Source organism: Marmota monax, unplaced genomic scaffold, assembly GCF_021218885.2.
Source record: "Marmota monax isolate L192 unplaced genomic scaffold, Marmota_monax_Labrador192_F-V1.1 WCK01_AAM20220418_F8-fsc00102, whole genome shotgun sequence".
Taxonomy (NCBI): Eukaryota; Metazoa; Chordata; class Mammalia; order Rodentia; family Sciuridae; genus Marmota; species Marmota monax.
The window spans coordinates 427071-560415 of record NW_026692494.1 but is presented as its reverse complement, the minus strand read 5'-3'; the positions used below and the strand labels follow the sequence as shown (position 1 = coordinate 560415).

General features: G+C 38.2%; 10 protein-coding genes and 3 pseudogenes across 10 annotated transcripts; 11 read left to right on the top strand and 2 right to left on the bottom strand.

Annotated features, from left to right (window-relative positions):
- Positions 1 to 4523: 4523 nt before the first annotated feature.
- Positions 4524 to 5459, bottom strand: LOC124092264 (olfactory receptor 7D4-like). The gene has a single exon (XM_046443728.1). The coding sequence runs from the start codon at positions 5457 to 5459 to the stop codon at positions 4524 to 4526; it is 936 nt and encodes a 311-aa protein (XP_046299684.1).
- A 12491-nt stretch (positions 5460 to 17950) lies between these two features.
- LOC124092323 (olfactory receptor 7D11-like) lies at positions 17951 to 18925 on the top strand. Its single transcript, XM_046443780.2, has one exon. It carries the CDS (start codon positions 17987 to 17989, stop codon positions 18923 to 18925), a length of 939 nt encoding a protein of 312 aa, XP_046299736.1. The 5' UTR covers positions 17951 to 17986.
- Positions 18926 to 29101: 10176 nt separating this feature from the next.
- LOC124092307 (olfactory receptor 7D4-like) lies at positions 29102 to 30040 on the top strand. The gene has a single exon (XM_046443766.1). It carries the CDS (start codon positions 29102 to 29104, stop codon positions 30038 to 30040), a length of 939 nt encoding a protein of 312 aa, XP_046299722.1.
- A 10185-nt stretch (positions 30041 to 40225) lies between these two features.
- On the top strand, positions 40226 to 41174 carry LOC124092325 (olfactory receptor 7D11-like). Its single transcript, XM_046443782.2, has one exon. It carries the CDS (start codon positions 40226 to 40228, stop codon positions 41162 to 41164), a length of 939 nt encoding a protein of 312 aa, XP_046299738.1. The 3' UTR covers positions 41165 to 41174.
- A 5909-nt stretch (positions 41175 to 47083) lies between these two features.
- On the top strand, positions 47084 to 48022 carry LOC124092210 (olfactory receptor 7D4-like). Its single transcript, XM_046443684.1, has one exon. The coding sequence runs from the start codon at positions 47084 to 47086 to the stop codon at positions 48020 to 48022; it is 939 nt and encodes a 312-aa protein (XP_046299640.1).
- A 7636-nt stretch (positions 48023 to 55658) lies between these two features.
- On the top strand, positions 55659 to 56654 carry LOC124092209 (olfactory receptor 7D4-like). Its single transcript, XM_046443682.1, has one exon. The coding sequence runs from the start codon at positions 55659 to 55661 to the stop codon at positions 56652 to 56654; it is 996 nt and encodes a 331-aa protein (XP_046299638.1).
- Positions 56655 to 61259: 4605 nt separating this feature from the next.
- LOC124092263 (olfactory receptor 7D11-like) lies at positions 61260 to 62193 on the top strand (annotated as a pseudogene).
- Positions 62194 to 72178: 9985 nt separating this feature from the next.
- LOC124092262 (olfactory receptor 7E24-like) lies at positions 72179 to 73550 on the top strand. Its single transcript, XM_046443727.1, has 2 exons — positions 72179 to 72183; positions 72599 to 73550. Exons 1-2 carry the CDS (start codon positions 72179 to 72181, stop codon positions 73548 to 73550), a joined length of 957 nt encoding a protein of 318 aa, XP_046299683.1.
- Positions 73551 to 74458: 908 nt separating this feature from the next.
- LOC124092261 (dnaJ homolog subfamily B member 6-like) lies at positions 74459 to 75251 on the bottom strand (annotated as a pseudogene).
- A 22733-nt stretch (positions 75252 to 97984) lies between these two features.
- Positions 97985 to 104217, top strand: LOC124092230 (olfactory receptor 7E178-like). Its single transcript, XM_046443700.2, has 2 exons — positions 97985 to 98013; positions 102384 to 104217. The coding sequence occupies exons 1-2, from the start codon at positions 97985 to 97987 to the stop codon at positions 103324 to 103326; spliced, it is 972 nt and encodes a 323-aa protein (XP_046299656.1). The 3' UTR covers positions 103327 to 104217.
- Positions 104218 to 108406: 4189 nt separating this feature from the next.
- LOC124092260 (olfactory receptor 7E178-like) lies at positions 108407 to 109520 on the top strand (annotated as a pseudogene).
- Positions 109521 to 118058: 8538 nt separating this feature from the next.
- Positions 118059 to 119989, top strand: LOC124092239 (olfactory receptor 7E178-like). Its single transcript, XM_046443711.2, has one exon. It carries the CDS (start codon positions 118470 to 118472, stop codon positions 119298 to 119300), a length of 831 nt encoding a protein of 276 aa, XP_046299667.1. The 5' UTR covers positions 118059 to 118469; the 3' UTR covers positions 119301 to 119989.
- Positions 119990 to 126851: 6862 nt separating this feature from the next.
- On the top strand, positions 126852 to 127823 carry LOC124092314 (olfactory receptor 7E24-like). Its single transcript, XM_046443773.1, has one exon. It carries the CDS (start codon positions 126993 to 126995, stop codon positions 127821 to 127823), a length of 831 nt encoding a protein of 276 aa, XP_046299729.1. The 5' UTR covers positions 126852 to 126992.
- The last annotated feature ends 5522 nt before the right edge of the window (positions 127824 to 133345 follow it).

Below are 133345 nucleotides of genomic sequence, written 5' to 3'. Positions count from 1 at the left end.
AGACACTGGGTGATAAGGCAATGGTATATTCAACTTTTTAAGGAATCATCAAACTGCTGTTTTGTTGTAGCTGGTGTGTTTCACATCTAATGTGTGAAGGTTCTGGTGTCTTTACATCATTGCCAAAACTTGTCATCTTCAATTTGATCTAAACTAAAGCTTCCTATTGGCTGTGAAGTGGTATCACTTCATGCTTTGGATTTGGGGTTCCTTATGACTAATTGAGCATCTTTTCAGGTGCTTGCTGTCAGTTAATAAATCTTTTGTGGGTAAATGTCGTATCGAGCCTGTGCTCACTTACTAATTTTGTAGATTATGTCATCGTCAGGGTGTCCAGATGGGGTCCAGGTCCTTGGTGTCCCAAACAAAGAACTGAGCAAAATACACACAGGTAACAGGCAAAGTACAGATTTATTGAAGACAAAGGTGGAGGTAGCACTCTGTTAGGTAGAGTACAGTGGCCTGAGAAGAGAGAGAGGCCAGAGGCCCTGATGTCTGGAAATTAGTGTCTCATGCACTGAGCTGTGAGGTGTTCTCTTCCTATATGGACCTGGTTGAAGACCTTACCCCATTTGCTCCCAATGGTTACCTATGGACCTGATTAGAACATTGTCCAATTTCCCCCCATTGGTCATTTTAAAGTACTTGCAAGGCATTTTATTTTCCACCAAATGATCTTCTTCTGCCTCCTTTCCTTGCTTTCCGGAATTCAGAACCTTTTCCAATAAGTCAGATATACCCATTCCTCAAAGGTAGTACTTTCTGGAAAGTTTCCCTCTCTTCTCCACTCCCTCCCATGAATTCCAGGTCCTTATTAGATTTCCTGTTTCAATTAGTTTATTAGTAACTGCTCACCCAAGATCCATCATGCATGGGGCATTGTCCCTTTTGTGCTTGATGTGATTGGGTGTTTCTTCTGTAATCTACCTGTGCTTGCTGTCAGATGTGAGTTAATTACATCATCAAATAGTTTATATTTTGGTTTTGTCATTGTCATTATCTGTTCACTTTAGTGGCCACTATATATATAATCATATAATCATTTCTATTTTTTGGTACTCAGGCCAATTCAGTGCTCTGGAGGATACTGAATGATTGGAGTTGGAGTATGTGCTCTTGCCATGTTTATGAGCTGACCACAAATATCTATAATGTTGTATTGTAGCATTTTCTTTTTACTAGGGTTTTCTAACCATCATTTTTTATTGAGTTAAGAAGTTATTGTGGTTTCCTCATGTCTGAGGATACTCTGGCCTGGCTGCTAAAAATAGCATTAGCTGTTAAATCTTCTGAAGGACATTTTTCTATTGTGATTTTTGTTATGATTTCTCTTCATTGTCCTACTTCTTTTTTTGTGTTTAATTGACATGCTGGTCTTAGTCTTTGTTACACATGCAAGGTTAGCATTTGTGGAACATCTACTAGGTGATAGGGATTCTGTCAATCCCTGTAAAGAAATAGGAGAGAAAACTGTCACAAACTCAGGTCTACAAATAAGTGTAACTTTGCCAGTGTGAGAACAACATCAAGGAAGACCCCAGGATCTGTTCTGTGGACCTCACACACTCGTCCCTGCTGACCCTCACCCTCACTCTGTCCCTGCTGAGCTCTCCATCATAATGGCCTCTCTTAACCCCTCCGGATGTCAACTCTCCACCTGAAAGGACAGCCCCACCTTCTCTTCTCTCAGCTCAGGATGTCTCTTCCTTCCTTCCTTCCTCTAATTAACCATGACCCCTCCTGCCTCTCAGCCCAGCATCCCTATTTCAGAGAAGACTCTCCTCCCAACCTTTGACAGACTACATTGGTTTAAATTTACTTTTTATGTCTTGAATTAATTCACATAGCCAGACTTTAATAACACTGTAAATCTTTATTTTTAAAACATTTTTTTTAGTTGTAGATGGACATAATATCTTTATTTATTTTTATGTGGTGCTGAGGATGTAACCCAGTACCTCACATATGCAAGGTGGGCACTGTACCACTGAGCTACAGCCTCAGCCCCTGTAAATCTTTATTTTTAAGCCATCAATTTATCTTTTAATTTTTCCAGGATGATTGATTTATATAATGCTTAAATATTTGTAATCAAATCAATCAATTTTATATTTTGGCCATTATATCTGGTGATATTAATACAAAACATTTCCACTCAAAAACATGGACACATGAGCACACACACACATCCTTATATTCAATTTTTTTTCTTTTTTCTGGTACTAGGGTTTGACTCAAGGGGTGCTTTACCACTGAGCTACATCTCCAGCCCTTTTATGTATTGAAAGAGGGTCACTAATTTGCCCAGGCTGGCTTGAATTTGAGCTGCTCCTGCCCCTCCCTTTGAGTAGCTCCTTATAGGCAGGGGCCACCCGCAGCTCTAGCTCTGACTGCTGTTGTGGTTGTTAACGGTTGTTTCCTTTCTGAGTGGTGCTGAGAATTGAGTCCAGCATATGGAGCATGTTGGGTGGGTGCTTTGCTGATGAGTTACACCCCTAGCCCACTCGGGAGAAATTTCACCCTACTCCAGCCATGACCTACCCCCCCACTACCTGTGTCTACTTGGGGCAGGTTATGTGCTAGGGACTTTTCCCTATTTTGTAATTTGAAGTATCACTAAGGTTCAAACCTTCCTTCATCCATCAACTTCCTTAGCCCTTACCAGGTTAAGCTGCTTCTCTGCTGGGTTATGATCAAGAATGGAAAATCCAACACCCCTCCCTTGCCTGGTGCCCAGTGGAAACTCAGTCTGTCCTGGGGACTGAGAAGAATACAATATCAGATAGAGATAGACAACCAAGTGAGGAGAAGACACAGGTATGGAGCCCACAGAACTTGGAACAACTAAAGGATTGGAGATACAGGCTCATTATTTACTATTATGTGACCTGGGAGGGGTCACTGTAGAAGCTGACAGCTAGTAGTAATATTGATCCATGTTATCATAGTCTCTAAGGACTTCCGATATTAGTAGTAGAAGAAGAGAACATGGATATCTACAAAAGTTTTGGGACTCTACCTCTACTCCAGAGATAGCTCATGCATACAATTCATACCACTCCTTTCTTGTATGTTTTTCAAGACTCTTCTTTTTATTTTGTTTTTTATTGTGGCAAAATATACAGAGCCAAATATACCACCATTGAAACTACTTAGTTGCATTAGTCCATTGGCATTAATTACATTCACGTACTTACGTAATCATGGCCATTGTACATCTCCAAAAATTTTTCATCCTCTGGATTCACAGGTTTGTACACATTTTAAAAGTGAATTTAGACAGAAAGGACTTTTTTCCCTACCATAACTTGTGAATCTGAAATGATGCCTAAAATCTCCAGAGATTGTGAGCTGGAGAAACATCACAGGAGCTGGTTCTGGGGACTTTGCATACATTCTCAGTCATTCCTTCCTAACTTTCCTCCCTTATACATGGTCCATAAAGGTCCAAGATTTTTTTTTTTTTAAACAGGTATTCCTGAGATTTCCACCTTGACTTAAGATACATTAGGCATGAGAAAAAGATCCCTAAGATGAAAAAAATAAATAAATGCAACTATAACACCAGCAAAATACAGGACTATGTTTTGGTGACAGTGTCACAAAAGCAGACAAATGAGCTAACATTCACCCAGCAGCGCACTATTCACAAGGGTGAAAAGATGTAAATCACTCCAATGTCCATGAATGGATATACAGATAAACTCCTAATATACCAAACTACAATAGACTATTTCAGCCATAGAGAGGAGCAAGTGGATCTTTACCAACAAACCAGCCAAAAGACAGGAGGGAAAAAAGAAGGAAGGAATAAATGAAGGAGAAAAGGAAGGAAAGAATAAATGGAAATAAGGAATGTTCGTAAAATAACACAAAAAATCAGAGTTACTGTAGGCATCTTATCAGTAAGAATCATATGAACAAACCCACATTAAAAATTAGATTTCAAATTGCAGGTTGAAAATGGAAGCATTGCTCTAATGAACAGTTCGATACCAGAGTCAGTGAGGGCTCTGTGTCAGGTCCAGTATTTTGTCCAACCCAGTCTTCCTTTGGAAAATGTATGAATGAGAGCAAATATCCCAAAGTGTTTTCAAAATTAAATAAGGTCATACAGATAAAGTGACCAGCACAGTCATGATATGATGAGCACTTTGCTTTGATGATTTGTACCTTTTTTTGCTCCAGAGAAAGTAAAACAAAATACAAAACAATAAATTAAGTGAAAGAACACGAACATTCTACCAACGATTTTTTAGGAAACCATACCAACATGTGATAGACTTAAGTCCAGTTGGAAATCTCAGAAGTACCTGTGAGAAACCTTTAAAAACTTGGACCTTTATGGACCATGCATGAGAGGAAAAAGTTAGGAAAGAATTACTGAGTGTGTATGCAAAGCCGTAGATGGTTTAGGGATAGAAGACATCAAGTACATTTCTGGGGAGAAAAAGAACCAAGACCGAAAATCCACAGTATATGTTTTGGGGGATCCAATGCTCAGCTCTGAGCTGAGTGATTCATCAGGAACAAGATGCTGCTTTTTCTACAAGTCTCCGAAGGGCCCCCTTCATATCTTTGTTCCTCAGACTATAGATGAAGGGGTTCAGCATGGGGGTGACCACAGAGTACATCACTGAGGTGATCATGGTTCTCTGGGAAGAATGGGTCACAGCAGAACTGAGGTAAACTCCAAGTGCTGTTCCATAGAACAGGGTGACCACACAGAGGTGGGACCCACAGGTGGAAAATGCTTTGTACTTGCCCACAGAAGAGGACATCTTCATTAAGGAGGAGATAATCCGAAAATAAGAGAAGAGGATCCCAGTGACAGGGAACACACCGAGCAGAGCGGTTGCCATGTAAAGAAAGACTTTATTGATGAGGGTGTCAGAGCTGGCCACCCTGAGAAGCTGAGTCACTTCACAGAAGAAATGTGGGATTTCAGTGCCCATGGAGAAGGCCAGTCGATTCAACAGCAGAATATGAATCAAAGAGAACCAGAACATGATGATCCAAGACATCAGAACCAGGAGGACACAGAACCAGGGGTTCATGATGACTGCATAGTTCAGGGGGTGGCAGATGGCCACAAAGCGGTCATAGGCCATTATAGTCAGTAGGAAATTATCCATTCCAATAAAGGTATTAAAAAAATATGCCTGAGTGAGGCACTCTATGTAGGAAATGTCATTTTTGTCCTGTGCCTGGAAGTTCACTTTGGGGACTGTGGTGGAGATGAAGCAGATATCAATGAAGGACAGGTTGGAGAGGAAGAAGTACATGGGGGTGTGGAGGTGGGAGTCAGAGGAGATGGTCAGGATGATGAGCAGGTTCCCAAGCACTGTGACCAGGTACATGGACAGGAACAGTCCAAAGAGGAGGGGCTGCAGGTCTGGATCCTCTGAGAGGCCCAGGAGGAGGAATTGGGATAGGACTGTATGGTTTTTTGCTTCCATAAATCCAGTGTATCTTCTGGAGAAAGAGAAAAGGAAGTTCAATGAACAGTCAACTGAAACCTCAGTTAGCTCTCACTTTATAATATCATCCTAGGGTGGCTGGCCTTCATTCTTTATTTATTTCTGCCAGTGATTGTGATTTATTCAGTCAAGTGGCACTCATTTCTCTTTCAAAGCATATAATCATTCAGCTTTTCTTTCTTTCTTTTTTTTTTGGTACTGGGGATAGAACGCAGGGGCACTCCACAACTGATCAACATCCCCAGCCCTTTTTAAAATTTTTTTTTTTATTATTTTGAAATAGGGTATCCCTAAGTTGCTCATGGCCTTGCTAAATTGCTGAGACTGTGGTCATTGCTATTTCTTTATTTGGTGCTGAGTAGGAGTCTGAGTAAATGAGAGTTGTCATTATTATTACTAGTGTTATTTAAGAACTCCTTTAATATATTTTGAACATATAAATATCTCAATGTGATGTGATTTAAACATGGGATTGATTCCTGAGTCCAGAGTTTGTAGAATAGAGATTTTCCCCTCACTGTACTATCTTTGTGACCTTGAAGGTGCTATTTAAGGTCACAGTACCATTCTCCACAGCAGGAGCAGTGAACATTCACTGCATGGGAGGATTGAAATGTGAAATTAAATGAGATGATGTGATTTTCTACTGTGACCCCAGTGATACACCCAGGGTACTTAATCCATGTGGTCTCTATTCTGGGTAGGACAGCCTACTCAGAAGCCTGGATGTTGAACTGAGAGAGGAAGACTGGTCACTGTTAATAAGAGGATTTAGGAACAAAAACCAATTTCAGAGGAGAGAGAAGGATCTATGTTGGTTCTGTCAGTTGGTGAGCTTGGTGCAGGAGGGGCTGTGAGGAGCCATGTGAGGAAGACAGGGTGATGGCAAGGAGGGACAGAGTGTGTGGGGCCCACAGTGGGGCTTCCTGTGCTCGTCCTTCTTGACTTCACACCAATGAACTCATGTTGATTGGTGAGTTTGAGACTGTGATAGTTTTGTCTCATCATTTGTCTCTCCAGTGACTTATTCAGTGGTTGTCACATCGCAGGTGTTGAACAAATGCAATCTTGGGAGTACAATAAATATGGAGAGCAGAATGTTTTCTATAACACAAAAGAGAAATTGTCCAACTAATCATCTGCCTGAATATGGGTATAAAATTGGAGAGTAATGGTAAAGTTAAAGAATATGCATCCAAATATATTTTTTCCAGGTTTTTAAACTAGCTCTTTTTTAAGTTAATATGTGCATTACAGGAAAAATTAAAACACAAGCCAAAGAAAAAAGTCATCCAGTCACAAGCAGCTTACTTGGATCCGTCCCTTTAGGTCGTGCACATACATACTCAATATCAAATTTTGTATGATTGAGATCATAGTGTATCATGTTTTTCCACACATCTTGAATTCAAAATCCCCAAGCTACGTGAGTGTTTTTGATAACCAAGAATACACTACACCATCTCAATCTGTTTATCCTTTCTTGAGGACAAAAATTTCACTGAAGACAGAAAAGGCAGCAGGCCCCTAGATGGACATATTGGCAGAGTTAGAACTAAAACAATGCATTTTCTGAATGCTCAATTTCAAATGAGACAGAGTAACAGAATATACCAAGTTTAATTCATTACTAGATTTCTGCTACTAAAATATTAGCAAGAATGGATGTCCCCAGTGACTTAAAGTATTCCTATAGGACAGCCAGAAGATGCATACCCACCAGTGGCTAACATCAAAATGTAAATCATTGCATGCTTCCTGGTGCCCCCCTGCTGTTGGCCTGATGAGCAAGACCTGGCACACAATGCGCAAAGCTAAAATAATTCCACGTCCAAGATGCATCTTTTCTATCAATTATAACAAAAATATATTCACAAATTGGCTAATTCACTAGCTCTAATTTTTATGATTCATTGTCACCTCAGATAGCATAGATGTTGTAAAATAAAGCATGAACTTTTTGCACAATAAACACAAGTACTTTACCAAAAATGCACATACAGATCTATGGTTATAATCTAAACCTGTCTTCCAGATGTGTTGATACTAGCAAAGAGCACTTCCCCTCAACCTTCCTCTTCTCCCTCTTCACCATTTCAGTGATTACATTCAGGACTATGCCTAGTTCCAAGAGGTGGATTAAGATACTAGCAAAGAGCACTTCCCCTTACCCTTCCTCTTCTCTCTCTTCACCATTCCAGTGACTACATTAAGGACTATGCCTAGTTCCAAGAAGTGGATTAACAAAGGTCATTCCCAGAAGACAGTTCTTCCTAAAATCTAAGAAAAAGATATTTATATAGGGATTATTTTGCTACTTCTAACAAATTTTGGACATCAGGATTTATTCTTTAATGCCTAGCAATATTAACCAAAATGCACATGGAACAATGGCTAGATGACCTGAACTAATCTAAGGGGCACAGGATGCTTCTCTATGCATACTTTCTCCTTCCCCCACCCACCACCTAGAGAACCTTCAGCATACTCTCCAAGACATCAAGTTCAACGATTCCATTTCCCCTAAATGGCAAGCATGCCTATGTAGTAACGAAAAATACTTAAAGGAAATTACTTTAGCCTTCTACTTTTACCATGTGTTGTTCACTTTTAACATCTAGAAACACTGGATGTTTCCAACAAGGACTTAAAATTTCAACTATACGTACAGTATCACTGAATAAACTGCAAACTTACTAAATGAAGGCTATACTTTGAAGCCAACCCCCCCCCCCCCCTTTTTAAAGGTAGAATTGGATAGTGTCTTCTAAACAGGAATATTCTGGCCTAGAATCCTTCCTCTTCTAGTGTCTTATTGACCCAGGGGTCAAATCTATTTTAAAACAAAAATACAGAATGAACACGCAATCCTAATTCTGGCAATGGAATTCAGTTTAAGAACATAATTGTTAATATAATTAATCGCTGAACTAGGTCTTTGAAGTGAAATCATAACAGAACACAATGAGTAAAATTCATTTGAGAAAATTTAACAGTCATTACTATGAGTAGCAGCCAGGGCTGAGACTGTTGGTAAAGGAAGAAACCAAGAATAATTCCTTCACCCAGTAAAGAATGGTTATTGTCAAACCACATCCACCAAGACAGGCTACATTATAACACTAAGGCATTTGAAAATTCATGAACAGGGCAAGACATTCTCTTCCAACTTCTACCACCTGATAGTTCCCTGAACACTTAATAATGTTGATGATCAGAGAAAAGGAAACTGGACTGACTGTTGAGTGTCAGAAAATATCACATGGGGGATCTTAAGGTGAAACCATGGCTATCGCATCACAGAACTAATAAGAGCTCTCAGTAAGTCAAAGATGCCAGTAATAAAGATTAGGGAAAACTAAGTCAAATTTAGAGAAAAACAGATAATCCCCCAGGCAATTTAGATCTTCAGTGAATCATTAACACATAAATACCTGGATGCAGGAAATCTGTCAGCAGCCTGCAATTTATAGACAAGAGTGCAGAAGAGCAGGAGAGTCTCCAGGAAAAAAAAAAACTTTCAGGAGAAAAGTTCTAGATTCCCAAGATCAGTAGATAGGGAAACGGAGAAACAGATGGAGGAGAGAGGTCTCCATGGAAACTGAAAAGTGCCTTCAAAGCACAAGGACTTCACAGACTACAGAAATTTGATATAGTCCTATTCTCATTTCAGAGATAAAACATGATACCCACATTATCTGCATTTTCATCTCACTGTTACAGCCTGAGTGGAGAACACCAACTCTCTCCAGTCATGTTGCTGTAGTTTTCTCTTCCCAATGTCAGTCCGCAGGAAGCACCCTGGGCTGTCGCTGAGGCTGAGATCAGAGAAGTGCAGGTGGGAACCCCAGGAGCATTATTAAATTTTCTGCCGTCTTGGAATACAAATTCTCAGTGCTCCTCATTAAATAAATTGTTCTATTTTTTTCTATTCTCCACACAATTCAGCTCTTTTGGGGTACAAAGAAAATGGTGGAGTGGAAAAGTCTCAGCCAGTTTTTTATTTTTGGTGTCGGTGGCAGGGGAACATATTTCCTTCAAGAGAAATATACCATTTTTTAAAACTTTGGTTTGATTTATAAATCATAAGCTCTCCCCTATGGAAAGGCTAATTTCTTTAAGGAACCAGTCTCAGGAAATAGCTCCTGTCACATGACTCCGTTTGACCATCTTTGGGGATGGTAGACATTATTTCACAATGTTATGGAAGAAAAGAAGTCCCTTCTTTTTAGTTTTCTTTACTATTTTTATTATTCAAATTTATTTGTTCATTTATTTGTTTATTTAAGTTGGCATATAAAATTGTATACACACATATTCAATGTGATATTTGGAAATATTTTGTGTCATGCATCAGTTGGATCTAAAACATAACTCTTGCATCATCTTATTAGTCAACGTTGTGAGAATACTTAACATTTTTCAATAATACACTATATCATCACTAATTATAGTCACCATGCTGTGCAATAAATCTCTTGAAATTATTTCTCAAATCTAAATGTGTTTGTGTAATGATGACCAACATTTTCCCAGCACATCCCCAAAGCACCAGCCTGTGGTAACTACTGCTCTGCTCTCTCTAAATCAACTTCTTAAGATCCAACAAATGAACGGGATCGTGTGCTATTTGTTTTTTCATGCCTGTTGAGCTTCAGTAAACATAATGTCCTTCAAGGTCGTCAATGACAGGATCTCCTCTTTTTTATGTCATGTGGTATTCACTGTGTTTGTACCATGCAGTCAACCATCCCTGCCTCGTCTCATGCCTCGTCTCAAAATCGCTTTTTCCCTCTAGTAGAGCCTGGCATAAGTTCTGATCTGACGGTGATTCTCGATTGATTGGCAAGATCTAGGGGAAATTACATTACCTCCCATCTCAATTTCCTAATTAGTAACAACAAGCATTGTATCCAAGGTTTTAATTTGTGCGGAAGAAGGTACATAAAGCCCTTCATACAGTGAAACTAGCCTATACCACTTGTTAGCCCACTAGGACTAGTGACTTCCCTTTCGTTCTTGCTTCTCTCCGCTCACTTTGAGCGAAGCCCGCGCACAGCTCCTGTCTGGGCATGCGCACCAACAGAGCGGCCGCACCCTTTCCTAAGTCAATCATTGGGTGAGGGAAAGGGGGAACGTAGACTCGCTTCCACCGGCCGTGTATAATTATGTGGTTAAAACAGCCTAAGGCACAGGTTAAAAAGAGTAGAAAGCTCCGCGTTCTCCTTGCCAGAACTGCAGCATCTTCGAACTCGGGCCTGGCAAAATCCGAGCCTCTCAGGCCCTCCCGGCTCTACGCTAGAAGGTGAGCCTCGCCATCCGCAGCTAACAGGGGAGGGAGCACACCGCCTAGCCGGCTTTTCATTGGCCCAGAGTCACAAAGGCCAGAGGCTTCCCCCCATTCCCCTCGCTGAGTGGTTGAGCCCAAAAATCAACTCCTATGATCATTGGCTGAACCGGCTGTCAGTCGTTTTGCGTCTGGGGTCGGACCTATAAGAGCAGTGTGGTACCCTAATGACGCGAGTTCTCTTAGGCTGGAGGAGACCTGTGACCTCTGAGAGGCCGCCCTCGAGACGAGGTGTATTGGGACGGGGAGGGAGGCTGGCTCTGACAGGGCTGGAACATCCAGGCCTGTGCTAGGACCTAGGTTGGGTGGGAAGGCTCTCCGCTTCCACCATGGGGCGCTGGGCCTAGGTGCTTGCGGAAGAAGAGGGAGGCCTGGTCGTGCCAGGAGGGGGCCCAGAGCTGCAGCACAAAGCCTCCTTGCTGGCATGGCCATTAAATTATTATTTTTTTAAATAATTCAAATTAAAATAAAGGGGATGAAAGCCCCCAGCTGATCTCCTAGTCCCAAGTAGATATGGCTGGGAGGCCTGAATCCCACTTCTGCACATTCGCCCACGTGGCAACAGCGGAGAGAAGTAAAGTGACTGTTGAGTTCAGAGTTCCTGTGAGGGACCTGGGCAGAGGTTACTCCCACACACTTTTAGAAATACACATTGCTGACAAGACTGGAGTAGTAACCAGGAGAGTGGAGAGAAATACAAACTTTCCAAGATACACATAAAGGAAAACTGGATGTCCACATGTAGAAGATTGAAGCCAGATCCCTACTGCTCACCCTGTACAAAAATCTACTTGAAATGGATCAAAGAAATTAATGTGTGAACTGACAATTTGAAAATATTAGAGGAAAATAGGCAAAACAGTTCAAGGTATAGACACAAGCAATGATTTCCAGAATAGGACTCCAGGGGCTCAGGAAATAAAAGGCAGAGTTGAAAAAATCAGATTAGATCAAAATAAAAACCTTTTGCACAGCAAGGAAACATCATGATGATGGTCCTACAGAAAGGACCAAAATCTTTGCTAGCTGATCATCTGACAGAGGGTTAATATACAGAATGTGTATAGAACTTGAAAAACAATACCAAAAGAATAAATAATCCAATTAAAAAAGGGGAAATGATCTGAAAAAATGTTCTCAAGAACAGTGCAAATGGCTAATAAATATATGAAAAAAATGCTCAGCATCTTTCTATGAGAAATGCAAATCAAAATTGGCTTTGAGATTCTATCTCACCCAAGTCAGAATGGGATTTATTAATGCAAAAATGAAAACAAAACCACAAATTTTGGTGAGGATGTGGGGAAACAGGAACCCTCGTAGTCTGTTGATGGGAATGTAAAGTAGTACAACCACTAAATAAAACAGTATGGAGGTTCCTCAGAAGACTACCATGGGATTCCCACTCCTGCATTTTGACCCAAAGAAAAGGAAGTCAGCACACAAAAGAGATACATGCTGTATTAATCAGCTTTTCATCCCTGTGACAAAATACTGACATTAAACAACTTAAAGGAAGATAAATTTATTTCAGATCATGGTTTCAGTCCATGGTTGTTAGTTTCCATTGCTTTGCGCCTACAGTGAGGCAGAACATCAAGACTGAAGGAAGTGGCTGAGGAAAGCTCCTCAGATCAAGGTAGCCAAAACCAGAGCAGGGGAGGGATAAATTCTTACAGGCTTGTGTCCAGAAACCTACTTCCTCCAGCTAGGTCCCACTTCTAGTAGGCCATTCAGCTATTAATGGACTTACCCACTGATGAAGATGGTAGAGTCTTCATGATGCAATCCCTTCCTAAAAGCCCCACCTCTGACTATTGGTGTGTTCAGGACCAAGCCTTCACTATCCGAGACTTTGGTGAACAAACCAGAATTCCTACATACCCATGTTTATTGTGGCACTATTCATAGGAGCCAACATATGGCATTAATGTAGGTGCCCATTAACAAATGAATGGATTGGAAAACAAACAAACACCCCTGCTCCCCACCAAACCAAGCCTTATATACATAATGGAGTAGTATTTAGCCATGGAGAAGAATGAAATCATGTCATTTGCAGGAAAATGGATGGAACTGGAGAACATCATGTTAAGTGAAGTAAAACAGACCTAGAAAGACAAGAATTTCATGTTTTCTCTCATTTGTGGAAATAAAAATCAAACTAAAACCTTGAAAATAGAAGACTCCTATGATCAACTCCTATGATTATTGGCTGGGAAGGGGAAAAGATGGGAAGACAGTTTAGTTTGGATCTGCCTGGACATGTCAGCTCTGGGCTCAGTACATCTGAACTTTTCCTACTTTCATGAAAATAGACATCTAACTTTCTGAAATAAAACTATTACTGCAATATGATCCCTCTGTTGCATTACTGGACATATATCCAAGTCAATAAGATGAGTGTATTTAAGAGATGCCTACTCCTATGTTCTGCAGCTGAGATAGGGAATCCGCCTTAGTGTCCATCAGCATAGGGTGAAAAAAGAAAACATGTATATACATAAAACCAAATACTACCTGGAAAATGGAAACAAAACTTTTTATTTTTCGTGACAAAGTTTACTTATGATAACTTTATCATAGAAATATGTCATAAGTAAAAATAAATAGAAAGAAATCCTGTCATTGACACAAGATGTATGAATCTGGAGAACATTATATTAATTGAAATACACCAAGCAGAAAAAGATACCACATGATCTCCCTCATTTTGGGAATTTTTAAGAAGTTGATCTTATAGAAAAAGAGCAGATCAGTAGTTACCAGCAGTGAGGGCCATTGGGAGGTGGTGAACAGAGTGTTGGTCAAAGAGTGTTCCATGTAAGGGGCCTACTGTGTACCCCAGTGACTAAATTAGTGATCATATATTCCATTGTTGAAAAATTTAGAGCTTATATTATGTATCCTCATTAAAAATGATAAGTTCCTCTTATCTGTCAATTTAAATAAATAAGTTGACAAATAACTTTGCAAAGTAAAAAGCTTAAAGAGAACTAAAAAAAAATAGTCTCTTTTTTCCCCATAACATTGTGAATCCAAAATGATTTTGATAATGTCCAAAGATTGTTCAAAGGAGGCACATCACAGGGGATGGATCCTGGGAAAGATTCTTTGTAGAAAATAACCATTCATTATGGGATATCTTATGACTTTTAAATCAAATTAAAGCAAAAAAAGTTACTTTTTTCCCCCTTGGAGGAACTAAAACCATTTCTCCCTGCCACTGCTCCTCAGAAAAATCAATGGGACATTTCTACCCTGCTCTCTTCTTTGCACCCCAAGGGAACCAAATTGTTTGGAGAGTAGAAAGAAAATACAACAATTTCTTTAATGAGGAGCTCTGAGAATTCAAACCTGGAAATAGTAGAGAATTTAAATAATGCTCCTGGTGCCCCTCACCTGTGTTTCCCTGGTGCCAGCCTTCCATGAAGGCTCACACGGGCTTCCTCACAACCAGTGTGGGGAAGGGAAAGCTTCTGTGACCACCACTGGAGATTGGCAGAGTGTCCCTGTAATGCAGGAGGAGTAAGAGTACAGAGAGAAAGCAGGTACGGGGCTTCACCTCCAGAACAGGGAGAGCAGACACTTCCTTTTCTTTAGTCTAAGGAGGTTAAGTCCTCCCTAGTGATACTGCCGGTTAGTGGTGACGAGTTCTGCTCCCTCACATGTTAAGTTTGAACATTAGAGAAGCACACCGAGGCAAGCATATAAAGCAGGGTTTATTTAAAAAGGGTTAACAGACTCCTCCCAGGAGGGAGAAGGGGGCCATAGCTGGTATTCTGGTATCCCAAGAAGCGAGGGTGTTTTGCTTTTTTATATGTCCTAGGCTTCCTTTATTATCCTGCTCTTTCTCCCTTCCAGCATATGTGACTAGGCCCAGGAAATGCTTGGTGGGATGGCTAAAAGGTGGGAGACAGGTGGGCTGGAGGGCCACTGGAAAAGTGATCCAGGCAGGATGGGGTGTAATTAACAACAACCTGTAGGGAGGGACAATCCCTTAGACAGGTTACCTTAGCAACAGGTTGGAGCAGGGGCAGATTATCTTGATAATGGTGGAGGAAGAGCTCTGAAGGCAGTAGCATTTCAGTCTCTCTCCAACTTCCCAGACCCAAATTGGCCTCCTTGATGGATCTGACTCTATTTACCTATGTATACTGACTGCCTCTTTTAGTTCTGGCTTCACTAGAGTGCTGTGAATGCACTTGAGTTTCCATTAAGAACTGTGTCTTCCAGTTATTCTTCTGTTTCCTTCTCTCACTATTTGCATTCTAGAGCATCTCTCCTGAAAGTGTTATTTCCTCAGTTTCCAACTCTTCTGCACTCTTTTCTATAAATTTAGGCTGCTGTCCAACTTCCTGCATCCAATTATTTGCTAACAATTCACCTAATGTCTACTATGTACAAGATACCGCCTATTTTGTTTCAAGTTTATTGGATTCTTTTTGGTATGCTTAATTATTTTATTGGTATATCTGACTTACCAAGTACATAATAGGTGTATTTGGTATATCTATATTGTAGTTTTCATTTTAACTTAAGATACACAAAATATCTACCATCAATATAGTTTTATTTGATATTCAACACTCAGTCTTACTTCCTTTTCTTTTATACAAATCTCTTCAGTTTTTGGAAAGTATTGAATGATTGAAATTGCAGGAGAGTTCCTTGGCATGTTCATGATTTTGACATAATACTGCAGTGTTTAATGTAGCATCTCCTCTTGGATGTGGTTTGAAGCAACCATTCTTTATTGGGCTTGAGAACTGTCCTTTTTATCTTCCTTTACAGACAATCTCAGGCCTTAAGTGTTGGCTGCCACCCCAACTAATGGCTGTTAAGTTTCCTCAAATCCTTTTAATATATTGTGCTTTTGGTTATAATTTCACATCACTAACTTAATTTTTTTGTAATGAGTAATGTTGGCAAACTTACTTTTCTTACATTGTCTTCCTTTCCCGGAATTGGTTCTACTTGTTGATCCTTAAATAATGTGCATTCATATCTATTTTAAAAGAATTATAAGGATAATTCATAACTCTACCATTTAATTCTGTGCCTATCTTTGGGGATATGATGTTGAAAAACTCTTTTGGGTCACAGGAGACGTTTTATTTACAATATTTATTATACTTCCAACATTTGCCATTGCCCAGGACCTGTAAGGTGAGAGGCACCATTTACATCCATGGAAAGAATCAATAAGACAAAACCATCACAAGCCACAAAGGAAATAAACCCTGAGAGAGTCTTAAAGGAAGATTACAGAAGCTTCACTGTGGGCTTCACACACTTTGTTCCTCCTGAGTCTTGTCCCCTGCTCTCCAGCGGCTGGCTTCTCCATCCCTTGTGTACCAGCTCACCCACCAACTGAGCAAGTAGACATTCTGTTCTCTTCCCTCACTTCCCCTGATTAACAATGACTCATCTTTCTTCTCAGTGGAAGCACTCCTATTTCAGAGCAGACATTCTTACCTGTCTTCAGAGACTAACCTGGTCCTCGGTGGATTTTATAAATGCCTCATTCTCTAGACATTTATAGCACTGATTTTTCTGTCATAGAATGTAAATATTTATTTTTAAACCTTAAGTTTATCCTTTTTATCCTGTAGGATAGATAGATTATACAACTTTTGGATATTTGTGATCAAATCCATGAATTACATTTCTTGGCCTTTAGCTGTGATCCCTGTGATACAATAAATTCCCATTCAAGAGCACAGACACATGAATGCCCATTCCCTCACATGCTTTTCTCTCCTGTTGTGGGGCTGGTCCACATGCTTTTGCCTCCTCTTGGAAGAATAACCCAGCAGGTGCTCTCTGAAAGAAGCACCCATAGGGATTGCTGTCAATTAGTAGTGCTCTATGACAGTAGAAGTGTGCAGATAGCTGTTGAGTTTACACCAATAAGAGCTCCATCCCAGATGCCTGACCCAGTTTCAGAGAGAGATTGATAAATGATAGCCATGCGCGACAGATCTATTGAGATATGAAGAACAGGAGTTCACATTTATGAAATACCCACTGTATCACAATAGAAATCATAGTAGAAAAATTGTATCATCTTATTTAATTATGCTTTTCAATCCTACCATGTAGGGAATAATTACTACTTCTGCTATAGAAGTACTGGTAGTTGAAAGAGTTTAAATAGCTTTCTCAAGGTCACAAAGATGATATGAAAGGTGATATGTTGGTGGAGCAAACTTCTGTTACTGAAAATCTGACTCAAAAATCCCATATTGGTGCTGGGGATATAGCTCAGTTGGTAGAGTGCTTGCCTTGCATGCACAAGGCCCTGGGTTCGATCGCTGCACCACACACACATAAAAAAAAGAATCTCATATTTATACTATATATATATATATATATATATACACACACACACACACACACACACACACACACACACACGAGATCTATACCTATATATATCACCAAAACATAAAGCATGAGTTTTAAATAATATTAATGATAACAATGACAACTTTATTTACTGAGAGTACTACTGAGATGAAAGGTGTTTTAAAATCTACAGGAATAAGGGAGCAAAGGAGGGTAATAGGTGGGTATGTATGATCAAAGTGTGTTATAAACAGGATGTAAAGTGAAACCCATTATTCTGTGTGATTGATTTAAACTAATAAAAATATGTCTAATTTGGTAATAGCAAAACCACATTTTAAGAAAGAAAAAAGGCATTGAGAGAAAACTGTCATGTCATTATGATGTATCCACTCATAAATAAAGGTAGTTGAATTAAATATTCTGTGTTTAAAGATGATCATAAAGCTGTAGGATAAAGAAGTATGGAAATTGCAAGGAAAAGATGTTAGTTGTCTTCAATAGTCTACAGTATATGAAAAGTTAGCTTACATACATATATTTAAAAAGACAATTAAACTCATTAGTCAATGAAAAAAGAGATTTCTGTTAATGCAAAGAAAGCATGGCTGTTCAGTGAATGTTGATTTACCTTTTTTAAAAAATTTTTGATTGTAGATGGACAAGTGCCTTTATTTTATTCATTTATTTTTATGTGGTGCTGAGGATTGAATCTAGCGTCTCACATGTGCTGGGCAAGCACTCTACCACTGAGCTACCGCCCCAGCCCTGTGATTTTACCTTCTGAACCAGAAGACACACTGTATACATGGAAGCAGAAAACCACACAGGATTATCACAGTTCCTCCTCCAGGGCTTGTCCGATGACCCTGAATTGCAGCCTGTTCTCTTTGGACTGTTCCTTTCCATGTACCTGGTCACCATCCTGGGAAACCTGCTCATTATCTTGGCTATGAGCACTGACCCCCACCTCCACACCCCTATGTACTTCTTCCTCTCCACCCTGTCCTTCACTGATGTCTGTTTAATCTGCACCACGGTCCCAAAGTTGCTGGTGAACATCCAGGCACAGAACAAGGACATCTCCTACATACAGTGCCTCACTCAGGTGTATTTTTTTCTTCTCTTTCTTGGGATGGATAATTTCCTACTGACTGTGATGGCTTTTGACCGCTTTGTGGCCATCTGCCACCCGCTGAACTACACCATCATCATGAACCCCTGGCTCTGTGTCCGCCTGGTTCTCATGTCTTGGCTCATCATGTTCTGGGTCTCCCTCATTCATGTTCTGCTGTTGAATCAACTGACCTTCTCCACAGGCACTGAAATCCCACATTTTTTCTGTGAACTGTCTCATCTTCTCAAGGTGGCCAGCTCTGATACCCTTGTCAACAACATCTTTCTGTATGTGGTGGCTGCCCTGCTGGGTGTGTTCCCTGTCACTGGGATTCTCTACTCTTACTCTCAGATTGTCTCCTCCTTAATGAGAATGTCCTCCTCTGTGAGCAAGTATAAAGCATTTTCCACCTGTGGGTCTCACCTCTGTGTGGTTTCCTTGTTCTATGGAACAGGATTTGGGGTTCACCTCAGTTCTGCTGTGACCCATTCTTCCCAGAGAACCATGATTGCCTCAGTGATGTACACTGTGGTCACCCCCATGCTGAACCCCTTCATCTACAGCCTGAGGAACAAGGATATGAACAGGGCCCTGGGGAGACTCCTCAGCAAAGCAGCTTCTTCTGTTTGATTGATCACTGACCTCAGAGCTAAATGGACATTGTAGTCCCCAAGGAAAATGTTGTGAATTGCAATATTCTAGTTCTGTTTCTTCCCTAAAACACTGTGGTCACCCCCATGCTGAATCCCTTCATCTACATTTCTTCTGTTTTCCATACTTTGATTTTGCATATTTTTGTACATATTTCTAACAACCATCTTAGTAATTTTTTTGAATTTTCTTTCCTGTACATGGCCCATAAAGTTCTACATTAAGTAACTTTTCTTACTATAATTCCTAAGATTTCCAACTTTATATAAGAATGTACATCAAATACTGGCATGATTTCCTCAAAATTATTGCTTAAATGTTAAAATTCTTCATCTTAATGTTATTGCATTATTGTTTTACCTGGAAAAAACGGAATAAAAGTTATCAGAGAAGTGTTTACCATATTAGTACTGTGCTTCTCACTTTATGTGTCTGACTTCATTTATCTTGGAAAGATTTCATTCACTTATTTCCTCTCAGGCACAAAATATCTGAAGGGAAGAATTTGAAAATGTGATGCATGAAACTGGATCTTCACTGAGCACACACTCCTATCTTTGCTATCCCACTTTTCCTACTTTTTATAACAGCAGTAGTAGATTTTGAACATGGAAGCAGGAGTCTACCTTGGCAGCAGTCTTGTTTATGTGTTCATCATCATATAATGCCTTATATGCTCTTTATATGTTGAACTGCATTGATCCTGATAAAGAAACATTTACAGCAGGAATGAAAGATCTTCAGATGGCTCTGGGGCAATCTTAGGGGGCTTTGGTATTGAACCTGAACCCTCTAGTAGGCTTTTCTGTTTCTCAAGCAGCCCAGGCCATAGGAAGAGAGGAGAATGAATTGATCAGAAATTGGAAGATAAGAGAGGGCAAAGGAATAACAAAGGGAAGAATACAGGTAATGAGGAGCCAGATGTATAATGATCTAAATACAGTGGGGTCTCCTGTGGAAGAAGCTGATGATCAATCTACTACTGTTTTGGTAAGACTATGGGAAAAGCTAAAACCTGAAGAATGCATTTCTTTTCAGTATTGGGGATTGAACCTGTGGCACTTAACCACTGAGCAACATATACTTTATACTTTATTGATATACTTTATTTAGAAGCAGGGTCTTGCTAAGTTGCTAAGGGCCTCACTAAGTTGCTGAGGCTGGCTTTGAACTCATGGTCCTCCTGCCTCAGCCTCCTGAGCCACGGGCATCACAGGTATGCTCCACTGTGCCTGGCTGAACAGTGGTTTTCTCAGCACCTTGAGAATAGAGAAACTAAGACTATGCTTACTGCCCCGATGTGGGAGTATCCTTTCCCCACAACTGCCACCAGGGAAAAAGTCAAGATCTTCCAGAGAGCCCAGCTCCAGCTTTATTTGTGCATGCTGTGTTGGGAAAATAGAGGCCATGTATAGAAATAGCAATTTATTGGACAGAATAAATGAGCAAGCCATTTTAGCATTACTAGACACAGGTACTGAATATTCTTGTATTCATGGGAATCCATCTGGTTTGAGGAGAAAGATGAATACAGGGTAAGTATGGTCAAGGTTATGCATGCATCTTGATGGACAAGACCTGACAATATCTGTGTCTCATTTTATCAATGAAAAAATGTTAACATCTAAGACTTTTATAGACCTAGAGGAGGCAGCTCAAACACCAGTGATGCATTTCCAAAGGAAAGGGTGTGTCATCAATACCTTATCACTCGCTCTATATAAAAATTGATGCATAATGGAATAACGACTTAAAAACAAGATCTGAAAGCATAAAACTATTGAGAAGCATCCTGAGGGAAACACCCCATAACTTTAATCTGGGCAAAGACTCTTTTGGATATACTCTCTAAAGCATTGACCATGAGAGCAATGATTGCGTGCTCATGCACACAAACAATTAAGTTTTGCTGTGTTTAGCAAAACAAAGGGGTTCTGTGAGAAACTATGAACTCCTTGAGCTGTGTCCTTGTTGCAGTCTTGAGAAGATAAGAGAAAAGAATGTTTGCCAAGTTTAAAATCTATGTAGATATAGATATGTGATTGCCAGGAAATTAACTAACTACAACTCAGATAATAAGAAGTACGGAGCACTGTGACCATGAACAAAGTTACTCTGAGAATGTTTATCCATGCTTGATAAGATTAAGCTGCCGGAAAGATGTGTTTCATTTTTGCTGTATAAAAGAAGGAGGGAAAAAATAAAGCTGCTGGTTATTCTCTACTGGATGTGTGCGTGTGCGTGTGTCTTTCTTTATGCATCCCTACTATGTCTTTCTTTATGCATCTCTGCTGTACCAGGAATTACAGATTGTCAGCGGGTTCTGACAAATGATAGATGAGTATGATTACATCAAACACAAAAGCTTCTATCCAGCAAAGAATTAGTAAAGATTAATAGAAATCAAACAGGAGATATTGTTTGCAAACTATAAATTTTCTGTGGGGTTAATTTCTAAAACATAAAGAACTAAAACAACTCATTATATGAAAATGAATAACTTGATTAGAAACTGGTCAAAAGATCCAAGTAGGTGCTTCTCAAAAGAAGAAATATGAAAAGTTGTTCAGTACAGCTCCCTAGTCTCCACCCCAGAGCCTCTTACAGTCACCATTGCCTCTGTTTCTCTGAGTTCTACATTTTTAGATCCACATATGAGTCAGCTCATGCAGTGTTTGTCCTTCTATGCCTGTCTCATTTTCCTTGTCAACATGTCCTACAGGTTTATCCACATACTAGCAAATGTCAGGATTATCTTATATTTAATGACTGCATGGTGTCCATTGTGTATATACACCACAGTTCTTCATCAATTCATCTATTCTTCAGCTTTTGCCAAAAGTTTTCTTATTTTCACCATTCATATTTGTATTAAAGCTGCAGTGATTTGTTGGCAGATGGCATTGAGCCAATGGAAATTCTAACGACAGTCTCTAAATTCGCCTCCATTGGTCTTTTGGGTACCAGTGCTCAGCATTAAAGAAAAATATTGGTCCAGAAGTTTGCAGTCAACCAGTACTATTTTGAATTAATGGGAATACCTGCTGCAGCAATTCAGTTTATTTTGAGCATTTTATTTTTGTTGTCAATTCAGCAGAAACAGCTTTGGCATACCAGGGCTGGACTAGGAAAGAGAACCTTAGGTTCTTATCAAATCTCTTCCATAGTGAAGCCACTTAGAGAAAAGGTTAGAGTAATCCCTTCTAAGAAGTTCAGAGCAAGATTAGAACAGAAAATGAGTTTTTTTTTTTAATAATTAGATGCACCAAGATGTGCATTAATTCTTAAATTACCTGCCCCGTGCAATTACTATATTTTACAAAATGAGAAAGAAGGAAAAACAAAATGGTTGCTTACCTAATGGTTATATTGATAGTAAAAATAATAATAGCGCACTAGCCCTGGTATGGGTTCATGAGATTTTTCATGGTACATTAATAAATTAAACCTGATGTCTTACTTATGAAATTACAAGCAGCAAAGATTAAGACTTTTTAGACATTTCCGTTGATGTGAAGCAAAACATATAAAAAAACCCCTTTAGGCTTTAGCAACACAGAAACTCTGTCCAGGGAACACAAATATTACTAAGAAGATCAGCAAGCAGGAAGCACACAAAGGGTTGAATTGTCCATGATTCTAGGTCTATACCTGAACAGGTTACATATGTGGATCATCTTCATTGAAACATAAGACTTTCTTGTTGCATATTTTTTCTTTAGAACTCCCTCTATTTAACACTTCAAATGACGCAGATAATCCTGATGGAATGAACCACCTTGTTGCTGTTGTGGTTCACTGTGGAATAGCCCCAACTGAGGCCACTACATTGCACTAGTAAGAGTCAGGACTTTTGGGTGGTTGCTTGATGGTGACACTGTAGAAACACACAGATGGAATCTACTAGTTTGTATTGATGACTTAAGGAGGTAATACTGAACACACTCTACGTGTTTCGTAGGTATTGAAGCACATTCACTTTTGTGAAAAATTAATATATATTAAAATTTACTGTCAGGAAGACAAATATGTCTTGCTTCTCTAAAGAAGTTTACAATAACATGTATGTGTGTGTAGGCAACAGTTGGTAAAAAATGGACTTTTGTTTCTCAAGGGGAAAGATATCTTTGTAATTGTAATTTTTCCTTATATATTTTACATAAAACTAATAGAGTTTAATTATTGTATTGAATTCCTCATGACTCTGTCAGTAGATTTTAGCATATTTTTTACTAGTTTTGTGAGGCTAAGTAGTTCTTTTTATTTGTTTCTATTTTAAGTGAATTGTAAATTCTAAAATCACAAAATACCTTGAGAAAAATTTCAATGAGAAGAGTTCCTCTATTCAGGAAGAAATGCTAAATATTTGTGCTTTTATCATAGTTAATAAGTCACCTGTTTTATTCAGGTTTAATTTCAGAAGAATAAAAAACTCCAAAATCCCCTATTGTTCTTGAAATGATCAAAGTAATTCTAGTGCAGTGGTAATATACTGTTCTTTCAAATTCTTAAATAATCTAATGTTTCAAGTTGAGTCATGCTTAGAAAAAGTCATGTCATCACAGTTGCATTATTTTCAAATATCATTATTTTACCTTGAAAATAAGACATTCATCACTGCTCCAGCAGCCTGTATGACATCTAGAAAGCTTTTGATGACTACGTTTAGATGAAGTAGATTCTAATCCATCACACTTTTGTACCTTCTGAACATACAAATCTGATTGGAAGACTATTTAGAAATTAAAATCTAAGTTCACAAATGCATTCTACTAGGGGTTTTAAGAAGTTAAATATCTAGTTTAAAAGGTCTGTAAACTATTGCAGTTGACATTTTTCATGCATCAGTAAGTTTTCTGACAGCCAAATTAACCTCCAGAAAGCATTGAAAATTATATCAAAAATAATAGCAATCAATCATTGGGGGTTCTTTATCAAAACTTCCAGGCAGTAATTTCAAAAAAATGTTTCCAGTTTTCTAAATTTATTTATTAAATTTATTTAGTAAATCTGTTGCCTGTATAACAAGAATGATTCTACTGAAAAAAAAAAAAGAAATCAGAGAAGAATTTTCATTACAATGGCTAAAAAAATGACTTGTGGGGTCCGGGCTATGGCTCAGAGGTAGAGTGCTTACCAAGCATGCATCAGGCCCTGGGCTTAGTCCTCAGCACCACATGAAAATAAAAAGTTGAGCTCATGGAAATGGAGAACAGAGAGTAGCTACCACATGCTGGGGAAGTTGGCAGGTGGTCTGGGGAAATGCTGATGAAAAGTTTCCCCACAGCCCCATTTAGACAGGAGGATTATGCCCAAGAGATCTCTTGTAAGGCATAGCTGCTAGGCTTAGTGACAGTGCAGTGTATAATAGAAAATGTTGAGCTGGCATTAAGTATTCTCACCACAACAAGAACTCACGAGGGACTACAGGTGTTAACTTTTCAGATATAGCCATAATAAAAAACAAAATTCTTCTAAACAGCATATTGCACATAATTTATATATACAATTTTATATGTCAATTTAAAGAAATACACAAATGAGTTGAAAAACAGAAATGGTAAAGAAAATTAAAAAGAAAGTTTTCTTGGGGCTGGGGCTGTGGCTCAGTGGTAGAGTGCTCGCCTAGCATGCAGGAGGCACTGGGTTCGATTCTCAGCACCACATAAAAATAAAGACAATAAAGTCCATCAACAACTAAAAAAATATTTAAAAAAGGAGAAAGGTTTCTTTTTTTTCCTACAACATTGTGAATTTGAAATGCTGTATAAAAGCTCCAAAGATTATGAAATGGAGGCACCTCATGATATTTCCCTAGGGGACACCTTACTATTTTTAAGTCAAAATGATTCAAAAAAGAGTTTTTTTTTTTTCTTTAATAAAGTCAACTCATCTTCTCTTGCCACTGCCTCCACAGAAACAAAAACGACTGGGAATTTTCCTCTTTGCCATCTCCCTTGTACCCCAAGGGAACTGAATGGTTTGGAGAGTGGGAAGACTATAGAACAATTTATTTAATGAGGAGCTCTGAGAATCCAAACCCTGAGAGAGGAGAAACTTAATAATGCTCCTGGTGCTCCCCACCTGTACTTCTCTAGTATCTGCCTGTCTAAAAACCAAAGTCCTCTTTCTATGGACAGGCTGAAGAGGAGAGAGGCTTCAGAGAGACTCACTGGAGAGTCAGTGTGTCCTGGTAAGGCTGGCAGATGAAGAAGGAAAATGGGAGACAGCGTGGACACTGGGCTTTGCCTCTAGGACAATGGAAATGGAAATAGGATTTCATATTTCTTTAGGCTGTGAAGGTAAAATCTCTTTGAAGGCACTCTAGTCCCCACTGAGATCTTTCTCTTCAATCTGTTTCTCACTCTTTGGAATCTAGATCCCCTCTCCTAAAAGAGTTAATTTCTGGACAATCTCCAACTCCTCCTGACTCTTTCCTATAGTTCCTGTCAGGTTTCCAGCCTCCCATCATTTATCTGTTAAATGCTATTATGCATGATGTAGTGATTATTTTATTCTAAATTTGATTTTTTAATGGTTACAGCTCATGATTATATGTATTTGCACATTTGACTTACTGATAGATCTCATTATTTCTTCATCTTTATTCATTCATTATTTGTGAGTCTGGAGATTTAACCTAGGAACTCACTCATGCTTAGGCAAGTGCTCTTGGTTCAATATTGCTCAAGTTATCATTTTGCCTTGAGGTAATCAGTAATCTAACATTGGCATAATTGTTTCTGATGTTCAATACTCAGTCCAATATTCTTTTCTTATATTTATCAATCTCCTTCAATATTTAACAGTTGAATCTGGAGGAGACTTCACTTGTATGCTTATGAATTTAACAAAGAGACTGTAGCATAAGTCAGCATCTCTTGGATGTTGTCTGAAAACAACCATTTTTTATTGGGTTAGGGACTGTGCTTGGTCTCTTCATTCACCGCCAGCCTCAGCCCTGGCTGGTACCTATAGTAATGGCAGGAGGATTTTCTCAAATCCATGCATATATCGAGCTTATGTTTATGACTTCACATCATTGAAGAAGTTTGTGACAAACTATTTTGTTTTAAACTGGCTTCTGTACCTGAAATCGGTATTACTTTTAGTCCTGCTTTACTGTTTAAAATAGATACGAATACATTTTATTTAACTTTGTTATTTGATTCTGTGTCTATATTCAGGTATATGAGAAATTGGAAGATTTCCCTTTTGTTTTCTGCTAGGCATTTTGATCTTGATATATATTAAGAATCTATGTTATGTGTTGTGTTTGTTCAGCACCTATCATGTGACAATACCATTGAAGTCTCTGAACACGTAATAACCCCAAATTGTCAGAGCCCAAAATGAACACCAACTGAGAGGGTTGTAAAGACCACAGAAGCTCCACAGTGGGCCTTGCACATTCTGTCCCTGCTGACCTTCCTGACCCTCATCTCCTGCTCTCCCTCACGCTGGCTTCCCTAATCCCTCTAGTACCGGCTCACATCTGAGAGGGTAACTGAACATTCTGTTCACTCAACCTACAATAGTTCTTCTTTCCTTGTGTCCCCTGTTTAACAATGAATGCTTCTTCCTCTCCTGGCTCAAACATTACTATTTCAGAGTGAACTCCCAAACCACTTCCACAGGGTAAATTGGTCCCTAGTGTTTTTTTTTTTAAATTTTTTTTCCTGTCTTGAACTAATGTTCCTCCTTTAGGTATTCCTAATAATGACCTTTTGTGTCATGGAACATAAACACATTTTAAAATTTCAAACTTGCCTTTTGATTTTTCTAGAATGAAAGAATTAATACAATTTTGGAATATTTTAGATCAAATTCATCAATTAAATATTTTGGCCATTAAGTCTATTGATTTTAATATATCGTCTCTCAAGAGCAAGGACACATGAGAATGCACCTCAGACCTGCCTTGGGTTAGACTGTTGTGGTGGTGTGATCAATGTGGTCCCTATCCTTTTTCCTCTTAGAACAATTCATCCAGCAGATATTCTCTGAAAGGACCTTTAGAGATCTTAATTAATTGTGCTTTATGGCAGTCAAGAGGGAAAGAGCTGTTGAACTTACATGAGTAAGAATTCCACCCTTGATTACTACCATAGTTTGAGGGATTTTGCTAAATGACAGATTTATTGACATGCTAAATACAGAAGCTGACATTTATGAGATGCCCATTTTAAGTCACAGGAAGGAACCACAGCAGAAATTTAATTACACTGTATAATTAAATTTTACTCTTCATTTCATGTAGTAGATGTATGTCTGCTGTAGAGGTGAGGTAGTTGTAATTAAGATCATTTAATAACTTTCTCAAGGTCACAGAGATGGTGTGTTGATAGAGCAAATTCTACTCCTGGAAGGCTGACTTCAGAATCCCACTTTTAAATCACAGCTCTATAGGATCCACTGAGAGATGTATATATCCAAAGAATCACAAAGGAGGGGATTTTACATAACTTTTTGTAGTAAAAACAATAGCTATAGTTTACTGAACTGCTCCGAAGCAGAACAGCATTTTTACCTCACAATTGTGGTAATAGCAATAACTTCATATTTAGAGAAAAAAAATAAGGCACTACAAGAGAACTATCACAGCACTATTAAGTGCTGAGTCACAGAATAAAGATTGTTGAAATAAAAATCCACAACAAGCACAGATAATATAACAAAAATGTGAAGGTCTTCAATTCCTATGGTTGGGTCACATTGAGGAAAACATTAGCTCATGTCCATAGATTTTAAAAAGGGAATTGAAAAAAGAGATAGTTAAATCTTGTGACTTCATGATAAAAGAGAACAATTTTTCTTAATTTTTTATTTATAAAATAATAATTATTAATGCATATTAATTGTGCAGATTCATAAGTTTGACTGTGACATTTCCTTACATACTTTCATCGTGCATTGACCATATCCACCATCCCTGGTATCCTCTCCCCTCCTGCATGTCCCCCTGTCCTCTCCCTTGTCCTCTTACTCCTCTATTGCTAGGACTTCCTTTATTTTCAGAACTTTTCCTTTTCTTAGGTTTCCACACTTGAAAGAAAATATGCAATGCTTGTCTTTCTGTGTCTGGCTTATTCCATTCTTCTCTGTGGCTGAGTAATTCTCCATTGTGAGTATGGACCACATTTTCCTTCTCCACTCATCTGTGGATGGACACCTAGTCTGATTTGATAAAATTCCTACTGTGAATAGAGTTATGATCAATATTAGGTATGCACACACCTCTTTTGCATGCTGAGTCCAATTTCATTGGGTACACCAGGAGTGGTACAGCTGGATTATGTGGAAGTCAGTTTTTTAGTTGTTTGAGGAACCTCCATTCTCTTTTCCATAGTGGATGTACTGATTTGCATTCCCACCGACAGTGTTTGTAGGTCTTTTCCCCGACACCCTCACCACCATTGGTTATTTTTATTTTGTTGATAAAACCCATTCTGACTCCAGTGAGATTAGATCTCAGTGAAGTTTTGATTTGTATTTCCCTGAAGACTGCAGATGTTGAGTATTTCTTCATATATTTATTGGTCTTTTGTAATTCTTTTGAGAAATGTCTGTAGAGTAAGATCCTGTACCCATTTATTGATTGGATCCTTTTTCTTTACTGTCAAATTTTTTTTGTTCTTTATATATCCTGGATTTTAATCCTCTGTCAGGTGAATACCTAGCAGATATGTCTCCATTCTCTGGATGTCTCTTTACCTATTGTTTCCTTTGCTGTGCAGGTTTTAGCGTAATGTCATTGCATTTGTCAGTACTTGCTTTTGTTTCCTGAACTACTGGAGACCTATTCCGGATATTATAGCCTGTGACAGTATCTTGAACTATATACCCCTATTTTCCAATGGTTCTTTCAAACTTTTATGACTCAATTTAATGTCTTGGAATCTAGTTACAATTGTCTACATGTGGATATCCACTTTTGATTTCTGGTCATTTAAAGAAAGTCCATGTGATTATACACTTTAAAGGAGAAATGGGCTGCCACATGGTTGAGAAAAATCACACTCACTGGCAGGAGAAACTAAGGATGAAGGATCTCCATCCTAAGGAGAGCTCATAAAGTGCTAATTAACTGGGATTCCAGATGGCTATTCATTGAAACTTACCTTTACCTGCTTCTGTAAGAGATACACCAGCAACATGGAAGCTGAGAACCACACAGTCCTGTCACAGTTCCTCCTCCTGGGCCTCTCAGATGATCCCAAACTGCAGCCCGCCCTCTTTGGGATTTTCCTGTCCATGTACCTGGTCACAGTGCTTGGGAACCTGCTCATCATCCTGGCCACCACCTCTGACCCCCACCTCCACACCCCCATGTACTTCTTCCTCTCCAACCTGTCCTTGGCTGACATTTGCTTCATCTCCACCACGGTCCCCAAGATGCTGGTGAACATCCAGGCACATAGCCATGACATCTCCTACACAGAGTGCCTGACTCAAGTGTATTTTTTCCTTATGTTTCTTGGAGTGGATAATTTTCTGCTGACGGCGATGGCCTGTGACCGCTTTGTGGCCATCTGCCACCCCCTGAACTACACAGTCATCATGAACCCTCGGCTCTGTGTCCTCCTGGTTCTGACATCTTGGCTTATCATGTTCTGGGTCTCCCTGATTCATGTTCTACTGATGAAACAACTGACCTTCTCCACAGGCACTGAAATCCCACATTTCTTCTGTGAAGTGGCTCAGCTCCTCAAGGTGGCCAGCTCTGACACCCTCATCAATATCATCTTTTTGTATGTGTCAACTGCTTTGCTGGGCATGATTCCTATGACAGGGATCCTCTTCTCTTACTCTCAGATTGTCTCCTCCTTAATGAGGATGTCCTCCATTGAGAGCAAGTACAAAGCCTTCTCCACCTGTGGGTCCCACCTCTGTGTGGTCTCCTTGTTCTATGGAACAGCACTTGGGGTTTACCTCAGCTCTGCTGTGACCCATTCTCCACAGGGAAGCACAGTTGCCTCAGTGATGTACACTGTGGTCACCCCCATGCTGAACCCCTTCATCTACAGCCTGAGGAACAAGGATGTGAAGGGGGCCCTGGGGAGACTCCTCAGCAGAGCAGCCTCTGGTCCTTAAGGAATGACTGACCTGAGAAGTAGAGGGACAGTGTGGCCTGTAGGGCAAATGTTGTGTTTCAATGTCCAGCGCCAGGCTCTGTTTCTTTCCTAAAACATGCATTTGATTTCTTCTATACCCTGTGCCTTTGCTTCTGTAGATTTTTGTATACCTCCCTAACAACTCCTTCAGTGTTTTCTTTTCAATTTTCTCCTCTGTATGTAGCCCATAATATTTCAAGTTTTGTAAGTCTTCTCACAGGCATTTCTAGATTTCCAACTTGACATGAAGAACTTATATCAAATGAAGACATGGTTTCCTGAAAAATTATGGCATGAATATTCTCCACCTTAATGTGATTTTGTTCTTTTTTCTCTGGAATAAATGAAAATCATCAGAACAAAGTGCTACCAGGCTATGCTTGTGACTCTATGTTTGTGTATATATTCATTTTGGAGGGATTTGAGACATTTTCTGTTTTTATTTCTTCACATGATTTCTGAAGAGAAGCAATATATTGGATGGACTAAAACAGCAAGCTAAAAATGAGCACACCCTAATACCCTTGTTTTCCTGCTTTTTGTAGCAGCAGTGATTGAATTTTGAACATGAAGGATACAATCCAGCTTTAAAAGAGCATGTGTTTCTCTGTTACACAGTAATATAATGCCTATGATATTCTGAAAGATTGTTTCATTCTTTTTTGGGGGGAGGGGTACTGGGGATTGAACTCAGGGGAACTCAATCGCTGAGCCACATCCCCAACCCTATTTTGTATTTTATTTACAGACAGGGTCTCATTGGGTTGCTTAGCACCTCACTTTTGCTGAGGCTGGCTTTGAACTCACGATCTTCCTGTCTCAACCTCCGAGCCACTGGGATTACATACCCAACTGCTTAATTATTTTTGATCTATAATTTCCCCTTTCTTCCTTCTTATCTTCATATTTTCTCCTTCTTTCATTCCCTCCTTCCTTAGTTTCCTCATTTCTTTGGGCTCTTTTGTAGGTTAAAGTTAACTATCTTCTTTACTATGGCTAAAGATCGACTTTAAGTATACACCACAAGTTGTTTATCCATTGATGGACATGTGGGTTATTTCCACCTTTAACTATTAGTAAATTACTGCTCTGGATATGCACAATTGGGTATTCTTTGTGTTGCATAAATGATGCTTTGGTGAATGACAGGCTGTCTGTGTGATGGTGATCCCATAAAACTGGATTGCCTAGTGGTGTCACAGTCATGGTAGTTTATGTAAGTGCACTGCAGGATGATTGAACACTGATAAAATTGCCTAATGTTGCATTTCTCAGAATATATTCTCATTGTTAAACAGTGTGTGACTACATGATTCTCATTTTACCGGTAATGTATATAGGGATGGGACAGCTTGATTGTGTGGTATTTCACTTAGCAGAATTACCATGCAGGTTTTCATTGTGGCCAGCAAATTTTATATTTTAATGTATAGAGGTTCTGTTATCTTGCATCCTTGCCAATATTAGTGATATATAATTTTATAAAAAGTATGCCACTCTTGACTCTGTAGTAGCACCTCATTTGCTTTTGATTTGTGTTTCCCTGTGAGTCATTGAGCATCTTTTCAGGTGCTTCTTTGAAGTTAATGCATCTTCTATGCAGATATGCCTTATTAAATCTTAGCTCATTTAGCAATTGTGTAGATTATGCTTTTTTTTCCTGTTAAAATTTCATTATTTTGTCAGGATACTTGACCCTTATCAGATGAATGTTTTAATAACATTTTTCCATTCTGTATGCTAGTATTCCCTTTTCCTCAAACGTACAGTTTAATGTTAATTATGCCCACCTTGATGTGCAAGAAATCTATTGAAGTTATTTCTGTCTAATGGAAACTTTGTATCATTGGACCAACATCATGTTGCCCATAATGACATTTAAGGCTCCTTTTTCTCCATATACTCACCAGCCCTTGTTGTCATCTGTGTTTTTGACAATATCCCCTCTAATGTGTGAGGTGATGTCTCCTTGCAGTTTACTTTGCATTAAACTAATGAATAGTGACAGTGAGCATTTTCTTCATATACTTGTTAGATATTTGTGTATATCTATCTATCTATCTGTCTATCTGTCTATCTATCTATCTATCTATCCATCCATCCATCCAGACACATTCAAATACATATAGGTGAGTAATCATTGTCTCAACCAATATCATAGTGTTTTCTCTAGTTGTCTTCTAATAGTTTTATAATTTCAGGTCTTACATTAGAATCTCAAATTCTTAGTCATTTTTATGTGCATGTTGTCACAAAGGGTCTATGTTCATTTTTCTATGTATGGATATCCAGTTTTCCTAGAATCATTGACTGAACACATTTCTCCTCCCCCAACCATGTGTTCTTGACATTATTGTCAAAAATAGTTTAATTATGAATTGATCCATAAACTGGTGCATTCATTTCTGGGCTTGCTATCCTGTTCCATTGTCTTTATGTCCATTTTATGCCTCTGTTAGGCTCCATTTCCTTGATAGTGTGTCTTGGTGTGTATAAATTTTTGAATTTATTTAAGAGCCACATAACTTTTTTGTTTTTTGTTTGTTTGTTTGTTTGTTTTTTGCTTTTTTAACTAATGAATTTGGGTCATTTCAAAAATCCAAGGTGAAGATGTAATATTCAGGTATATTCTAAAAGATTTATGATTTTACCCATAATACTTAAACTATTGGATTTTTGGGGTTATATATGGTGTGAGCTAGGTCTCCAAATTACTTTCTTTTTATTAAATTCATTCCTAGAAATTTCACTAGATATGTTTGTGAATCACATCATTAAATATATCTATTTGGCAGTGAAACATGACACTCAAGTGTTCTCCTTATCTAAAAGGCATTGCAAGGAAGGCAATTATGTTTATAGAGAAATAGGTGAGAAAGTAATGATTATGGTTGATGGAGCCCTAGTCATGGTTTTTCAGTTCTCATACTTAAGGCAAGTCTTCCCCAAATTCTAATGCATATTCATGATGAATAAGCTCTTGTGGGTCACTGTTCTTATTGGCATTTATGTTTCCAGGAAGCCAACTTGGAAATTAGGGCACTTGTTCCTGAAATGTCTTGGAGAATGTGATTGGAACAAATATCTGTGTAGAGAATTTGAACAGATTTCACTATTCCAGTAACTATAGGAAAAGACCTGTAAAAGGCTTAAGTAAACCAGATAAGACTTCACAGTCATATCTATCAAGTGGTGATCAGGAAAGGGTTCTTCTTCCTCAGTGTTAAAGAATTAACACTCAAGAAATGCCGAGGCAAGGGTAGCAAGCATGTTTTATTTAGGAAAGGGATAGAGATAGACTTCTCCAAAGAGAAGGGGGACTCTAGCTGAAAACCCACGAGAGAGGGTGTGATTTAATTTCTTATAACCCTGGAATCCCCCTCTTTAATCATTGTCTTCTCTTTCTTCCATGCATATGTGAATGTCAGCAAGAGTGTAGGGGTTAACCATTAGCAAACATTGTTCTCTCTTCAATAACCTGTCATCACCCTCTCAACCCCCATCATTGATTACTGCACTGACTGCCTAACTTTTACCTCTGTTTCATTCCTCACTCAAGAACTTTGGGTCCTTAAATCTTCTTAGGGCATTTGGGTTCCAACTCATTTTGGCTACTTCCTGCTGAAAGTGGGTGGTTTTTGGAGAATGAAACCTGAAGTCTTTATTCTCTATCAGGTGGGGCAGTATTTAGCATTATTAGGACAGTCCAGAGGGCCATGATGACTGTTGTTGGGTGACTGGATGAGGTGAGATCATGCTAAGATAATAATAAATAAACAGCAAAACATTATTTTTTGCAAACAATCAGCGTGAAAGCAATCAGTATTATTGGCTGGTCTCTGAACACCATGAAGACGGTAACTCATTAAAGCTCTAAGTGGGATCCACATGCCACTGATCTGTGAGTGGAGGCCAGTTAAGGATTTGGAAACATTAGCAGAGTTGTTAGAGACATATACATAACATTTAGTTTTTTATAATGTCACAGATATCCTTGTGAACTCTATTTAAGATATTTAATGCCATCTTATTTTTGTAAAATATCTTTCTATTGGCATTACCTCTATGTTTAGTAGAGATCACTTTATCTCTGTCACTTAGGACTTTCTTGATAAAGTTAATTAGTACTTTTATGTGCCATATTACATTATTTAGATGAGTATGAGGGATAAATATTGGGGCTAGATGACATACTAGTAAACACAGACCAAGCCTGATTACGTGGAATGTTAGGAATCTCAAAGTGATTCAAAATAGCTTGTGACTCTATCAGTCTCTTTTGATAGTTATCAGACAACTCCTGTCTAAAAACCCTTTGTTTAAAACCTCCAGCTTTACTTACTTTAGGCAGGCTGATACAAATTGTACAACTTAAAATAAATTAAAAAACTATTGTCTTTCCTTTTAAATACCCAGGTATGTCTGTATTTTAGTTAAAACTCTCTTGCTAGATGTTTAAGACCAAGTTAGTCAAATTGACCTTGTTTCTATCTATTGTTAAGAGTCAACTAAGATTCTTCAGAGAATCACTCTTGGGAACTTGAAAGAAGCCTCTTAGATTCTCTAGTGCCATCTGCCAGGATGGGCCAGATTCTTGCTGACCACATGGAAGCATCAGGGATATTTTGCCCTCCAATTACCCTCCTTTTTGCAGAACGTGCACTGGTTGGCTTCCTGGTCTCTATGATCCCATTGATCCCCCTGATTGGGAGGTCATGGGACCAGAGTTACAAGGCCCTTAGTGAAGGCCCCTGGGTCCACACTGACCTCAAAGAGCAAGAGCCAAATATTGGCTATTTTCCTTGGCCCTTTAATTTTCTTAACTTTAGTCTCCAAGTTTTAGTTTTAAACATGTAGCAGGCCAGTGTCACCAATCTTGAAGTAGGAGTACTGGGGTTTTAACTTTAATGTTTATAATTTTACAAGAACTTACCTCCTTCCATTTAATTGGGGTCAATATTAGTACTGGAAGTCAGCCATGTCTGTCTATCTTATAGGTGAAGGCTTAAACTTGTTTAATTTGTTGAATTAGCCCATATTGTTTTATGAGATGTGTACTTCTGCAAAGCGCTAACAGACAATAGATACAATATTTTACAAGGAAAATACAAAATGGAATTAACAAGTGCAGAGACATAATCAGTTTGTATAATAACTATGAACCAAGAAACATATTTTTTATAATCCCAAACCTTAGTTTATAGTTATATACTATATCCCCTATTTATTTTGAGATCACAGTAATTTTTCTAACAGAAATCTATAATTTAGAACTTAAATTTAAATGAACTTAAGTTTAGCCTAATTTAGAGTCATTCTACCATGGAATAAGGTGAGGGCAGAGTCTTAACTCAGGTGAGGTAGAATTTTGACAAATCTTAGGTAAAGTGTTTTATTTCTGAACCTGATCTTTGCCTCTTTCTTAAATATTATTTTACAAAGTTCTCATATATTATTTTCTAAGTCTACTAGAAAAGTCTACTAGTTCCCTTAAACAATAAAACCTAATGTATTCAAGAAATTATCTTGATAGATAAGAGCAGATTAGTGTTTTAAGAAACACATAGAGAATTTTAATAAATTTAATAAATAAATTCTTGTTTATATCAGTATATTATTTTTGACCTTAGGAAAAAAGCTTTAAATAACTTTAACTGATAATGCTAATTATACTCAACTTAATTAGACACAAACCGTTTTGTGATTTTTGAGATTTATCCTTATTTTTGAGATTTTTTCCTCCAAAAACCTTGTGTAACTTACTTAGACACACTACAACTTGTTTAATTTGTCATACAAAAGACTTCCTCATCCAGAAACACTTCTTTTTCTTTCTAATTTCCATATTAAAATATATTTCCATACCTAGAACTTTTTTATATCTATTTCCTAGTTGCTGACCCTTTTTTAAAATTTATATTCTGAAAAATCCTTATGGGATTTCTGAATTTAGACAAATTACTCAATTTTAGTAAGATGAAATACTTTATGCTTTTTATAGTGCTTTAATTGAAACACAACTAAAAACTTTTATACTTTTTTGCACATAGAATTACACTTGATATTATATTAACTCTTAGTAACCTTGATTTTAGTGAAGACAAAAACAGAAACAAAGCAATCTTTTTTTTTTTTTTTTGAGGGTGGGCACTGAGGATTGAACTCAGGGGCACTCAACTACTGAGCCACATCCCCAGCCCTATTTTGTATTTATTTAGAGACAGGGTCCCAATGTGGTGCCCAGTGATAAAAAATGGGCCTACAGTAGGTCTCACTGAATTGCTTAGTTCCTCACCTTTTCTGAGGCTAGTTTTGAACTCATGATCTTCCTTTCTCATCTTCCTGAGCCACTGGGATTACAGGTGTGCACTATCATGCCCAGCACAAAGAAATCTTAAACTCCTTTTTTTTTATTTATAAGAATTCCCTCAATACAAACCCTCTTATAGAGAAGCATGGCTATCAGAGGGAAATATAAATTTTAATACCAGTATTGTGGCAACCTTTGTGGTCATGGAATTCTAGCCCAGCACCTTGCTTGTTGGCTGGCTGAAATTGGCCAATGACCTTCACAAGAAATAGGAGAACAATAGAAAAGGAAAAAAGAATTTCATTTTCAGTTTTGATCAAACTGAAGAGATGCAGCTAGATTGCTTCTCTGTGGTTCCCACAGAATTGGTTAAAGTTTACAGAAACAAAATCGGAGTCTATACCTATGTAGATCTAGCTAGGCTGTGTTAGAGAAAGTATCAGTGGTGCCCCTCCACAGCAAGGGGTCATTTTATTCCCAGCATGAGGAAGTTCCGGAGCTGTCTGATTCACCATTGCTGGGTAGAATCCAAGTAAATAAAATGAGTATCTTGAAAAGATAGCTGCTTTCCAAGATTTTCAAAATAGCCAAGATATGTAATCAATCTAACTGTCCATCAACAGGGGAGTGGATAAAGAAAATGTAGTATGTAAACACAATGAATTCTAATTTCCATACTAAAATATATTTCCATACCTAGAACTTTTTTATATCTATTTCCTAGTTGCTGACCCTTTTTAAAATTTATATTCTGAAAAGTCCTTATGGAATTTCTGAATTAGAAAAGGAAATCATCTACAACCACATGGATAAACCTGGAGAACTTTATAGGAATCGAAGTAACCTAGGCTAACTGAGATAAATACTACATGACCGCTCATTTTTGGAAAATTTTAGGAGGTGATATAAAAGAAATAGAATGAGGAAGAGTGGTCACCACAGGCTGGACATTGGGAAGGTAATACTGGGGAAATGTTGGCCAAAGGGTAAGAATTCCTTTTAAATACGAGGAATAATTCAAGAGACCTATGGCCTAGCAATTCAACTAGTGATGATGTATTGTATTCTTAAAAAATGTTGAGCTGATGTGAAATATTCTCACCCTAAAACAGATATTAATGAGGTCATGCACATGCTGGTTTTTAGTTTTTACCATTGCATAATGCAAAATAATTCTAGATTTCTTATTGTACCCGTATATATCTACAATTTTATCTGTCAATTTGAAAAAATATTCAATAAATAGACATGTAAACATGAAAAATAAAAGAGCTATGGAAAATTAAAAAGGAAGGACTCCTTCCCCACTCAATTTTGTGAGTCTGAAATTATTTCTACAGTTTCCAAAGACTGTTAAAAGCAGACACATTGAGGGAGTTGGCTGGTTCATGGGACTAGTTCCTTGTGAAAATTAATCATTTCCTTTGAGCACATAATATGACTTTTAAACCAAAACAAAGAAAAAAGAGATTTTTCTTGGATTACACAAATCTATCCCTCCCACTATATAAACACAAAACTGACTGAAAAATTTCCATCCTGCCATCTCCTTTGTCCCTCAAGGGAGGTGAACTGTTTGCAGAGTGGAAAGACAACAGGACAATTTGCTTAATGAGGAGATCTGAGAATTCAAACCTGAGACAGTAGAAACTTTAAACTCAGCTTGTCTCTCTGGCCCCTCGCCTGCACCTCTCTGGTCTCAGCCTCTGTGAAGAGTCAAGTGAGCTTCCCAGGGACAGATGGTGGAGAAGAGTAAGCTCCAATGACAATATCTGAGAGAGCTGGTGTGACCCTGTAAGGCTAGCGGAGGAAGAAGGAAAGAGGAGATGACTGGGTACTGGGTTTTACCTCTAGAATAGTAAGAATATGAATGATCCATGTTTATGGAGTCGATGAGGAATGAGCGTGGAGTACCTGTGTACTTTGAAGGCACTTCAGTTTCCATTAGGACCCGTCTCTTCCAGGTGTTCTGTTTCCTTTTCTCACTCTTTGGGATCTAGAGCTTCTCTCTATGACAGGATTTTTTTTTTAAAGAACCTCCAATTGTTCACTAGTATTATAGGTTCTTCTAAGATTTCCTCCATCCAATTATTTATTGTTAACAACTCACTGAAGATCTTTTTATGGATGAGGTATGACTTATTTTGTTTCAAAGTTGAATGTATTTTACCATTATATTTCCTCACTATTTTTTACTGGCCTAATTGATAGCTCTTATTAGTTCTCTGTTGTTCTAGTTATCATTTCACTTCAAGGTCCACACTATATACACTGCTAGTTTAATTGTTTCTGATGCTCAACACTTAGTACAATTTCCTTTTCTCATATTACCAACCCAGTATGTTTTGGAAAATATTTAAAGCTGAGGTTGGTGGTGACTGCCTTGGCAGGTTCATGAATTTCGCACAAATACTGTAGTGTTTTAATGTAAGTACATTGTGTTGAATGTAGAGTAGACTCTCCTGTCTGCCTTCGCAGACAAAATTTGTCCTCAATCATTTTTTTTCCAGTCTTTATATTTATTCCTTGGGCATTCACAAAGCTGACCCTTTTTGTCATGGAGAATAGAAATATTCACTTTTTAAATCTTAAATTTGCTCTTTATTTTCTAGAATGAATGATTTTATATCATATTTGATTTTGTAGTCAAATCTATTAGATATATTTTGGTTATTAACTATGATGGATTTTAATATAATATGCCCCATCCAAGAGCCCCACACAGAAGCACACACTATTACAAGTACCTTATATTTGATTTTAAAAGTGATGTGGGCTACATGATTCTTCTTCTTCTTCTTGGAAGAGTTTACTCAGCAGGCATTCTCTGAACGAAGGAACCATGGGAGTCTTCATTAATTAGAAATGCAGATGGTAGTCAAAGAAGCACCCAAAATGCTCTTGTATAAGGAACAGAATTCATCCATGATGGTGAATTCAGTTTCAGAGGGAGAATGCCAAATGATAGCAAGGAATCCTGTTGTACTGATATGTGAAGAAGAAAAGCTCCTGTGTAGTAAATGACCATCAGGTGCCACAGGAATCACAAGTAGAAATATTACATACCACGGAGTGAACACTGACTACCTCAGCTGTAGAGGTGAGGTAAAGGTAGGTAAAGAGTTTGTGTGCCTTGCTCCACATCACAGCGATGGAATGCTGGTGGAGCAAAACTCTACTCCAGGAATTCTGACTCCAGAATACCATTTTAAAGCCACAGTTATATCATGTATATCGGAATACTCACACACATAAAACATCATAAAGGAGGAGTTTTAAATTAACATTAACATAATAATTACAGCATCTATTTACAGCAAGCATTACTGAGACTCCTACTGAGCACAAAAGAACTTGTAATCCTCATAAATAGGTCATAGAAATAACTACATATGTAGAAATAAAAGAAGGGAGAGAACTACCACATCACTATCAAGTCTCATGTCATAGCATAAAGTCTAGATAGAGTAAAAATCCGTGATTAATCATGATTATAGAGATATAGCATGAAGAATTATGAACATTTCCAAGAAAAGGATGAGAAATTTCTATAATTCTTATGGAAGGATTTCATTGAGGAGGCATAAACTCATGTGCATAAATTTTTAAAAATGAGAATTAAAACTTGCAAGTAGATGAGAAGAGACACTTTTGCTAATTTAAAGAAAGTCTGATCATACCTCTAAAAGAGAAATGGACTGTCACTTGGGTGAGTAAGTCACTCTCCTTGGCAGACTCACAGGGAATGAAGGACACCCCCAAGGGTGATACGTGAGGTGAGGACTAGCTGAGCTTCTAGCTGAGTGATCATTGAATATTGCTTTTACCTCCTTCTGCAGAAATTACACCCACTGCATGGAAGAAGTGAACCATACATGTGTATCACAGTTCCTCCTCCTGGGCCTCTCAGATGATCCTGATCTGCAGCCCATTCTCTTTGGACTGTTCCTGTCCATGTACCTGGTCACAGTGCTTGGAAACCTGCTCATCATCCTGGCCATCAGCTCTGACCCCCACCTCCACACCCCCATGTACTTCTTCCTCTCCAACCTGTCCTTTGTTGACATCTGTTTCATCTCCACCACGGTCCCAAAGATGCTGGTGAACGTCCAGGTACAGAGAAAAGACATCTCCTACATAGAGTGCTTCATTCAAGTGTATTTTTTGATTATTTTTATTGGAATGGATAATTTCCTCTTATCTGTGATGGCCTTTGACCGCTTTATGGCCATCTGCCACCCTCTGAATTACATAGTCATCATGAACCCCCGGCTCTGTGTCCTCCTGGTTCTGTTGTGTTGGCTCATCATGTTCTGGGTCTCCCTCATTCATATTCTACTGGTGAAGCGACTGACCTTCTCCGTAGGCACTGAAATCCCACATTTCTTCTGTGAGCTGACTCAGCTTCTCGATGTAGCCAGCTCTGATACTCATGTCAATTACGTTGTTATACATGTGTTGTCTGCCTTGCTGGGTGTGATTCCTATGACTGGGATCCTCTACTCTTACTCTCAGATTATCTCCTCCTTATTGAAGATGTCCTCCATTGTGAACAAATACAAAGCATTTTCCACCTGTGGGTCTCACCTGTGTGTGGTCTCCTTGTTCTATGGAACAGCATTTGGGGTTTATCTCAGTTCTGCCGTGACCCATGCTTCCCAGAGACGTTTGATCACCTCAGTGATGTATAGTGTGATCACCCCCATGCTGAACCCCTTCATCTACAGCCTGAGGAACAAGGATGTGAAAGGGACTCTGGGGAGACTCCTCAGCAGAGCATCCTCTGGTCTTTGAGACCTCAGAAATAAAGGGACTTTCTTATGCTGAAACACAAAAGTTTTTAAATATCATTGTTCATGTGTGAGTGCAGTCACATGTTGTATTCTTGATGATTTGTGTAAGGGATAGACTGTCTATGATTGTGGTCACAACATTGGATTGCCTAGTGATGTCACAGCCGTGGTAGTTAACATGGAGCACTCTATGGTGTTTGCACAATGACAGGATTGCCTTGTGATTCATTACTAAGAAACTATTCTCATTGTTATGCAGTGCATGACGTAGTTATTAGTTGTCATTAGTTAAGTAATATAGATAGGAGTAGGACAGCTGGATCATATGTTAATTGTATGTGTAACTTTTTGAGGAATCACTAAACTCTTCATTGTAATTGGCAAATTTTGCATTCTAAAGTGTGAAGTTTTTGTTATCTTGACATCCTTGCGATTTTCAATTTTATAAAAAGTACAGCATTCTCTAGGTTGTGAAGTATTCATTTTGCTTCTGAGTGCATTTTCCTGAGTCATTGAGAACCTTTTGGAGTGCTTGTTGTCTTAGGAAGTTTGCTCATTTAGAAATTGTACACATGGTACTTTTCTTGTGCTAAAAATTGATTGCTTTGGCTACTTGACACTTCTTACATATGTGTTTGCAAATAATTTTCAAGCTGTATGTTATTCTTTCTTTTTTCTCAAGTATGCAGTTCATTGTGATTGATTAATTATACTCATTGTGATGCACAAGTGATCTCTTGGCATTCTTCATTCTGACTGGAATTTTGTGCCCTTGACCAACATGTACCTAACCTTCAACCCCTCACCTCTGATAGTCACTGTTCTACTCTGTCTACAAATTCTACTTCTTCAGACTTACATGTAAGTGAGCAAGTTAGCTCATTGGTCATTGGTATTTTTCATCATAAGCCTGGTTTATTCCACTTGACATAATGTCACAGAGGTTCATCCATGTAGCAGCAAATGCTAAGATTTCTTTCTTTCTTTCTTTCTTTCTTTCTTTCTTTCTTTCTTTCCTTCCTTCCTTCCTTCCTTCCTTCCTTCCTTCCTTCCTTCCTTTCCTGGGGATTGAATGCAGAGGCACTTAATCATGGAACCACATCCCCAGCCTTTTCTTTTCATTTTATTTTAAAACAGGGTCTGGATAAGTTATTGAGGTGGCCTTGAACCTGGGATCCTCCTGCCTCAGACACCCAAGGCACTGCAATTACAGGGGTGTGCCACCATGTCTGGCTAGGATCACCTGTTTCTTAGCATGACTACTGTTCCCTTTTGTGTATATAATGAGCCACATTTTCAATCTATTCATCTGATAGTAAACACTTGACTGTTGTGAATAATGCTGCCATGATAATGGGAATATACATTTATTTTGACATACTGATTTCGTGTCCTCTGGATAAACATGCAGTAATGGTATTGCTGGATATGATAGTAGTACTATTTTAATTTTTCTAAATCCCTGCACACTTTCTTCCATAATTACTATACTGATTTACATTTCAGACAACAGAATTTAATGGTCCCTTTTATCAATATCCTCGCCAAAAACAGTACCTTCTGTGCTTTTGATAATAGTCATTTTAATACATGTGAGGTGGTGTTTCCTAGAAGATTTATATGTGTTATGCTAATGATCAGTGATGCTGAGCATTTTTTATTTTTTTCAGTACCATGGATCGAACCTATGGGTCCTTAAACACTAAGATACATCCCCAGCCCTGTTTTTATATTATTTTATTTTTGAGGCAGGGTCTCACTAAGTGGCATAGGGCCTTGCTAATTTGCTGAGGCTGGCTTTGAAACACCTGCCTCAGCCTCTAGAGTTGTTGGGATTACAAGCATGTACCACCTTGCCCCACTACAATGGAAAATATTTCTAGCTATCATATTGCACATAATAAATATTTACAATATTACCTGTCAGTTTAGATAATTAAATAAATAGGCAAACACATGAAAATGAAAAATAGGTAAGCACCTGAATATAAAAATAAAAGAGGAAAAATACAAAAGAAAGAAGTTCATTTGTCTATAACATCATAAATTTGAAATAATTTCTAAAATCTCCAAAGATCATTCAAAGAAGGCACATCAGAGAATATGGCTCCTGAAACCTGTTCTTTACAGGAATGAACTGTTCCTTATGACTGTGAAATCAAACCAAGAAAAAAGTTTTTCTTAGAAGATATACACCCATTTTCCCCTGCCACTTTCTCCAGAAATGCAAAGCTGATGAAAAATTTCCACTGTTCTTTCTCCTTTGTATCTCAGGGGAGTTGACTAGTTTGGAGAGTGAAAAGACACAAGAACAATTTGCTAAATGATGAGCTTTGAGGATTCATGCCTTGAGACTAGAAACTTTTAAACATGCCTCTCTGGCCCCTCGCTGCTGTACTGCGTAATCTTGGCATCCATGAATAAGTAAGAGGGCTTTCTGGGAACAGATTGTGGAGAAGATAAAGCTTCAGTGGCAGCCACTGGAGACAGTAAGTGTGTCCCAGTGAGGTGGATGGAGGAAGAAGGAAAAGGGGAGAGAATGTGGGACTGGGCTTTCCCTTCGACACTGAGAACAGGAACGCTCCATATTTCTTTGGGTTGAGAAGGTGAAGTCCCTGATCTGTGAATGCACTTTTGTTTCCATTGAGACCTCTTCCTATCCTCTGTTTATCCTCTCACTCTGGAATATAGAACCTTTCTCCGGAAAGAGTGATATCGTGGAAAGTCTAATTCTTTTACAATCTTTCTGACGAATTGTACGCTACTGCCAGATTTTCTGCATCCAATTACTTATTTATTAACTATTCATTCTGTCTCTCTCTCTCTCTCTCCATATATATATATATATATATATATATATATATATAAATATTTCAAGGCATGAATCCTCAAAGCTCATCATTTAGCAAATTGTTCTCCACTGTGGGCCTCATACACACACACATACACACACACACACATCTATGTGGGGGGGGGGAGAGAGAGAGAGAGAGAGAGAGAGAGAAAGAGAGAGAGAGAGAGACAGGGATTGCAACTGAGGTGCTTAATTACTGAGCCATATTTCCAGCTCTTTTTAAATTTTAAAAAATTTTCAGGCATGGTCCCACTAAGTTGCTAAGCACCTTGTTATGTTGTTTACGCTTGCTTGGAACTTGTGATTCTTCTGCCTCATACTCCAGGGTCACTGGGATCATAGGCATGTGCCTTCATGTTCAGTTCTCTGAAGACCTATTATGCACAAAGTATTGTTTATTTTGTTTCACACTTGATTGAATTTTCTGTTGTTTTCTCCCATCTTACCTTGCTGTGTTACTAATCAGTAGCTACTATTAATTCAATTTTTTTTGTCATTATTGTTTAACTTTAGGGTCCATAGTCTATCTACTTTTAATGTGATTATTTCTGATGTTTAACATTCAGTCCAATTCCCTCTTCTCATTTTACCAACCCTTTGAAAAGTGCAAATGGTTGAATGTGAAATATATTGCCTTGGAATGTTCATAAATTTAGCACAAACATTGTAATGTTTTATATGGCTTGAAAACAGTCACTCTATATCATCGATCACAGCCTTGCTTGTTACACACAGTAAGGCTTATAAATATTTTCAAGTACATTACAGAAGCTGAGGTTTTTGTTATGATATTGCTTCACTGATCTAGTTTTTGATGAAGTTTTTAAACACAATTAATCTGGCTTTCATCCCCAGAATTGAATTTGCTTGCTAGTACTGCATTATTCCTTTAAAATAATCATGAATGCTTGTTATTTAATTTAATTTTTAAATTCTGTGCCAATATTCAAGCATATGACCAGTTGGAAGATTTCCTAGCTGTTATACTAGATGTAGCATCATATTTATTATACATCCAACATTGAATTTCTTTCAAGGTGACACACACCATGGAAACCTCACAAAAGGCAAACAAGAAGAAAACTCTTTGTAACCTTAGACTCACAAATATTCTTGTATTTACCAGTATCATTGAGACATAACAGAAGGTGACAGAGGCTCCACTGTGGGCCTCACACGTTCTAATCCATGGACCTCCACCCCTGCTCTCTGTCACACTGCCCTTTCAAATCTCTTCTATACCAAGCTCCACTGTCTGATAGGGCCACTGCATATTCCTGCTCACTGAGCCTAGAATGCTTCTTCCTTCATTACAGGTGAACAATGACCCAACCTTCCTTTCTCAGATCCAACATTTCTGTTTCAGAATAGTCTCCTATCAAACTTTACAGACTAAATTGTTTCTCAGGGATTTTTTTCTTATTTGCTATTTTTGTGTATTCCCTAGGAATCATACTTACTGACAATGTAACATAAATATTTAAAAATAAACATCTATTTTTACTTTTTATTTTTATTTTTTATTATCAGCGATTGAACTCTGGGGTACTTGAACACTGAGGCACTCCCCAGCCCTGTTTTGTATTTTATTTGGAGACAGGGTCTTACTAGTTGCTTAAGGCTTCACATTTGCTGAGGTTGGCTTTAAACTCAAAATCCTTCTGCCTCAGCCTCCCGAGCTACTGGGATTACAGGTGTGCACCACTGCACCCAGCTTACTTTTTAATGTTTAACTCATGAATTCCCCTTTAAGGAATGAATCGATTCATGATTTGAATATTTTATTCACATCTATCAATTGTGTATTTTGGCCATTGACTGCTGATTTTAATATCAGACGGCCCCACTGAAGTGTATGGCTATAGGAGCACATGCAGTCAGAAGGCCTTCTACTTGTCCCTAATGGTGGTCTGATATTTCCCCTTTTCTGTGTGTGATCCACATACTTTTTGCTTTTGGAAGTACTCCCTCAGCAGGAATTCTCTGAATGAAGGAACTGTAGAGATCTTCATTAATTAGAAGTGTTGTATGGCAGACAAGGGGGTAAACAAACTCTTCTATTAAACATGATCAGGATTCCATTTATGATGGTTAACAGAGTTTAAATGGCATATGTGCTAAGTTATTCCCATGCAAGATAGATTTACCGATATGTTAAGAACACAAGTTCTCATTTTGAAATGCTCACAATATGTCATAGGAAGCTCCATAGAAAAATTGCATCATCTCATATAAAATGTTATTCTTTAATTCTTTAAATGTTCAGGTAGTAAACATTTACTACCTCTGTTGTGGATGCAATGTGCTAGAGCTAGAGAGTTCAAATAATCTTTCAAGGTGTGTTGTTGGAGTGAACTCTACTACAGGAACTGAGTATCACTTTCTCCTGTCCATTTTACTGACTCAGGAACCCCATTTTAACATCACAGATCTTTAATGTCCACTAGGAGAGATATATATCTGAAATATCATAAGTGAATATTTGTAAAATACTAATAAAATTAATAATAATCATCATTTACTAATAATCTTACAACACACACACTTTTAACTTTACAGATAAGACCAATGACTGTATATTTAGCAAAAAGAATGTCATTGAAAAACAGCTATCGTATCAGTATGACATGTCAAGTGAAAGAATAAAGGTTGTTGGGAACAAAAATCCATATTAATCACTATTATACAGCTGCAGCATAAAGTAATAGGGACACTGTCAAGGAAAATATGAAATATCTTCAATTCTATGGACAGGTCACATCAAGGAAATATTAGATCATATTTATAGATTTAAAAATAAGAATCGGTTAAAAGAATTGATTTAAAAGTGAGTTGATTATAGAACACAGAGAGAGATTTGTTAATTTAAAGAAAGTTCACATGTTTGAGCACTTTAAGAGAAGTGGATGTCATTTGGCTGAGTAAATGACACTCCTTGGCAGTAATCACTACAGGATGAGGAAACTGCATACAGTGGAGTTATTCTGAAGTGATGACTAAGTGAAGTACCCTTTGCTAGTCATTGAATGCTGCTTTTCTTCCCTTCCCAGAAATCATAACAGGTAGATGGATGCACAGAATGAGTCAGTCACATCCCAATTCCTCCTCCTGGGACTCTCAGAAGATCCAGACCTGCAGCCCTTTCTCTTTGTACTGTTCCTGTCCATGTACCTGGTCACAGTGCTTGGGAACCTGCTCATCATCCTGGCCATCAGCTCTGACTCCCACCTCCACACCCCCATGTACTTCTTCCTCTCTAACCTGTCCTTTGTTGACATCTGTTTCACCTCCACCACGGTCCCAAAGATGCTGGTGAATATCCAGGCACATAGCAAAGGTATCTCCTACATAGAATGCCTCACTCAGGTGTATTTTTTAATTATTTTTCTTGGAATGGATAATTTTCTACTGACTGTCATGGCATATGACCGCTTCGTGGCCATCTGCCACCCTCTGAGCTATACAGTCATCATGAATCCCCGGTTCTGTGGACTGCTGGTTCTGATGTCTTGGCTCATCATGTTCTTGGTGTCCCTGATTGATATTCTACTAATGAAGCGACTGACCTTCTCCACTGGCACTAAAATCCCACATTTCTTCTGTGAACTGGCTCAGATTCTCAATGCAGCCAGCTCTGATACCCTTATCAATAATATTGTTATGTATATTCTGACTGCCCTCCTGGGTATGATTCCTATAACAGGGATCCTTTTCTCTTACTCTCAGATTGTCTCTTCCTTATTGAGGATGTCCTCCATTGCTAGCAAGTATAAAGCATTCTCCACCTGTGGGTCCCACCTCTGTGTGGTCTCTTTGTTCTATGGAACGGTGCTTGGGGTTTACCTCAGTTCTGCAGTGTCCCAGGCTTCCCAGGGAAGTTCTATGGCTTCTGTAATGTACACTGTGGTCACCCCCATGCTGAACCCCTTCATCTACAGCCTGAGGAACAAGGATGTGAAGGGGGCTCTGGGGAGACTCCTCAGTATAGCAGCCTCTAATCCTTGAGGGCCACTGACCTTGGCATTAAGGGTACATTGACCTGGACTTGGTATCCTGTCTCCTCCTCCCTAGTCACTGGGAACACAGGCATGCACCACCAAATTCCAACTGTAGAACATTTCTTTTACATAGACTTGTTGACTATTTGTATATTCTTTTTGAGAAATGACTGTTCAGGTCTTTTTTTTTTATTTGTTGTCATGTTATTTGTATTCTTACTGTTGGATTGAAAGAGGTCCAAATATTTTGGATGTTGACATCCAATGTATGGTGTCTAAATATACTCCTCAGTTTTCTGGTTGTCTCTTTGCTTTGTAGGTTTTCTCTTTCACTATGTAGAAGCCATCAAGCTTGAAACAATCTTTTTTGGTTCCTGTGCTTGCCCAAACCTATATCATAGCACTTTCTCCTGTCTACCTCTTATAATTTCAGGATTTACACTGACATGCTCAATCCATTCTCACCAATTTTTGTGTGCATTATGTGACAAACAGGTTTCAGTTCATTCTTCTGCATGTGGGTGTCCAGCTTTCCTGGAATCATTGACTGAGAGAGACTTTCACACATCAGGTGTTCTTGACAACTTAGTCACAAATACCCTGGCCATTAATTGGTTCATGAATTTGTTAATTTTTTTTTTTTCTGGGTTCTCTATAATGCGACGATGTGGAAAAGTGTTTGATTTGTTGAAGCGTCATATAACTGTGTTTTTTGCTCATTTGTTTGGTATCATTCAAAAACAAAGGTTAATTAGAAATTCTTCAGTTCTCTTCCAAAAGAATTATTACTTTACCCATTATATTTAAACTACTGATTCTTTTCTGAACTATATATTGTGTAAGCTAAATATTCAACTTCCTTTCTTTGTGTTGAGTTTATTCTTGGAAAGTTCACTAACTGCACCTGTGACTTGCACCATTAATTTTATCCACTTGGCAGTGGAACGTGCTACTGAGCTGTTCTGTCTGTAAATAGCACTGCAAGGAAAGCAAGTAGGTTATACACGACAGGAAGTGGTGATTGAGGTTGATGGAGCCCTGCTTGTTCTCTTTCATTTTTCAGTTTAGAGCTCCTTCTTAAGGAAAGTCCTTTCTAATTCTTGAGGCCATGCATGAAGAACAGGCTCCCATGGGACTCTGTATGCACTTTGGCTACTCATGTTCTCTAGGAAGCAGACTCTAAGAACAGGGCCTAGGTGCTTGAATAGTCATGAGCAAATAGGCTTGGAATAAACATCTGTGTGGAGAGTTTGAACAGATTTCATGTTTTTAATAACCATTTGCAAAGGAAAATACCTGGAAAAAGTTAAATAAACAGGTAAGATCACAGTACCTGGTTGTATCATCATATTAGTAATAGCTGATAACAAGTGAAAGACGTTTCATCTAACCCACATCCAATAAATCTTGGCAGTTCAGGACACAAAGAGTGCAGGAGCCATCATTCACCTTGGGAAAACAGATGGAAATAAACACAGTACACTGTGGACCCTCACACTAGCCCTATAATGTTAAACAGAAATGAGCCACATCCCCCGACTACAAGATGGTGCCCACAGACTGCATCCCCTTATGTACCCTAGCCCCAGTCATGAACCTGTTACCTTGAAAGGCAGACTTGATCTACACTTTACATCTATGCCAGATGACTCCATTGGCTTTGGGCTCCTGACAAACCTCAGTGACAAACAAGCCCCATGGGCTGTGGGTACAGGGCATTCCCCAGAACCATGCCAGCCTCACTGGCATGCCCCAGTACTGCTGCCACCTCAAGGGCCACGGAATTCCTACCTGACTCCTTGCTACCAGCAGTTGTACCAAGCTAAGAGTACCCCAATATTGACTTAGCCATCATGGTCCCAGACTTAGGGACTATATATATCATCTGCTCAGACTCTCTGAACTGGCTTACTCTTGTTATGGGCCAGGCATTATGGGCAATGACCAAACAGACTCCATTTTACCCTGAGACTCCATGTCATATAAGAAATGCTTCTGCCGTGGGGAAACCCTGCCTCTGTACCCATCAACAGTTGCTTAGCCTAGTATATTGGCAACACAAAATGACAAAGTTGATCTTTCTATTCTTACACACTGTATTTGTGCAGTGTATCCTAATCGCATAGAATGCTAACATTTTTCTAGATGTTAGTAACCATTCTTTACCGTGTACTAAACTAGGGTCATTTTGGCCCATTTCCCCTTCTGCTTATGATTTTAAATCTCATGATTTTTGTTTATGGTTTTGAATTACAACAATAGTCACTTATGATTAATGTACTGACATGCTTTACTTATGGTATGAAAGGCATCCTCTAACCCCTGGAGTGGGTCAAGGATTGCAGACTTGCAGGCTGCCGTTGTCCTGCCAGCTGGTGAATAAAGATGGTTCCATCTCCTGCTTTAAGACTGACTTGGTGATTTATTGCAGGCCATAACACTCTGAAAGTCCTTCCCAAACAAAGCTAGTCTATGTAGAGTATAATTACACAGTTCTTCAAATATATTTGCAGACATTGACATGTGACCTTGAAGATCCTTGACAATCAGGGAACCATGACATAACAAGGGAGAAAAAGCAGTGCTGGGAACAACCGTGGAGAGATTACAGTTCATATACTTCCCAGCAAAAATATAAATGACTGTCTTAAGGAGGTTCAGCAAATTTAATAAAATGGAAGAATTATTCAGCAAAAGACGAAAACAACAATAAGGTGCATGTACCTAAGAAGAAGTTGTCCTGGAGTTTAAAATATATGTATCTATACATCTCAAAAAGAAGTAGTGCTAGAGCTAAACATGCAATATCATGGAAAATGGAATAAAAGTATGAATTGCAGAATTGATATCACTGATGAAAGATTCATGATCTGAGAGGTAGGAAAAGTCATTGGAGACAGGGTGGATGATGCTAAAATGGAAAAAAGGAAATTTTAAAGGATTTTTGAGAGAGTTTCAAAAGAAGAAATATTCAAGTCATTGCAGTTCAAGATGGAAAACAAAAATATAATCGTAAAAAAGTTTTATTTAAAGCCAGGTGCTGTGGTGCACACCTGTAATCCCAGCAGCTCTGGAGGCTGAGACAGGAAGATCACATGCAAAGAGACTTTCAGCAAAAGTGAGGTGCTAAGCAACTCAGTGAGCCCCTGTCTCTAAATAAAATACAAAATAGGGCTGGAGATGTGACTTAGTGGTTGAATGCACATGAGTTCAACCTATGGCGAACCTTCCCCTCACCAAAAAAAGAAATCATATTTAAATATATAATAGCATAAAATAAAATGAAATAACAACATAGTGTTGAAATCAATTCCATACCCCGAGAAACATAAATATATAAGAAAAATAGTTCCATGTTCTCCAATCAGGTTCAATCTACATAAGACAATCCCATGATAATGAATGAAACCATAAATTATCAAATAAAATGAAAGGATAATGAAACAACAAGTAAAAGAAGAAAAAAATTTTTTTTCAGGTATCTGCAGTAGGCCTCACAGCACAAATCTTACAAGCTAGGACAGAGTGGGAGGATGCTCCCAGTATGCTAAAATAAAAAAAACTGCCCACCATGACGGTTCCCTGGCAAAGCTGTTTTTTCATAAATGAAGAGAGATAAAGACTTTTCCAAACAAGCTGTTGGGATATCATCTCCACCAGGCTGTCCTTCAGGAAATGCTGATGGAGACCTTCAAGTTGGTGGAACAGGATTTTAAAGATAAATAGAAAAACATGAGAGTGTTTTCAAATTAAACTAAATGGTCATAGTAAGCAAGCAGTTCCAGGATAATGTCACCCTGGTGCACAATTAAAATCTCAAGTTGGACAGTGAGAAGAAAAAGCTGTTCCAATGATCATCTTTTTAATGATTTTATAGGAATAATCACATCTAAAATGAAAAGATGTCAAGTAAACAACCTAATGTTGCACACTATGGATGTACAGAAATAAGAATAAACTGAGTCCCAAATTAACAGAAAGAAGGCAATAATAAAGTTCAGAGTAGAAATAAATGAAACATAATAGAAAAACAAGAGAAAAATCAATGAAATAGAGGTCATTTTTGAAAAAAAAGAATTGACAAATTGTCAGATTAACAACAAAGAAGATGAGAAGACTCATATAAAATATTTCTAAGCACCATATTACATGATATATGTACAATTTTGTCTCCTAATTTAAATAAATAAAATGTAATTAAATACACTTGGAAAATAGAGAGGTTAAAGAAAATTAAAAATACTATTTTTAAAAAAATAGCATTGTGAATCTGAAACGAGGTCTAAAATATCCAGATTGTTAAAAGGAGGCATATCACAGGAGATGATTCCTGGGACAGGTTCCTTATAGAAATTAACCTTCCATTGGCAGATACCTTATGACTTTTAAATTAAACAAAGAAAAAAAAGAATTTTTTTTAAAGGAAATAAATCCATTTTCCCCTGCCACTTCTGCAACAGATGCAAAATTGGCTGAAATTTTTCTGCTCTGCTTCTTTGTATCCCAAGGGGGTTGAATTGTTTGGACAATAGAAAGACAGTGAAATTATTTATTTAATTAGGAGCTTTGAGAATTCAAGCTTGGAGGCTGCAGAAAATTTAACAACACTCCTGGAGCCCCTCCCTCATCCTTCTCTGTTCTCAGCCCTCCTGAAAACCTAAGCTGGCTTCCTATGGACAGGTCAGGGGGAAGAGGAAGTTCAGTGACAGCCTTCAGACACAGTCGGTGTTTTGCAATAAGAAGGACAACAGAAGAGGACATGGGTGCTGTGTTTACCTCTAGGGTAATGGGAAAGGGAATGTTCCGCAGTTCTTGAGCCTTGAAGGTGAAGCGCCTGCACTTTGAAGGCACTGTAGTGTCTGTTGGAACCTGTCTCTTCCACCTCTATTGCTTTGCTTCCTTCTGTCTTTGAAATCTAGAGCCTCTCTCCCAAATTTTGGTTTCCTGAGAGTCTGCAACTCTTCTCCACTCTTTCTAAATTATAGGCTCCTGTCAGATTTCCTGCACCTAAGTATTCGTTATCTACCACTAAAGATCTATTACATGCAAGGAATTGTCTTTTTTGTTCTATATTTGATTGGATTTTTTCCATTATATTCTCTATTTTTACCTTAATATTTTTACCTTCATATTTGACTTAATATTTGTAGTTATCAATTCACCTTACAGTACACAATATATCTTCTACTAGTATAATTTCTTCTGATGTTTACACTCAGTCCAATATACTTTTATGGCATTATCATTTCTTTTAAAAGTTCAGGAAATTATCAAATGGTTGAAATTGGAGGAGATTGCCCTGGCAAGTTTATGAGTTCAAATCAAATACTATAGTGTGTATCTATTTTTCTAGTCCTGGTGATGAATTTAGGACCTCATGCTTGCTGGGCAAGTGATAGACCACTGAGCTACATTTCAGCACTCCCTATTTTTATTTCTTTTGAGACAGGCCTTGCTAAGTTGCTCAGGGTACCATATCTAGCAAAGGTTTGTTTTCAGTTACTGGGCTGTATTGTTCCAATGTAGCGCCTCTTGTTGGGTGTTATCTAAACAGTGCTTCTTGGTTGGGTGAGCAAATGTCAACTTCATAGTGGATTGTGTGGATCCGTGAGGATCTCCACAGGAATGCCTGTTAAATATCCTCAAATGCTTTTACTATATTGTGCTTATTATTTTTATTTTATTGGCCTAGTTTTGTGATAAAATATGTAAGCAAGTGTATTTATCTTAAATTGACTCCATTCCTGGAATTGGTATTATTTATTAATCCTGTATTGTTCTTTTAAAGCAGACATAAATGCATATCCTTCAAATTCACTTCTACATTTTGTTCCCATATTCAGGCATGATACACTGGAACACTTATCTTTTGTATCGTAGCAGACATTTTGGTCTTCAGCATCCCTAATGTTACAGACACCTTGTTAAGTTCATGATGAGACAAAACTGTCACAATTTCAGACCCACAAATGAACATGAATTTGCCAGTGGGAGAGGGTGCTAAGGAAACATCATATGAGCTCATATACCCTCTCCCTCCTGACCCTTGTCCCCTGATCTCCATCACCCTCTGTACCAAGCTCATGATCTGATGGGCAATGCACATTCTGCTCTCTCAGCCTGGGCTGTTCCTTCCTCCCTTCCTCCTCCTGATTAACAATAACCCAACCTTCCTCTCTAAAGCATTTCTATTTCAGGGTGAAATCTCCTACCCACCTCCACACACTAAATCAGTGTTCAGTGATTTTTTTGCCTCTCTTGAATTTAGGTTCATGGCCGAGGCATTCAAAATACTGACTTTTCCTATAACAGAATCTAAACACTTATTTCTGAAATTTAAATTCTTTCACTTCTTATAGGATGAGTGATTTATGTTGTTTTGAATTTTTTAGATTGAACTTATATTTTGGCTACTAACTATAATGATTTTAATACAGTGCATCCTCACTCAAGCACATGGACAGCTGACTTGTGTTTATGTTAATGGTGGCTCCGTTTTCCACCTTTATTTATTTATTTATTTATTGCTATGGAATCCCCATGTGTTTCATCTTCCTGGAAGAATTCACTGGACAGAAGTTCTCTGAAAGAAGTATCCATAGGGAGGGAACTCCTTGGGGTAGAAGTGGTCTGTGGCACTTAGAAGAGGTAACAGACCTATTGATATTACTGATAATAATTCTACTCTGAATAGTTTAGGAAGGATATTGTGAAATGCTAGTCATGAACAACAAATTTATCAAAATGTTAAGAACACAAGCTCACATTTGTGTAACACCCATATAAGTTACAGAAACCATAGTAGAAAAATTTTATCAGCTCACTTATTTTCACTCCTGGATCCTACCCTATTGTGAATACTACATGGTCTGCTGGAGAGGAGAGGTGCTTATAGTTAAAAGAGTTTGAAGAACTTTCTCAAACTTAAAAGATGGTATGTTGGTGGAGCATATGTTGGTGGAGTAAATTTCTACTCCAGGAAATTTAGCTCAAGCATCCCATTTTTGAATCACAGGTCTATTATGTTCATTGGAAATTTTATTTAAAAATGTCATTAAGGATACATTTTGAAGGAAGGTTAATAATAGTAATGAGAGTTATTTTCTGAGACTCCTATTAAGAAAACAAAAGCATTTCAACTTCACAAATCAGGTGATAGCAATCATCACATTTACAGCAACGACAACAAAAATGGGGACTGATAAAACTCTCATGACACTGTGAAATCTCACATCACAGAATGAAGGTTGTTTTAATTAAAAATTTATATTTAATCACTATTAAAGAGCTTTAGACTGAGAGAGTCTGGAAATTAACAAGAAACTGTGAAATGTCTTCACTTCTTGCACATGGGTTATATCATGAAAATATTAGTTCTCAGGGATAGATTTTAAAAGGAGAATTAAAATTAGGAAGTTGTTGATAAAGGATAGGTTGTGGGTGATTTAAAGAGAGCCTGACGGATTATACACTAGAAGTTAGATACGGGCTGGCACTTGGCTGAGCCCTTGTTCTCCTGGACAGGTATCAACACAAGATGAACCAGGCTGATCCAAGAGTATAAATAACAACTCATTGGAGGATTCACTTGCCTGTTCCTTAATTGTTCTTTTACCTCCTTCCCCAGAACATACACCAGGTACATGGAAGCAGAGAACCACACAGTCCTATCCCACTTCCTCCTCCTGGGCCTCTCAGAGGATCCAGACCTGCTGCCTATCCTCTTTGTCCTGTTCCTGTGCATGTACCTTGTCGCAGTGCTTGGGAACCTGCTCATCATCCTGGCCGTCAGCTCTGACTCCCACCTCCACACCCCCATGTACTTCTTCCTCTCCAACCTGTCCTTGGCTGACATCTGCTTCATCTCCACCACGGTCCCTAAGATGCTGGTGAACATTCAAGCACATAGCAAAGACATCTCCTACCTAGAATGCCTTGCACAAACATATTTTTTTATTATTTATGGTGGAGTGGATAATTTCCTATTGACTATAATGGCCTTTGACCGCTTTGTGGCCATCTGTCATCCCCTGCATTACACAGTCATCATGAACCCCCGACTCTGTGTCCGCCTGGTTCTGATGTCTTGGTTCATCATGTTCTGGGTCTCCCTGATTCATGTTCTATTGTTGAATCAACTGACCTTCTCCACAGGCACTGAAATCCCACATTTCTTCTGTGAACTGGCTCAGCTACTCAAGGTGGCCAGCTGTGATACCATCATCAATGACATCTTTATGTATGTGGTGGCTGCCCTGCTAGGTGTGGTTCCTGTCACTGGGATCCTCTTCTCCTACTCTCAGATTGTCTCCTCCTTAATGAAGATGTCCTCCTCTGTGAGCAAGTATAAACCATTTTCCACCTGTGGGTCCCACCTCTGTGTGGTCTCCTTGTTCTATGGAACAGCTTTTGGGGTTTATCTCAATTCTGCTGGGACCCAGTCTTCCTCAAGAACCATGATTGCCTCAGTGATGTACACTGTGGTCACCCCCATGCTGAACCCCTTCATCTACAGCCTGAGGAACAACGATGTCAAGGGGGCCTTGAGGAGACTCCTCCGCAGAATGATCTTTGGTCCTTCTTGGGTCACTGATCTCAGAACTAAGTGGACTCTGCAGAACCTTAAGCTATTGCTATGAATTTATATAACCTGGTTCTTTTCCCCCTGAAAGGATGTGGTTAATTTCCTTTATTCACCAAGCTCCTGCAACTTGGTATTTTTAAATATATGTATTTATTTTTCTTCCTTGTACATTGTCCTCAAAGTTCCAAGTTAGTTGAACTTTTTCAAGTATTTTTTTAATTTTTTTTATATATACATGACCATAGTGTGTATTTTCACATATTATACATATTATATACACGTGGGGTGCAACCCATCACCATTTTCATCACATTCTTGTGGTTGAACATGCTGTGGAGTTAAACTGATTGTGTGTTCAATTATGAGCATAGGAAAATTATGACCCATTTTTCTAATGTCTTTCCTATTCCCAACACTTCTCCTTTCCCTTCATTCCCCTTTGTCTAATACAATGAACTTCTGTACTATCCCTGCTTACCCTCCATTGTTATGGGTTAGCATCCACATATCAGAAAGAATATTCAACTTTTAATTTGGGGGGATTGGCTTATCTGCTAATGCCATAATTTCATTCTTCTTTATTACTAAATAGTCTTCCATATGTATCATACCACATTTTCTTGATCCATTCATCTGTTGAAGGACACCCAGGTTGATTCCATAGCATTGGATATTGTGAATTAACTGCTGTAAACATTGATGTGGATGTGTCATTCTAGCATGCTGATTTTATGTCCTTTGGGTATAAGCTGAAGAGTGGACAACTGGGTCCAATGGTGGTTCCATTCCAGGTCTTCTAAGGAATCTCTATACTGCTTTCCAGAGTGGTTACACCAATTTTGGTCTCCCACCAGCAATGTATAAGTGAACTTTTTCCCCTACATACTCACCAACATTTATTGTAACTTGAATTCTTAATAATTGCCATTCTGGAGTGAGATGGAATCTCATTGTAGTTTTTAATTTGCATTTCTCCAGTTGCTGGAGATGTTGAGCATTTTTTCATTTATTTTTTGACCATTCATATTTCTTCTTCTGTGAAGTGCCTGTTCAGTTCCTTTGCCCCCCAAAAAACCCACAAGTTTTTCCAGGTATCTGCAGTAGGCCTCACAGCACACTTCTCCACACAAATCTTACAAGCCAAGTCATAGTGGGAGGATGCACTCAGTATGCTGAAATACAAAAACTGCCCATTGTGACTGCTCTCTAGCAAAGCTGTTTTTTTCATAAATGAAGGCGAGGTAAAGACTTTCCAAAACAAACTGTGGGGAGTTCATGTCCACCAGACTGGCCTTCAGGAAATGCTGAAGGGAGCCCTTCAAGCTGGTGGAGTAGGATTTTAAAAAGTAGGAAAGGTAGCAGAATACAACAATTACTAATATGGCATTATGTAAAAATGTGGATGTGTAACCGATGTGATTCTGCAATCTGTATATGGGGTAAAAATGGGAGTTCATAACCCACTTGAATCTAAAGTATGAAATATGATATGTCAAAAGCTTTGTAATGTTTTGAACAACCAGTAAAAAAACAAAAACAAACAAACAAAAAAGTAATACAAAAATATGTGAGTGTGTTAATTAAACTCATTGGTCAAAGTAAGCAAGCTGTTCCAGGATAATGTCACCCTGGTGCACACCTAAGATCTCAAGTTTGACAGTGAGAAGAAACAGCTGTTCCAAAGATCATCTTTTTTTATGAATAAGAAATAATCACCTACATGAAAAGTGAAAATATATCAAGTAAACAAATTAATGTACAGTAAGGATGCACAGAAATAAGAATAAACTGAGTCTCGAATTATTAGAATCAAGGATATAATAAAGATCAGAGTAGAAATAAATGAAACAGACTAGAAAAAACAGAGATTTTTTTTTAAAGAATCATATTGACAAATGTCAGATTAACACAAAACAGAGAAGCCTCGTGTAACATATTTCTAAGCACCATATGTGCATAACATAACATATGTACAAAAATTGTCTGCCAATTTAAAGAAATAAATACACAATTAAATACACATAAAAATTAAGAGGTTAAAGAAAATTAAAAATACTTATTTTTTAATAGATTGTGTATCTGAAATGATATCTAAAATCTCTAGATTGTTAAAGGTGGCATGTCACAGGAGACAATTTCTGGGAATGTTCCATGTAGATATACTTCCATTGGCAGACACCTTATAACTTTTAAATCAAACCAAAGGAAAAAAAGAGATTTTTTTTGAAGGAAATAAATCCACCTCCTGCTGCTACTTCCTCCACAGATGTAAAATTGGCTAAAAATCTCTGTTCCACTTCTTTGAATCCCAAGGGGGTTGAATTCTTTAGACAATGGAAAGACCGTGAATTTACTTAATTAGAAACATTGAGAATTCAAGCTTGGAGGCTGCAGAAATTTAACAACACTCCTGGTGCCCCTCCCTCATCCTTTTCTGTTCTCAGTCCTCCTGAAAACCTAAGCTAACTTCCTGTGGATCGGTCAGGGGGAAGAGGAAGTTCAGAGACAGCCTTCAGACACAGTCGGTGTTTTGCAGTAAGAAGGACAACAGGAGAGGACTTGGGTGCTGGGTTTACCTCTAGGGTAATGGGAAAGGGAATGTTCCACAGTTCTTGAGCCGTGAAGGTGAAGTGCCTGCACTTTGAAGGCACTGTAGTGTCTGTTGGAACCTGTCTCTTCCACCTCTATTGCTTAGCTTCCTTCTGTCTTTGAAATCTAGAGCCTCTCTCCCAAATTGTTGTTTCCTGAGAGTCTGCAACTCTTTTTCACTCTTTCCAAATTATAGGCTCCTGTCAGATTTTCTGCATCTAATCATTTGTTATTATCAATAGAGATCTATTACACACAAGCTATTGTCTGTTTTGTTCCATATCTCATTGGATTTTTCTATTATATTCTCTACTTTTACCTTCATATTTGGCTTAATGATAACTTTGATTAATTCCATATGTATTTATAGTAATCAATTTACTTTATGGTATACAATATAAGCATTAATATAATTATTTCTGATATTCAACACTGAGTCCATTATACTTTATCACATTATCTATTCCTTTAAATTAATTGAAGGAGACTGCCTTGGCATGTTCATGAGTTCAAATTGAATACTGTAGTGTGTTTTTGTAGTTTTGGGAATGAACCCAGTGCCTCATGCTTGCTAGGAAAGTGCTACACCCTGAGCTATATTTCCCGCACTTCTTATTTTTCTTTATTTTAAGATAGGCCTTTCAAAAAATGTTCAACATCTCTAGCTATTAGAGGAATGCAAATCAAAACCACTCTAAGATTTCATCTCACTCCAGTCAGAATGGAAGCTATTATGAATACAAACAATAAGGGTTGGAGAGGATGTGGGAGAAAAGGTACTTTCATACTTGTTGGTGGGGCTGCAGATTGGTGCAGCCAATATGGAAAGCAGTACAGAGATTTCTTGGAAAATTGAGAATGGAGCCACCATTTGACATAGCTATCCCTCTCCTTGGTCTATACCCAAAGGACTTAAAAACAGCATACTTCATGGACACAGCCACATCAAGGTTTATAGCAGCACAATTCACAATAGCTAAACTGTGGAATCAACCTAGATGTCCTTCAATAGATGAATGGATTAAAGCAATGTGGCATATATACACAATGGAATATTACTCAGCAACAAAAGAAAATAAAATCATGGCATTTGCAGGTAAATGGATGTAGTTAGAGCAGATAATGCTAAGTGAAGTTAGCCAATCCCAAAAAATCAAATGCCAAATCTTTTCTCTGATATAAGGAGGTTCATTGATTCATAGTGGGGTAGGGATGGGGAGCATGGGAGGAATAGATGAACTCTAGATAGGGCAGGGGGTGAAAGGGCAAGGGAGAGGGGCATGGTCTTAGAAATGATGGTGGAATGTGATGGTCATCATTATCCAAAGTACATGTATGAAGACACAAATTGGTGTGGATATATTTTGTACCCAACCAGAGATATGAAAAATGGTGCTCTATATGTGTAATACGAATTGCAGTGCATTCCACTGTCATATATAAATTTAAAAATTAACTTAAAAAAGAAATATTTGACAATAAATTGAAAAGAAAATGACAAAAGAGGCTTCATAAGGCACTGATGAAATTCTGAAATTCAGTCTTATTATTTCTATACAGCAAGATTTTTTTCCCCAAAACAATAAAGATTTGCCTCTTCAAACAAACAAACAAACAACAAAGAAAGATAGGCCTTGCTATCTTGCTCAAGGTATCCATGGTTCCAAGCATGAGCCACCCAGCCACCCGTCTAGTAAAACTTGTTTGTGTGCTTATCTTCAGTTACTGAGCTGTAGTGTTACAGTGTGGTAGTCTTTGTAGTTAAGAGATTTTGAGGGCTGGGGTTGTGGCTCAGCGGTAGAGCGCTCACCTAGCATGTGCAAGGGCCTGAGTTCGTTCCTCAGCACTACATAAAAATAAACAAATAAAATAAAGGTATTGTGCCCAATTACAATTAAGAAATAAATATTCAAAAAGAGAGTTTGAATAACTTTCCTGAGCTTATAAAAATGGTATCAACCCAGGATGAACCAGGCTGATCCAAGAGTGTAAATAACAACTCACTCGAGGATTCACTTGCCTGTTCCTTAATTGTTCTTTTACCTCCTTCCCCAGAACATACACCAGGTACATGGAAGCAGAGAACCACACAGTCCTATCCCACTTCCTCCTCTCAGAAGATCTAGACCTGCAGTCCATCCAATTTGGGCTGTTGATGTCCATGATGGTCATAGTGCTTTAGAACCCACTCATCATCCTGGCGGTCAGCTCTGACTCCCATCTCCACACCCCCCCCCTGTACTTCTTCCTCTCCAACCTGTCCTTGGCTGACTCTGCTTCATCTCTACCACAGTACCTACGATGCTGGTGAACATCCAGGCACAGAAAAATTACTTCTCCTTTATAGAATACCTGTCTCAGGTATTTTTTTTTTAATTTATGGTGGAGTAGATGCTTTCCTACTGACTATAATGGCCTTTGACCGCTTTGTGGCCATCTGTCATCCCCTGCATTACACAGTCATCATGAACCCCCAGCTCTGGGTCCTCCTGGTTCTGATGTCTTGGCTCATCCTGTTCTGGGTCTCCCTGATTCACGTTCTACTGTTGAATCAACTGACCTTCTCTATGGGCACTGAAATCCCACATTTCTTCTGTGAACTGGCTCAGCTACTCAAGGTGCCCATTCAGACATCCTTGTCAATAACATCTTTATTGACTGGGTGTGTGGTGGCTGCCCTGCTGGGTGTGGTTCCTGTCACTGGGATCCTCTTCTCCTACTCTCAGATTGTCTCCTCCTTAATGAGGATGTCCTCCTCTGTGGGCAAGTCTAATGCTTTCTACACCCTTGGTTCTCACTTCTGTGTGATCTCCTTTTTCTATGGAAAAGGATTTGGGGTTTATCTCAGTTCTGCTGTTACCCATTCTTCCCTGAGAACCATGATTGCCTCAATGATGTACAGTGAGGTCACCCTCATGCTGTATCCCTTCATGTACAGCCTGGGGAACAAGGATGTGAAGGGGCCCCTGGGGGGACTCCTCAGCAGAGCAGCCTCTAGTCCTTGAGGGCTCACTAAGAACTATGTGAATGCTGCAGATCCTTCAGCTATCGCTGTGAATTTACATATTGTGCTTCTTTTCCCCTCTTAATGGATGTGGCTGATTTTCTTTATTCTAAAAACACCTGTAACTTGATACTTATAAATATTTGTATTTATATCTCTCCCTTGTACATTGTCCACAAAGTACAAATTTGTTAAACTTTTAATGGCATTTCTCAGAATTCCACTATGATATCAAGAATTTATATTACATGCTGACATGGTTCCCTGAAAAATCATTGCTTAAATGCTGATATTTTCCACATTAATTTAATTGTATTTTTTTTTGTTCTTTTCTGGAGGAAACATAATAAAAATCATCACATTTAAATGCCCACCTTGTCATGACTTTGCTGGTTGTTGGTTTTTTTTTCCTCAAAAAACTTTTTTTATAATATTTTTTATCATTCACACTTTCCTCAAAGAAGAGGAAGATTGGGAAGAAAAGTCCTGTAGACTTGACATTGAGCCTTCACTCCAAACTTTGCTATTCTGTTTCTATATGAGCAGTGCTTTATTTTCACCCTGAAAGCTGGGATCTGCCTTTTTTTAATTTTATTTTTTTATTTATCTTTTATTATTAGTTGTTCAAAACATTACAAAGCTCTTGACATATCATATTTCATACATTTGATTCAAGTGGATTAAGAACTCCCATTTTTACCCCATATACATATTGCAGATTGGGATCTGCCTTTTATTTCAGGTTTGTTCCTATATTCATACTGATGTGTTGCCTTTGGAAACTCCAATTTTTTGTTTTTCATTTTGTGAAATATATTTTAATTTTCTTTATCCCTTTCTTCCCTCATTTCTACTTTTCTTCATGCTTTTGGCTGATTTATTAGTAAATATTAACTTGTTCTACTTCCTCAATGGGTGAATAATAGTTTACCCTGTTTATAAACATCAGGTATTTATGCCTGAATCTGCTGATTGTCATCTGAGCAATTCCCATTTTTTGGCTATTATGAAGAGTGCTCTTACAGAAATTCATGCACATGTGTTTCCTTGAGTAAATTTATGAACTTCATAAGGTCATTTCAATCAATGATAGACAGCATAAATGACATTGGTTCTATGATATGTATCACATAGTGACATTGTAGCCATCCTAGTTTGTTCCAGTGTGAGTTACTATGTTCACACAATGATGAAATCAGCTAGCAATGTGCTCCTTACAACATATGCCCATTATTGAACACTGGCTATATTGGTTTTCAATTATTTGGATTAGGCATACAGGAGTGAGACTGCTTGGTCCTATAGTAATGGATATTTGAGTGTTTGGGAAACAGCCCAATTGTACTTCATAGTAGCTGGTGCATTTTACATTATGAGGGTCCTGATATCCTCACCACTTTGCCAATAATTTTTTTTCTTCAATTTAATGAAAGTTATAGCCCCCCCCCCCCATGGATTAAGAATTGGTTCTGGTACTTTTGATTTAAATTTCCCTATGACTCATTGAACATCTTTTCGTGTGATTTTGCAGTGTATAAATATGTGGTGGAATGTCTTTTTAAATTGGACTTATTTGGAAGCTTTGTTTTGATAGTATTTTTATTTCTTATCTGCAAAATCCCTTATATATTCTGGATATGAGGCTCTTATCAAACATGCATTTTGCAAATATTTACTTCATTCTGTATGGTGTCTTTCCATTTTTTAAATTTGTACATTTATTATCTATATTCAGTATAATACATGTCTTGAAGCTGTTCATCCTAACTGAAATTTTGTGTCCTCTGACAAACATCTCTCCATTCTACCACCCCAGAGACTGTGCCATGAGCACATTTTAATGTTTCCATGAGCTTGACTTTTTTCTTATTTCAGAGCTTTTTCCCCCCTATTTGCACATTTTTATTGGTACATTGGTCATAATGATGGGATTCATTGTTACATGTTTGTACATTACAGTACAGTCTGGCCAATAATACTCCCCAGCACTTCCCCCCCCTCCCCACCTCTCACCCTCTGGTATCTTTCCTCCACTGATCTCTCTTTGATTTTCATGAAATTCCAATGAGTTTGACATTTTAGATTACACATAGAAGTGAGGTCATGTGGTGTTTGTCTTTCTATGCCTGGCTCATTTGTCTTAACTGAATTTCATATAGGTTCAGCTATGTTGTAGAAAATGATGGGATTTCCTTCTTTTCATGCTTAAGTAGTAGTCTACTGTGTATTTGACCACATTACTTTATTGATGATTCTCACTATGGATTCTTATGTTGATTCCATAAGAGTGATTAATGTTGCTTTGAAAATGGGAGTTCATATATCTCTTGACATATTCATTTCATATCTTTTTAATCTATACTCAGTCCTGGAATTGCTATAGCATATGGTTGTTCTATTTTTAATTTTGATGGAACTCCATAGCATTTTCCATATGTCTGCACTTATTTATATTCCTACTAATAGCATTCAATAGTCCCTTTTCCAAATCTTCACCTACACTATTATTTGTTTTTTTGATAACAGTCGTTCCAATGGGTGTGAAGTGACATTGTGATTTAAGTTTGCATTTCCATGATGGTTAATGATGCTGAACATTAATGTTTTCATATACTTCTTAGCTATTTGCAAGATGTCTTTGAAAATGTCAATTAAGATTCAATGAATTATTTATCTCTTTAAATTAAATTTATTTTAGTGATACAGAAAAACACAAAGATTATACATATTAATAGGGTAATGTTATATTTCAATCCATATAAATATACATCCATAGTAGCTTTTAAAGTTTTTATTGGTACATGATAATTATACATAGTGACATATGTATACATAATGTATACATCAGTATACATTATACTTCATTGTGATGTGTATGATGTCACAATGACATATACTTGCACCTAATATAATATGATGACGTCAATTCCTTAATACCTCCCTTTTCCCTTCCATCCTCCATCCTCCTGATATATTTCCTCTACTCTAACAGTCTCCCTTCTATTTTCATTATAGAGAGAAAAAAAATGAAAAAATAACTTCTAAGTCAATTTAAACACATCTGTCTATTTAAAGATTTATCATTTTTTTATGGTCAAGACTTTCACAATCCTTTTTTATGGCTTTTAAAAATGTACAAGAGGTTATTGTTAGTGTTCAAATAATACAGTGTGTTTATAAATATTTTATATCAAAGAAATATATTTCATTGTCTTGGTATAAAAGAAACTAAATATAACTGACTCAATTTTTTTTAATCAGAACATTCTTTTCTCAAAGTGGGAAACATGCTTTTAATTGTTTTTTTTTTCTTTAAATGAGTAGACTATATTTTACTGTGAACATGCACTTGTTATCTCTAATGTTCTTGGTCTTCTAACATTGTTCAGTTGAGAGTTTATAAATCAGAAGTGTACAGTAGCAAGTGAATCATACAGAAATCAATAATGAAAGATTTTTAGAAATATCAAGGTGGTCACAAATAAGAAATATTACTAAAGGTATATGGATATCAAGTATGGATACTTGTGAATTCTTGAGTTCAAATATATACAGAATGTTGGATGGATGTTTGCTTGTTTCATTTTTCCAATTCTCTTTTCTTTTGCAAATTGTGTCCAAGTGATATATAACCACAAATCTTAGTCCATGTCTCAAAATTCCATCTCCTGGGACTCTCAGAGTATCCAAAATGCAGTCTGTCATCCTTGGATTATTTCTGTCTATGTACCTGATCACTATTGGGATCCTGCTCATCATCCTGGCTGTCAGCTCTGACCCCCACCTCCACACCCCCTTGTACTTCTTCCTCTCCAACCTGTCCTTGGCTGACATTGGTTTCATCTCCACCACGGTCCCAAAGATGAGTTTGGACATCCAAACTCACAGCAGCGTCATTGCCTATGTGGGCTGCCTGACTCAGATGTCTCTTTTTAATCATTTTTTAAAAATATGGATGATCTGCTTCTGACTGTGATGAACTATTACCAGTTTGTGGCCATCTGTCATCCCCTGCATTACCTAATCATACAGAACCCTCACTCTTTGGTTTGTCATTTTTTATATATAGTTTGGTTAGCCTTTTGGAGCCCTTGCCACACAATTTGCATGCTTTACAACTTACCTCCTTCCAGGATGTGGAAATGTTTATTTTCAGCTGTGGCCTTCCTCAAGTTTTCCTGTTCTGTCACCGTTACCAAGCACATAGTCATGTATTTTGCTGGAGCCATATTTGTTGTTGTTGGCTGTTGTGTTTTGTTTGTTTGTTTGTTTTTCATCCCAAGGATTCTTTTCTCTTACTATAGAATCATTTCTGCTAATCTAAGTCTCCCACTATCAGGTTAGACCTGTGCGTCTAACCTGTCTATTATTTGCTTGTTTTATTGAACAGACTTTGAAATGTACCTCAGTTCAGCTGCACCACATTCTCCCAGGAGGAATGTGGTGCTTTCATCGATGTACACTGTGGTCACCCACATGCTGAATCCCTTCACTTATGTTCCAAGGAACTGGGACGTAAAATGTGCCTGAGAGGCTTCCCAGCAGAGCATTCCAACCTCAGACTCTGTGGCTTCCATTTGTAATGTAGGACATAAAATGTAAAAATCTGAACATCTAGATCTATAATCCAGCCTTCTTGGTTTCATTGCTTATGTAGTTTAAAGATTTTAATTTCTCCTGATGGTGGTGTCCAGGGTTGGGATGGGAGGAATGGCAAGTTTTTGAAATGTGTACCAAGCTTTAAATTGGAAAGATGAAGAATTTATGAAGATGGTTGATGGTGATGTTTGTACAATTACGTGAATGTAATTAATGTCCTCAAACTATGAACTTAACAATGGTTAAAAAGGTAACCATTTTTGGCTTTTATATTTTACCATAGTAAAAAGTGGAAATAAAAGAAAATAAACTATGTAAATAGTACACGTGATCAATCTCTGAGTACAGGAAGAGCACAAGAACTTTCGTAGACATTCATATTCTCTTCTTCTCTCTCTACTAATATTAGGAAGTCCCCAGAGATTGTGATAGCATGGACTAATTTGACTAATTGTCAGAGTCTACAAAGTCATATAATGAGCCAGTGCCAAGTGTGCCAAGTCCAGTGGGCTCCATGCCTGTGTCTGATCTCAATCACGGTCTACATTTGGGGAAGCTCCTATCTTATACTGTAATATTCATCTCAAACCTGAGGAAAGACTGAGGTATCACTGGGCACCAGGAAGATCAGGGGTGCTGGACCTGCAGTTCTTCATCACAACGCAGCAGAGAAGCAGCATGACCCTGTAAGTGCTGAGGGATATAGAGGAGGGCTGAAGGGCAGTGGGAAGCATTGTTTCCGCATCGTGTGGACAAGCTTGATGGATTGTGCAGCCAGAGGACAGGGTGCTGTTGTTCAAATTTTCAAGGATAAGATCTATGAAATTTGTGTTCTTGGTTTTAGTGGGGTGTTTCCCATAAATCTCATTCAAAGTTTTGTTTCCTTTCCCATTGGTTCTACCTCCTAGAGACATCTCACCCATGAGAGCAGCAAATGAATCTCGCTAAACACATACATTTGTATGTGAAAGTGATGATCATGAGAAGGAAGTGACAGCAATCATAACATCTTGAACCATTACTTAATGTGCACAGGCTTGGAGCTTTGTGGTCTATATATCTTGTTTTATTTCATCTGCATGATCTTCCTCAATGTATAAGTGCCCACACTCTCATCATACTCCAGAAAAGGGAAGGAACACAGCATTTTTTTTGTATCCTGTGCCAACTTGTTAGGAAGCAAAGAGTGAAGCCTGGTCGAGGCTGGCTTACTGCAGACACAGGGCATTTTGCTAGAAGCATCCTTAAAGGTTGTCCACTTGACCACACAACTAAACATTTCAGTCTATTGTCTATCTGGAAAGGGACTTTTTGTTCACTGTGTTCTTTTCTTTGGGGGCTTCTGGCAGACCCCAGGGCAGAGAAGTGGTTTTCACCTCCTACATCAATGATAGACAGAACGGTTAGGATCATACACAAAGAATCACAGAATTACTCTATGAGTAATTCAGCAGGTATTTGTCTTGCCCCCAATCCTGGATATCCCTGTGGCTGTGCACATTCTCCTCCATTTTTATTTATTTATTTATTTTTATTTAAAAAATAAAATATTTATTTATTTTTTAGTCATACATGACAGTAGAATGCATTTTGATATATAATACATACATGGAATGTACACACATCAATCATATTGTCTATTCTATTCTGCTGCCCTTCCTATCCTCCCTATTCCTACCTATTCCCTATCTATTCCTCCCTATTCCTATCCTATTCCTATCTCCTCCATTTTTATAATTAACTCATTCATTCTTCAAAGGAGGCACAAATTCAGGTCTTTATTTTGTTCCTACTCAAAAAATTGGAGTGAGTTTTAAAATATACCTTGGATGCATTACAATCCTGGATCTTTTCAAAACTTTCTGATTATTGAAAAACAAGAAGTTCACTGCATTGGATTCAGGGACTTACAATTCAATTGTGAATGTTCTCAGGTGCACTTATTGCTTCTGTTACTTAGGGCAAGTTGTTAGTGTCTCTGAGATTCAGCATTGTCATCACATTTGTCCCTGGGCGGTGCAACTGCATTGCATAAGGATTATCCAGGTAAGGTGTGTTTCCTATGTGATCAATCATGACAAACGCATAAATTAAGATCAAAATGAATTTTATATTTATTGTTAATACTAAAGTTAACTTTATAGCATTGAAATAATGTATCCCATGACATAAAGTTATGGTTTATGGTTTTCCTATTTCTATAAGGGGACATTTTATTTTTGTTCTTATGTAAGAATATCATATGTATGTGGAGAAGAATGACAAATGACTAACTCTTTCATCTCCAGTTGCACAGAGACTATGCCTTTCTTTGCACAGAAGAGGCATTAAAAAAGCTCTGTTAAAATGTTTAGTAGGCTAGACTTGGTTCACAAAACCTGGCCTGATTATGGCTTCAAAACACATGGCAATTCCCTGTCTGCACTTTCATCCTTTACAGAATGTCTCATAGAAACAGGGACAAAATAGCTCATGTTCATGTCTGTGTTATGGACATGTAAGACCTACACTTCCAATCAGCAGCATCCACAACATCTTCAATAATTCAGATGATGGCAGAGATTTTTATGGGTTTTAAAAAGAAAACAAGGCTGACAGAGAAGGTAAACCTTGTGCTGAAACACTTTGAGTGTTACATGATTCCAGGCTCTTAGTGCCCTTTAATAACTGTATTAATCTATTAACTCACTATTTGCACAATGATTGAATTCTGTAAGAAACCACAAAAAATAAATTTGTTAATTTCTAGGTTTCCCTTAGGTGCCACATGTGTTGTTTAGCTGAGTTTTATGCTCCCTATTTCCATGAGGTACAATAAGCGCACAGAGGTGCAGAGATTTATACACATTCTGCTCATAGAAGCAGGTAAAAGCCGTGGGAATAAAATGTTCCTTACCTTGCTCCTGTCTCAAGCTGACCCTCCTCCACTGTATCAATGGAGACATATTCCCTTTGCAAGATGAAATTTCTTTATGACTTGTCATGAAAGAATTATTACCAGATAGACTGTAGGGATGTTTTTGATGGTATGTATTAAGAATAAGAGGATGTAGCCAGGTGTAGTATTGCACACCTGTAATCCCAGTGGCTCAGGATGTTGGGGCAGGAGGATAGCAAATTCAAGGTTGGTGTCAGCAACTTAGTGAGACCCTAACCAACATAGTGAGACCCCCTCTGTAAATAAACAAACAAAAAGTGCTCAGGAAGTGGCTCAGTGGTACAATTGTTGCCAAAAAAATAAGAAAAAAATAAGAGTATGCAGAAAATAATGATGAATTTTTAAAAATTGGGACAAAAAATCTAAGTGATTAATAGTATATGGATGATGCATCAGTTGTTGGAAGTCAGACATTAACCCTCCATGCACATATTATGTGGAAATTCTTTCCTATATGATATGGACTGAGGCACAAAAATTTAGAAAGGATTGTTGTAATAATAAATGAAATGTTTCCCTTGAGATAATGCTGTGCCCAGTTAAAGCAATTGAAGTAAATGTGCATACTTGAAGGAGATTGGAAATCACATGTCAATGTCAACTAGTGCATTACAGGGCCAATAAGTGTACAATACTTAGATTAGCTTCAGGGACTGTTTAGGTAAATGTTTTAAGATACTCTTCATGGATATCTAAGTCAATACTGACACAGGAATTCTGAAAGGGAGTTTTATCCACCAAATCATGGCAATAATTACCTACTGGGGACAGGTGTTCAGAGAATGGAATCAGGCAATGAGAGTGAGAACTCAAAGGTATTGGGAAATAATTCCAATCTCAATAAAATATTGGTAATGAAGCAAATATAATTAAATGTTTGCATTTTCAAATTAATTATCAGTTTTATTGAGAGTAATGACAGGTAATATTATTGCATCATTTGTAAATGCCCAGAAAAATTCTAAGCCACTGGTTCTCAACCTTGGTTTAAAAAAAATCCAGCAGAACTTCACATGCAGACTATAAATAACCAGGGTTGGCTCTGTGTCCAAGTATCTGGATAGTTTGAAATATCCACAGGTCAACATATTGATAAGTATCTGAGTATATTTGATGCATAATTTAAGAGATTTTCCACAATTAAAATATCATGTAAAGTAGGCCATTAATTTCCACAGATTACAGATGACACAACTTTTCATGTGCTTTTTCACATTATTCCCTGAACTTTCTTCTTTGCATTGTTTCTTGATTACAGCATTAATCAGTGAGAGCTGACAAAATAATGAGCCCGAGTTTTCTTCAGGTATCTGATGTAACAAAATGCAACTCATATATCAGCAAAGATTGATTTAAAAACCTATTAACTAGCTGGGCACTGTGGTGCACACCTCTAATTCTACTACTTAGAAGGTTGAGGCAGGAGGATGGCAAATTTGAAGCCAGCCTCAGCATTTAGTGAGGCCCTGAGCAACTTAGTGGCATCCTGTCAAAAAATAAAAACTTAAAAAAGGGCTGTGGATGTGGCTTAGTGTTAAAGTGCCCCTGGGTACAATGTCTGTACCAAAAACAAAACAAAACAACAACAAAAAAAGCAAAACAACAAAAAAGTTTGACTAAATCTAAGAAGGCTGAGACTCAAATTGTGACTTCCCTGGGTTCAAAGTCCTCAGCTATAAATAAAAGGCTTTATAATCAGAAAAGTAATGAAACAATATGACTAGACATTATACAAAGGAAAACAATTTGAAAAGCAAAGACCTATCTTCCATACCAGATATTTTACTGAGTTTGAATTGATTTGATAGAAGTAAACCTGGATAAAATTTAGAATATTCAAAAATGTTTCTATTCTATTGTTTTGGGCTGGGGTTGTGGCTCAGCGGTAGAGCGCTTGTCTAGTGTGTGCAGGGCCCTGGGTTCGATCCTCAGCACCACATAAAAATAAATAAAACAAAGGTATTGTGTCCAACTACAACTAAAAAAATGTTTTATATCATTAGTAGGTACAATGTACTCTAATGTCATATTTGTGGTCACCAATGTTGTATAATTACATGCATTTAAATAAACCATACATATCCATATTTGAAGACCATGAAAGCCAAGTTTAGAAGGTATATGTTAAACAATTTTGAAAGATAAACAATGTTTCACTGAATACTAACATTCACAAGGTGGGAATTCAGAAAACCCAAGAATGATGAAAAACCTCCTGGGAACTAATGGAAGCACATTTATTTTCTGAACTGTAAACTTTAACTTAGTGTTTATATGATGCAATCCAAGCTCTTTAGAATGTTTGCAAACACTCAAAGTCAAGGAAAATTGTACTACACTCCTAGAATAATGTATGCTTGCTGCTTCTCTGTTTCCTTTAATTAGAATAACTTTTTTTTCCTTAAAGGATGAAATATATTTCTTAGTCTCTCTTTTTTTTCTTGGAAGAATGAGGTATTGGGCTGGGGGTGTAGCTCAGTAGTAGAGCACTTTCCTAGCACTGTGAGGCACTGGGTTAAATCCTCAGCAGCACATAAAAATAAATATAAAATTATATATAAAATCAGGGACTGTAATTTACTGTGATCATGGCTCGGGTATTCTTGGCCTTATAACATTGTTCAGTGGAAGGCCTCTAAGGTAGGTATTTATATAAAGAGGTGAATAGCACATAAAAATAAAAGAATTCAAATATATTTGGTTTCGTTAAAAGTGAGCAATGCTGATGAATATTATATGATACTCAAATGTGAATAATTTACTTGTGAATACTTGATTTCAAAATGTATGTAGAGTGATGGATTCCTATTCTTTTTGTTGTTGTTGTTGTTGTTTTTGTTTCCCCAACACTCTTTTCTTTTGCAAAAAGAAAAGCACGTTGTCTAAGCAACGTGGAACCACAAAATCTCACAGATGTCTCTGAATTCCATCTCCTGGGATTCTCAGAGGATCCAGAACCGCAGCCTTTCTTATGTGGACTGTTCCTGTCCATGTACCTGGTCACTGTCCTTGGGAACCTGCTCATCATCCTGGCCGTCAGCTCTGACTCCCACCTCCACACCCCCATGTACTTCTTCCTCTCCAACCTGTCCTTGGCTGACATTGGTTTCACCTCTACCACAGTCCCCAAATTGATTGTGAACATGCTAACTCACAGCAGAGCCATCTCCTACGTGGGCTGCCTGACACAGATGTCTCTTTTTATCCTTTTTGGATGTATGGATGACATGCTTCTTAGTGTAATGGCCTATGACCGGTTTGTCGCCATCTGTCACCCGCTGCGTTACTTAGTCATCATGAACCCTCGCTTCTGTAGCTTCTTAGTATCCGTGTCTGTTTTAGGCAGCCTTTTGGAATCTCTCCTGCACACTGTAATTGCATTACAACTTACCTGTTTTAGGAATGTAGAAATTTTTAACTTCTTTTGTGACCCTTCTCAACTTCTCAACCTTAGCTTATATGACACCTTTGCCAACAATATAATCATGTATTTTGGTGCTGCTTTATTTGGATTTTTTCCAATCTCAGGAATCCTTTTCTCTTATTATAAAATTGTTTCTTCCATTCTGAGGATCCCATCAACAGGTGGGAAGTACAAAGCCTTCTCCACCTGTGGCTCTCACCTGGCTGTGGTTTGCTTATACTTTGGAACAGGCAGTGGAACATATCTGGGTACATCAGTGTCATCTTCTCCCATTAAGAATGCAGTGGCCTCAGTGATGTACATGGTGGTCTCCCCAATGCTGAACCCCTTCATCTACAGCCTGAGGAACCAAGAAATTAAAAGCACTCTGTTTAGGCTCCACAGCAGAATATTCTAATCTCAGGACACATGGTCTCCATTTGAAATGTAGGCTGGAAAAGGTAGCAAATCTAAACATCCAGATTGGTACACCCTACCTCTGTGGTCACACTACTTTTATAGTGTAATGGGTTTAATTCCTCATCAGATTTTATAGTAGAATGATCATTGCCAGGTTGGGTGAGAAATGGGGAATTTTAAATTAGGTACAATGTTTTAGTGCAGGAAGATGATGTTTCTAAAGATGGATGATAGTTATGCTAGTAAAACAGCATGCATTTAATTAATGTCTCTGAATTTTGCACATTCACTTTTATTTTCACATTTATTTAAAAAACAAATGACAAAGATCTAGTTCACCAGTTTTTTAAACCTAAGCTTATCATTACACATTTAAGCAGTTGTCAAAACTTTACTAAGTTGCCAGCATTCATGCACAACTAGAAAACATTCTTAAATTTATATTAAACCAGAAATGTATTACGATTAATGCATTAATATCTTTCATTATTAAATACCGGAAAAAACCCCAAATTATTTCTATAGGAGCCTCATTCTGGCAATGTTAGCTCATAGTCACACCACTTGGCTCACATGTCAAACACAAGAGAAAGCAGATCCATGCTGGTATTAGGATAAAAATCTTATTCTAGAACTTTTCAAAGGCTTTCCTTGGATTATGTTTAATAAAAAAGCAAAGTGCATACAGAGATTGCAACAATTTTAAAGACAAAAAAAAAAAAAAACGGTCATATTGTGTGGTTCCAACAATAAACTCACAGTTTATGCCAAACACGGACTCTGACGAGCTGTTTATAAATACTTTAGATTGGATACAATTTTACTGAAAGTTGATTTCATCTAAAATCTTCAAAACAATGTTCCTTTTAATCCTCAAATAGAGCTTCTTATAGTTTAACATTTCTGTTAAGTGCCTGTGTTGAATTGCTTGTTATCCAAGCGTAGCAGCTGCTTCTTACCATTTATCGTTAAGGACTTCAACTGGTTGTTCTCTTCAATTTCTACTCTTTAACATTCTCAATAATTCTTTTTGTAGTGATTTTTCTGCCATTTACCATTTTGGTAGAAGTTGATATAGATTTGAAGTCACCCATCCCACTGCCACCAAATAATGTAGAAGAGAATGAAGTAAGGCCACCATAACCTAGTGACCCAAATTAAGTAAATCCCATATCAAATGAATACAATCCACCTCCAAATGATGGAAATTCACTTAAAGCAGAGAAATATGAGCACAAACCTTGGTTTATGTTTCCTCATGGACCCCCTTCAGTTCCCAAATAGTCTTCAAATGGATCTTCAAATAAGTCCAACAAAAATGGGCCCCTTCAAAAAGAAAAAAAAATTCTCAGAAGACATCATCTGAGTTCCAGAATGAGAAGCCAAACTCAAACAGACTGTCAAAATGACTTCCGCCTCCACCTGCACTATTTACACCTTCTTTGCCATACTTGACATTTATGACAAGAATGCGTTGTTGGGCTGGGGGTGAATTTGAATCAATTTAATAGATAGCATCTGATAACACCTCACATGCCTCAGCTAGGTGTTTGACTTTTCTCTTTTCTTCTTCTTTATTATCAGGATTTTTTTTTTTTTAATCTGGGTGATAATTTAGAGCCAGTTTCCTATATGCCTTTTTGAGATCCTCAGGTGAGGTGTGCCTCTGCATGCCTAGAACTTCATAGTAGTCCACCATGTTTTAACAGATTTTTGGAACAAGTCCTCCGAGGACACACCGAAATGGACAGGGCGGGCAGCCAGGTGATAGTGGTCAGTCATTGCTGCACTGGTGGCCAGGGCAGTGGCTCCTCACGTTTCCTTTCTCTCCTTTCTCCAACAACAAACAGCAGATTGATCTTTATTTTTTAAAAAAGTCAAGATAGAAACTGACACATGTTAGGTGCAGGACAGGCTGAGTAAGCTGTCTGCAGGGCTTGCCAAACAAAGTTAGCTGCAGGATGACCTGGCCACTCAAACCCTCTGTCTGGTACTTTATCAACTATTTGCTTCAAGCCCAAACGCCCAAGCCCCTGCTCAAGGCTGAACACTCAACTCGCCACTCAAGGCCGAACACTTAACCCCCTTGTGTGCCAACAAGGCAGCTTGCAGACCCAGAGACCCCATTAGATTTGGGCTATAAAAACTCCCTCCTGCAGGGGCCCCTCTCTCTCTTGCTCTCTCTCTTGCTTTCTCTGTCTCTCTCTTGAGCACACTTTCTCTCTCTCTCTCTCTCTCTCTCTCTTTCTTTCTTTTTTCCTCTGTTGCACTGCTGCAATAAATATCTCTTGGTTGCTCTGAGTGTTGTGGTCAGTTTCCTTTCAACACAAATGATGTCAATAGTCCATAGAAGATTCATCTTGAGTCAAGGGAAGTTTGAAAACTTTTGTGAACCTTCATATTCTCTACTTCCTCCATAATATGAGGCAGTGCTTAGATTTTGTGATAATATGACTAATTTGACTAATTATGGCCTGTATGCAGTAAACCTTCAAGGTCATAAAATAATCAATATTCATCTTGTGCCTCTGGCCTTCACTTGATGGTCCATTCTAGGGGGCTCCATACCTGTATTTTCTTCATCAATAATTTTCTACTTTGGGAAGCTTCTGACACTCTTCCTATCAATCCTGAAGACAGAGTATGGATCCTGCACCTGGATCAGGAATCCACAGCCATACTAGAGTGCACTGCAAAACTCCGCCTTTTAATTTGTTACCAAGTCTTGATTTTATTGCTAATTTGGAAACTGGAAAGAGTTTTAAAATGTAACTCATTACATGCACCCCTGGTTAGACTTCTGGACCTCTGGTAAATGGAAAGAGCTTTAAAATGATGTAAACTTTCTGATGGCTGGGGAACAACCAAACTTGTTATAGTTCGGCCCATGTGGTGAAGGCTTGTCTGTTCTGTGGTGCTTTATTGGGAAATGGTGGAGCTTTTAGGAAGTGGGGCCTATTAAGAGAAATTTGTGTCATTGGGGTCATGCTCTTGAAGAGGACACAGTGATGGTAGTGTCTTTGTCTCTCTTTTTGCTTCCCAGCTACTTTGAACTGAGAAGTACTCCCCCCTCCCCCCACAACTCCTGCCATGATGTATTGTGCTGCCACCAGCCCACATCAAGGGAGCCAAGTGGGAATGGACTGAAACCTCTAAAACCATGAGCCAAAATAAATCTCTCAGCCTTTTGAGGTCTTTATCTTAGGTATTTTGTTAGTGGCTGAAAGCTAACACAGACCCAGAGATCAACATGTTTTATTTTGAATCCTGTCAGTTCCACTTATTATTTGCATGACCTAGGGAAGGTTGTTAGTGTCTTCCATGTTCAGTCTTGTCCTCTGGGTTGATTTCTACTTGATACAACTGCATGCGTAAGAATAAAACAGAAAGTGATACTCCCTGTGTGATTAATATGTGATGATTGTATAAGGGGAAAATAAAATTTAGATATTAACATTAAATCATGACAAGGTAACCTTCATTCCAAGTGTGGCACTAAAGTAGGTCTCACCTGAGTCTCACATGCAGAGCCATGCCCAGTTTTGGGGACCTGGGAGTGTGGACCCCAGGCCCACTGTTAGGCTGACAATGATGCAGATCAAAGCTTAGTCTGCAGCAATGTCACACAGGTCTCTGCCTCTTGTTGGGGAAGGTCTAGAGGCTTCATCTGGAGCTCTGTTCTGTACACAGAGCCATTGGTTTGTACCCAGTGTGGCACCTCACAGGTCAAAGACCTATGCTGGCTTTCCTGCTGTGCTCCCTGCAGGTTCTTATTCAGAGCTATTGCCTGAGGTTGGGGGAGGGATTTGGAGGCAGTCTCTGGGGCAGGGCTAACATAGTTTCAGTAGGTCAGCACATAGTTACAGTAGGTCAGCTCAGGGTTTGTATGGCAAGGGGGAGGTTGTGACTCTGCTCAGCAGAGGATGAGATCAATCATGATGGGTCTGATTTCAAGTCTTAAGGCAAGGCCCTAATGCTCTCTCTCCCAAGAGCTATGCCCCCTTCTGCTGGGCTGCTTGGAGCTGAAGAAGGAGTGTCTCCAGCAACCCCACCCTTCCTACCTTCTTCAATGCATCTTTTCTTTTTCTGATGCTGTTAAGCAAGAGCTAGTTTCTCCAGCTCTTGTGAAGCTAGTTTGGTGCATGTATTAGTAGCTATTCCATTTGGTGTCCCTGTGAGGAGGTGATCTCTGGAGGATCTTGGACACCATTTTGGTCGGCAACTCCAATGACCTGGTTCTTCTCTTTACTCTTATCCCTTGGAAACACTAGTGTTTCTTGCAGCTGGCTCGGGAGGCTCTGTCCTGCGGGGCCCTCCTTGGCAGTCCCACTCCAAGACCCAGCTCCCCAGGCCCCGCCCCTTAAGCCCTGCCAGCTGAGGACCGGAAGCGGAAGTGCAGCTTTGCCACGTGCTTAGGTCCCGCCATATCCCGGGCCTCTCTGACTGAGTGTGAAGTAAATTTTCCTCAGCTTTCCACTTGTTGTGCTCGCCCTGTCCCCGCCTGGTTCTGCCCGGGAGGGGGTCTCAGCGGGACGCGTTCCAGGCTAGTCTCGCCCTCCCAGGGCCTTCTGTCGCAGAGCCCCAGGTCGGCTCCGCTGGGCTCCTCAGGTGACCGCAGCGGGGTGCTGCTTGGGCGGCGGGCGCGTCTCCCGCAGGCCGGAGCTGGACAGCCCCGCGGCCTTTCCCGTCCCCACCCGCGTCCTCTGGCGGCGGGCAGAGCGGGTCTGAGGGTCCCGGCCTGGGAGCCTGGGGGCCTGGGGGAGACGTGGCATTCAGATACCAGAGAGTGAGCAGCGTTTTAATACCGTCCGCTGCCTCCTGGCCAGTGCGTGGCATCCTGAGTAAAGAGATGCATGGCAGCCACTTGTCTGTGGACGCTGTGACTCACAGAGAATTTGGTCCTCTGCCAGCTTCAACCTCCTCTGATACTCGTGCTTCCCTTTTCAGTTTCTTTACTCATCGGGGTTTGGAGTTGAGTGGAGCACAATGTCGCTCCTTCGCTTCTTTCTGGCATCAGAGAACTGATCTGCCCCTTCACTATTAAATAGGACATTTGCTGTAGATGTTGGTATTTTCTATTTCCTAATAAAACTTTTCCCCTTGTTGGTCCTTCTTTTAGGCTAAATTATCACCACTCATGGGTACTGAAATAGTCACTGTTTATGTCTAAGAGAATGAGGCAAATAATCTTCTCCTGTGTATGTTTATTAATCCCTGACTTGATTTTTAAGCATCCTTTGTTCCTAGGAAGAAATGAACTTGGTTTACAGTTTATACTTCATTGTTCATTTCTCCAGTGTACTGGTATTTTTATATTGTTTGCACATTGTGTATGAGATCTTGTTTCAAGTTGTACCCTTTTGATCTTAGAAATACTCAGGAAAACAGTACCCTCACCCCATATTGGCTTTATGAATTCCTTTCTTAATTAGTGAACCTACCTATAAAAAGAGTATACAACTTCTCTTTTTCTTTGTTTCTTTAACCTGTTTTGTCTGTTTGTTTGTTTAATAACAAGATATAACAAGAATTTGTGTTTCTTTTAGATAATTGCTGGAAAATTATAGTGCTTTGTAGAAGAAATTCATTGACTACTTTCCGTTTCATATCTATTTCTTTAATATTTATTATATTCTTGCAATGTCTATAATTACGATTCATTCTTTGAACTACCATTTTTGTCTATGCTCTTTTGCTCAAAATTGCTTAGTTCATCAGTGTTATTAATTTTCAAAGGATGTATTTTTAGGTCTTCTGATTCTGTTAGGTTTTGAAAATATTAATTTTGTTCTATTTTCTTTCTGAACTTTTATGCTTTTCTTTTTCCACCTGAACCAATGGTTATTCCATGAATGTGAATTTTTTTCCTCCTGGAAGTTGAAGCTCATAAATATATGCACTAAACCAGCTGTGGATTTACAGTTATTTTAATTTTATGCTTCTATCCTGCCACATAACCAGTCCTGACTCACTAAATATAAATATGTGTTCCCTTAACTCTCTATACTATGATGTATTTCTGTAGAGCATATACCACAACTTGATATATTTTGTTTATTTACTGTCTTCCCCACAAAGACTTTAACATCCATGTTAAAATTTTCTATTTACTTTTTTTCTATTTTATTCAGTGCTTTATTTCTCATGACTTCATTTAGTGAAGTCAGGGTAAATATGTCCAAATTAAGTATGAAATGAAGGAAGAGGAGGTAAGGGCTTTGAGGAAAACATTCTGGCCCAAGACCTAGGACTTATGAGATGGAGCTCAGAGATGTCATATTTGAATGGAATCTTTCTCTCAATCTTCTCTCTATAGTGCCCAATGAGATTTTGGGCTAAATGCTAGTAATCTTAAGGAATAATGGCCATTATAATAGCAACTACATTTTAAGACATGTATTCAGAAATGTATTCATTGGTCATTTAGACTTTAAAGACAAATAGCCTTGTGTTCATACCCTGCTGGAGCAACTGTATAATGGGGTAACATTGTGCAAGTGTGTGTAATAATATTCCTCAACTCTAGAGCTGGGGATATAGCTCAGTTGGTAGAGTGCTTACCTAGCATGCACAAGGCTCTGGGTTCTAATCCCCAGCACCACACATACACACACAAAAAAATTCCTCAACTCTAAACTGGTGGTCATAACATCTGATTTGCAGTGTTTCAAAGAAAAATCACTAACTTAAGGTGTAGACATCTCTCCAGAGTCACTCACATATCAGCATTGTTCAAATGGCTTATATTATTATAAATATAGTAAAGAGTGTTAAAAATGTTTTATTGAGTTTTATTTTTTTAATATTTATTTTTAGTTTTTGGCAGACACAACATCTTTGTTTGTATGTGGTGCTGAGGATCGAACCCGGGCTGCACACATGCCAGGTGAGCGCACTACTGCTTGAGCCACATCCCCAGCCCATTTTATTGATTTTTAAATAAACTATTTGTTCACTTAAGTGGAAGGAACTGTTGAATTTTCATTGTCTGATATTTGTGAAACAGCACATATCTCTATTGGGAGTGACACAAATCAAATATTCCTCCGCTACTTGTGTACTGTTCAGGGGAATTTAGCATGTGAATCACAGTAAAGCAGTGTTCTTTGTGTCATTCATATAGAATTCAGTGAATTGATGGTCACAAACTACGTTTGAAGGGAACCCCACAGTTCACTGGTATGGGGGGGAGTGGTCAAGGGCAGAGCTATAATGCTTGTTAACCTGGCAGGGGCTGCTGAAATAGATGTGTGTGAAACTCATAGAACCCTGTTGTATAAATCAGTGCTTTCTTGAACTTGAAATAGGGAGTATATATTTTTAGGGTTGAAGGCACTGCTTGACAAACTTTATGCCTTTTGTTATCATGAAGAAATTGACAGCCAAACTTTTTTAGATTTTAGTTAAATTACGTACAGAATGTCACTCTTAATCTCTTTATGATCAGCAAAGGCAACAACACTGTTTTCTGGCTCTAAAGGGGAAGATTAGGTTTTTTGCCTTCATGTGTTTGCTTGGGCATCATGGGGTGTGTGTGCTTGTGTTTTGAGGGGAGTTACAACATTGATGGACTGCAGCATGTAGGCACGTGGGTGTGGAAGGTGTGGGAAGGTCTAGATTCGCTTGTCAGCTTATTGATTTTTCTAGAACTTGTGAACATCCTGCTTCCCTTCAGGAAGAGAACATGGAAGAAGAAAGAATAGCTGCTAAAATGCAGAAAACAATGATATAGGTAAGCCAAAGGTAATAATTCTCTATAAGAATATTTCCATTTGAGTAGCTGCCCTAGCTGGCTTTTAAAATTTTTAAAAATATGTATTTTTAGTTATAGATGGACACAATATCTTAATTTTATTTTTCTGTGGTGCTGAGGATTGAACCCAGTGCTCCACACATGCTAGGTAAGTACACTACCTCTGAGCCACAACCCCAGCTCCCTAGCTATCTTTGAGCACAAGCTAGCAATCTGGTTCTTATTGGATCACATGGAAAAATTATTTTAGGCTTTGAGGGCCATAGAGTTTCTATTGCAAGGAAACTTTCATACAAAATCAGCTATAGAGAGTATGTAAGCAAACAATTTATTATGTTTCACTACTTCATTTACACAGGCAGGCAGCAGGCTGAATTGGTTCATGTGCTGTAGTTTGCTGAACCCTGGCATAGAATAAAAGAAAATATGACCAACTGTGCAGCTAGCATGAAAGATACACTTGTTTCTGCTCAGGTTTGTGAGGGGGAACAGAATGAGAAAAGTGCCCATTCCCTCTGTGTGTGGTATGATGCTCTCTCCAGCTAGAGATTTAATCCTGTTTTGTGTTGTGCTGATTACTGTGATGGAAATAAGGTAGCAAGTGACATTGTTTCTGTAACAAGGAAATTATGGTGTCAGTGTGGAAATTACTTCATTTTAGTGCATTTCTCTCATTTCTGTCATATGCTCTGGACTGTTCTGGACCATGACAGAAATGGAATGTATCAACATCTGTGATGATGTTCAGTATATACTTGATCTTAGACCAATGTCCTTGACATAGAGCTCCTAAAATCTGAGGCATGGCTGAAGGGATAAAGGTAACTTTGGATGCTAATAAGGTGATTGATATAATAACCTTGGGATGATTGTTCTTGAAAGATGAAGGTGTGATTAAAGAGGTGGGACTTTTCAACTCTGCTCCCCAATCTCCAGAGGCAGGAGAGGATCTGAAGTTAAGTTAATCATCAGTGGCCAACAGTTTAATCAGTCATGTCTTCTAGTGGAGACTCCATAAAATCTCAGTAAGAGTGGGTTTGTGGAACTTTTGGTAGCTGAACATGTGGAGGTTCCTGGAGCATGGTACTCAATAAGCATGGAAACTCTGTACCACTTCCTGCCTACCTCTCTCTCTTCATCTGGCTGTTTCCATGTACTTTGTAATATCCTTTATAATAAACTTTAAACACAAGGAAACATTTTTTGAATTCTGTGAGCTCTTCCAGTTGATTAATTGAACTCAAGGAAAGCTCATGGAAACCTTGACTTATAGCCACTTGATCAGAAGTATAGTGACAACCTAGTATTTGTGATTGAATTTTGAACTAGCAGTTCTATGGGACCAAGTCATCAACCTGTGGTATGATGCTACCTCCAGCTAGACAGTATAATTATTTAATTGAATTGTAAGATACCCAGTTAGTATCTGCTGGAGAATGGCTTGGTCCATATGTGTGAGAAATCCGACACACGTCTGGTATTAGAAGTGTTTTGTGCTATAGAGAGAAAGGGTGTAAGAGTGACTGTGTGATCTCATTACTATAAATTGCTGAGAGAAATTTAATGTTTTAGGAGTATAAAGGCTGTGAGACAGAATTTGTTCAGTCACTAAGTTATGTGTGGGTAGAAAGGGAAAGAGATCTGCTGACTGAGTCCTGACATAGACTCTGGGAGACCATAAAATCTTCTGAGCTTCCCCTGAATTGATTCTCAGGTCCCCAGTGCTGTCAGCCTCACCTATCTTCTCACACACACTGGAGGAGTTGTACCTTTCTGAACAGAATTTGTGGCATCTTTTAGGACTCAGTGACCTTTGAGGATGTGACTGTGGACTTTAACCAGCAGGAGTGGGCTTTGCTGGATCTTGCTCAGAGGAGCCTCTATAGAGATGTGATGCTAGAAACCTTCTGGAACCTGGCCTCACTAGGTAAGATTGGCAATGTTGTTCATGTAGTGGTTTAGAAAACAATTTTGTCTACTAGTTGACCTTGTTCTAGGATTTGTGCTGGGGAATGGGAGTGCTTGGTAAATAAGACAGTCGTGGTCACTGACTATAGGGTGCTTATGATCTGGAGGCTTCTTCAAGAAAATAAACATCAGTATATTAAATTTGCTTTTTATATTTCTTGTGGTTGAAAAATTTGAAGCTTATTAAGTATTGTTAGTGTGGGCATTCAGGGATTACTCTGGGGCACAGGGAGAGGTTGTGCTTTGTGACCTTTGAGGATTCTAACTGCTGTGAATGCCCTTTACCCTTTACCACCAGGAGAACATCTATAGTTAAAGAAGTGGGGTTTATTTTGCAGTGTGTCATGGGAGAGCATACCCTGTGGGGATTTATGGGGCTTCCTAGTAAGAGTATATTAGAAAGTACCAATTATAGGATTTTTTCTTTTCTTGTATGGTTCAGGGGTGATTTTGTGGAAGTACATTTATTAGTTCCTTAGGCCCTCTGTAATGAAGTACCATAAAAAGTTCAGAAATTTATTCTTGTGTTTCTGGAAGCTGGGAGTATGAATTCCAAGTGTCATTAGGGCTAAATTCTTTCTAAAGGCTCTAGGGAAAAAGTCCCTACCTGTTTCTTTCTAGCTTCTGGTGGTTGCTGGCACTGCTTGGTATTTCTTGGTTTATAGATTTATCATTCAATCTCTGCCTCAGTCATCTTTTTCCTGTGTACCTGTATCTCTCTCCTCATAGGGGTGCTAGTCATTGGATTTAGGAATCATTGTAATCCTTATAATCTCATTTTGACTTGATTTTCTTTGCAAAGACTATATTTCTATAGACGAAACCTACTTACCTACCTTTCTCCTCCTTTCACTTTATTTATTTTTAGAGCAGTTTCAAGTTCACAGCAAAATTTACTGGGGGTGGAAAGATCTGCCCTATCTCTGCTGCCACCTGGGGACAGCCTCTTCCACTATCATCATCCACCACCAGAGTGGTAAATTTGTTAAAATGAATGAACCTACATGACATATCATCATCATCTAGAGTCCATAGGATATGTTAGCACTCACTTGTGGTGGTGTACATTCTTTGGATTTTGGGACAATGTATGATGACATGTACCAACCATTATGGAATCCCACAGAGTAGTTTCACAGCCCTAAAAATCCTCTGTGCTCTACCTTTTTTATCTTTCATGTTCCGTAATCCTTTGGGAGCCACTGACCTTTAAATTCTCTCTAGTTTTGCCTTTTGCAGGAAATCACATAGTTGGAACCATATTGCATGCATCCCTTTTCAGATTGGCTTCTTTCACCTAATAATATGCATTTAAATTTCTTTCATGTCTTCTCATGACCTGATAGCTGATTTTAGTGCTTAATAATATTCCACCATTAGGATATGCCACTGTTTATTGTATTGATCCACTACCCTACTGGTGACATCTTGATTGCTTCCACATTTGGGCAGTTATGACTATAGCTGTCATAAATATTCATGTGCAACTTTTTGTGACGATGTAAGTTTTCCACTCCTTTGGGTGGATACTGAGGAGCACAATTGCTGGAACATAGGTAAGAATATGTTTAATTTCATAAGAAACCACAAAACCATCTTCCAAAGTGGATTTTTTTTGCCAAGTTGCATGCTTTCCAGCATTTGGCATTGTCAATATTGTGGATGTGGGCTATTCTAATAGATTTACAGTGGTGTCTCATTGTTTGAAATTGCATTTTCCTGATAATGTATGATGTGGAACATATTTTTATTTACTTATGTGCCATTTGTATGTCTTCTTTGGTGAGGTGTCAGTTGAAGGTCTTTTGCCAATATTTTTATAAGATTGTTGATTCTTATTGTTGAACTTTAACAGCTGTTTGTGTATTTTGGAAACAGTACCTTATCAAATGAATCTCTTGGAATTGTTTCTTCTAGGCTGTGGCTTGTCTTTTTATTTTCTTGAAAATCTTTCACAAAAGATAAATTTTTAATTTTAATAGAGTCTAGTGTATCAATTGTTCTTTCAAGAATCAATCCTTTTGGTATTATATCTAAGATGTCTATGCCAAGCCAAGGTCATCTACATTTTCCACTGTATTTTCTAGGAGTTATCTAACTCTATATTACATTTACATAATTTTAGGTTAATGCTTGTGAAGGTTTCACTTTTTTACATGTGTTTCCAGTTATTCCAGCAGCATAACTTTAGGACAAACTATATTTTTTAAAAAACTACTGCATTTGTTCCCTTTTCAAAGATCAGTTGACTCACAGTCATCCTTTGATATCCATAGTAAATCCCTCTCAGAGATAAAATTTGTGTGTTCTAATTTCTTATTTAAAGTGACATAGTATTTGTATGCAACATATTCACATTCTTTCATATATTTTAAATAATTTCTTGATTACTTCCTAAACATAATACAATGGAAACCTGTCAATACTTGTTATACTGTATTGATCAACGAATGATGACAAGGAAATAGAGACCTTTTTAGTGCAGATGGCAGTTTTTTCCCCTAATATTTTCTGCTCATGATTGAGTCCGTGGATATAGATGGCCAACTGTATTTATGTGGATTTGTTTTTGGCCTTTCTATTCTGTTCCATTGATGTATTTGGACATGAATGGGCGTGGACAGTGTTCAACCTGGTACGTAAGTGGTCACTTTAGCTTGTATCTGACAGAAAACAGAGGCAAGTGAGTATTTTGAGAGTGGAATATTGCCTTTTCTCTTTCTTTCTTTCTTTCTTTTTTTTTTTGACTGTCCTTAGATAGAATTATGAAGTGGCCTTATTTTGTTTATTTATCATGGTCTTGGAAAAGTTTGGTATTCTGATATTATTTATGTTCACTAGGAAAATAAAATGTCCTGGCTGTATCAGACAAGCCTATAGTAATATTGATACTCATGTGTAAATTTCAGATCATTTATGCACATCAGAGGCTGCTTTTATCTCCCCATCTCTGTTTTTTCTTCTCCTTTATCTTTTCTTTTTTCTTTCATATATTTGACATTTTGCTGAAGTGAAACTTATACTTGACCAACTTCAGAGTATCAGAATACCAAAAGTTTGGCCCCATCTTAGGAAATGTGCGTATTTCTTCATTGTTTTCCCTCCTGATATGCCTCCCGCCTGTGCAGGGTACCCACTACACACACTCCATCTGATCTCCCAATGATTACAGGAGGAAGACCTGCATACAGCAAAGAGAGGGCATATCCAGAGCTTCTGTACTGAGCAGCACCAGGAAAGCAAGAATCTCTGGGATAAACTGGTCTTGGAGGGGAAAATAATCAAGTAGAAGTAGTTTGTTTTGTGAGGATGATGATCTTCCACAAATAGCTCTAATTGATCTTTAGACTTTTTATCAATGCTCTCACACTCTTTTTGTTGTTGGCAAAGAATCCCTTTATACTGTCTTTTTAAGTGAATATTTGATATGTACCTTTTATTCTGTTCCTTTCTCTTTGGTTTCATAATAATATTCTAGTAATGTTATTGTCAGCATCAGTCTTCACTGAACTATTTCTTAGTGAATTGCTTACCATTTGACTGTTTTGCTTGTTAATACCCAAATTCCTGAAACAGCCACACTTCTAAAAGTCCTTTGCTCTCAAATGCCTTCATGTTTTTTTATTTCAGGTTTTGAGTCTCTACTTAATACTGCTAATGAGTTGGTTGCTCTTTGAAATACTGATAGAGAAAAATTATCCAATGAACAGAAAATATTGAGGTTGAAAAGAAGTGGTTCCTCTAATTTGTATGAAAATGGGGAATCTGGTGGTGTCAGTGATTAGAACAAAAGCCATGAGAGATATTTGAGGTGAGTGCCCTTCATATAATAGTAGGTAGTGCCTCAAGGGAGAATCTTAAAATGTTTTGATTTAAGAAATGTGTATACATAAGTCTAGGTCAAAAATTGTGGTCTCACAAAAATTTTTTTCAAGATGATTTTTTTCCTCAAATGAAACTGAAATATTGAATATTTGACACATACTTTAATTATCAGAATTATTGGAAAAATTGTTACTGGAGTCCTAGGAGACCAGCATTCCTAGTACTTTTGGGAGTACTCACCTGAGCTTCCATTTTATATAGACAAGGGGACCATGAAGATGCATAGTGAAGCAGTCTGTCAGACTGTGATCTGGTTGATCTTTATGTCAGGATTGGTCAGGCAGGTCCTTGTGGGAGGTGATCAGAAAATTGCTGTTGCTTTGAGGATAGTTTTGACTCATCAATTATCACAAGATGTTTATAGATTAGCTGGTGGTTCCTGGAATACACTGACTCAGAACAAAGGAGACAGATACAAAGTGGAGGCAGTGATGTGAAGGCTTTGTATTTGCATGCTCAAGTGAAGAGTCAGGTGCTTAGCAAAAACAGCTTTAGTCCTTTTTACAAAAATCCTTAAGTCAAAATCTCAATGACATTATTGCCTGTGGTAGAGCCTTCTCTGAGAACTTTCAGCTAAGTTGACAGGGCAAAAACATCAGGCACTCACTGAAAATGCAAAAAATTATTACGAATTATGGGCCATTTATTTTTAAAAGTCATATGGTAGAGAACATTTATGAATTCAGTGAAGAAAATCAATGTGGACAAATTCCAAATCTTATGCTCAAGAAAACTACTGAAGTAAGATCCTATGAATGCCATGAGTGTGGAAAGTCCTTCCTGTTGCATTCATCCCTTAAGAATCACACCAGATCTCATTCTGGAAACAAACCCTACCAGTGAAAGGAATTCAGGAAAGGCTTCCATTTTCTTGTTTATTTTAGGAAGCATATGAAATCTTCCACTGAAGAGAAACCATATGAATGTAAGGAATGTATTAAATCCTTCCATTGCTCCTCCTTGTTCAGGAAGCACATGAAGATTCATAGTGAAAAGACAAACTGTGCATGTAAGGAATGTGGGAAAGCCTTCAGTAGTTCTTCCCACCTCACAGAACACAACAGAATTCAGAGTGGAGATAAGCCCTATGAATGAAAGGAATTTGGGAAGGCCTTTAGCTCTTCCTCTTACCTCATAATACATATAAGAATTCACTCCTGCTCCTTGGCATATACCTAGTAGACTTAAAAATAGCATACTACAGGGACACAGCCACATCAATGTTGATAGCAGCACAATTCACAATAGCTAAATTGTGGAACCAACCTAGATGCCCTCCAGTAGATGAATGGATAAAGAAACAGTGGTATATATACACAATGGAATATTACTCAGCTATAAAAGTGGATAAAATCATGGCATTTGCATGTAAATGGATGGAGTTGGAGAATATAATGCCAATTTAAGTTAGCCAATCCCAAAAAAACAAATGCTGAATGTTTTCCTCTGATTGAAGGAGGCTGATTCATAGTGGGGTTGGGAGGGGGAGTAAAGGAGGATTAGACAAACTCTAGATAGGGCAAGGGCCCTATCTAGAGTTTGTCTAGGAATGATGGTGGAATGAGATGGACATCATTACCCTAAGTACATGGGTGAAGATATTTCATATATAAATAATGCTTTTCTTGATCTGTTTTTAGTGAGACTGGGAGTATTCTGTATCCTTTGTACATTACTCCCTGCATTCTTATATCCCGTTATACCTATGGAGCCTTCTGGAAGTTTTTTTTTTTAATGATACAGGCATCTCAGAAAGATGAACAATGTTTTTATATACTTAAAATTTATGTTTTTTATAGAACTCATTTGTACTTTTCATACGAAGTTTGCACTTACAAAATTGATTTATGCAGGTTATATCTGAGGATGCATATTACTAGTCTTCAAGCTTTCCGAATGAAGTCATCCAGAGTGCTTTAGAAAAACTGATGCCAAAGTTTCACCATTAAGGATTCGATTCACTGCACCAGTATTTTGTCTGAGCATTAGTAGTTTTAAGGTACCCCAGGTTTCTGCCAATACTCTTAGGAGTTTCCTTGTATGGAATGAATTACTTTTCTCTTGTTGCTTTCAGGATTCTCTCTTCACTTGTGATTTTTTACTATACTGTCTCAGTGCAGGTGACTTTGGATTTTTCATAGTTGGAGTTTATTGAGCTTTTAAACGTTTTTATTGCTGTATTATAAGTATATACAATACATGCATAGCATACATAATTTTTTCCATTTTTTCCAAGTACTTCCATCTCTCCCTTCTTTACCCGCCCTGATGCCTTCCTCTATCCCACTGGTCTTCCTTCTATTTATATATTAATTGGTTCATTATAATTCTGCATAAAAGTGGGATTCATTGTGATATATTCATACATGCACATAGCATAATTTGGCCAATTCTATTCCCCAGTAATTTCCTTTACTGCACATCAGGCAGAGTTGGAGCAGTGGACCCATACTACTTGGTAATGCCCCCCCCAGAGACAGCACAGCTGAGTAAGTGCTGAGGGAGATGGTGGAAGGAGGAGGAACTGTCAGGACATTCTTTCCTCCTCATCAGGACAAATGACAATCAGCAAAGTGTATGGATTCAGCTTGAAGTGACCATAGCCATCTTGAATTGTAACCAGTGTGATTACCCCTGAATAACCCTAGTTGGGTTTTCCCACATAGTTTGCAAGCACACTGTAAATAGATAAATTTATTACAGCCAAATGAAGGGTTTTAAAATTGAACACTGGCTCCAGGGATGCCCCGGACCCTTTGAATGTACCTTAAGATAAACCAGGTACATTCCAGCCAGTATAAAGTCATGTTTTTCCTAACCTTTAAATATTCATCTCTTTCTCACCCTACATGTGGGGATCCAACTGGTCTTTCTGCCACCCAGGACCACACTTCTATCAGTGAAACCCCTAATAAATTTCATTCTGTATGATCATATATCTTTTTTTGGTCTCAACATACTTTAGGTCATTCCTAATGAGTTAGGATCATGCTGTACTGGAACAGACTGATGGGAGAATATGAAAAATTTTCTCAGAGAACAAAGTTACATTTTGCTTCTGGAATGGTCTAGGAATTCTTGTTCAGAGTTCTGCTCCTCTCCTACACTAGTCCTATCTCCTATAGGCATCTCTTTAAACTGTCCCCTAAGTAATCCAAAATTATGCAAGAGATGATGAGATTGATGAGAAGGAGATTACTCAGGTTTTCTAAAGGAACAAAACCACCAGGATATGTATGATTATAAAAAAAGGGATTTATTAGATAGGCTTTTATGACCAGAAGCTCAGTAGTTTTGCAGTGGCCATCTGCAGGCTGGAGAACAGGGTTCCTTTAGTAGCTGCTCAGTCCAAGAAGTTGGGGGCTCAGAACAAGAGGGATCAAGGATGCAGCCCCAGTCCAGGACAGATGGCCTGGAAACATCCCGGAGAGGCCAGTCAGAGTCTGCTCTGGAAGAGTAAATGAGCTGGAGTTTGATGTCCTCAGGCAATTGCAGCAGCATTCAAAGCACTCGCCCAAGAACAATCAAGCTTTTTATTTTATTTTATTTTTTTTTTTAATTTTTATTGTTGGTTATTCAAAACATTATATAGTTCTTGATATATCATATTTCACACTTTGATTCAAGTGGGTTATGAGCTCCCATTTTTACCCCGTATACAGATTGCAGAATCACATCAGTTACACATCCATTGATTTACATATTGCCATACTAGTGTCTCTTGTGTTCTGCTGCCTTTCCTATCCTCTACTATCTCCCCTCCCCTCCCCTCCACTCCCCTCTTCTCTCTCTACCCGCTCTAATGTAATTCATTTCTCCCCCTTGTATTTTTTCCCTTTCCCCTCACTTCCTCTTGTATGTAATTTTGTATAACCCTGAGGGTCTCCTTCCATTTCCATGCAATTTCCCTTCTCTCTCCCTTTCCCTCCCACCTCTCATCCCTATTTAATGTTAATCTTCTTCTCATGCTCTTCGTCCCTACTCTGTTCTTAGTCACTCTCCTTATATCAAAGAAGACATTTGGCATTTGTTTTTTAGGGATTGGCTAGCTTCACTTAGCATAATCTGCTCTAATGTCATCCATTTCCCTGCAAATTCTATGATTTTGTCATTTTTTAATGCAGAGTAATACTCCATTGTGTATAAATGCCACATTTTTTTAATCCATTCGTCTATTGAAGGGCATCTAGGTTGGTTCCACAGTCTTGCTATTGTGAATTGTGCTGCTATGAACATCGATGTAGCAGTGTCCCTGTAGCATGCTTTTTTTAGGTCTTTAGGGAATAGACCGAGAAGGGGAATAGCTGGGTCAAATGGTGGTTCCATTCCCAGCTTTCCAAGAAATCTCCATACTGCTTTCCAAATTGGCCGCACCAATTTGCAGTCCCACCAGCAATGTACAAGTGTACCCTTTTCCCCACATCCTCGCCAGCACTTGTTGTTGTTTGACTTCATAATGGCTGCCAATCTTACTGGAGTGAGATGGTATCTTAGGGTGGTTTTGATTTGCATTTCTCTGACAGCTAGAGATGGTGAGCATTTTTTCATGTACTTGTTGATTGATTGTATGTCCTTCTCTGAGAAGTGTCTGTTCAGGTCCTTGGCCCATTTGTTGATTGGGTTGTTTGTTATTTGATTGTCTAATTTTTTGAGTTCTTTGTATACTCTGGATATTAGGGCTCTATCTGAAGTGTGAGGAGTAAAGATTTGTTCCCAGGATGTAGGCTCCCTATTTACCTCTCTTATTGTTTCTTTTGCTGAGAAAAAACTTTTTAGTTTGAGTAAGTCCCATTTGTTGATTCTAGTTATTAACTCTTGTGCTATGGGTGTCCTATTGAGGAATTTGGAGCCCGACCCCACAGTATGTAGATCGTAGCCAACTTTTTCTTCTATCAGATGCAGTGTCTCTGATTTGATATCAAGCTCCTTGATCCATTTTGAGTTAACTTTTGTGCATGGCGAGAGAAAGGGATTCAGTTTCATTTTGTTGCATATGGATTTCCAGTTTTCCCAGCACCATTTGTTGAAGATGCTATCCTTCCTCCATTGCATGCTTTTAGCCCCTTTATCAAATATAAGATAGTTGTAGTTTTGTGGATTGGTTTCTGTGTCCTCTATTCTGTACCATTGGTCCACCCGCCTGTTTTGGTACCAGTACCATGCTGTTTTTGTTACTATTGCTCTGTAGTATAGTTTGAAGTCTGGTATCGCTATACCGCCTGATTCACACTTCCTGCATAGCATTGTTTTTGCTATTCTGGGTCTTTTATTTTTCCATATGAATTTCATGATTACTTTCTCTATTTCTATAAGAAATGCCGTTGGAATTTTGATTGGCATTGCATTAAACCTATAGAGAACTTTTGGTAATATCGCCATTTTGATGATGTTAGTTCTTCCTATCCATGAACAGGGTATATTTTTCCATCTTCTAAGATCTTCTTCTATTTCTCTCTTTAGGGTTCTGTAGTTTTCATTGTATAAGTCTTTCACCTCTTTTGTTAGGTTGATTCCCAAGTGTTTTATTTTTTTTGAGGATATTGTGAATGGAGTCGTTGTCCTCATTTCCATTTCAGAGAATTTGTCGCTGATATACAGGAATGCCTTTGATTTATGCGTGTTGATTTTATATCCTGCCACTTTGCTGAATTCATTTATTAGCTCTAATAGTTTCTTTGTAGACCCTTTTGGGTCTGCTAGGTATAGAATCATGTCACTGCAAATAGTGATAATTTAAGTTCTTCTTTTCCTATTTTTATGCCTTTAATTTCTTTCGTCTGTCTAATTGCTGTGGCCAGTGTTTCGAGAACTATGTTGAACAGAAGTGGTGAGAGAGGGCATCCCTGTCTTGTTCCAGATTTTAGAGGAAATGCCTTCAGTTTTTCTCCATTCATTATGATGCTAGCCTGAGGCTTAGCATAGATTGCTTTTACAATATTGAGGTATGTTCCTGTTATCCCTAGTTTTTCTAGAGTTTTGAACATAAAGGGATGCTGTACTTTGTCGAATGCTTTTTCCGCATCTATCGAGATGATCATATGGTTCTTATTTTTAAGTCTATTGATGTGGTGAATAACATTTATTGATTTCCATATATTGAACCAGCCTTGCATCCCAGGGATGAATCCTACTTGATCATGGTGCACAATTTTTTTGATATGTTTTTGTATCCGATTCGCCAGAATTTTATTGAGGATTTTTGCATCTATGTTCATTAGAGATATTGGTGTGTAGTTTTCTTTCTTTGAAGTGTCTTTGTCTGGTTTAGGAATCAGGGTGATGTTGGCCTCGTAGGATGAATTTGGAAGTTCTCCCTCTTTTTCTATTACCTGAAATAGCTTGAAAAGTATTGGTATTAGTTCCTCTTTAAAGGTTTTGTAAAACTCTGCTGTATACACATCCGGTCCTGGGCTTTTCTTAGTTGGTAGTCTTTTGATGGTTTCTTCTATTTCCTCAATTGATATTGGTCTGTTTAGGTTGTCTATATCCTCCTGACTCAATCTGGGCAGATCATATGACTTAAGAAATTTATCGATGCCTTCACTATCTTCTATTTTATTGGAGTATAAGGATTCAAAATAATTTCTGATTATCTTCTGCATTTCTGAAGTGTCTGTTGTGATATTGCCTTTTTCATCCCATATGCTAGTAATTTGAGTTCTCTCTCTTCTTCTCTTCGTTAGCATGGCTAAGGGTCTGTCGATTTTATTTATTTTTTCAAAGAACCAACTTTTAGTTTTGTCAATTTTTTCAATTGTTTCTTTTTTTTCGATTTCATTAATTTCAGCTCTGATTTTAGTTATTTCTTGCCTTCTACTTCTTTTGCTGTAGTTTTGCTCTTCTTTTTCTAGGATTTTGAGATGAAGTATGTGATCATTTATTTGTTGGTTTTTTCTTTTTTTAAGGAATGAACTCCAAGCAATGAATTTTCCTCTTGGAACTGCTTTCAATGTGTCCCATAGATTCCGATATGTTGTGTCTGTGTTTTCATTTATCTCTAAGAATTTTTTAATTTCCTCCTTGATGTCTTCTATAACCCATTGTTCATTCAGGAACCTATTGTTCATTCTCCAAGTGATGCATGATTTTTCCTTCCTTCTTTTATCGTTGATTTTCAGTTTCATTCCATTATGATCAGATAAGATGCATGGTATTATCTCTACTCCTTTATATTGTCTAAGAGTTGCCCTGTGACATAATATATGATCTATTTTTGAAAAGGATCCATGTGCTGCTGAGAAAAAAAGTGTAACTGATTGATGTTGGGTGGTATATTCTATATATATCAATTAAGTCTAGGTTATTAATTGCATTATTGAATTCTATAGTTTCTTTATTCACCTTTTGTTTGGAAGATCTGTCCAGTGGTGAGAGAGATGTTTTGAAGTCTCCCATAATTATTGTATAGTGGTCTATTAGACTCTTGAACTTGAGAAGAGTTTGTTTGATGAACATAGCTGGTGATTCAGTTGTTAAAGACCTTTTTCATGCACAATTTTTGGTTTCATATATGTTGAGGTTGCGAAGACCCTAGGGGGAAGGGTAGAGGAGACTGTGTGAATGGCTGACAAGAGAGAAAGAAGAGAGAAAAAGAAAGAAAAAAAGAAAAAAAATATCTCTCAGAACTCTGTTTTCATTTCTTCCAGTTGGTGGCATTGTCTATTCCTAGCTTGAGTCTCTGGGTTCAGGATGGTGGTGGTAGTCAGTGTGAGAAGACTTGAGCTTCCACCTATGGCCTCTCTACTCTTATTCTCTGAGATGTAAACCAGGTGCCTGATCTGCTGCAGAACCATACTGGTAGTCATGCCAGCCAATCGGTTGGTGGGTTTTAAGGGTTGGTGGGATTTTCCAAGATGAGTTCCATCAGTTTTTCTCATAAGGTTTTTGATGAGGTGGGGGTGTTGGGGAAACCTTATGTTTGTCAAGAGCTCAGTCAGGTGGCTGCACCGGCCGGTGGCAGGGCCCCTCCTGCAGTTGAAATGGTCTGTCTACTGCACCGGTGGGAGGTTGGGTTCCTCCAACTGGGGAGGTCTGTCTACCGCGCATGCGAGCCGCTGGGCCTCTTCTCCAGGTCACAGGTCTGCCTACCTTGCAGGCGGCAGCTGGGCCCCTCCTCCAATTCGGGTGATCTGTATACTGTGCTGGTGGGCCGCTGGGCCTGTTCTCCAGGTCGCAGGTCTGCCTACCTTGCAGGCACGGGCAGCGGCTGGGCCCCTCCTCCAATTGGGGTGATCTGTCTACCACGCCAGTGGGCCGCTGGGCCCCTTCTCCGGGATGCGCGGCCTGCCTTCCTTGCAGGCGTTGGCTGGGCCCCTGGGTCTCTTATTTTTCCAAATGAATTTCACAATTGCTTTTCCTACTTCTGTGAAGAATGTCTTTTATGTTTGCATCTGCTTCTGCTTCCTAATTCTTCCATATTTTTGTTCCATCCAGGATTCCATCCTGCCCTCATTAAGGTGGATTGTCTCAGTTCACTGTCCTGCATGCAGAAACACCCTCAATGACACACCCAGAAGACTTTTAACCTTATGCATCTATTAATACAATCAAGTTGACAATTCAGATTAACCACCACAAAAAAGACAGCACCAACCATGACATCATGAGCCTTTATGAAGGGCCTGCTAATTGCCAAGCTCTCTGCTATGTATTCCATGTAGCCTCTTTCATTTCATCTGCATAGTCTCCAAGTTGTTATTGGTCACATTATTATTATTTTAGAGACGATAAAAGGAGTATAGGATTTTTACGAAACTTGCACTACTTTTTCAGGTAGGACAGGGGGTGAAATCAGATTCAAATTCAGAATTTATGACTCAAAGGCACCTGGTCAGTTTTCTCTCTTGACAACCCAACCAACCATTTCATTTCCTTTCATTCCAGGAATATTCCTCTTTGCTCATTGTGCTCTTCCCCTGTCCTTAGTGTTCACAGTAGATCACAGTGGAAACCAGTGGGTGACACCTGCTGCATCAACTGTATGAAGAATGGCTGAGGTCAAAGACAGGTCACAGAAAGAGTTCACACATGACAGGCCATGGCAAGTCTCTCTCTCATCCCCACTCCACTTCACTTCAATCACCCACTTCTTCATCCACTCTTGCAATCATTCCACAAGTCACAAAACTCAAGTCAAGGTCTTGAGTTCCATTCTTACTCAGGAAACTAGAGTTAAAAATGTACCTTAGATGTACTTGTGGTTAAGTCTTCTAGAACACTGATTTAATGTTCAGGATATCAAGAAACAATTAAGAGGAACAGAGTAGGACTCAGACTAAAATTCAATGTTGGCTCCACTTATTTCTGTGTGACATAGAGCAAGTTCTTTATATCTCTGAGACTCTATGTTGTCACTGAATTAATATCTAGTTGAGACAACTATACTGAGTAAGGCTTAAACAGATAATGAATAATACATCCTCTGTGCCAAGGAAGACTTAGGCTCTTGGAAATCCCAAAATGAATGATTCAGTTACTCTTCTCCAAATATTCAATATTTACTTATATAAGAACAAAAAGTTGCAATTAGGGAACTACAAAAACCATAACACAAGGTCACAGGATATTTAGGTCAAACAGTATAGTGATTAACTTTACTATGATAATTAATTATAACTCTTATCCTATTTCAAAAATGTGGAGATTTCCAATTTATTCTGTGATCCTTCTCAATTCCTTAGTCTTGCCTGTTCTTATACCTTTACCAAAATCATAATCACAAATTTTGTTGGTGCCATCTATGGTTTTCTTCCTTTCTCAGGTATAATTTTCTCTTAACATAAAATTGTTTTTACCATTTTGAGAATCCCAGCATCAGGTGTGAAGTATAAACTAATCTCCACCTGTGGTTCTCACCTATCAGTTGCTTGCTTACACTCTGAAACAGAAATTGGAATATACCTTGCTTCGGCTGTATCACATTTTCCAAAAATGGTTGAAGTGGCCTCAGTGATGTACACTGTGGTCACTCCCATGCCGAATCCCTTTATCTACAGTCTGAGAAACAAGAACATGAAGAGTGCCCTGTGAAGTCTCCACAGCAGAATGGTCTAATCTCTGGACCTGTGGCTTCCTTTTAGAATATTGGTTGGAAAAGGCAACAAATCTATCCATACCTATAAATCCTGCTTTCTTTCTTAGTTTCTTAGTTTCATTGTTTTTGTAGTTTAACATTTTTAACTTCCACCATCTTATTTAGTATAGAGATGATTTCCACAGTTGGTGGGAGAGAGAAATGTGAATTTTTAAAAAATAGGCACTGTTTCAATTTGAGAAAATAAAAACTTTCTGGAGATGGATAATATTGATGGTTTCACAACAATGTAAATGAGATTAATGCCACCAAGGAGCATATTTTAAAGTGATAAAATGGTAAATTCTTTTATGTGTACTTTAGCACAGTACAAATGGAATAAAATAAAGATGACTCTTTAGAAAAGATACAAATGAAGTAAATATTACACATGAGCATCCTCCAGAGTACATGAAGGTTTAAAATCTTTGGTGGGCATTCTTTTTCTCTAATACTTCTTTCTCCATTAATATCTATTAATTCCACAGAGGTTGGGACAACATAGACCAATTTGTCTAATTATGAGCATTGTGCATTGAGACTCCAAGGGCATATAATAGTAAATATTCAACTTGTGTCTTCAGCCTTCAGTATGATGATTCTAGTCAAGTGGACTCTATATCTGTGTCTGCTCTCCAATGGTTTTCTACTCCAGAAAGCTCCTGTCACATATTCATATCAATTGTGAGGACAGAGTCTGAATCTTCACTGGGCTTCAGGCAGAGGATGAGTGTTGGATCCATAGTACTTGGTCATGACACAGCAGACACAGAGTGTAACCAAGTAAGTGCTGAGGGAGTCAGGGATAGAGGAAGGACTGACAACTGAAGTGTTATTTCTTTATTATTCAAATACACAACAACTACATTTGGCAGAAGGGAGAATAACTATATGAAAAAAATCAGATATGTTAACTTTAAATTCAATGTTATTTGTGGTGAAGGTGAAAAAAAATCTCATCCAAAGTAATGCTTTCCACCCCACCAGTTCTCCTTCTATAGACATCTTACCCATATTAGCTAAAACTGGTTCCTGTAAATGGTTTCATAAGCACTCCAAAACCTTCATCATTCAGACAGTGGTGATGAGGAGGAGGATGATAGTAGGCATAAAATAATTTACTGTTTCATTTCATGTACATAGTTTTCTCCAAATACAGATTCCTACTTTTTAAATTCTTACAGGAAAGAAGAAGCACAGCCTTTTTATGTAATGCACACTAGCTAGGTAGGTAGAAATGAGGGAGGCCTTACTTGAATAAATCTGATTAGGACTCAGGTCATTCTTGCCAATAGAATGCTGGCATGTTGTGCTATTGACACTCAACCTGCTATTCACTTCCCTCTCACTCCAGGAGAGAGTGCTTGCTTCCTGTTTTCTTTTCTCTGGAGGTTCCAGGTAGATCACAGTGGAGTCATCTTTATTTTATTAATTGAACTTACACCATTGTTGTTGAATAAAATGAGATGTATTCTACATCTGCTGCATGAGCTATAGGCAGGAGAACTGTGGGTCACAGGCAGAGGTCACAAAGCAATGACGTGTTATTCAGCACAGACCTCTCTCCCCCTCATCTTGAGACATGCATGCAGCTCTCTCCATCTTCCATCATTCTTACAATCTGCCACTCTATCTCAATAAAATTGGCTCCTGGAACTCCTAGTCAGGAATCTGGAGACCTTAAAATTCACTTTAGATGTCTGTGGTTAATGCCTCTGGGCCTCTCCTTAAAACTGATGATTGAGAAACAAACATTTCAGTGTTCCAGATCTAGAGACTGACAACATAATTTTTAATGCTGTTGGATTCACTTTTCCTTCTTTCCTTCCTCCCTTTATTCCCTTTTACCTCCTGCTTCCTCCCCATCCCCTTCTTTCTCTTTATTTCTTTAGATTACTATTGGGGATTGAACCCAAGACCTCATGTGTGCTAGGCAAGTGCTCCACCAATGAGCTATATCCCCAATTCTCCATTTATTATCTCTGTTATGTAGGGCAAACATTTAGTATCTTTGACACTCAGCATGATCAACTGAGTTGAATTATAGTTGATAGAACTTCACCAAGTAAGGATTACAGATAAAACATTCTTTGTATATGATTAATATAGAATGGATAAATGGTTATATGAAATAAGTGCAAAATAAAACTTAGACTATAGCATTAATAATGATGATTTTAACCTTCATACCATTCAACAAAAATGTCCTGTGACCTGAAGCTACTCTTTTTCTATATATGTAGTAGAGCATTTTATTTTTGTCATTATGTAATTATATGCTATATATATGGTGAGAAATGACTAACTCTCATTTCCGATTCCTTAGTACCTATTCCTTGTTCACCAAAAAGGAGGCATTACCAAAAAAATCACAGATAAATATTGAATAGATCATTCTTTTGTTCACAGAAAATGGCCATAATCAAATGGTTTTCTTCTGTCTGTACTTTCATCACTTTCAAGAATGTCCCATAGAACTGGGGATAAGATAAAATAGCTCTTTATTTGTCTATGTCATGGACATATTGGTTCAATAATTCCAATTATCAGCATCTGCAATATTTAGTTTTTCACTGACTATGGTAGAGGTTTTCATGGGTATAGAATGACAAAAAGTTGCAGATAGAGAAGGAGCTATATGATTCTTATTGCTTGGAGTGAGACACGGTTTAGAGTTTCCAGTCATCCCAGGAATGAGTACCCTTTGACAATTGCATTTATCATAAATTCACATTTTCATAAGAATTCAGTTCTTTATTTCTTTAAACATGATGGCCAAATATTTATTAAATTCTAAACTTCCCTAATATGTCAGATATGTACAATAGATAAGTGTTATTCTTTCCATTTCCATTAAGTAGTATAAGTTCAGAGAAGTGCAAAGATTTATACACATTCTACAGATTATAGAAGGTTAATGGTGTGAAATCAAGATGTTCATTTCTTGCCTCCCTACTTGTCTCCCTCCTCTACTGTAGCCAATGGAAATAATATTCCTATAGGAGATGAAATCTATTAGCATGACACCATGGAATGATTATTATTAGGCCTACTGCAGGGATATTTTTTATGGTGTATCTTAACAATAAGAGAATATATTGATAGTAGCTAATATTCTATTGAAATGATACACATGATTAATAGTAAAACTGTACATGTCTCAATTATTGGAAGTCAACCATTATCTAATACACACATATTACATAGAAATTCTCACTTGTGATATAGGGAGAATAAGAATTTTGAAAAGATGTCATAATGATAAAAAATTAAATGATATTCCTTCCCAGATAATGCTGTAAGTAATTTAAAGCATTTGAAGTAGCTATATGCACATTATAGAAACATGTAAGTAAACACGTCACTGAAAACTAGCACATTTCAGGAGAAATGGGTTTTAGTTCCTTTAGGAAGTTTTCTCAAATGCTGTTCATGGACACATAAGTCAATAGGACATGAGGAGAGTGACAGAAAAATACACTAACTAAATTCCTGTTATTAGTTGCTTTGGGGGGACAGAAGAGCAGGAGAATGTAATCTTGTTAGATATGAAAAACTGAAATTTCATGGACAACCATCAAATCTTTTATCAAATATGATTTTTGAATGTAATGTGACTACAGAATAGAAATTTAAGCCAAAAAGAAAAATGAAATTATGTCATTTTCTGGAAACCTGATGGAACTTGAAAGTATCATGTTAAGCAAAGTAAGACAGACTTAGAAAGACAAGTGTTTTATGTTTTCTATGTGGAAGCTATAAAGGGTAATAGGGATCTCACTAAAACAGAAGTGAGGCCATTAGTGTAGAAGAAGGAAATTGGAGAGGTGAGAAGGTAAGGGAGGACTGGGGAGTGAAATTGGTCAAATTATGTGCATGTGTAAAAATGCCACAAAGAACCCATTATTCTGCATAATTAATATACACCAATAAAACATTTAAATATTATTTTTGAATAATATATTATTTTTATTTTAATGGGGGTAGTGAATATTATTGACATTAATAAAAATTATTACTATGAAGCTTTTTTGAAGTGCACAAAGGCAGTGATTCTCAACTCTACTGTAGAAAAGGGTCATGAGGAACTTCACATGCAGGTAGTATGATTAAATTAATTTGGTTTGTAGTCACTGTATCTGAATATTTTAAAAAGTTAGCCAATAAATGTATTGATAAATGAAACTGAGAAATACTAGTTTATACAATACAAAAGATTTTTTAAACACTTCCTTGTAACAACCCTATATGGTATGTAATTTTCACCTCCATTATGCAAATCAGAAAACTCGCCAGAGGTGTCCTATTCTTTTCTTTACAGTTTTCTCCAATTAAATCAGAGTTGACAAATTAACGAACTTGACTTGCCTTTTGGTAGTTGAAGTGAGACAATTGCAATCCATATGTTAGGAAGGATTGATGTGAAAATCTAAACATAAGAAAGTGGGGACTCAAACCTAGGGTTTAGGACTCTTCCTGATGTTGAGGTGCTAAGATGTAAGAAGGTTTATGATCAGCAAAACAATTAAGCAGACTGGAAGGCCCTAGAGGATAAAATTTATATATTAAATGATTTTTAGGAGATAAACTATATTTGACAGATCAAGTATATCCTTGAAGGAGGGAAATTGGAAAAATCAAAGAACAGTGGATTTATTTGCTAACAGATAACTGGCAAGTTTTTTTTTTAAATTACAAACAGCCAACTTTTATTTGGTGTGCAGATATTTCATTTCTAGAACATAGTTTGTTTACAAATATTCTAAGTTAATTGAACTTACACCATTGTTGTTGAATAAAATGAGATGTATTCCACAGGCTAAAGTTCTTTCAATATGAAAGAATATGTCTTATTCTCTATTTTATCTTAAACAGTTGGTTGTTATTTAACTGGGATCATGAACTTGTTGTGTGTAATGTGCTTGGATATCTAACATTACATAGTTGAGTGTCTCTAAAGTAGTTGTGAACAAGAGGTAAATAACACAGATACAAATAATGAAAGAGTTCTAGGAAAACTGGATATGTCAAAAATTAGAAATGTTTCTAAAAGTCATGGAACACAAGTGTGGAAGGTTGAATAATTGAATTTAAGATATATACAGAACTCTTGGTGCCTCTTCTTTTTCCCATTGGCTTTTCTTTCTCAAAAGGTGTCCAAACAATAAAGGACCACAAAATGTAACACATCTCTCAGAATTCCATCTCCTAGGACTCTCGGAAGATCCACAACTTCAACCCATTCTCTTTGGACTATTCCTGTTCATGTACCTGGTCACAGTGCTTGGGAACCTGCTCATAATCCTGGCTGTCAGCTCTGACTCCCACCTCCACACCCCCATGTACTTCTTCCTTGCCAACCTATCTTTGACAGACATCTGTTTCATCTCCACTATGGTTCCAAAGATGATTGTGAACATCCAGACTCACAGCAGAGTCATCTCCTACATGGGCTGCCTGACACAGATGTCTCTTTTTATCATTTTTGGATGTATGGATGATATGCTTCTGACTGTGATGGCCTATGACCGGTTTGTGGCCATCTGTCACCCTCTGCATTACTCAGTCATCTTGAACCCTCATCGCTGTGTCTCCTTAGTGTTGATGTCTTTCTTAGTTAGCCTTTTGGACTCACTGTTGCACAATTTGATTGTTTTACAACTTCCTTACTTCAAGGATATGGAAATTGCTAACTTCTTCTGTGACCCTTCTCAACTTCTTAATCTTTCATGTTCTGATACTTTTATCAATAATGTAGTAATGTGTTTTGTTGTCACCATCTCTGGTTTCTTTCCCATCTCAGGAATCTTTTACTCTTACTATAAAATTATTTCCTCCATTATGAGAATCCCATCCTCAGGTGGGAAGTACAAAGCCTTCTCCACCTGTGGGTCTCACCTCTCAGTAGTTTGCTTGTTTTATGGAACAGGCTTTGGAGTGTATGTTGGATCAGCTGTATCAAATTCTCCCAGAAAGGGTGCAGTGGCCTCAGTGATGTACACAGTGGTTACTCCTATGCTGAATCCCTTCATCTACAGCCTGAGGAACAGGGACATTAGAAGAACCCTGAGGAAGCTCCACAGCAGCACAGTCTAATCTAAGGACCTGTGGTTTCCATTTGGAATATAGTTTGGAAATACAGCACAAGTAAACATGTAGACACGTGAATCATGTCTCCTGGGTCACATTAGTTTTGTACTTTGTATGCTTTAATTATCATCATGTTTCATAGTACGGAGGCAGTAATATTTTGGAGAAGGAAGAATGGGATTATTTTAAAATGGATACAAAATTTTAGTTTTGGAGGATGAAAAATTACTGGGGATGGACATCACTGAAGACTGAACATTAATTTAAATATAATGTCTGAATTTTGCACCCTTTACTTAGTCTTCTTAGTTGTAGTATTATTTTTGGTCAGCCTTTTGGACTCCTGGCTGCAAAAATGGTTTGCTGTACAATTTATTATTTTAAGTAAGTGGGAAATTCCAACTTCTTCCGCCATCCTTCTCCATTTATTAATATTGCCTGTTCTGACACTTTCACTAATAGCATAGTCGTTTATTTTCTTGGTGAAATATCTTGCAATTATTGCAAGATCCCATCTCAAGGATCCTTTTTCTCTTATTATAAAATTCTCCATTCCATTGTTCAGAGAACTCCATCATCAGGTGAGAAGTATAAAGCCTTCTCCACCTTTGGGTCTCACTTGGCATTTTTTCTTACTTTATGAGATAATCTTGGGGTGTACATTGGTTCAGTTGTATCACATTCTCCCAGAAGCAGTGCGGAAGCTTCAGTGATGCACGCTGTGATCACTCTTATGCCAAATTCCTTCATCTACAACCTGAGGAACAGGGACATGAGGAGGCTCCACAGCAGAACAGTCGAACCTCAGGTCCTGTGGCATCCATTAGGAATCTAGTTTGGAAAAGGCAGCCAAACTAAGGTCATAGAACTGTCGTCCCAGCATGTTAATTTGCAGTTTGTGTGCTTAATTCCTCTTCTTGTTTCACAGCAGAATGTTGTTGGACGCTGACTGGAGATAGAGGAATAGGGACTTTTAAAAGTACGCACAAATGCTCAGTTTGGGAATTGGAAAATTTTGTACAAATGCATGATGATGATATTGAACAAGAATGTGAATATAATCAATTCCACAGTAACTGTGAACCTAAAAATGGTGATTTTTTCATGTATTTTTACCACTATAAAGAATGGAAATAAAATGAAAATGTTCTCTAAAAATTGAAGACATGAAAGAAGTTAATATGTACAGCTCAATTCATAATAGCCAAGTTGTGGAATCAGTATAGGTTCCTGTTGACAAAAGATTTATAAAGAAAATATGATATATATATATATATATAATGGCAATTTTTTTCAGGTCTAAAGAAGAATGAAATTATGTCATTTACAGTAAAATGGATGAAAGTGGACAGTAACATGTTCAGAGAAATAAGCCAGAGACAGAAAGACAAGTATCATATGTTTTGTCTCATATGTGAAGCTAGAGGAAATAAAAATTTTAAAAAAAGAAAAAAAATCATATCATGAAAGTAGTCAGGAAACTGATTTAGGTAGATGAAGGGGATCAGGGAGAGGGAGGAGGGAAGGTAAGGGGAGGCATTGGAGATTAATACTGAGCATGTTATGCTATGTACATGCACCAATATGCCAAATGAAATCCACTGTTCAGTTTTTACAGGATACAGTGTGATATTTTAATACATGTATACAATGTGGAATGATCAAATCAGGACAATTTGCATGTCCATCACTTCAAAGATTGAGCATTTCTTTGTGTTGGAAATATCTAAAATCCTGCTTTAGCTGCTTTAAAATATACAATTAATTATTGTTAGCTGTAGTCATCCTACTGTGCTATAGAAAGCAAGAACTTATTTCTCTTTCATAAGGGTATTTTTGTACTCAATAAAAAAAACCTCTTTCTATTTCCCTCCAATACTCCCTTATACTCCCTAGCCTTGGGAGCCCCCACTCTACTCTCCATTTAAATTAAATTTACATTTCCGTCTTCCACATGCAAGTGAGAATTGGTGAGAATTGTCTGTCTTTCTATGCTTGACTTTTTTTTTACTTGATGTCCTCTAGTTAAATCCATATTGCCACAAATTACTCTTTTTCATATCTGAATAATATTTAATTGTGTACATATACTACATGTTCACCAATGATACTTTGGCTGATTATCTTGGCTATTGTGAGCTGACTACATGGAGCACTGCAATAGTACACTGACATGCAAAGTGCAAAGTGAGGTTGCTCTGTCAGATGATGCATCCTCGAAAGTGTTTAAAGCAGGTGTGTACCCCAGACTTAAAATATTCATGCATATAATTTTGTTTTAGGTATAATTGGTATGATTTAAAAGAGCTTTGGGTACTTTGTAGGAAAACTTTTAATAAGTGTTCTAAATTTATTAGATGTATATTAAAATATAGAAATATAAAATGATTAACTGGAAAAAGTATGCATTTCCTGCAGATAATGTTGTGCACTAAAAATATTTGAAGTAGATATATGTTCCTTACAGAGAGATTCAAACACAATGCTATGGTACTAAGATCACTTTAGTGAAAACTTGTGTGGAATACTGTTCAGCTAAGATTTAGGAGACTGTTCATGGTATACAAATCCATAGTAATGTTGTGGAAACTATGACAGGAAAATCTACCCACCACATTTACAAAAACCTTGTTTTGAGGGAAATGTCTACATAAAAATATGATCATGCTCATGGCATTTGCAGGGAAATGGATGGCATTAGAGCAGATTATGCTAAGTGAAGTTAGCCAACCCCTAAAAAACAAATGCTGAATGTCTTCTCTGATATAAGGGGGGTGACTCAAAATGGGGTAGGGAGGAAGAACATGAGAGGAAGATTACCACTAATTAGGGAAGAGAGGTGGGAGGGAAAAGGATGGAGGAGGGGAATTGCACAGAATATGGAAGGAGACCCTCATTGTTATACAGAATACATGTATGATGTTGTGAGGAGAAAAAAAAAAGAAAAAGTGTGTTACATTAGATTGGGTAGAGAGAAGTGATGGGAGGGGAGGGGAGGGGAATGGGGGATAGGAAGGGCAGCAGAATAAAATAGACATTATGATTGCTGTATGTATATAGGTGACTGTATGACCAATGTGATTCTACAATCTGTACAATCAGAAAAATGAGAAATTATACCCCATTTGATTCAACTGTATGAATTGTCAAGATCATTGTAATGTCATGTGTAGCTAATTAAAAAAAAAGAAAGAAATATGATCATGCAAAGACCCCTGTGAAACAAAAGCTTTACTGGTATTAGTACAAATTTCTACAAAATATGAGGTGAGGCAAATATTATTAATGTTTATGTGTTTAATATACAGGGTGGATATTGATGAGAACAATAATAGATATTATTAAGTGATCGTTTTTTAAGTGTTGGACAATTTTCTATGGCAGGTTTTTTTTCTATCCATCAAGAGTCTTAAATATCAGCTGTATCTGATTAAATTCATTCTATTCAGAGACACAGTATCAGTATATTTGAAATATCTTTGGTAAATACATGGATCCATTGCTCTTGAGAATCACTTGGTTTAAGAAATTTAAATATTAAAAAAATACTGTTTCAATCATTTATAACTATTTAGGTCTAATTATTGTGCTAATTTAACACATGAGGAATTGGTTCAGGTATGTTTATTCTTTGAATCTTTTATATATTTTTCCAGTTAAATAATTATGTGACCATTCAAAATGATGAAAGTGAGTGTCCTTCAGGTAGATGAAGTAAGAGAATGTCTAATCCCTGTGACAGCAATGATGTGAAACCTTTGAACTAGGTTTTGAAGGCTGTTTCAAATCTGGTTTGGGGGGCTCCCAGTATGCTAAGCATGATTGTAAAATGAAGCAGTTTTAACAGTCCACTGTGGATTACAGAGTTTAAAAAAATACAAAAAAATATACAGAATAGCAAATAATGACCAAACAAGATGCATTCCTCTGATTACAAGGAATTAATTCAAACAAACCTGTATAATATAACGCAATGAAAAAATCTGTTCTAAAGTTTTTACTTTTGTTTAATTATTAACATATGTGGTACACTAATGCCATCTATGTGGTCTGGGATGCTTGATAATTGTACACATGGTTATGTACATATTTCTCAAAATTTGAAATATACTGAAGACAAAGGGTGAGGATTGTGTATTAAGTGACTTCTAAAGACAATCCACATATTTGAGTGAACAATTATTTCCATGAAGAAGCAAAATCCTAAAAGTGAAAGAATTATGAAAACTTTGAATTTAACAGGAAAAAGAGCATACTTTGTGATTATGATGCTTGAACTTTGTGGTAATTCTTGATAATAATAATAATAATAATAATAACAACAACAACAACAACAACACAGGCGTGGCTCTTGTAGTATGTATGTTACTATTCTAAGCCAAGGGAATTTGTAAAAATACAATAAATTGATTTTTGATCACTTTTTAATGTCTTTTAATTAGAATTGTTTATCTTATTAAAGAAATAGGGATATTTCTTATTCTATATACTGTATTTAGGGTCTTAGATACATATTACAATGAATATGAATTTGATATCTCTAATGTTGTTGGGCTTAATCTTCAGTAGAGTATCTCTGGGTTAACCAGCAAATACCTGAAATAACAGGTTATAATAAGAAAGGCATGATTTTAGCTCACAGATTTAGAAGGTTCAACCCAGGATTAATTGAACCCTATTGTTTTGAGTCTGTGATCAGGTGACATATCATGTTGGGAGAAAGCAATAGAGAAAAATTCTTACTGTATAGCCAGGAAAAAAAAATGGAGAGAAAGAGGAGGCAGATGGGGTCCCTCTATCCCGTTCCAGAGCAAGCTCTCAACCACACAAAGCACCCACTAGTACCCATCTCTTTATGTTCCAACAACTCCCAAGAGCACCACCATAGGGTTCATCCTTTAACACTTGTGTCTTTGTGGAGCATGCAACATCTGAACTGCAGTCTAATATAAGTAAGATTAGAAACAGGTGAATAATAATAATAATAATAATAATAATAAATGATTTTAAAATTTAAAATATTTATAATGAAAACATTCTAAAAATTGGTTTTTCCTAACTAGGAAATACGGTAGAAGGTGTATGGTCTTTAAATGCAAGAAATTTTCTATTGAATTGCTTGAATTCAAAATATAGACACACTTCTACATGCTGGCACATGCTTCTTTATTCCAAACCCTCTTTCCTTTTTCAAAAGGTGTCCAAGCAATAGAGAACCACAAAATCTGACACATGTCTGAGAATTCTATCTCACGGGTTCTCAGATGATCCAGACCTACAGCCCATCCTCTGTGGGCTGTTCTGGTCCATGTATCTGGTTACAGTGCTCGGGAACCTGCTCATCATCCTGGCTGTCAGCTCTGACTCCCACCTCCACCCTCCCCCCATGTACTTCTTCCTCTCCAACCTGTCCTTGGCTGACATTGGTTTTATCTCCACCACAGTCCCAAAGATGACTGTGAAAATCCAAACTTACAGCAGAGTCATTTCCTATGTGGGCTGCCTGACTCAGATGTCTCTTTTTATCCTTTTTGGATGTATGGATGGTACACTTCTGAATGTGATGGCCTATGACCACTTTGTGGTCATCTGTCACCCATTACATTATCCAATCACTATGAACCCCTGAATCTGTGGCTTCTTGGTTTTGTACTTTTTTGTTTAGCCTTTTGGACTCACAACTGCACAATTTTATTGCCTAAAAATTTCCTTACTTGAGAATGTAGAAATTGCTAATTTCTTCTGTGACCCTTCTCAAGTCCTTAATCTTAATTGTTAGAACGTCTTTACCAATAATATGATGTATTTTTTGGTGTGATATTTAGTTTTTTAACCATCTCAGGGATCCTTTTCTCTTGTTGTAAAAGTGTTTCCTCCATTCTGAGAGTTCCATCATTAGGTGGAAGTATAAGGCCTTCTCCACCTGTGGGTCTCATCTGTGTGTGTGTGTGTGTGTGTGTGTTTGTTTTATGGAACGACGATTGGAGTGAACTTCAGTTCATCAGTCTCACATTCTCATAGAATGGGTGTAGTGGCCTCAGTGATATATACTGTGGGTCACACCTATGCTGAACCCCTTTATTTACAGCCTGAGGAATAGGGACATAAAAAGAGCCCTGAGGAAGTTACACAGAAAAACAATCTAAACTAGAAACTTTATCATCTAATCCTAATGTTAGTTGGAGAAGACAGAAAAAAGAAACAACAAGAACCATAAATTCTGTTTCCTTGGGCACATTATTTTTGTAATTTAATAGATTTAACTTCTCATAATTTTTCACAGAATACTGGTAGTTGCTGCATTGGAGCAAGGTAGAAATGGAGAGTTTTCAAAGTAGATACAATTTAGGTTGTAAAAATGTAAAATTTCTGGAGATGTATGGTGGTGATGTATAACTAACAATGTGAATGTGATTAATGCGATTGAACTATGTTATTAAAATTGTCAAAATGGTTAATGTTTTTATTTTTTGTATTTTCACACAATGAAATAGGGAAATAAAAAGCAAGTAGATTTAAAAACAAGAGAGAAGTGAATAGTACACATAAGCTACATACTGAGTAGAAAAGTGGCCCCAAATGATTGAGGTCATTATCTTTATTTTCCTTCTCCCATTAATAGTAGGAGGTTCTTTGAAATTGGGATAATGTGAACCAGTATGACAAATTTGACCTCTGTGCACCAAGCCACCAAGATCAAGTTAGAACAATTACCCATCTTGTGCCTTCAGTCCTTCAATTGATGGCTCCAGTCCATTTGGCACCATACCTGTCTGTACTTCCCATGGTTTTATGTGACAAGAAGCTCCTGTCAACGTGCTCATGTTAATCTGAGGAGTTCGGGGCTTCCTTGGGCCACAGGAAGAGAAGGTTCATCATATTTTCAGTCATTGGTCCTGAACAAGTAGACATTGCAAGATAACCAGGTAAGTTCTGAGAGAGACAAGGATGGGAGAAAGACTAACAGAAGCATTATTTTCTCACCATCAGGTGTAATATGTCAGCTGGGGCAGCCGATGGGAGGAAAAGTGCAAACTTCAGGTATGTGCAATGTGCAGATTGTGGTCTTGTTTGTGGTGTAATCCCCCCACCCCGGCCAAAACAAAACAAAACAAAACAAACTTTTTCAATACTTGACTTTCCACCCCACAGTGGTTCTCTCTCCCATAGGCATCTGCCTCATAAGAACAGAAAGTGTGACCATGTAAAGTGTTCCATAAGCACTCCAAGACATTTATAATGATAATGAGGAGGAGGAGGAGAAAGAAGACAACAGTAACCCTAATATCATATACCATTATGAAGGGCTTCCTATGTGCCTGATGATGAGCTCTATTCTATGTAGTTTTTCCATTTCCTGTGTGTAGTCATTCACAAGACATATGTCCCAACACTTATTAGCTTACAAGAAAGAAGAAGCCCATCATTTTGTGTGGCATGAACTAGGTGGTAGGTAGAAAAGAGTGAAGCCTTGTTTGAGATGACCCGTCTTTGTTCAACATAGGGCATTCTTGCCAGCAGAATCCTGGCAGGCCATGAAATTGATAAACCTCATTTATCCATTTCCTTCTCTTTAACTCCAGGAGATATTTCTGATATCCAAGGTAGGCCACAGTATAGCACACCTGTTAGGCACCTGTTGCATGAACAGTTCCAGGTAGAACAGTTGTGCATCACAGGCTATGACCACAAAACAATAGACACTCAATAATTCACCACAGACTCTGTCTTCTCTGCAGTCCAGTTCATCCTTTCTCTGTTCTCAGATCATCCATTCCTGTCATCAACCCACTTGTCTCAAAAAGAGAAATAAAGTCATGTCCTGGTGTCATTCCATCAGGAATATGGAGAGAGTTTTCAAATATACCTCAGACTTCTTGACCTCAGCTTAAAATTTTCTGGTAGTTTGGAAACAATAAAAAGCTTCAGTGTTTCAAACTCAAAGATTGAGAATTTAATTTTGTATTCTGTTGGCTCTACTTATTTCTGTGATGTAGTGCAGGTTGTTGATATGTCTGAGGCACAGGATTGTCATCTAAGTTAGTTTCTAGTTGGTACAATGACACTAAGTAAATATTACACAGGCACAGCTTGATCCCTGTGAGTATGTGAAGGACTAAAACGCAAGAAGGAAAAACTGCAATTTTGACATTAATCTGAATAAGATCAACCTTCATACTAATCAATCAAAATAGCTTTTGATTTGAAGTTACCATTTCCCTGTTTCTGTCATGGAACATTTGATTTTTGTCCTTATATGTTTACATACAAGGAGAGGAATTACTATTTCATTTTCGATTCTCCAGAAACTAAACTATTTTGGGCACAGAAGAAGTATCAACAATAAAAACTTCCTTTAAACATTGAATAGTTTTATCTTGGTTCACAAAATAACGGCCCTACTCAGCATGGCTCCAGCACAAGTGGTGTTTTCTCATCTATACTTTCATTCCTTTCAGGAATCTTCCATAGAACTAGAGACAAGTCATAACGGCTCCTAGCTGAGTCTGTGTTAGGGACTCATGGGACCTATAATGACATTTAATAATATCTGCAATGCTCAATTATTGAAAGATAACTGCAGAGATTTTATGAGTAGAAAATGACAGAAAAGTGTGTAGGTAAACCTTCGGTTGTAACACATTTTATATGTTCACATTATTCCAGGATCCAGTGCCTTTTGCAAGCTACTCCTCAGTAAATTCACGATCTCCAAAGTGATGGAATTGCTTATCTAAAAAACATATATGGTGAAACAGTTAATGACTTCCACATTACCTTGGCATAGAAATGAATGATATTCTCCCTCTTTCAATAGGGAGTACAAACAGAGAGGTGGAGACACACATACATTCTAAAAATATAGCAGGCCAATTATGTTGGCCCAAAATGTTGATATTCTGATTTCCATCTCAGGGCACTGTCTCCTCTACTGGAGCCTAGTGTGGATATTATTTCTGATACAAAATGAAATTCCTTGGAGAATAATCTCAGAAGAATTATTACTAGATAGACTTCAATGATATGTTTGATTATATATATAAAAGATAAGGAGATATATTAAAATATAAAATTTCAGCTGTGTTTGTTAACATTTCATTAATTTTAGGCATCGATTGGTGTAGTGTAAAATAATATCACATTTGTGATCAGTGATGTAGAATTATGTGGATTTAACTAAACCATCAGGTCAAACAGTAGTGACATTAAATAATTAATAAATAACAAAATAAAAGTGAGGATTTATATCTACAAAAGAGGAAAATCAGAAAATTCAATAATGTTGAAATAATGTTGAAAATTTAATAATGTTGAGTGCAAGATAATTGGCACTTAATAATGTTTTCTCATTGTGAATTATCAACTTTGATTTAGTGTGCACATGGTCTGTCTTAGCTCTTTCAGTGTTTTAAATATTCTAAGAAAAAGGATGTTTTCACATAGTCTTAGAATAAACTGTGTTTGCCTGTTTTTTACCTTCCACTCTTTTCTTAAAGGCAAAAGGCTATTGGTTCTTCTTTATTATTTCCCAAAAAATATCGGCTGTATTTTACTGTGATAATGGACTAATTATCCATAATGTTCTTGATCTTATAACAGTGTTCAGTTGATTGTCTCTAAAGCATATATGTAGAAAAGTAGGTGAGTAAAACAGAAATGAATAATGAAAGAGGTTTAAAAAGATTTTGTCCTGAGAGGTATTGTTACAGTGTATGGACCTCAAGTTATGAATAAATACTTTTGCATACTAGAATTCCAAATAATGAGAACTGAATGCCTCTTGGTTCCATTTTCTTATGCATTTTAAGTTTTCAAAATATCTAAGAAATAGAGAATCATAAAATGTAACGTAGGTCTCAGAATTCCTTTTTGTGAGTTTCTCCAAGGACCCAAACCTGCATCCCGTACTTTTGGACTGTTCCTGTCCATGTACCTGGTCACAGTGCTTGGGAACCTGCTCATCATCCTGGCCGTCAGCTCTGACTCCCACCTCCACACCCCCATGTACTTCCTCTCCAACCTGTCCTTGACTGACATCTGCTTCATTACCACCATGGTCTCAAAGATGATTGTGGACATACCAATTCAGAGTCGAGTCATGTATGTAGGCTTCCTGACACAGATGTCTCTGTTTATATTTTCAGAGATAGGAATGGTATGCTTCAGACTGTGATAGCCTATGACCAGTTTGTAGAAATCTGTCACGTCCTGAATTATCCAGCTATTATGAACCCTTGGTTCTGTGGCTTCTTAATTTTGATGTCATTTTAGGATAACCTTTTGGATTCTCAGATAACATGATTTAATTCAGTTATATTTTTACCTGCTTCAAGGATGTGGAAGTTTCTAATTTTTTTCTCTGACAATTGTCAATTTATTAATTCTACCTGTTCTGAAATCTTCATCAATTATATAGTCCTGTATTTTGATGTTGCCATCCTGGATTTCTTTCTATGGGAATCTTTTTCTCTTACTATGAAATTATTTCCTCCATCCTGAGCATACCATCATTGGATGGGACACCCAAAGCCTTCTCCACTTGTGGATCTCCCCTGGCAGCTGTTTGTTTATTTTATGGAGCAGGCTGTGAGGTGTACTTATTCATCTGCATCACATTCTTCCAGAAAGGGTACAGAAGCCTCAGTGATATACATGTTTGTTGTTTTTTTTTTCATTTACACCTTGAGGAAGAGATCCCTAAGGAGTCTCCAGAGCAGAAGAATCTGATCTCAGTACCTTTGACATTCATTTGGTATAGAGTTTGGACTTGGCAGCAAAGCTAAACATGTATACCTGTAAATGGTGCCTCTTGCTTACATTAGTTTTGTACATTTTAGACTTTAATTCCTTATCATGTTTCACTTATAAACTTAAAGAGTGGTCTTTGCCAGTGTGGAGAGAGGGAGAAATATAGAGATTTTAAAATGGGTTCAAAGTTTCACTTTGGGAAGCAGAAATTTTCTGGAAATAGATGTTGATGATAGCTGAACACCAAGGTGAAGGTGATTAGTACCGTCAAGTGAGCAAAAAAGTGCTGAAATGGCAATGTTAAATGTATATTTCACTATAAAAAAGAATGGAAAAATACAAGTGGGCTTTAAAATAAAAAGAGAAAGAACAAACCAAGTGAATAGTACAGGGGCCAAAACTTTGGTCTTCAGCTCTTTTTCCCTCAACTACTATTAAGAAATACTTAGAGATTGGGATTGGGGTAACATGGACCAATTTGGCTAATGATCACCTCTGTGCATTGAACCTCCAAGGTCATGTTGTAATAAGAATCAGCCGTTGCCTCCAGTGCCTCCAGCCCTTCAGTCTGATGGCTCCAGTCCAGTGGGATCCATACTTGTGACCACCCTCCCAGGGTTGCATAAGGAGGCTTACATCTTACCTTGTATTCACACCGAGCCCACAGAGAGAGCAGAGTCCTTCACTGGGCATGAGGTGTGGTATTTGAATTGCATTCCTCAGTCATGTCCCAGCAGAGAGGCAGCTTAAACCAGTAAGTGCTGAGGGAGATGATGGAGGGAGGGAGGACCATTGGAAATATTGTTTTCTCCTCATCAGGACAAACACATCACAGTGGGTAGTCAGAGGGGAGGCGAGTGACAAAAAATCATACCCATGATGAGTATGAAATTGTGTTCTGTGTTGTGTTTGGGTCCCAGAAGACTCATGCAAAGATTTGCTTTCTTCCTATACTTGCTGTGCTTGCCAGGCACACCTCACCCATGAACATTTAAATGGGTTCCCCAACAGTGTTTCCTAAGTACTACAAAAAAATAATGAAGGGGATGATGAGGAGGAGCAGGATGGTAGCAACCATCGCATCATGAACCATGTTTGAGGGATTCCTGAGTGTCAAGCTCTGACTTTTTATAGCTTGCTTCATTTCATTTAATCTGCATAGTTTCTCCCATATTGTAAGTGTCCACCTTATTTTCCATAAAATGAAAAAAAAAAACAAAGAATTTTTATGTAACTGCTATCAGACTGTTAGGTAAAACAGACTGAAGAGATTTTGAATGGGTCTGTCTGAATATAGACACAGAGCATCCTGCCAAGAGAATCCTGCTGGGTTTCCTCCTGACAACCCAACAGTAAATTGCACTTCTCTGTCACTCCAGGAAGAGACCCTTCGATCACTATATCCTTCACAGGGCAGAGCAGTGGCTGGCACCTGCTGCATCAAGTATAAGAGGGGTAGCTAAGATCATAGGCAAGGATCACAGAAAAGGTAGACAATCACAGTTCAGCACAGATTTCCCTCCTGACCCACTTCAGGATGTTTTGGATCTGTCCACAAACGCCTGCATTTTTGTAATCTACAAACCCACTTCAAAAGAATACTTAAATTCATATCTTGAAAGACTTGATTTCCTTGTACTGGGAAGAGTCTTCCAAAGTTCCTCAGATATCCCTGTCATCGAGACCTCTGAATATCTGCTTAAAACTTACTGATGATTGGAAAACAATGAAAACATTTACTGCTCTGGACCCAGACATCAAATATTAATTGTGAATCTGCCCCTCACACCTGTTATATCAGTGACACAGATAGATTTTCAGTATATTTTAGTTAATTTCTAGTTAATACAACTTCATTAAGGGTAAGTTAAATTTATATATGGGTATTCCCTGCATGATTAAGATGTGATAAATAGATAAAAAGGAGGAAAGGCAATTGATATAATAATAATAATAATAATAATAATTATTATTATTATTATTTTAATCTTCATACAATTTAACTAAAATATCATGATATTTGAAGTTATTGTTTTTCTATTTCTGTAATGGGACATTTTATTTTGTCCTTTCATAAGTGTAGGCTGTGTATCTGGAAGGAGATGCCGAATTCTTTTTTCATTTCTGATTCATCAGATCTTCCCTTGTTTGTGGAGGGAATCAAAAATAAAAGGAGGCATCAAAAATAAAAGGACTCTCTGTTAAATGTTGGGTAGTCGCTTCCTTGCACAGAACGTGTCCATATCAGTGTGGCTTCAACATATTCGGTGCTTTCCATCTGCACTTTTGTCCCTTTCAGGAAAGTCAGAAAGAACAGGAAACAAGAAATAATAGTTCTTGCTTATGTCTTTTATGCCTCATGGACACATGACCCTCATATTTTTTATTTAACAGCATCTACAGTATTACATTACTCAAAGGAAATTGCAGAGGTATGTATTAGCATTAAAAAGGAAAGAGGGAGAAAGAGAAGTAGACAGGTGTTCTTTATGTTAAGCTAATTCATATTTTTAAGTTCTATCATTCCAGGCTTCCCTGGGTTTTGAAAATTGTTTGAGTCAATTAACTTGCCATTTTCATAAGATTGGATTTCTTTGTTTGGAAAGACAAGACAATAACAAAATGTATGTTAGTTTCCAAACTTTCCTTTCATGGCTTATATGTGGAAGACATGGGTGTGTTTGTCCCTATTTCTTTAAGCAGTGTGCACCCAGACAGCTGGAAAGATGTGCACACATTCATCATATAGTTGCAGGTTAATGATCCAAGATTAAATGTTGATTTCCTGACTCTCAGATCAGAGTACTGTGTTCTGTACTGGAGCCAAATTAAAATATTATTCCCTTTATAAGATAAAGTTTCTTGATCAATAATCCTGCAAGGATTATGACCAGATAGACATAAGCAATATTTATAACAGTATAAACTAAGAGTTATAGGTTGTGTTTGACTAGAACTGATTTTGTTTGTTTTGTTACTGAGATTGAAACCAGAGGTTTTCACTGAGCTACATCCCCAGTACCCCTTTCTAATTTTTTTTTTTTTTAGAGACAAGGTTTCACTAAGTTGCTTAGGGCCTTGCTAAGTTACTGCGGCTGGCTTTGAACTTGCAATGCTCCTGCCTCAGCCTCCAAGCCACTGGGATTACAGGAGTGTGCCATTGTGCCTATCCTAGAACTCATTTTCAATTGACACACCAAATATGGGTGATTAATAGTTAAATAGGGTTCAGAGTACTGTGTTCTCAATACCAGAGAGTACTCTCAACTCTGGCCTAGGAAAGAACACGAAGAACTTCACTTGAAGATGCTCTGATTATGTTAGTGTTTGTCCAATGCCAGGGCATCATGATATTTTAAAATAATCATAGCTAAATGCAATGATAAACAAGACTTAGAAACACTAGACTGTGCAATTTAAATAAAATAATTGTAAACTATTCTGCAGTCTCACAATAAGCTAGGTAATTATTGTCCCCATTTTAGACATGAACAAATGGCCCAGGAGGGTTTATTTTATTTTCTCTACTTTTTTCTTCTGCTTTTTTTAATGATATCATATTGTGACCTCATAAAACAAATAACTCTGAGTCACCTTACAGTAGCTGAGGTAAGAGAATTGCATCGGAGTTCCAGGAAGTAAGGACATTAAAATTCTATTACATGGCATAAGAAGAGTAGTACTAATATTTGGGCTTGGGGGACATTCCTGATGCAAAAATTCTCAACAATATGTAGGAGAATTTATGATCGGAAATATAATGACCAGTGGAAAATAAAAGTTTTTTAAAAGCCAAAGAACATCTTCCTCACTAGATATTTTATTGAGATTATAAGGGATCAATATAAATAAACCAACATGAAATATAAATTTCTAGTCTGCTACTTAGTATTTCATGGCTGTTTCATCACTGATAGGTTCAGTGCACACAAAGCCTACATTTGAGGTCGATGATGACATTGCTTATGTGCATTTACCTTATTTATTAAAATTTGAAGTCTACCAGGCTGAGTATACATGTTCTATTTTAAATATTTTTTAAAATGCAAATAAAATTTGATAGAGGGATTCTTTCACAAATGAGGGAAATAAAAAAATACCAGAAGCCAAAATAGCTTTGGGATAAATCTGGAACAAATTTTCTGATATAAACCAATTTAACTTTAGTGTTGATATAATGTAGTCTTTATTTTAAATATTCTAAAACAAAGGAATGTGTAGGATTGTTTGAATATGTGTTTCCTGCTGTTTGTTTACTTTTTTAATATCCTCTTTTCTGTTTCAAAAGGTGTCCAAGAACTAGAGAACCACAAAATCTAACAGGTATCTCAGAATTCCATCTCTTGGGACTTTCAGAGGACCCAGACCTTCAACCCATCATCTTCAGGCTGTTCCTGTCCATGTACCTGGTAGCAGTGCTTGGGAACCTGCTCATCATCCTGGCTGTCAGCTCTGACTCCCACCTCCACACCCCCATGTACTTCTTCCTCTCCAACCTGTCCTTGGCTGACATTGGTTTTATCTCCACCACGGTCCCAGAGATGCTGGTGAACATTCACACTCATAGTGGAGTCATCTCCTTCGTGGGCTGCCTGACTCAGATGTCTCTTTTTATCCTTTTTCTATGCATGGATGATCTGCTTCTGACTCTGATGGCCTATGACCGGTTTGTAGCCATCTGTCACCCCCTCCATTATGCAGTCATCATGAACCCTCGCCTCTGTGTCAGGTTAGTTTTGGTGTCTTTCTTGTTTGGCCTTTTGGATTCCCAAGTGCACAATTTGATCACTATACACTTTTCCTACTTTGAGAATGTGGACATCGCTAACTTCTTCTGTGACCCTTCTCAAGTCCTTGGTCTTGCCTGTTCTGATACCTTTACTGTAAATATACTCATGTATTTTGTTGGTGCCATCTATGGTTTCCTTCCTCTCTTAGGGATCATTTTTTCTTATTACAAAATTATTTCCTCCATTCTGAGAATCCCATCCTCAGGTGGGAAGTACAAAGCCTTCTCCACCTGTGGCTCTCACCTCTCAGTAGTTTGCTTATTTTATGGAACTGGCATAGGAGTGTACCTTTTTTCCAATAAGTCATCTTCCACCAAAAAAGGTACAGTGGCCTCAGTGATGTACACTGTGGTCACCCCCATGCTGAACCCCTTCATCTACAGCCTGAATAACAGGGACATTAAAAGTGCCCTGTGGAGGCTGCACAGGAGAGCAGTGTGATCTCAGGTCCTCTGGAATCCATTTGGAATGTATGCTGGCAACAACAGAACTAAACTTCCAGACATTAAATCTACCACATTGGTCACATTATATTTTGTAGTTTGATAGCTTTAATTTCTCATCATGCTTCATAGTAGAAAGAAGGTTTCCATGGCTGGGGGAGGAATGGGAAGTTTTAAAAATTGGTATAAAGTCTCAGTTTTGGAAGGTGAAATAGTTCTGGAGATAGAAGGAGGTGATGCTTGCACAAGGAAGTGCCTATAATCACTGCCACTGTTTATCTGTATTTTGATATTTTCAGTTTAGATGTAAAAAGAAGATGGATCCTTAGGGAAAAAGAGAAAATCAGAAGTGAATAGTACACACAAACTTTCTCCTGAGTGTAGGAAGAACCCAAACTTACTGTAGACATTCATTTTCGCTTCTTCCTCCACTAATAGGAGGAAGTCCTTTGAGACTTGAATTTTGTATATCAACATGACTGAGTATGAGCTCTGTGTGTTGGGCCTCCAAGGTCTTACAGCAATAAATAATAAGGCCGTGACTCCACCCCTTCCTCTGGACTCCCAACTGCGCAATTGGATCACCGTACACTTATCCTACTTGAAGAACACATTAAGTGCTCGGGGTGGAACCATTTTTTACCCTCATGAGAACAAACTTTTTAAAATGTAAATAGATAAAATGAAGACCAGTAGAGTAAAGTAAGGGGAACAGGTGGAGGGAAGAGGGAAGGGCAAGGGGAGGTACTGGGGACTGAAGTGGAGAAAATTATATTGCATGCATGTGTTTTTATATCAAAAGAGCCCAGATATTATGTATAATGTAACACACTAATAAAGGCATTAAAAAGGTGGAAGAATACCAACATGCACATTTCAGATATGAGTTTTGTGGACTTTATGTATTTGGATATGATGGGGATACCCCTACTCCCCCTAGATAGCTTAACCCCAACAGGAAAATTTGGATCCCTGAAATCTGTTTCATATGTACTCCAAAAGGATTATGAAAATAATGCTGAGAAAGAAGAAGAGGATGATAGTGTCCCTAATGTCATGGACTGACTTGGAGAGAGTCCTAAGTGCCAGGATCTGATTTATATATTCTCTATAACTCATTTCATTTCATCTGCATTAACTTGCCCAAGTCTAAGCTTCTATATTATTATTATTATTGTTATTCAGAAAAGAAGGAAGCACTGCATTTTTATGTAGCTAATATGAGGTGGTTTGGTAGAATATTGATAAGGCACATTTGCATGGTTTGTCTGATTATAGACACAGGGCATCAAAGCAGGAGAATTTTGGAATGCTTCCTCCTTGACAACCCAACCATTGGTTTCACTTGCCTGTCTTTCCAGAAAGAGACCCTTTTCTCACTGTGCTATTCCTTTTAGAGGTTCCTGGTACAGCACAGCAAGAGAAATAGTCAGCAACTCCTGAGTAAACTCTGGGAAGGATGACTATAGATGACAGATTTCCATCACATGAAGATTGGATACACAGTGATTAGCACAGATCTCTCTTCTTGCAGCTGCCTGTGTCCTCCTCTGGTCTCATAACCAGCCTGCTCAATCTTAAGAGGAGACAAAAGAGATGTTATACAAACCTTCTTTAAAGTCAGTGTCATTCATTCCTGGGTCCTAAGATGTCATGTAATAATAACGACAACGTTCAATTATTCAAAGATTAACACAGGGATCTTAATGAGCAGACAAAGAGAAAAAGGAAGCCCAAAGATTGTTTTTTTCCCAAACCACAGTTAAAAAAAATAAAGGACAAGAATCCCCCCTGCATTATGCAGTCATCATGAACCCTCATCATTGCTAGTGTGAATGAATTTCTAGATCAGCCTTTTGGACTACTGTGGCATAATTTGAGTGTCTTACAATTTCCTAACTTCAAGGTTGTGGAAGTTGCTATTTTCTTCTATGACCCTTCTCAATTTCTTCATCTTTTCTGTTCTTATACATTTATCAATAATGTAGTCATGTATTTTCTTGCTGCAATTTCTGGGTCTCTGCCTATCTCAGAGATCTGTTTCTTTTACTATAAATTTTTTTTCTCCATCAACTTGGAAGTCTAAAGCCTTTGCTCTTCTGGGTCTGACTTTTTTGCTTGTGGCTATTTGTATGGCAAAAACTTGGGATGCACCATGGTTCTGCTGTATCACAGTCACCTAAAAACAGGGCAGCAGTTACAGGGATGCACACTGTTGTCACCCCTCTGCTGACCTCCCCTTCATCTATACCCCAAAGAATATGTTTCAACATGGTCGAAATTACAGACATCAAACTACAAAAATAGAGGTAGCCCGGGTTGGGGGAGGAAGGAATGGGAAGATTTTTAAATGGACACAAATGTTCACTTTCAGAAGACGAAATATGAATGGAGATGGATGACACTGATAGCTGCAGAATAATGAGACTGGGATCCATGGCACAGAATCCCATTTATATGTAGAATTAGTTAGGTGTTAATAAAGGGACCCAAGAGAAGGGAATATTGTAGACAATATTCTGCTGAATGCAGGAAATATCCACAACCTTTTGGGCATTCATTACTCTTCTTCTTCCACCACTAATATTAGGAAGTCCTTGGAGATTTGGAGAGCATGAACCAATTTAGCTAATTATAGCTCTAAGCATGGAGCCTCCGTGCTATATAGTAGGTAAAACTTCTCCTGCATCCAGGCTTCAGCATGATGCTCCAGTCCAGTGGGCTCCACACATCAGATCTCTCCTACTGTGGTTTTCTGAATTGGGAAGTTGCTATCTTACACTTATTCATATCAATCCTGAGAATCAAGTCCAAGCCTCAGGCAGAAATTTGGCAGAGGTGACGTGTTGGATCCTCAGACCTTGGTCATGACCCAACAGAGACCCAGCATCACCCAGTAAGTGCTGAGGGAAATGATAGGTGCAGGAGGGATTATGGGTCCTCCTCACTAGGACCAACAGGCAATTTTGTAGCCAGAGAAGAGGCACCGATATGCAAAATTTTAGCTTTGAGGACAGTGAAGTTTGTGTTCTTGGTCATGTTCAAGGTCCCCAAAATCTTATTCAATGCTTTTCTTTCTTCCCATAGATAGCTCACTCACTGTCTAGGAGAAAATGGGCCCCTTTCCACTGTTCTATAAGCACTCCAAAAGATTAGCAAGGGGACCATAGGAAGCAGGAGGAGGAAGACACCAACCACAACATCATGGAGCATTCCCGAGAGCTCTTTAAATCCCAGGCACTAGTTATGTTGCTTGTTTACATTTCATCTGCACAGCTTTTCTGTTGTTATAAATGCCCACATTATGATTTTACATAAATAGAAAGAGACAGCATTTTTAGTAACTTGCATGAGGTTTTGAGGTAGGAAAGAGTGAGTTCTGTTTTCACCAGCCTGTCTGATTATAGACAGGACATCTTGCTCTACAAATACTGGCAGGATGTCCCCTTGACAACCCAAATGTCCTTTTTATTTTGTGTCACTCCAGGAAGAGATGCCTTGCTCTCTTGGTTCTTTTTAAATTTTTTTTCCTAATCTGCTAGATCATAGGGCAGAGCAGTGGGTGGCATCAGCCATCCTCTGTTGGAAGCACAGCCCCAGTCCATGGGCACAGATCACGAAAGAGCAGAAAAGTAGGGTTCAGCACAGACCTGACTCTTGCCTAGTCCAGGAGATCCCTGCAGCTGTGCACACCCTCCTGGGAACTTGTACTCAGCCCACCCAAACTCAAAGACCTGAAGTCAGGGCTTGATTCCATTCCTAGGAAACTAGAAACAGCTAAAATATGTTTCTCAGATATAGGTTTAGTTAAAGGTCTACATCTGTGCTTCAAATTTCTAAGATTTGGGAACAATGAAAGATTTATTGCATGGGACTGAGAGGCTACAAATTTAATTTTCTCTCCTTTTGGCACCTGTTTATTTCTGAACACTGAGGCAGAGTGTTATTATCTCTAACTCAGCATTGTCATCTGAGCAGACATCTACCTAGTCCATACAGCTGCAAGACAACAGATTAAGCAGTTGCTCTTACTGTGATCCGTCATAAGGAAGGGAAAATCTAGATATCAGTATTATAAATTCAATCTTGTACCACACTTCCAGTCTGAAGTGAAAATTCTCCTATTTCTATAACAAGACATTTAATTTTTCTCCTTTTATAAATATTAGTTGTATATTTGGAGAGGAATAATAATTCCCCAGAGCCTATATCTTCTAGGCCCAGATGAGGACTAAACAACAAAAAGCTCTTTAAATATTGAAGAGACCCTTTCTTAGTTCACAAACCTCGACCATAATCAGTGCAGCTTCAGACACTTGGAGTTTTCCTCCTGCACTTCAATCCCTTTCAGGAGTGTCCCATGGAACTAGAGACAAGGGCTTGACTTGGGACATGATACATGTCAGGGCTTTGTATCATTCCAGTATTAGTGTTTTAACATTCACATTCATTGGTAACTCACTATTCCCATAATATTCTGTATTTAAAAAAAAAGTAACCACAATGACCAAACCGTTTTAAGTTCAGACTTCACTTATATGACATGTGGAGACAGGTGCTCTGCCCCTAGCAGTGGGTATATAAGTTGATAGAGGTGGAGAGTGTCACATACACCTGCATCCAGCCACAGGTAAGTGACTACTCATGGAAATGGTGATTTCCTGACTCCCACCCCAGGCACCATCTCCTCTAGTGGAGTGAAATAGAAATGTGATTCCTGAGAGAAGATGGAATTCCTTGTTGATTCTTTATGAGAGAATTATGAATTGATGCCCTGTAAGGAAGTGTTGATGGTATATGTTAAGGATATTAATAATAATGCCTGCCTTTAATTGGGACACCAAATATAGGTGTTTTGCAGTAAAACTGAATATACATCAGTTGTTGGAAGTCACATAACTATCCTATACCCTGATGATGCATGAGACTTTTCAGTAGTGTGATGTGGAGACAAGCAAAAGAATTTTGAAAAATTTTGTGTCCTAATAAAGCATTGATAAATGAGGCCCCTCTTTCAGGTAATTGTGTGCATGAACTAAAACAGTTCAGGCTAATATTTGTACTTGGCAGATTTAAAACCACATGCCAAAGTAAATAGTAAACTAGTAGTACATTTTAGGTAAAACAGGTAATTCACACTGTTTACATGAGCTTTAGGAACTTTTAGGTAAGTTTTAGAAAAAAAAATTTTTTTACAGAGACCTAAGTCAATACTGAGATGGAAACATTGATAGGAAAATCTACCCATCAGATTCATGACAGAATTTGCCTTTGGGGAACAGGTGGATCTTGCAAATACTAAGCGTTCAAATTCAATGTCATGATTCAAATGTGTGTAAAACATCAGGCCTGAAGCATGCATCATTAAATGTTTGTATTTTAATGTAGGTAGTGGGTACTCTTGGTAACAATCTTAATGAAACATTTGATAAGTGCCTGGTTTCTAAGGCAGTGATTCTCAAAGCTGATGTAGTAAAGGACCCTGGAGACCTTCACATACAGACACTCCTGATAGAATTGGTTTGGAGTGAAGCTACAGAATCAATATATAATAAAATATCCATAGGCAAATATATTGATTAAAGAAACTGAGAAACATAACCCAGACAACTTGAAAGATTTTTCAAAACCTTTTATTTTATGATATAAAATTGAGACCAACAAGGTAGAAGAGATCAGGGCAGTAAGGAGGGGAGGGCCAGGGGATATTGGGAAGTGAAATTGATCAAATTTTGTTAGATGCATGAACCAACGTACAGCAATAAAACTCAGAATTCTGCATAATTAATGTGCACAATGAAAAAAACATCATCTAGGATTCCTTTATGGCACCGTCTGGTCCTACTGCCTTCATAATTATTACCATTTTAAAGATGAGGACAGTGTCTTGGCATTGTCACATTATTTCAGGTACCTTTCTCTTTTGTATTTTCCACAAGGAAATCATAGTGTGAGTTGACAAAAAATAATGTGCCCAGGTTGTCTTCAAGTAGCTGAAGTAGGAGAACTACAATTTATGTATCAGGCAGAATTGATGTGAAACCAACTAACTCAGCCTAAGAAGGTTCCTACTTCCAATTCACATTTATGATTTTTGGGTCTACTCTTAGCTCCAAATTTTCAAATGAAAAAGAAAGGTTCATGATCAGAACAAATAACAAAGCAGGACTGGCAGGCCATTATAGAATGCAGAATCAAGAGGGAAAAAAATTATCTTCCTTTGAGATAGTATGAGTTAAACAACAACAAAAACCAAAACCACCCAAAATTTAAAAACAAGTTCCAAGTTTAAAAACTTTAAAAAAATTTTTATTTGTTTTAATTAGTTATATATGACAGTAGAATGCATTCATACACTTTGATAGATCATACATAGATGGGATATAGTTTCTCATTTTCCTGAGTGTACATGTTGAAGAATCACATTGGTCATGTAGTCACATACATATATCCAGTAGTAATGTCTGTTTCATTCCACTATCTTTCTTATCCCCACATCCCATCTCCGCCCCTCCCATCCCTTCCTTGTACCTAATATACTGTAATGCTATTCTTCCCTAGTTTCCCTGCCTTATTAAAAAACAAGTTTCTTTACATTATTTCTTAAGCTTGACTTACAGGTGCAATATACGCTAATGTCACATTTACAGTAGTGACTTCATATTATTATGTGCATTTACCCAAATCGTATTTGTGAAAATTTGAAGGTTATAAAAGCTGGAGTATTTACATTAAATAATTTTTTAAAAAAACAAAATATATTTCCTGGGCATATATGTTCACAAAGGTGAATGACATTTAAACACAAGGGTGATGAAAAACTCCTGTAAGATAATTGTCAAATATCAATGTTTTGTAATAATGAATTGATAAAATAATATAGTCTTAGCTCTGATACCATATTGACAAACATTTTAATAAAGGGAAATTGTACCATTGCCTTAGAATAAAAAGTTATATTTGACAATTTCTTAAATTCCTCTGATGATGGACTTTTATCCAACAGTGGGAAAGATATGTCTTATGTTTTACTTTTCTAAAAAGAGTAGTTTGTACTTTGTTGTGTATGAGGATTTGTTATCTGTGACACTCTTGGTCTTCTAATATTGCTCTGCTTAGTATAAATAAAGCAGGTGTATACAGAGCATGGTAAATAACAGCAACCATTAATGGGAGAATTCTCTGAAAATTGAGTTTGTTAAAAGACAGAAGTATTTCTGAAGATATATAAAAAGAAATATAAAAACTTCATATGTGAATACAGAAATTCTAAGCATATAAAGAATACTGAAACCTGGCATGGTGGTGTACCTGTAATCCCAGGGGCTCAGGAGGCTGAGGCAGGAGCATTGCCAAGTTTAAAGCCAGCCTCAGCACTTTAGTGAGACCCTAAGCAACTTAGTGAGGCCCTGTCTCAAAATAACATAAAAAGGGCTGCAGATGTGGCTCAGTGGTTAAGCACCCCTGCATTCAATTCCTGGACACCCCCCACAACAAAGAACACTGCATTACTATTATGTTCTTTCCTTAATCTAATCTTTATTCATTCTTCCAATGCTTATTTCTTCAACTCAAAAGGTGTCCAAGCAATATAAACCCCCCAAACCTAACATCTGTATCAAAATTCCATCTCACGGGACTCTCAGAGGACCCAGACCTGCAGCCCATCCTCTTTGGATTGTTCCTGTCCATGTACCTGGTCACAGTGCTTGGGAACCTGCTCATAATCCTGGCTGTCAGCTCTGACTCGCACCTCCACACCCCCATGTACTTCTTCCTCTCCAACCTGTCCTTGGCTGACATCGGCTTCATCTCTACCACGGTCCCCAAGATGCTCGCGAACATCCAAACTCACAGCAGAGCCATCTCCTACGTGGGATGCCTGACACAGATGTCTCTTTTCATCATTTTTGTCTGCATGGATGACATGCTTCTGACTGTGATGGCCTATGACCGGTTTGTGGCCATCTGTCACCCCCTGCACTATCCAGATATCATGAACCCATCCCTCTGTGCCTTCCTGGTTTTGGTGTCATTTTTAGTTAGCCTTTTGGACTCCCAGATACACAATTTAATTGCATTACAGTTTACCTATTTCAAGGATATAGAAATTTCCAATTACTTCTGTCACCCTTCTCAAGTTCTTACTCTTGCCTGTTTTGATTCCTTTAACAGGAGCATAGTCATTTATTGTCTTGTTGCCATATTTGGTTTTCTTCCTGTCTCGGGAATCCTTCTCTCTTACTCTAAGATATTATCATCAATTCTGAAAATTCCATCCTCAGGCGGGAAGTACAAAGCCTTCTCCACCTGTGGGTCTCACCTGGCAGTTGTTTGTCTATTTTATGGAACAGGAATTGTAGAGTACCTTGGTTCAGTTATGTCACATTCCCCCCAAAACAGTGTGTTGGCATCAATGATGTACACTGTGGTCACCCCCATGCTGAACCCCTTCATCTACAGCCTGAGGAACAAGGAAATTAAAAATTCCCTGAGGAGGCTGCACAGGAGAATAGCTTAAACTTAGAATCCCTGGAATCCATTTGGAATATAAGGAGGAAAAGATAGCACAAGCAATAGTTCATTGTCTCTAGTCACATTAGTTTTTAGTTGGTGTTCTTTAATTCCTCAGTGAGTTTCTTAGTAGAATGGGTTTTGTCACTTTTGGGAGACAGACGTACAAAGGGGGCTTTTAAAACTGTGTTAAAATTTCATTTTTGGAATAGGAAATATTTGTGGGGATCCATGATGATGCTAATGATGATTGTACAACTGTGTTTATAATTAATGCCACTGGAATGAGCAGTTAAATGGTAATTTCCGTTATGTACTATTTATCACAATCAGCAATGAGAATATAGTGCAGATGGTTCTTTAAATATTATGACATAAAATAATTCAATTCTGATGCTTTCTTCTAGTAGTAAAAGAGTCCCAAATCTGTGTGGACATTCATTTACTCTTCTTCTTTCTCGGCTACTATTAGGAAGTCCCTAGAGACTTGTATAACATGAATCAATTTTAGCTAATTTTGAGCAGGTGCATGGAGACTCCAATGTCATCTTATAGCCACTAATCAGCCTGTGCTTCTAGCCTTTGTGTGAAGGCTCTGGGCCACTGGGCTTCATACCTTTGCCCTCCTGCCATGGTTGTCTGCATTGGGAAGCCCCCATTTCACACTGCATTCATATCAGTCCTGAGGACAGAGCCCAAGTTTTATTAGCCATGGACCATGGAACATAACTATAGCCATCTTGGGCTTGCCCTACAATTTCCCCTTTTAGGGTTCCTCAGTATATAATCTACACATTTGAAGTTTTCTGCAGAGATCCCTTAGTGAGGAGGGCAGAGCCCTGTATCCACAGGCCACAACAACAATACAACCAGAAAGCAAGCCCCACTACCTAGGATTACTAAAAGCCATCTCTATGTGGCAGATAGACAAGTGCACTATTTCTGCAAAGGATCACTGGTCAATTGCTATATAGCTGCCACTTCAGAGGTCATATATGCTAAAGCCATTCTAAAATTTTTTGAGTGATCTGGAATATACATCTAACACTCAGTACCAAACATAGTATGTACCCCTACGTGTGTTTTTTGTTAGGAAATTAAGTGATATGTGATTTGGTAGTACAACTTTACATCTATTTCTTCATTTACTAGAGACATGTATGATTTGTATGATTTAAGGCTCAGGCTGTGTAATCAGCCAAGGAAATTATCTGCATTTCAGTCATCAGGGAAACCCGCTGTGGTAAAAACATCCAAGGTGTCTGGCACACTCTATATCAGGATTGTACAGTCTCCCAATTGGAAGGCATCTGGAGCAAGGTTTGGCCTATGGTAGGAGGGAGGTATAGATAACTCCAAGTGCAATTCTCTGTCCTATTCTATGGGAGGTATAGTTAGTTACTCATGAGTTCTAGAGTACCATGTGACTCTGGCATAATCATCATCCTTGTTCTATGATATCTGGTTGGATAGTTGGGCAAGAGCCTCTAGGTACCCAACCCACAGTTTTTGTACCTTCCATTTTCTCCAAACACTGGGAAATCAGATTTCTTAGTTCTGAAGTTTCATATGGGAGCCAAGACATTCCATCACACACAGAGTACCCCAACCACAGGCAAGAGGCTCTGAGTTACACCTGGACTGCTATCACAATGGCTGCCTTAGTTTCATCCCATATTGAGATGGCAATAAAAGTCTTTCCCAGCTATGTACAATTGTCCAGAAACATAGTCTGGATTCACCAGAGAGGTCATACATCAGAACTCACAGTGTTAACAGCCTTGCACCACTGGCCCACCACAAGAAGGTGTGATTAAGGGACCCATTTCACAGGTCAGGATGTGCAGCCATGGACAATTCAGCTACAAATTCAATGGGAGCTGCATGTCCCATACCACCCACAGCCTGCAGGCAGAGAGAGATACTGGCCTTCTCAAGCAAAGACTTAGGACTCCAGTCAACTAAAGGATGAGTGCAGCACCTGTGGGGAATCGTGAGAACTCTGAATGATCATCCTGATGAGAGGGAGGTGTTGGTGCACCACACAACACCCTTATTGAGCCTAAGACTCCATTTTGCTGCCTTAATACATATCCAGGTAAGGAAGGATATTGTACTTAAGCCTGGGTTTGGGCAGCAAGGGAATGTTCTCTTGCCTGCTTCCACGGGCTTGAATTTGGGGGTAAATTGTGCATTGGACATGGTCTGGACAATAAACGCCTCCCCCACTTCACTGCGTAGCCCTATTGGCCCTATGGGGGAAAGGTTTGGAGTGTGATCTCCTTGTGATACCATGGGGACTAGTGAATTCCCTCTCCCCCTAGGTACATGTGACTTGGCCAGGTCCTGCAGATAGGACAGATAGATTTTTAAAGGCACGTTTGTTATTTCCCTTTGGCCCAGTATGAGTTTTGCAGTGCTGTTGCATACAGCAGAGCCTGCTGAAGTTCAGGACCAAGCTGTACCAGCGTGGTATCACCATACCGGGAAGCCACCACGGGCAGCTGTCCAGGACTCAAAGCTGGCATGTATCTCCCAGTGGATGTGACTTGCCTGTGCGAGTGCCTGTGATTACTTGTCCTTTCATCTGTAGGTGTGTCCTTGATAACACCACTTTGTTAGCAATTCCATGGGAGGCACAGCCTTCCATGAGTTCCACTGGGCCATCAGAGACCCAAATGTGATGGGTGGAACATTCTATAGAACCAAGTCCCTCTGCCTGTCTGTCAAGTACTTCCTCAGTTGTGTATTGAACTGGCCCTAGAATCTGTTGGAGCTCATAGGATAAAGAACTGGTAGAAAAAAGCACTCCTTTATTCCAAATACACACCCCACTTTCCTAGGGTAAGCATCTGGGTTACACCCGTCCTTGGGGTGACTGACCAATTCTACACCCATCCTGCTATGGGATCCATGGTGCAGACCAAGACTTCACAAGGGCTGCAAGTATTTCCCTATCAGGGTATAGAACTGCAACCAGATGCCCACTGGTCTTCACAGCTGCTTATGAGGCTGTTGCAGGCCATACCAAAACTGTCCTAGGCTATTTGGATCTCCAGCCTAAAGGTGAGAGCTGACTCTACTACCTACAGGAACTGAATTTGATAAATGGCTCTCTTGATGATCTAAAAGTCCTGTTCAGCTACTTCCGTTGAGTCCCACTGTGCCCCTTTGTTCACTAGGGCATAGACAGGATGAACCAATTAGGCCAAATGGGGAATAAAAACTTGCCAATACTCAATAAGCCCATATGGGTCTGCAATTGCCTAACTGTTGTTGGTTGGGGCTATGCCTGGATTTATCAATAACAGCTTCAAGCACAACCTTTGTCTTACCTAACCAAGTCACACCCAAGAACTTGACTGACAAGCCAGGTCCTTGCACATTGGCTGTATTTCCTGCCCAAACATTTCCAAGTGGGTCACTAAAGTTGGGGCCACAAGCTCTTAGTCTGCAAGAGAGTCAGAAGTCAACACATCAGCAATACAATGAAACATGTATGGTGGACAGTTGAGTCCACAGGCTACCAGAGCATGCCATATGGTCGGGCTATGTCAATAACCTTGTGGCAACACTTGAGTGTCCATTGTTAGCCTTCCTGGGTAAAGGCAAACTGCTCCTGACTTTACAAGTTCAGAACAATAGAAAGGAAAGCATTAGCAATATTCAGCACATAACAACATCTCCCCAGTTGAAAAGTCAATTGGTCCCTGAGATCATGCACTGAGGGAACCCCTGCATTCAGAGAAGGAGCCATTTCATTCAGTTCTCAAGAATCCACAGTTATTCTCCAAGGACCAGCAAATTTCTTAACTGGCCACCCTGGAGAGTTAGAGGCTCTACATTGGTCATATTATGCCCACGTTCTCCCATTCCAGGAGAGTAGCTCCAATTTCTGCATGTCCCCTTGGGAAGTGGTAATTCTTCACCACCAGGGTCCTCCAGGGTTGTGGCAAGACCTGGGGTGGGTGTTTGTCATATCCTATCAAAACCTCCTTCACAATTTTCACACGGAGATGGAACTGCCCCATTATGGTCTGCAGTCACAGTCTTTGAAACACATCTACACCCAAGATGAACTTCGGGATAGGAGACATGCGCATCATGTATGCATGATTGGTACCTAGTGGTAAGGATGTTGTGGTGTGAACTGATAAATACAATCAATAAGAGTGTAACTTATAGGTTATAGATTAGAACAAATATATATATATATATATATATATCAGTAATAAATATAGATCATAAATATAAGATTTTGATAAGTGAGATAAGTTTCGCAGTGCTGGTGCATACAGAGCCTGCTGAAGTTCAGGACCAAGCTGTACCAGTGTGGTATCACCACACAGGAAGCCACCACTTCTACCACGCGGCCTGCGCAATGGTTTCATTAATGAGGTTCTAGGCATAAAGTTAGTTAGAAGAGATCGAAATAAAACACACAGACTCAGTTACCTTATTTCTATTGCCAGGTCCGAGACGGCTCCCCTCTCTGGCTCCGACCTCTAACCGCCCAGCAGGGCAGCAAGGATTACTCAGGGCTAGCAGGAGAGAGAGAGAGTGAACACGCCAGGGAGTAGCCTTTTATTGGGGAACAAGAAATTCAGGGGATAATTCCATCCAATGAAGGTTGAGGGGGGACTGCACTCCAAGGTCAGGGTCAGTGATTGGGCCCCCGGGGTCAGTGGTCAGTCACACCCCCACACGGACGGGTTCTCTCATCAGGAAAGGGCCGGGAAAATTCCGACACAGCCAGAAGCCTCAGACCCTTAACGGGAGTCGCCCAGTCATGTGTCAGGATGGCTTCCCACAACCACTGGCAGCTTTCCAGGACTTATAAAGTAAGAACTGTCATAGACACCCTAAGACTCCATTTTGCTGCCTTCTGTAAAAAACAAACAAACAAACAAAAACTGTTACAAGAGCTGTTCCTGAGAAACTGAAATGAAATCTGTCTTCTTATAAAAATTGTCTTTCTGTGCTTTGTACCCGAAAAACTGTACCATACTCAGGATGCAGTGGTGGTCAGTGGTCGTGGTGAGCTACATACCCTTGTGGGTCTACATGGCTTTGAAGTAGAGTCTTGCCCACTGACACCTGCACATTCAAGATACGACTGTCTAGAACCTGCTTGAACCCAGGACTGTGGTCAACTGATCTACAAAGCTAATGCTTTTTTAGTTTCTGTTTATAACTTGCCTGCCCAGAGCCCACAGGTCCCACTTATTAATGTTTTCATTTCTGTGACTGGGTAGCTCACATGATGATAAGCAAGTCACTGAGCTGTGGTTTTTGTGCTTATATTCTCCTTGGATGGACCAGGAGGCTGCTGTTCTCCCACAGAGTTTGAGCCTCTGAGGTGGGTGACAGTCCCTGGCCAGGTAAATAAAGCTCTCTTTTGATTTGAATTTGGGCTGCTTTCTGAGGTGTCTCCCCATAACAAGGACACTGACACCCTCTCCCTTTCTACTTCCTAATCAGGGACATTTCTCTTGGGGGGTCTTATGGATTGTACTCCAGAGGCTGCAA

What these genes read in the sequence shown, in the direction of transcription:
- LOC124092325 (XM_046443782.2), top strand. Translation starts at nt 40,226, where the DNA reads ATGGAAGAAGTGAACCATACATGTGTATCACAGTTCCTCCTCCTGGGC.
- LOC124092239 (XM_046443711.2), top strand. Translation starts at nt 118,470, where the DNA reads ATGTACCTGGTAGCAGTGCTTGGGAACCTGCTCATCATCCTGGCTGTC.
- LOC124092307 (XM_046443766.1), top strand. Translation starts at nt 29,102, where the DNA reads ATGGAAGCTGAGAACCACACAGTCCTGTCACAGTTCCTCCTCCTGGGC.
- LOC124092314 (XM_046443773.1), top strand. Translation starts at nt 126,993, where the DNA reads ATGTACCTGGTCACAGTGCTTGGGAACCTGCTCATAATCCTGGCTGTC.
- LOC124092230 (XM_046443700.2), top strand. Translation starts at nt 97,985, where the DNA reads ATGACACAGCAGACACAGAGTGTAACCAA. An exon ending in CAGACACAGAGTGTAACCAA is followed by an intron (nt 98,014 to 102,383) that starts GTAAGTGCTGAG and finishes CTTTCTCAAAAG; the next exon opens with GTGTCCAAACAATAAAGGAC.
- LOC124092210 (XM_046443684.1), top strand. Translation starts at nt 47,084, where the DNA reads ATGGATGCACAGAATGAGTCAGTCACATCCCAATTCCTCCTCCTGGGA.
- LOC124092209 (XM_046443682.1), top strand. Translation starts at nt 55,659, where the DNA reads ATGGAAGCAGAGAACCACACAGTCCTATCCCACTTCCTCCTCCTGGGC.
- LOC124092264 (XM_046443728.1), bottom strand. Translation starts at nt 5,459, where the DNA reads ATGGAAGCAAAAAACCATACAGTCCTATCCCAATTCCTCCTCCTGGGC.
- LOC124092323 (XM_046443780.2), top strand. Translation starts at nt 17,987, where the DNA reads ATGGAAGCAGAAAACCACACAGGATTATCACAGTTCCTCCTCCAGGGC.